Source organism: Notolepis coatsorum, assembly GCF_963971535.1.
Source record: "Notolepis coatsorum genome assembly, chromosome: 10".
Lineage (NCBI taxonomy): Eukaryota > Metazoa > Chordata > Actinopteri > Aulopiformes > Paralepididae > Notolepis > Notolepis coatsorum.
The window spans coordinates 133,098,749-133,242,927 of record NC_140174.1 but is presented as its reverse complement, the minus strand read 5'-3'; the positions used below and the strand labels follow the sequence as shown (position 1 = coordinate 133,242,927).

General features: G+C 45.1%; 2 protein-coding genes across 3 annotated transcripts; one reads left to right on the top strand and one right to left on the bottom strand.

The window, feature by feature from the left end:
* Nucleotides 1–32,858: 32,858 nt before the first annotated feature.
* LOC311235244 (G protein-activated inward rectifier potassium channel 1-like) lies at nucleotides 32,859–127,157 on the top strand (the record flags this gene model as incomplete). 2 transcript variants are annotated; one of them, XM_084322654.1, is made up of 3 exons in its annotated part: nucleotides 32,859–33,594; nucleotides 118,744–118,960; nucleotides 126,487–127,157. In XM_084322654.1, the coding sequence occupies exons 1-3, from the start codon at nucleotides 32,923–32,925 to the stop codon at nucleotides 127,155–127,157; spliced, it is 1,560 nt and encodes a 519-aa protein (XP_084178780.1). In that variant the 5' UTR covers nucleotides 32,859–32,922. The 2 variants fall into 2 exon arrangements, with proteins under 2 accessions (XP_084178780.1, XP_084178781.1); XM_084322655.1 differs by lacking the exon at nucleotides 126,487–127,157 and having other exon boundaries at nucleotides 118,744–118,965.
* LOC311234989 (uncharacterized protein) lies at nucleotides 84,506–86,221 on the bottom strand (the record flags this gene model as incomplete). The annotated part of the gene is made up of 4 exons (XM_084322299.1): nucleotides 86,159–86,221; nucleotides 85,732–85,897; nucleotides 85,431–85,546; nucleotides 84,506–85,312 (listed from the first exon to the last, which is right to left on the bottom strand). The coding sequence occupies exons 1-4, from the start codon at nucleotides 86,183–86,185 to the stop codon at nucleotides 84,506–84,508; spliced, it is 1,116 nt and encodes a 371-aa protein (XP_084178425.1). The 5' UTR covers nucleotides 86,186–86,221.
* Nucleotides 127,158–144,179: the final 17,022 nt, after the last annotated feature.

Sequence of the window (144,179 nt, the reverse complement as noted above, 5' to 3'; positions counted from 1 at the left end):
GATGCAGGCCTCACCATGTGTCCATGCCCTTTGATGTGTGTGTATGTGTGTGTGTGTGTGCAGTGTGTGTACACACACACACACAAGATCAAAAGGCATGAATCCTCTCCAACACCTTTGAACTTCGCAGTACATGGTGAGGCCTCTATATGCAAATTCCATTGATTACAGCACACACATACACACACACAATGGCATGGGCACATGGTGAGGCCTATATTTAAATGCATGGTTGTGTAGCATATGTAAAATTCCATTGATTACAACACACACACATGTACATGCTTTGATGTACAATGGCCGCTGATTTATTTTGTGTTCATACAGGCTCCGAAACCGAATCCGGGGCCAATACACCAACATGCTTGGGTATGTACTAACTACATTTATGTATGTGTAAATGTATTACTATTGTGTTTTATGAGACTTACTTACTGAATGAATTTAATCCAATTCAGATTCTGGCGCAGACCCTGCAGATAGTGACGCTGAGACTGGCAACGACATAGGATCACATTCTACTCCTGCAGGTAATTGTACATGGTGGTGACTGGCTGCTGCTAGAGCCTGGGCCTGGTGGTAGCTGGCTGCTGCTAGAGCCTGGGCCTGGTGGTGACTGGCTGCTGCTAGAGCCTGGGCCTGGTGGTGACTGGCTGCTGCAGGGCCTGGGCCTGGTGGTGACTGGCTGCTGCAGGGCCTGGGCCTGGTGGTGACTGGCTGCTGCAGGGCCTGGTCTGGTGGTGATGGTGGTAAATACAATGACAATACGTTGCCCTAGTGTAATGTATTACATCATGTGATTCTAGAACTGGATGCTAGTCTGGACATGCCGGAACCCGTTGCAGGGCGGAAACGCACATCTAAGAGCGGTAAGTTGGCCTCACTCTGCACACCACTTCCAGCTCTGACCTCTGACCCCCACACCACGTCCAGCTCTGACATCTGAACCACACACACACTCACTCATTCACTCACACAGTTTGTAACTACGTGGCATATGAATGTCTACAGTAGGGGTGTTATAGTATATTTGTATAATTGACAGGTCGTGGAGGAGCGAAGAGCAGGGCTGCGATCCGCCAGGAAGAGGAGAATGCCTGGTCTCGTGAGGGCTGGGTGCCTCAAAGGATCCCCTTCACAGCCCAACCGGGGTTGCTCCAGGACGCCAAGGCACTCAGATCTTACCGGCCTGCGAAATGGATGGATCTGTTCCTGACAGATGCTTTTCTGAACTCTATTGTTGCCCAGTCCAACCTCTACGCTGAGCAGTCCATTGCCCGGCTGGACCCCACGCTAACCAGTAGCAGGGCACTGCTTTGGAAGCCCCTCACATTGAAGGAGCTGAAGAAGTTCCTCGGACTCAATTTCCTTAGCAGTGTCCTGCGGAAGCCTCGCGTGGACCAGATGTGGACCACTGACGACATGATGTACACACCGTACTACTCTGAGACCATGCCACGCAACAGGTTTCAATTGATCTGGCGATTCCTCCACTTTGCGGACAATACTTCCCTGGAAGTTAGAGACAAATTGTGCAAAGTACGCAGTGTTGTTGACCATGTAAACGCGAGGTGCAAGGAGCTGTACCAGCCTGAACGCGAGCTCGCCATTGACGAGGGGGTGATGGCATGGCGAGGCCGCCTGACCTTCCGGGTCTACAACCCAAACAAGCCCACCCGCTATGGTATCAAGTCTTACTTCCTGTGCGAATCTCGCACAGGATATTGCTTTTCATTTAAGCCATATTGTCGGGAAGGCTCGCTCCTGGGGGACACGGTCGTCGGTCTGCTTGGACGTCTGTCTGGGGCCGGCTATACGCTCTTTATGGACAACTTCTACAACTCCGTACGTATGTCCGCCAGGCTCCGACAGTTGAGGACCGACGTCTGTGGTACCCTCAGGAAGCACCGGGGCGAGAACATGACCAAACGTGACATCGGTGTGGGGGAGCGCATTGCGGTCAACAACAAGGAGGTCCTGATCGTGGCATGGCGCGATAAAAGAATCGTGAAGACCATCAGCAGCTTCCACGAGGACACCATGGAAAAGGCGATGGTGTGGCAGAAGCAGAAGAAGGGCAAAGCGCTGAGGGTGGAGATGCTCAAGCCATCATCAATCATGGAGTACAATAAATTCATGAACGGCGTCGATCAGCTGGATCAGAATATATCGTACTATCCGGTTACACGTAAGACTGGAAAGTGGACCAAAAAGTTTGTGATGTATCTGATCCAAATATGTATCTTCAACGCTTTTGTCTTGTACAAAAAAAAGCACCCACAAGGGCATTACTCCAACCTCTTCCGGTTCACCAGGGCTGTGGCGCGGACCTACACAGACGGTAAGGAGAAGAAGATTCCTGGGGTGACAGCGGAGATGGAGGCGGAGGCAGGGGAGGAGGAGGGGGAGGAGGCAGGGGGTGGGGATGAGGAGGAGGCAGGGGCTGAGCAGGTGGGGCGTGTCGACCCTAGGGCCCCACTGGGGGACCCGCAGAGCAGATTAGTGGGTGGCAGCAGTGAAGCATGTAATGGTTGCATACAAAGCCACCCCGAAGAAAAAGCTACCGTGTAGGAAATGTCGTGTCTGCAGTAGGCGTGGCATCAGGAGTGAGACCAGATATTTTTGCACATCGTGCAAAGTCCCCCTGCATCGTGACAAATGCTTCACTCTGTACCACACAAAGAGGGATTTCTCTAAATAGTTTCTTTATTAGTTGTCATACAGAAGTACAGACTACTTCTAAATAATCCGGCACACAGAAGTACAGATTACTTCTAAATAATCCATCATTGTGTGATACAGACAGAACCATGTGTACCGGTACATAGTATAGCTAGCTGAGTGTAGTATAGTATAGTGTAGTATAGTATAGTATATTGTAGTATAGTATAGTATAGTATAGTGTATGGGTAGTTGCACTGTTTTCTGTACAAGACAAATGCGTTGAACACATGTATTTGGGCCACGGTTGTCGATATTGCATAGGCATGTTTGGACCACTTGCAGATGAGACGTTATGTTAGCGATCTAGCTGTATCGACTCCATTCATAATTTGCATTGTGTGTGTATATAGTTTTTTTTTTTTTTATCTTTTTCCCCCCTCATTTTTACCGTTTGCACAGAACCAATGGTTGCTGACAGTCACCCAGTTTATAAAAGTATATACTGTAGGTAACATACCACACTTTTCTAATGCAGTCCATTGGCCTATTATTTATATACTTTGGAAGCATGTATTGGATATTTTTTGGTCCACAGATCATCTGGCGCTTCATCCATTTATCAATGGACAATGCAGTCATCGATGCGAGAGACCAAGTAAGATATGCCCTGTAGTTCATGTGACGTGAATGTTACCAGCAAACTTCTAAATGCACTGAAACAATGGTTGGTTATCCTCCAGTGTTCACTTTTTATAAGGTATTGTCTTGGTAAATTACCATAATCCTATACTGTGAATGTTACCAACAAACTCCTAAATGCACTGACACAATGGTTGGTTATCATCAGCCAGTGTTCACTTTTTATAAGGTATTGTCTTGGTAAATTACCATAATCCTATACTGTGAATGTTACCAACAAACTCCTAAATGCACTGAAACAATGGTTGATTATCCTCCAGTGTTCACTTTTTATAAGGTATTGTATTGGTAAATTACCATAATCCTATACTGTGAATGTTACCAACAAACTCCTAAATGCACTGAAACAATGGCTGATTATCCTCCAGTGTTCACTTTTTATAAGGTATTGTCTTGGTAAATTACCATAATCCTATACTGTGAATGTTACCAACAAACTCCTAAATGCACTGAAACAATGGTTGATTATCCTCCAGTGTTCACTCTTTATAAGGTATTGTATTGGTAAATTACCATAATCCTATACTGTGAATGTTACCAACAAACTCCTAAATGCACTGAAACAATGGTTGATTATCCTCCAGTGTTCACTTTTTATAAGGTATTGTCTTGGTAAATTACCATAATCCTATACTGTGAATGTTACCAACAAACTCCTAAATGCACTGAAACAATGGTTGATTATCCTCCAGTGTTCACTTTTTATAAGGTATTGTCTTGGTAAATTACCATAATCCTATACTGTGAATGTTACCAACAAACTCCTAAATGCACTGAAACAATGGTTGGTTATCATCACAGTGTTCACTTTTTATAAGGTATTGTCTTGGTAAATTACCATAATCCTATACTGTGAATGTTACCAACAAACTCCTAAATGCACTGAAACAATGGTTGGTTATCATCACAGTGTTCACTTTTTATAAGGTATTGTCTTGGTAAATTACCATAATCCTATACTGTGAATGTTACCAACAAACTCCTAAATGCACTGAAACAATGGTTGGTTATCATCACAGTGTTCACTTTTTATAAGGTATTGTCTTGGTAAATTACCATAATCCTATACTGTGAATGTTACCAGCATATAATGCACAGCAACAATGGTTGGTACTGATGACTTGTCACCCAGTTTATTGAACATATTTTACAATAAAAATTTTCATGGCATCAAAGTTTCAAGTTTTCTGCATTGTAAAGTATTCTGTATTTTATAATAATGTTTTCTGGACCTACACCAGTAGTTATAACTTACTTGTTCATTAGCGCCAGGCATGGTGGTTGATGAGGTAGTAGTATTTCCAGGTGAAACTAATTGATATATTATCAATACAAGATATTATTACTTTATGAATGTGTTTATCATGTATGGACGAATAAATTGGAAAACAGGTAGGTACAGAGCAACACAGTGTCTACAACACAGGAGCAGATTATGCACAGTACATGAATGAGAAACAGTCAAAATGTTTTTTTGTTTAGTTTATTGCATGCACATGATCTATAATACCTGATCGGTACAATATCTACTAACCTGATCAATACAATATATTCTCACCTGATCGATATAATAGTATTACTGCATTTCAAGTTTGTCAGTCAGTCGGACTGTCAATCAATCAATCAATCAATCAAACAATCTATGAATCAAACAATCAATAAAACAATCAAACATTCTATCAATCAAACGACCAACAAAGTAATCAATCAATCAAACAAATCAATCTATGAATCAAACGATCAACAAAACAATCAAACATTCTATCAAGCAAATTACCAACAAAACAATCAAACATTCTATCAATCAAACGACCAACAAAGTAATCAATCAATCAAACAAATCAATCTATGAATCAAACGATCAACAAAACAATCAAACATTCTATCAATCAAACGACCAACAAAGTAATCAATCAATCAAACAAATCAATCTATGAATCAAACGATCAACAAAACAATCAAACATTCTATCAATTAAACGACCAACAAAGTAATCAATCAATCAAACAAATCAATCTATGAATCAAACGATCAACAAAACAATCAAACATTCTATCAATCAAACGACCAACAAAGTAATCAATCAATCAAACAAATCAATCTATGAATCAAATGCGGCACGGTGGTGTAGTGGTTAACACTGTCGCCTCACAGCAAGAAGGTCCAGGGTTCGATTCCCGCTTGGGGACCAGGTTTCCATGATGCCAGTTACCCAGGTGGGGTATCTCCCAGGCCTTTCTGTGTGGAGTTTGCATGTTCTCCCCGTGCTCGCAAGGGTTTCCCCCCCGATAAGATAAACCCAATGGAAAAACATGCACAACAACAAGATCGCTAACGCTGTGGTGTCCTTGACGAAGACGGACAGGAGCACTTGGATTGGTCCCCTGGCGCGGCTCACGTTGACGCCTGTCTGCTCCCGGCTGCCCTTGGGGGGGAAGGACGACGGGATGGGTTAATCGCAGATACGAATTGCATGCATGCATCGCATGTGTGCCAATTGATGACCTCGGAGCAGGTCCTAAATTAATTAATTAATTAATTAATTAATAATTAATTAAACGATCAACAAAACAATCAAACATTCTATCAAGCAAATTACCAACAAAACAATCAAACATTCTATCAATCAAACGACCAACAAAGTAATCAATCAATCAAACAAATCAATCTATGAATCAAACGATCAACAAAACAATCAAACATTCTATCAATCAAACGACCAACAAAGTAATCAATCAATCAAACAAATCAATCTATGAATCAAACGATCAACAAAACAATCAAACATTCTATCAAGCAAATTACCAACAAAACAATCAAACATTCTATCAATCAAACGACCAACAAAGTAATCAATCAATCAAACAAATCAATCTATGAATCAAACGATCAACAAAACAATCAAACATTCTATCAATCAATCAAACAAATCAATCTATGAATCAAACGATCAACAAAACAATCAAACATTCTATCAATCAAACGACCAACAAAGTAATCAATCAATCAAACAAATCAATCTATGAATCAAACGATCAACGAAACAATAAAACATTCTATCAATCAAACCAATAAAACAATCTGTCAAACAATCAATCAATCAAACCATCCATCCATCCATCCCAGTCTAAATTGCTTTATAACACGTTCAGTACCTATTATCACCCCGCCGGCACACCTTTCATAAAAGTGCCTGTAAGGGCCCGCGTCCACCTAGCGCATATTTAGGACCGCACGCGTCTGTTTTCAATGTATTACAATGGGGAGGGAGCGCATGCGGCCCCATGCGGCCGCCTCTAGGAAGTGCGCTGCCGTCGGCTTCTTTTTTCAGCGCCTTTATGCGGCCGCACAAGCCAGAGAGTTGAAACTGGCTGAACTTTTCTAGAGCGGTGCGCCGAGCGCATATTCAAACAACCAATCACAGCCAGTCATCTACCACTCTGCTTGTAACCTGACACCGGAGCTGCCTGCCTATCTGGCTGTCTCCACACAGACCATTGAGATTCGCGACAAAACTAATAATAATAACTACACGAATACACTACTAAAAAGCTAATAAAAAGCAAAGGGCGAACTGTGGTGTCAGGCAATAACTATATATATAATTAATATACAATAAAGTTATTCAAATATGCTATAATATGTGCAAAACCGCGGCATGGCTGTAGATTTCTTTCTGTCATCTACAAGATGCGCGTCAAGCCAGCTCTGCCGGCGCACTCCCAGCATGTTTCACGGAGAAATATGCGCTAGGTGGACGCGGGCCCTAACTCCTGTTCTAAATAATTTACCTCCACTTTTATCTTTTGTTGACGTTTTTTAACTTGTAATTGTGAACGAACGAAGACATGCAGAAACAAACGGTTTTTTGCATTGTGTACATCAACTTGTCGTCTTCAAATGAGCCCAACCATTTCCCCATAGTTATAATATAAAATATAGAAATAGCTCCGCTAAGATCATGAGATATGCTAGAATCGTTCAGGAATCCTGGCAACCCACAGTCATTTTCCGGATTTTTGGCCGGCACCCAAAGTGTTAATATGATACTCTTATTTTGAAAACCCTCTAGCAACTCCGCGAGTCATATGATATCCGCCCAGTCCGTGTTGTTTCTTGAAAACAGAGCAGCGTTGTAAACAGAGCAGCGTCAACACAGCAGTGCGCCTACAGAAGCGAAATAAGTCCGTGATGTTTTTTTTCTTCTCACAACGAGTCCAATGCAGCTACATGCTTTGCACCGTCGCCATTCCTTTATGCCCACATCGCCCGAAATTAACGTTTATGTACCAATCACTACAACGTTAACGTCAGCTAACAAGCTAATCCTGATGATCAGACGAGGCAGAGCCACAGTAAACACCACTGAGGAAAGGGAAATGGGGGGGGGGGGGGCACTCTCCCCTTCCCTGTGTGCGTGTGTGTGTGTGCGTGCGTTTGGAAAGACGACGGAGTCACTAGTCAGGACTCAGGACAGGAGTATATTATAGTAAACTGAGGATTACTGAGGATGGACAGATAATGTTGATATTCAAATATACATTTTTTTGAGAGGAGTGGAAGTTTGAAGACAGACTACAATATGTGGGGGTGGTGAGTTGAAACACAGTGTGTGTGTGTGTGTCCCGACCCCACTTCTATGTTTCAATAAATTATTTGCATTTAAAACTATTAAGTCCACTCAACTATTCAGTCCACTCAAAATTATGCTAATATTCCTTATGTTGTTTATTATATTAATTGAAAATAGCATATGAGAGTATTATATGTAATAATAACACATGGCGATATACTAAAAAGCTATTTATAATTTTTGGCTAGTAAAAAATCTTCCCGGCTGGTACTTTTAAAAATCTACCAGCCAAATGGCTGGTAAGTCAAAAAGTTAAGTTTGTTCCCTGCCAGCACTAGATCAACCTTAGCTGTCTAACACTAATACCCAGCACTAGATCAACCTTAGTCACACGCGTGTCAAGATCGCCTATTTCCTCATATTCATCCTACTTCATTAATTAGCCAAGCATAGTTTTAATAATGAAAATCACATATTATTTAAATATTATTATATTATGGTGTGGTGTCTCACTCAGTGGCGGCCGGTGTGAACTACATTTGGGTGGTCGCGATCATCTGACCAAGCTGGCCAAGCGAATACTGACTCATAACGTTACCAACATTAAGTCGAGTTAATTGATTCATACTACACTAGTACACGTATGATCATCAAATCAATAATGAACACATATAGGCCTATCTTGTCATTTTAAACAAGTTACCATTCATTCATTCAGCCATTATGCAATACCCACAGCAAAATTAACTTGCTGTGTTGAGAGAGCGAGAGAGAGAGAGAGAGAGAGAGAGAGAGAGAAAGAGAGAGAGCGAGAGAGAGAGAGAGAGAGAGAGAGAGAGAGAGAGAGAGAGAGAGAGAGAGAGAGAGAGAGAGAGAGAGAGAGAGAGAGAGAGAGAGAGAGAGAGAGAGAGAGAGAGAGAGAGAGAGAGAGAGAGAGACAGACCGCATTAACTCATTAACTCACTGTGTTTAGTTGAAACGTGGTCCGGAGGGCTTGATAAAGTGTATAATGTCCAGTGTCCCAGACTGTTGTTGTCGATATCCACTGTCCAGAGTGACTGCATCACAACACAACAGCATCGAGTAACTAACTAACGTTAGGTTATGACTATAACCAAGTTCTGTTAGTATAGCGACGCTCGGCGTCACTCTCTGCACTGTCCTCGCACACGTGCACGCGCACTGAATAAAGACCACAATGTACCTTTAATCCCAATATTTGTCTGACCACACCCCTATCAGCTTACCCATATAAGCAGGGGTGGGGCCACCCACTCGCCTCCTTCCCAAGCTTTCACCACAAGGCGAGATCAAGGGCTGCAGCGGCGTCGGACGCCGAGCGTCGGACGCCGAGCGTCGCTATACTAGCAGAACTTGGTTATAGTCATAACCTAACGTTCTGTATCGTATAGCTCTCGCTCGGCGTCACTCTCTGCACAAGGGAGGCCGAGCAAGAGCCATCGGCCGACAAATACACCCCGCTGAAAGCCCCCCACAACCATCAGAACAGGGAGGGCCGAGCCCCCCCGACCCACCCTAATGGAGGGCACCCCCCCTATTGGGGGCTTCACGGGAGGGCGACGGACCCGACCGTGCGAAGAGGCACTCAAGCAACTCAACGCACAGGGTGAGCAGACCGTGGCTTGACCCCACGACTACACACACGCACAACCCGCATGCCACCCGGGAACGAACGGAGGAAACCACCTCGTTACTGCCCCCAGAATCACAGGGTCAAGGGCAAACCCAACCCCGTGGCAAGGCCATAGCAGCGGAGCGCGAAGGAAGACCCAGACCCACCAAAGGGACTGGACCCCCTGGAACGGGGGCCCGGAAAAGTCCATGATGCCAGCATCAAGACCCCACCAGGTGGGCACTTAGTGACCCCGCCCCCCACATCGCCAGCGTATTCGGACAAAGGCCCCTCAGCCGAGCGGGCCCTGTCCCCCCAACAGTACACCGCCTGGCACACTGACCCTGCAGAACAGGCAGTCAGCATGGCCGTAAGCACACAAAAAAGGTTAACCAACGGACGCAGGCAGCGCACCGGGGAAAAACCAGGCAACAGGCTGTTAACCCTAGCCTGGAGACTGCGGACGAGACAGGCGCCAGAGGGGACAGCTGAACACAGCCGCCCCGGCGGAAGGGGCGTATGCTGGCGTTGTTGCATGACCAAGCCTCCATTTAAAAAAAACCCACCCAGAGGGGTTGAGGCAGAGAAGGCTGACACGATTGGCAGACGTCATGAACGTGCAGGGGCACCCTCAACCGGGTAACCCGGGAGTTGACACTGCTCCAACACACCAGGGAATCAACCACCTTGGTGTTACCCAATGCGGTGGTTGTTCCTATAACCCCTCAAGAAAAAACTCCAAAACACACCTGCGGGTATACACCGGCTATACCGCAGTACAAGTGTTTCAGTTTTCAAAAAAGGGTTAACCCAGGCCTACGGGTCGACGAAACATGACTTCGGACCGGGCCCGGCGATACGGGAAGCACAGGGTCACCAGAGGAGGTCAAAAGACCACCCCAACAGGCCCCTCTTCGCCATGCGTGAGAGAGGAGCGAAAAAGAATGGAGAACCAGCCCCAAGCACACGTACTTGGTATTCCCAGGCGGTCTCCCAACCAAGTACTAACCAGGACCAACCTGTGTAGCGGCCGAGATCTGACGAGATCGAGCGTGTACAGGTTGGCATGGCCGTAAGCCATTACGACAGTGCTGAGTAAAAAATTTACCCAACCAGGGTCTCCATAGCGCTTAACCCTGTGACACCCGGACCGACCTGGCATTTTTCCCCCTGAAAAAAGCCCAAGTCCCTCAGGGTACCAGAACAGCAGATCTGCATCCCCGGCGGACAACGGGTTCAACTGATCCGGACCAGCGTGACCAGAACCAGTCCCGTGCCCTAACCACGCCGACATGCCTACTCCAGGAGAAGGGGCAGATATGCGTGTTGATCTTAAACATGAAAAGAAGGCGCCACCCAGACGTTCGGGCGAACCGCGCCCGGTGGCCCACCCCCAGGGCGTGAGACCCCTCTACATATGTTCAGATCCATTCCGTCATCATCCCCCAGATATGAACGAGAATCCGTCGATAACCAAACCAGGTCGTCGGATTTGGTCATCGGAAGAGGAAAAACCTCCATCCCAGTTGCTTTATAAAAACGCTGTTTTAACCTCAAGCAACCAAGGCGTGCCAGTCAGTCGCCTGTTTACAGAACACCCCAAGCTAGCACTATACGTGCGTCGGGACACACCCACATCAATGAACAGGCTATTTAGACCTGTCATTGAATCCCCAAGGCGCCCAGGGGAACGACAAGAGGGGTGTGACACTTCCTAACTTCAACTCTTTTTAATAGAAAAGCAGGAAGCACCAACAGTATGTATCCCAGTCTACACAGCCGGGGGTAAATTTTGTTCACATTTTTACATCCCACCACCCTCCCATAGGAAGGAGACGGGAATCCCCAGAGAGACTTCCCACGCGAGCTGTACAGATTGAAAAGAATATATTGCACCTTGAGCCATGTAAAAAATTGGTTTTAGGGCTCTCCGGGGAGGAGGCACTGAACCCATACACACTCAATAATCGAATTGAATCGAATACATACACAATAGAGTAGGACTCCTTCTTGAGGGTCCACTCACCTTGACAATCTGAGGAGGAGGCTCTGTACTCTGAAGGAGGCTACCTCACATGGAAGGAGGAGTCCCAACTCACAGAAGGCCCGAATAGGAGCTTGGTGAGGAGGAGCCCTGACCACCCCCCGAAACAGATCCATCACATGGACCTGAACAGCACACGGAAGTCCTACCAACAGAGACGCGCATGGTGACGTACTCTATGGCGGGGGAATTTCTGCGGTGCACACGCCCAATATTCCAGGCCGTGGGACCAGGAAACTCCCCCCCCCCCCCCCTCACCCTGTAACGTGCCGAACCGCAACGTGACAGGAACCTTGAAGGACAGGTGGGTTTACCCCTGACCAACAGAAAAAAGGGGGAGGAAAGGTTACCAGTTCACCCCTTTACGACCCCACACCCATGATACGATGTAATGACAAAAAGAGAGTATAGTCAGCTCTATGAAGCGTCTGACAGCTTCACACAGCGCATGAGCTAACCTGCTATCTGATTTTTACTAAGGAAAAAACACAGAATAGAGAGGGCTCTCCAAGAGCCCTGGTACCAAACTTACACATGTGCTTCTGTGGCCAGTCCAACCCAGTTGTAGGTCACATGACACACACAACCCATCATCACCTACAAAAAATGGCAAAAACACTCTACAGAGGAACGCCGTTTTTCATAATGAGAGAATACATAATTCTCGATTAGTATCGGCCACAGGCCTTGCTAAGCACACACGAAAGCGACCAAACAATCTTTCCTTTTAGGAAAATAAAGTTTCTCCAGCTGTTTTAGCACAACCTCAGCAATCAAGCTAAGGGTTACATCGTATCCCTACCACACAGTGACACAATGTAGTGCAACAACATGTCTGAGAGGAGGATGAAGAAGTCCCCAGGGAACCGGGGGGAAACACAATCCTCCTACTTTACCCTTAATACGGCCAGTTAAAACAGGAAAACCTGTTAATATGTGAACACACTGTTCATTGTCATTACAGGCTGAGAAGAGAATCATTCTTTACTCATTTGTCACTAAGCATAGCTTTATAGGTTAGTTAACCCCCTTAGTTGTGAGTACACGGTACATATAAACACACATGATGTTTCTCAACACAACAAACCAGATAATTTTCACATCTGTAACAACAACCCGATTTGCATGGAGAAGCTAAATACCAGTGACAAGACAATTCACACATAACTCGCGTCGTATCCTAAATGTAGTGCAGCAACACTCGTTTTTGGAAAACATCGTTATTTACAAAACATTTAGAAGGGAAAGCCAGAAGAAGTGTACAAGGTCTGGCCAAACCTTGCCTACCCGGAGCGTAGATCAAGCGAAGTGCAGTCTCAAGGCACCGTAGTAAACACAGCCGTCCTGTGTTGTCGATCTGGGCAGCGTCGCCGCTCCCTCCCGTCGCTACGGTCCCTCTTGTTGACGCAGTCCTTGCCGTCCTGGCCCAGGGCAGATTTGACGAACATCCTCTGCCAAAGATGACGTCGTAGTCAAGAGTGTTTAAAACATGTTATAATCAAAGCACGTTCAACAGAGTAGCATTAAGCTAACGGCCGCTCCAACCGTCGGTCGCTACCGCCCCTGCCCGCGAGACGCCGAGCGAACGGCGCACGCGACCAGAGGGGAGCTTCGAATCCCCCCCGCCTCTCCCCGTGAGGGAGAGGGGAGTTGGGAACCGCGGCGGCGCGCGAGGGGCCGGAGCCACCCCGCGCTGGGCCTCGGCCGATAGCAGCAAGCCAACGTTTCCTAGCCTAGCCAGGTAGGCCACCTAGTGATCACAGCAGGCTAGCGCCGCAGCTAACAGCTGACTGGCTAACAGTAGGCCACCACTAGCACGTAAGCTAAGCAGCGACAGCAGCAAGCTAACGTTTCCTAGCCTAGCCAGGTAGGCCACCTAGTGATCACAGCAGGCTAGCACCGCAGCTAACAGCTGACTGGCTAACAGTAGGCCACCACCAGCACGTAAGCTAAGCAGCTATCACCTGAACTTGTACACAATGATATAACACTCACCCAGACAGGCCGCCGTTCTGAAACCCTCCTCACTTTTTAAGAGAAAAGAGAAACAAGATGTCAACACAGTTTTACAACAGTGATTTTACCAACACCCGACGGAGCCAGCACAATACCCAACTGGCCTGTGTAGCTGACTTTGAACACAGATCTTCCGCTAATGAACATCTATGCCCATATCTCCTCGTGAGGGAATACTCTCATTTGGATATGAAAGATGGGGCCTAACACGGTGACAGAGAGACATACACTCGTCCAGAAAACACAGGGATCACCAGTGTTAATGGTCGTGGCCCACTAGTTAAACTATAATGGGTTTCAGACCAAGGTCTTCTGTCGCCTAGGAGGCTGAACAAAGGACCCTAGTCTGGGGCCGGTTTTCATAAACATTGTCAACTAGCCCCCATAGCACTAACAGACAAGTGGAGCTTGCCAGCAAACATAACTCACCAAACCTGGAACCCACCGCTCCTCACAACAGCGGCGCGTCCTACAGCCCAGCTGTGTCTTTACCGCAACCAGCACACAGCAAGGACTGCAGTTGGAAAAGCATGTAGCGGCGCGAACTCCCAATACGAAAACCGGTGGAGGATTTTTAGAATGATCATCATCTTCCAGACACTCCAGTACAAAGACAATATCGCCGTATTTTCTCGAAAATAGTGAGAGAGAAAATAAAGATATGATGTCAACGTATCCTTGTTTTCCAACTCTTCTCCTACCATCACATCACTTCAAGTGGGGATCTACCGAGGCACTTCCTTGTGGTGAAAGCGAGAAGGAGGCGAGTGGGTGGCCCCACCCCTGCTTATATGGGTAAGCTGATAGGGGTGTGGTCAGACAAATATTGGGATTAAAGGTACATTGTGGTCTTTATTCAGTGCGCGTGCACGTGTGCGAGGACAGTGCAGAGAGTGACGCCGAGCGAGAGCTATACGATACAGAACTTAACTTCCTAACCAAAAACTGTCATCGGCCAATCAGAGAGAACGACTCCGAGAAATGCGGCTACGGAAAGTCTCGACGCTGCTTGCTTAGATGATAATAGATCGCTTGGAAAAGCGCCCGGCTTCCATCATAATACATCATATTTCAGCGCACAGCGCGTTACGCACTGATTGGCTGCGACGGATACAGCGATGAAACCAGTGCACGGCGTGCACGCCCACTGTAAGCGCTATTGCGTCTAGCCCGAGAGAAAATCGGCTACGGCTAGCCCGAGAGAAATGCGGCTACGGAACGTATTCTCTATCAGACAGTCACTTCCTGTTCATGAAAACAATTATTTATATTTGATATATTAACGTTATATTGTGCATTGGAAACACAAACACTTAAAATTAGTAAATATTATTCATTTTAAACATGTTTATATTATTTATAGGGCTATAAAAAAAAATATATATATATATATATTTCTTCTTCTTCTCTCTTTTAACCAGGGAGGGCGGCGCTCTAGCGCCCCCATTGACCCGCCGCCACTGGTCTCACTAGTGAATGTTAAACTGCAAATTGCCACCTTCAGTCTGAGGGGATTTTCAACCATTTGAGTTTGAACAATTCTACACTTACAGCCCTTTTGTGGATCAGTCCACTCTTTCTAGGTGCCGATGTACCTGGAGTCAACAGATGATTTAATGTAATAACCTTACCTCAAAGTTTTGTACCTCCTTTTCTGCATTGTACCTCACTGTTTACTCATTTGTACTCACTTTACTTGGACTGTACCTAGGTTGTACTTTAGATTGTATATTGTACTGTATATTGTATATATGTATATTGTATATTTCTCTTTACTTACTTTTTACTTACTTGTTTTACTGTATGAAGCACACTCTCAGGGGCTCATACAGAACCAAGCATTTCACCGTAAAGTATGTGTATTGTGATATTTAATCAAACTTTAAACAAACTTGAACTTGATTAACTACCAGATTCTTTGTTATCAGGTTCTCTTTTTCAGCTTTCTATTTGTAGCATGTCACTGTATCCATGTATACTACTCTAAATGACTCCGGCAGTAAGGATGCACCAGTGGACAAGGGTCACAGTTTGCAAATGGCCATTGACCACGGTGCATGACACCCGTATGAGATACCAAGTTTTTAGTGATTTGAAATTATCATGATCCTGGGGAGGCTGGGTAGCGCAGCGGACTAAGCGCTCGCCTACCACCGCAGAGACTCTGGGATCGAATCCAGCTGTCAGCGGTACCTCCGGCTTGGTACCGGTGGGGTATGTGTCCTGGTTGTTGTAAACAGCGACTCCTACTGGTCGGTCGGGGCGCCTGTTCAGCAGGGAAGGGATCTGGGGGAGATAGTGTGATCCTCCCACGCGTTACACTCCCCCAATGAGAGTCCTCGCTGTCAGGTGAAAAGAAGCGGCTGGCTGACTCCACATGTATCGGAGGAAGGCATGTGGTAGTCTTCTCCCTCCCCAGGCCGACAGTAGGGGGCAAAAGCGCGCAACGACCAGGAAGGGAATTGGCATAATGACTAAATTGGGATGGGAGAAAAATACGGAAAATAGGGGGAGAAAAAAATAGATTAAAAAAAAAATGATCATGATCCTGCATCATACCTTCAGGTTTGCTTCTTGCTACAGAGATGAGGAGCAGAGAGATAGGCATATTTGTGTAAATTGACTATCCTACTGGCTGTACCTGCTGTCACTCACCATCCTGTAGGCGGGATCAATTTAAAGCTTAAAGCAATTTAAAGATTACATAAAGTACAGAAGAAAAATGCTGGAGGATTAGACTTTGAAGTCATTTTATTATAAAATGACAGGCAAATATGTTGTCCTTTCATGCCAATATAATGGCTGTCACTTGTTCTTGTACAGAGAGGGTTATGGTCTTTACTCTTGGCTACAAAAAAAGAAATAAAAAAAACATAATCCTTTTAACATCGGCCCACATGTGGGCCCTCATGAGGACGATTCGCGATGCCACTTTGCCGACCTCTAGTGGCTCGGGTGTGCATTTCTTTTAATACAATATATAGATGGAATTAAAGCCCTATTTGTTGCCTGTCGATTGCCCTTTCAGGTGACAAAATCCGTTCAGCGGTTCTCGAGTTACATGCCGATATGTGAGGCGTGCCCCAAAGTACGCAAAAGTACACATTACCACCCCCGACTCCCGGGGCTCTACTCCCTGTAGCTCCGTCAATCATTTGGCAATCTCGAAATCTCTTTGCACAGGCTTGTAGCCAATGAGTGTGGCTTTCCAATGATACCCCATGATATGATAATTGGGGATCTAATACGGTCTCTATTGGTCGATTTATGATAAAGAAAAGCAGGGTCAGGGGGACCTTACGGCTTAGGGATGTAATAGTGTTTGTCAATTAAAAAAGAATTATAAAAAAAAAAAAATTTAGTCAGTATGAAAGTCAAATGTGATCTGAATAGTGAGATGATTTCTTTTTTTTCCTTTTATTCTTTACTATTATTACCATTACTGTACGGGGGCTTAGAGGACTGTATATAATTGTCACCTTAGGGGGTGTGGTAGGATGCCTTAACCAGTGGTGCAGTGGCAAATTGACAGTAGGTCAAACGCTCCACGCGCGTGCGTGCGCATGTGCACGCGCGTGCGCGCGCGCATGCACAGTTTTTTTTGGCACAGATTTTTAATTTTTTTTTCCTTGAAATAGAGAAGCTGAAAAAGGTAGCAACGTATGAAACTTTTGTATCACAAACAGTACTGTATTTGCAAATCTGGTATATGTCATAAATGTATAGATGTAGCAGTACTGTCTATCTGTATGTCGTGTGTGATATGTTATGATGAATTGAAAATGGGGGACCCTGATGTAAACAAGACGAAAGTCTTTCTCTGGTCTGCATCCACTTAACAATTGTATGTATTTAGCTGTACTGTACCCATTCTGCAATCTGTTAATAAAGTTTTCAATCAATCAATCAATCAATCAATCAATCAATCCCGCAGTGCAATACTCCAATTCAGCCATTGGGTGGGACGGTCATGTGACCCAAATCAGCCAATGGAAGCGAGGGTCCTTAAAGTGTGGGTCCTTAAAGTGTTGCGGTCCTGAGAGTGTTGGTGCTCTCGTCCTGCAGCTGGATACTATTGCCTCACAGCGCGGCCGTCAGCGCGTGGCCCAGAGAGCGCCGCTGGCTCTGCGGCTCTGCAGCTGCATGCTTCTCCGGGAGTCCGGTTGGATAATGCCATGCAAAAAGTCGCATGCCTGACATATCGGCATGTAACTCGAGAACCGAGGCACGGATTTTGGCGATCCAGATGGCATTCGAACGGCAACGAATAGCGCTTTATTCGGTAATTTATATGTTCGGCGAAAAATGCAGCCCCGAGCCTTCAGATGCTCGCAAAGGGCCGTGAAACTGAAACTGAAACTAAAAAACAGTGAAACCCCGGACATTTCGATGAATTAATAAACCCCCCCCGGACAGGGCGTGAAAAGAGGACATGTCCGGGCAAAAGAGGACGTTTGGTCAGCCTACTCTACCTGTGCTTTTGTTATGTAAAAACGGTGGCCGCGGGCCGAGCCGGTACTTAGTTACAACGAATGGGAACAGCGGATTTTTGTGTGCGTGACTGCGCGTACACGCGGGAACATATCCGTGCGCGATTGCGCGTACTTCAGCCTCAGTGACCGAGGTAAAACGCCGTTATACCGCGTTATACCAGCACTGCACCACTGGCCTTAACTCTTAAACTAATTGTACCAAATACACAACTGAGTGAATAACTTAGAATGGAGTCACCTAAACTAGAAAGAGCGAGGAAACTGTTTGAATCATAATGCCATTTATATAAGCAAAAAAGGGGAAAAAAGATACATACAAAATATTGTTATCACTTTACACAATGCCTAATTAAATACTATCACTAAATTTAGATGGGCGCCCAAATAGTTCTATTAAAGTGTTCTGGCCAAACGTTGCCGCGGTTACCACTGTGTCAGAGGAACAATTCCCTCTGCAGTATGAGAGAGGTGGAGAGAGTTAGTAATCCTTGTGGTGAGAAAGAACCCCGACGGGTTCTGTAACGAGGAGTAGTGGACCGCTGCGTGGTGATGAGGGCGGAAAGACGCTGCCTGGTCCGATAGGCGCCACCAGTCTGCTCCTGCAGACCAGATGCTCCGCTGTGGTGGATCCGAGTGTCTCGCTCCGCTCCGTGGTGCTGCACTGCACACGCTGGTCCCCTCTGTACCACAGGCTACTGCTAGTGGCTACTACATAGGACTAGTTGTGTCCTTTTACAGCGTCCCTTCGACACAGACCCTATCTAAATGTCCTCTGGTCTGTGTTATTATCGTCTGATATGTCCCAGTATAGTGCAGCTATCAACGCATGGGCTGGAGCTACTTTAGGTATTAGCACCGAGCTAGCTAGCTTCGGCTAACTGTTCACGATAAATGGGGAATACTATAGTCCGCTGTAATGTGCTAATCCCAGACGTTTACTAAACATCGAATTAGCTGGTTACTAAAAACTCACTCTCTCTTGGTGGTATAATGTCCGCTTGGTAAGCAACTTTACATCCTTGGTCACCGTCAAACTATAACGTTACGAGGGCAACGCTGGATGCACGTCTGTTCTCTAATATGTCCGGGCAAGTTCAACGTCAATACCACGTATCCTAGAGGAAGTGACGCACTTACGAGGGAACACTACCACCTCTGGCCCACTAGATGGCAGCACCGTCATATAACCTGAGATGCCATCAGTAGGCAGACAGTGTAACATTATGTGGTAAATAATAACTTAACTCCCACATATTAAACAGGTTGGTGAACTTAAAGGGGGATAATCTTAGGTCTAATTTTACCTAATTGCAGACCCTTCAGCACAATTACATTTTTTCTTGTTTAAACTGTGGATTGTTTGTTTCTTTGTATATGGTATAAATGATTATTTTGTGTAAATTAGGTTGTACGCCGACCATCAAGTAATACTTGTTTAGTTTAGGAATAAGGGGCAGGTTAAGATTTATTCTTCTTCCTGCTCCTTTTGTCCATGGTATGGTATTTATGATTTTGTATGAAAAACTCTATGATTGTATTGTTTCCATGTGGCAAATAAAAACTCTGAATCTGAATTTGAATCTGAGAATACATATAAAAGGCACATTTGCATGAATAGGACAAAGACACAGATGAAAAAAACTCAAACATTATGTGTTTTTTTTTTATGGAAAAACCGATACATATTGAGGTAGGGAGGTTTGTGATCATGTTTTTAAATTAAAAACCATTGCATACTGAGGTAGGGAGGTTTGTGATCATGTTTTTAAATTAAAAATGTTACATACTGAGGTAGGTTTGTGATCATGTCTAGTATTGGTTTTTAGTGTGAGTTGAAGATATTTCCGGGAAGCCATGCATCAAATAAAAGGCAGACTTACCAAGTTCAGACTGAACTTGTGGGACCTCAAGTGTAAGCCAATCATTTGAGCGGGTCATATAATGTCCATAATTAGAATCAAGCATCATTGTGATATATATAATTTCCCATCAATGACCTTTAAAGATAAATAAATGGCCTCACAGTATGGTACGCTGCAGCCACGTCCAAGGACAAAGGCAGGCTGTAGCGTGTCATTCACTCTGCTGAGAAGGTGATCGGCTGCAATCTGCCATCTCTCCAGGACCTGTACACCTCCACAAACCTGAATCGTGCAGGTAAGATTGTGGCCGACCCCTACTACCCCGGTCACAATCTGTTTGAGACCCTCCCCTCTAGCAGGAGGCTGCGGTCCATCAGGGCCAAAACCTCACGCCACAAGAACAGCTTCTACCCCTCTGCAGTGAGCCTCATCAACAAGATAAACAATACAATATTGTAGATGAACAATATTTATAGATATGGTATGTCATAAATGTCTAGATGCAACAGTACTGTCTACCTGTATGTCATATATGTTATGATTAATTGAAAATGGGGGACCCTGATGTAAACAAGACGAAAGTCTGCATCCCCTTAACAATTGTGTATTGAGCCGTACTGTATTGTACCCATTCTGCAATCTGTTACAATTTTCAATCAATTGATTGATTGATTGAACATTTTATTAACAGATTGCAGAATGGTTAATAATGGCACAATCAATCAAAGAACAGCCTTCTACCAGTGAGCCTCATCAACAAGAACAGCTTCTACCCCTCTGCAGTGAGCCTAGAGCCATATGAAATCCGCGATCACGGAATCGCGGCCGGAATCGCGGAATTGAGCAATAAAAATGGAATCAACTGTAAATAAAAAAAATAATTATAATTTTTTTTTTTTTTTATGTTGTGGGACTTGTACAGCACTTTGTTCAACTTTGTCAGTGCTGTAAAGTTTAAACCTTTTTAAATCTTAGACAAACAAAACACTTTGCTTTCATGAAATATTGTAAGCGTCATTTGAGGCTTTATAAAAGCAGCACAATGAACACAAATCTGTCAGTGCCGAGTCCGACCTCATCTTAAATAACAAACAGCATTGCTTGTTGTAGTTAACAAAGAGAGGCAGAGTTGATTTTGCAAAAAAAAATATATATATCATTTATATTTTTATATTTTTTAATAATCAAATTTTATTTTCATATTCATTTACATGAATATTCGAATCCCATGCCCATCGAACGAAGCTTCGAAGTATTTAAGACAGCCCTATTAAATGGACTGTTTGTTATATCTTATTAAATTGTGGACATTTATTCATTTCCACTTATTAGACACTATTTCTGATGGTAAAATGAGCGTACAAAGCAAAATACAGAATTCTGAAATATTAAAACGGAAAAAACGGAATTTGGGAAAAAATTAAATGGAATTTGGAAAAAAATAAAACGGATTTAATATGGCTCTAAGTGAGCCTCATCAACAAGAACAGCTTCTACCCCTCTGCAGTGAGCCTCATCAACAAGAACAGCTTCTACCTCTCTGCAGTGAGCCTCATCAACAAGAACAGCTTCCTCTGCAGTGAGCCTCATCAACAAGAACAGCTTCTACCTCTCTGCAGTGAGCCTCATCAACAAGAACAGCTTCTACCTCTCTGCAGTGAGCCTCATCAACAAGAACAGCTTCTACCTCTCTGCAGTGAGCCTCATAAACAAGAACAGCTTCCTCTGCAGTGAGCCTCATCAACAAGAACAGCTTCTACCTCTCTGCAGTGAGCCTCATCAACAAGAACAGCTTCTACCTCTCTGCAGTGAGCCTCATCAACAAGAACAGCTTCCTCTGCAGTGAGCCTCATCAACAAGAACAGCTTCCTCAGCAGTGAGCCTAATCAACAAGAACAGCTTCTACCTCTCTGCAGTGAGCCTCATCAACAAGAACAGCTTCCTCTGCAGTGAGCCTCATCAACAAGAACAGCTTCTACCCCTCTGCAGTGAGCCTCATCAACAAGAACAGCTTCCTCTGCAGTGAGCCTCATCAACAAGAACAGCTTCCTCTGCAGTGAGCCTCATCAACAAGAACAGCTTCATCTGCAGTGAGCCTCATCAACAAGAACAGCTTCCTCTGCAGTGAGCCTCATCAACAAGAACAGCTTCTACCTCTCTGCAGTGAGCCGCATCAACAAGAACAGCTTCCTCTGCAGTGAGCCTCATCAACAAGAACAGCTTCTACCCCTCTGCAGTGAGTAGAGCTGCCGCGGTATTGATGTTTTCCTTACCGCACACATTTGCAAAATATTTCCTACCGCCGCGGTTATTACCGCACGCACACAAAAAATTAAAAAAAAAAAGTTTGAATGCATTTTTTTTTTAGTAGTAGTCTACTCTTTATAGCATATAGCCTGCCTCTAGTCTAAATGTCTATCTTTAGAGGATGACTTTGCAGCATGAATATTGTTTGGGATTCGGCAAGCACGCATTAGTTATTGAAAGTGAAACACGGATTCGAAGTTTCCCCTCTGGTCGTGCGCAGTTCACTCGGTGTCGCGGGCAGGGGTGGTTACCCCTAACCCCCCCGACCCTTTCTTATTATTATTACTATAAAGTTACTACTTTATAATAAAGGCATTCGTTTTGTGGCATTAACATTATATAGTTATACGTTCAATAACATCAGCGTATTTACCGCACCATAGCAAGGCAAGCAATACTCTATTACATATCTCAGTTCCTTTCTTTGCTCAGAGCGTGCTGAGTTGTCCCATTCTGCGGTCTGTTAATAAAGTTTTCAATCAGACAAGTGTATAGAACGAAGGGCTTTTATTATAACATTCGTTGCAGACAGTAAAATCATTATGTCTCGTTTAGTACTCCTGAGGAGCGATGGTAGTCCACTCCGGCGGAGAGTTAAAGCTAACGTTATTAGCCGTGTTGTGATGAGCTGACATTCAGGACGTAAAAAACGTGTGACGCGTCTCTCTTCTGACCAATCAGTGGTCTGCAATGTTTCACGTGACTTTTCTGGTACCCAATAGGGTAGGGGTGGACGGTATAAACGGTATACGGTATAAACGGTATGAATTTGCTCTACGGTATGGATTTTGAGTATACCGTGTAACCGGTAGTGCAGCTCTAAAATAGCAATGACGTCATGTAACCACAGCGCGACTATTTCACTGGCATTTGCCCCTAAAAATAGATAGAATTAGTCATAGATAATAGATATGTGCGAACTGGAAAAAGTTATTTAGGAGGCTTCGCGCAGTGGGCGTGCCAGCCCCTACCGCACGCATGTAAACACGGGTCTAGTAGTCTAGTGGGACGGGACACGGGAGCTGTCGGCGTCTCCCTGAGCTAACGTTAGCTTAGCTACCGTTACAAAATGACCCAGTCAACTATTCACTTTTAGTTTAATACATGATGGGGCATTGTCTAACCGAACGGTATCTAGTCGGCCAGCTACCGATAGCTCCTGACATCAACAAACGCTCCACAAAGTCTAGTACTAGAGACGTGTATGCTACCTGTTAGCTCACGTTAACACAAGTTAGTTCACCGTTCAAAACGAAATGTCCCATTGAACTAAATAATTCACTGAGGCGTTGTATTAACGTTATATATGCAGTAGCTACAGATAGCTCATGATATCAATGTCTTATAACACTGATTCGATGCGTATTCGAGCTGAGGGCTTGCTAACGTTATAATACCAATACAATAGGGTCCAGGTGCAGCGCCGGAGAATCCTGGCCGTAGCTCTGCTCGAGGCTACTCGAGTATAGGTCCAGGTGCAGCTCCGGAGAATTCTGGCCGTAGCTGGAGGCTACTAGAGTACACACAGACAGTGGAGCTTGTTGCGTGGTGGCGATGTCTCGCAGATAATACCAGTACAAGTCTAATTATATAATATATATATTTTATAAAAAAAAAAAAATTATATAAAATAAAAATTTTTTTTTTATCAAAAACGATGATACCGTGATATATACCGTTACCGTCTATGCTTCAAATTATACCGTGATATAAATTTTAGACCATACCGTCCACCCCTACAATAGGGTCGCTTGGAACCTCGATAGAGGAGTAGGGTATATCTGCAGAGCCGCAAGCCCAACGAGAGGAGGGTAATTTATTATTATTATTATAAAAAACAGCGGTGACGCGGTATTCAGCCTACTCTGCGGTGGCCGTGATGTAACAGCGATACCGCGGTAATGCGGTAATCGCGGCAGCTCTAGAGTGAGCCTCATCAACAAGAACAGCTTCTACCCCTCTGCAGTGAGCCTCATCAACAAGAACAGCTTCTACCTCTCTGCAGTGAGCCTCATCAACAAGAACAGCTTCCTCTGCAGTGAGCCTCATCAACAAGAACAGCTTCTACCTCTCTGCAGTGAGCCTCATCAACAAGAACAGCTTCTACCTCTCTGCAGTGAGCCTCATCAACAAGAACAACTTCTACCTCTCTGCAGTGAGCCTCATAAACAAGAACAGCTTCCTCTGCAGTGAGCCTCATCAACAAGAACAGCTTCTACCTCTCTGCAGTGAGCCTCATCAACAAGAACAGCTTCCTCTGCAGTGAGCCTCATCAACAAGAACAGCTTCCTCGGCAGTGAGCCTCATCAACAAGAACAGCTTCTACCTCTCTGCAGTGAGCCTCATCAACAAGAACAGCTTCCTCTGCAGTGAGCCTCATCAACAAGAACAGCTTCATCTGCAGTGAGCCTCATCAACAAGAACAGCTTCCTCTGCAGTGAGCCTCATCAACAAGAACAGCTTCTACCTCTCTGCAGTGAGCCTCATCAACAAGAACAGCTTCCTCTGCAGTGAGCCTCATCAACAAGAACAGCTTCATCTGCAGTGAGCCTCATCAACAAGAACAGCTTCCTCTGCAGTGAGCCTCATCAACAAGAACAGCTTCCTCTGCAGTGAGCCTCATCAACAAGAACAGCTTCTACCCCTCTGCAGTGAGCCTCATCAACAAGAACAGCTTCTACCCCTCTGCAGTGAGCCTCATCAACAAGAACAGCTTCTACCTCTCTGCAGTGAGCCTCATCAACAAGAACAGCTTCCTCAGCAGTGAGCCTAATCAACAAGAACAGCTTCTACCTCTCTGCAGTGAGCCTCATCAACAAGAACAGCTTCCTCTGCAGTGAGCCTCATCAACAAGAACAGCTTCTACCCCTCTGCAGTGAGCCTCATCAACAAGAACAGCTTCCTCTGCAGTGAGCCTCATCAACAAGAACAGCTTCCTCTGCAGTGAGCCTCATCAACAAGAACAGCTTCATCTGCAGTGAGCCTCATCAACAAGAACAGCTTCCTCTGCAGTGAGCCTCATCAACAAGAACAGCTTCTACCTCTCTGCAGTGAGCCGCATCAACAAGAACAGCTTCCTCTGCAGTGAGCCTCATCAACAAGAACAGCTTCTACCCCTCTGCAGTGAGTAGAGCTGCCGCGGTATTGATGTTTTCCTTACCGCACACATTTGCAAAATATTTCCTACCGCCGCGGTTATTACCGCACGCACACAAAAAATTTAAAAAAAAAAGTTTGAATGCATTTTTTTTTTAGTAGTAGTCTACTCTTTATAGCATATAGCCTGCCTCTAGTCTAAATGTCTATCTTTAGAGGATGACTTTGCAGCATGAATATTGTTTGGGATTCGGCAAGCACGCATTAGTTATTGAAAGTGAAACACAGATTCGAAGTTTCCCCTCTGGTCGTGCGCAGTTCACTCGGTGTCGCGGGCAGGGGTGGTTACCCCTAACCCCCCCGACCCTTTCTTATTATTATTACTATAAAGTTACTACTTTATAATAAAGGCATTCGTTTTGTGGCATTAACATTATATAGTTATACGTTCAATAACATCAGCGTATTTACCGCACCATAGCAAGGCAAGCAATACTCTATTACATATCTCAGTTCCTTTCTTTGCTCAGAGCGTGCTGAGTTGTCCCATTCTGCGGTCTGTTAATAAAGTTTTCAATCAGACAAGTGTATAGAACGAAGGGCTTTTATTATAACATTCGTTGCAGACAGTAAAATCATTATGTCTCGTTTAGTACTCCTGAGGAGCGATGGTAGTCCACTCCGGCGGAGAGTTAAAGCTAACGTTATTAGCCGTGTTGTGATGAGCTGACATTCAGGACGTAAAAAACGTGTGACGCGTCTCTCTTCTGACCAATCAGTGGTCTGCAATGTTTCACGTGACTTTTCTGGTACCCAATAGGGTAGGGGTGGACGGTATAAACGGTATACGGTATAAACGGTATGAATTTGCTCTACGGTATGGATTTTGAGTATACCGTGTAACCGGTAGTGCAGCTCTAAAATAGCAATGACGTCATGTAACCACAGCGCGACTATTTCACTGGCATTTGCCCCTAAAAATAGATAGAATTAGTCATAGATAATAGATATGTGCGAACTGGAAAAAGTTATTTAGGAGGCTTCGCGCAGTGGGCGTGCCAGCCCCTACCGCACGCATGTAAACACGGGTCTAGTAGTCTAGTGGGACGGGACACGGGAGCTGTCGGCGTCTCCCTGAGCTAACGTTAGCTTAGCTACCGTTACAAAATGACCCAGTCAACTATTCACTTTTAGTTTAATACATGATGGGGCATTGTCTAACCGAACGGTATCTAGTCGGCCAGCTACCGATAGCTCCTGACATCAACAAACGCTCCACAAAGTCTAGTACTAGAGACGTGTATGCTACCTGTTAGCTCACGTTAACACAAGTTAGTTCACCGTTCAAAACGAAATGTCCCATTGAACTAAATAATTCACTGAGGCGTTGTATTAACGTTATATATGCAGTAGCTACAGATAGCTCATGATATCAATGTCTTATAACACTGATTCGATGCGTATTCGAGCTGAGGGCTTGCTAACGTTATAATACCAATACAATAGGGTCCAGGTGCAGCGCCGGAGAATCCTGGCCGTAGCTCTGCTCGAGGCTACTCGAGTATAGGTCCAGGTGCAGCTCCGGAGAATTCTGGCCGTAGCTGGAGGCTACTAGAGTACACACAGACAGTGGAGCTTGTTGCGTGGTGGCGATGTCTCGCAGATAATACCAGTACAAGTCTAATTATATAATATATATATTTTATAAAAAAAAAAAAATTATATAAAATAAAAAAATTTTTTTTATCAAAAACGATGATACCGTGATATATACCGTTACCGTCTATGCTTCAAATTATACCGTGATATAAATTTTAGACCATACCGTCCACCCCTACAATAGGGTCGCTTGGAACCTCGATAGAGGAGTAGGGTATATCTGCAGAGCCGCAAGCCCAACGAGAGGAGGGTAATTTATTATTATTATTATAAAAAACAGCGGTGACGCGGTATTCAGCCTACTCTGCGGTGGCCGTGATGTAACAGCGATACCGCGGTAATGCGGTAATCGCGGCAGCTCTAGAGTGAGCCTCATCAACAAGAACAGCTTCTACCCCTCTGCAGTGAGCCTCATCAACAAGAACAGCTTCTACCTCTCTGCAGTGAGCCTCATCAACAAGAACAGCTTCCTCTGCAGTGAGCCTCATCAACAAGAACAGCTTCTACCTCTCTGCAGTGAGCCTCATCAACAAGAACAGCTTCTACCTCTCTGCAGTGAGCCTCATCAACAAGAACAACTTCTACCTCTCTGCAGTGAGCCTCATAAACAAGAACAGCTTCCTCTGCAGTGAGCCTCATCAACAAGAACAGCTTCTACCTCTCTGCAGTGAGCCTCATCAACAAGAACAGCTTCCTCTGCAGTGAGCCTCATCAACAAGAACAGCTTCCTCGGCAGTGAGCCTCATCAACAAGAACAGCTTCTACCTCTCTGCAGTGAGCCTCATCAACAAGAACAGCTTCCTCTGCAGTGAGCCTCATCAACAAGAACAGCTTCATCTGCAGTGAGCCTCATCAACAAGAACAGCTTCCTCTGCAGTGAGCCTCATCAACAAGAACAGCTTCTACCTCTCTGCAGTGAGCCTCATCAACAAGAACAGCTTCCTCTGCAGTGAGCCTCATCAACAAGAACAGCTTCATCTGCAGTGAGCCTCATCAACAAGAACAGCTTCCTCTGCAGTGAGCCTCATCAACAAGAACAGCTTCCTCTGCAGTGAGCCTCATCAACAAGAACAGCTTCTACCCCTCTGCAGTGAGCCTCATCAACAACAGCTTCTACCCCTCTGCAGTGAGCCTCATCAACAAGAACAGCTTCTACCTCTCTGCAGTGAGCCTCATCAACAAGAACAGCTTCCTCAGCAGTGAGCCTAATCAACAAGAACAGCTTCTACCTCTCTGCAGTGAGCCTCATCAACAAGAACAGCTTCCTCTGCAGTGAGCCTCATCAACAAGAACAGCTTCTACCCCTCTGCAGTGAGCCTCATCAACAAGAACAGCTTCCTCTGCAGTGAGCCTCATCAACAAGAACAGCTTCCTCTGCAGTGAGCCTCATCAACAAGAACAGCTTCATCTGCAGTGAGCCTCATCAACAAGAACAGCTTCCTCTGCAGTGAGCCTCATCAACAAGAACAGCTTCTACCTCTCTGCAGTGAGCCGCATCAACAAGAACAGCTTCCTCTGCAGTGAGCCTCATCAACAAGAACAGCTTCTACCCCTCTGCAGTGAGTAGAGCTGCCGCGGTATTGATGTTTTCCTTACCGCACACATTTGCAAAATATTTCCTACCGCCGCGGTTATTACCGCACGCACACAAAAAATTTAAAAAAAAAAGTTTGAATGCATTTTTTTTTTAGTAGTAGTCTACTCTTTATAGCATATAGCCTGCCTCTAGTCTAAATGTCTATCTTTAGAGGATGACTTTGCAGCATGAATATTGTTTGGGATTCGGCAAGCACGCATTAGTTATTGAAAGTGAAACACAGATTCGAAGTTTCCCCTCTGGTCGTGCGCAGTTCACTCGGTGTCGCGGGCAGGGGTGGTTACCCCTAACCCCCCCGACCCTTTCTTATTATTATTACTATAAAGTTACTACTTTATAATAAAGGCATTCGTTTTGTGGCATTAACATTATATAGTTATACGTTCAATAACATCAGCGTATTTACCGCACCATAGCAAGGCAAGCAATACTCTATTACATATCTCAGTTCCTTTCTTTGCTCAGAGCGTGCTGAGTTGTCCCATTCTGCGGTCTGTTAATAAAGTTTTCAATCAGACAAGTGTATAGAACGAAGGGCTTTTATTATAACATTCGTTGCAGACAGTAAAATCATTATGTCTCGTTTAGTACTCCTGAGGAGCGATGGTAGTCCACTCCGGCGGAGAGTTAAAGCTAACGTTATTAGCCGTGTTGTGATGAGCTGACATTCAGGACGTAAAAAACGTGTGACGCGTCTCTCTTCTGACCAATCAGTGGTCTGCAATGTTTCACGTGACTTTTCTGGTACCCAATAGGGTAGGGGTGGACGGTATAAACGGTATACGGTATAAACGGTATGAATTTGCTCTACGGTATGGATTTTGAGTATACCGTGTAACCGGTAGTGCAGCTCTAAAATAGCAATGACGTCATGTAACCACAGCGCGACTATTTCACTGGCATTTGCCCCTAAAAATAGATAGAATTAGTCATAGATAATAGATATGTGCGAACTGGAAAAAGTTATTTAGGAGGCTTCGCGCAGTGGGCGTGCCAGCCCCTACCGCACGCATGTAAACACGGGTCTAGTAGTCTAGTGGGACGGGACACGGGAGCTGTCGGCGTCTCCCTGAGCTAACGTTAGCTTAGCTACCGTTACAAAATGACCCAGTCAACTATTCACTTTTAGTTTAATACATGATGGGGCATTGTCTAACCGAACGGTATCTAGTCGGCCAGCTACCGATAGCTCCTGACATCAACAAACGCTCCACAAAGTCTAGTACTAGAGACGTGTATGCTACCTGTTAGCTCACGTTAACACAAGTTAGTTCACCGTTCAAAACGAAATGTCCCATTGAACTAAATAATTCACTGAGGCGTTGTATTAACGTTATATATGCAGTAGCTACAGATAGCTCATGATATCAATGTCTTATAACACTGATTCGATGCGTATTCGAGCTGAGGGCTTGCTAACGTTATAATACCAATACAATAGGGTCCAGGTGCAGCGCCGGAGAATCCTGGCCGTAGCTCTGCTCGAGGCTACTCGAGTATAGGTCCAGGTGCAGCTCCGGAGAATTCTGGCCGTAGCTGGAGGCTACTAGAGTACACACAGACAGTGGAGCTTGTTGCGTGGTGGCGATGTCTCGCAGATAATACCAGTACAAGTCTAATTATATAATATATATATTTTATAAAAAAAAATAAATTATATAAAATAAAATTTTTTTTTTTATCAAAAACGATGATACCGTGATATATACCGTTACCGTCTATGCTTCAAATTATACCGTGATATAAATTTTAGACCATACCGTCCACCCCTACAATAGGGTCGCTTGGAACCTCGATAGAGGAGTAGGGTATATCTGCAGAGCCGCAAGCCCAACGAGAGGAGGGTAATTTATTATTATTATTATAAAAAACAGCGGTGACGCGGTATTCAGCCTACTCTGCGGTGGCCGTGATGTAACAGCGATACCGCGGTAATGCGGTAATCGCGGCAGCTCTAGAGTGAGCCTCATCAACAAGAACAGCTTCTACCCCTCTGCAGTGAGCCTCATCAACAAGAACAGCTTCTACCTCTCTGCAGTGAGCCTCATCAACAAGAACAGCTTCCTCTGCAGTGAGCCTCATCAACAAGAACAGCTTCTACCTCTCTGCAGTGAGCCTCATCAACAAGAACAGCTTCTACCTCTCTGCAGTGAGCCTCATCAACAAGAACAACTTCTACCTCTCTGCAGTGAGCCTCATAAACAAGAACAGCTTCCTCTGCAGTGAGCCTCATCAACAAGAACAGCTTCTACCTCTCTGCAGTGAGCCTCATCAACAAGAACAGCTTCCTCTGCAGTGAGCCTCATCAACAAGAACAGCTTCCTCGGCAGTGAGCCTCATCAACAAGAACAGCTTCTACCTCTCTGCAGTGAGCCTCATCAACAAGAACAGCTTCCTCTGCAGTGAGCCTCATCAACAAGAACAGCTTCATCTGCAGTGAGCCTCATCAACAAGAACAGCTTCCTCTGCAGTGAGCCTCATCAACAAGAACAGCTTCTACCTCTCTGCAGTGAGCCTCATCAACAAGAACAGCTTCCTCTGCAGTGAGCCTCATCAACAAGAACAGCTTCATCTGCAGTGAGCCTCATCAACAAGAACAGCTTCCTCTGCAGTGAGCCTCATCAACAAGAACAGCTTCCTCTGCAGTGAGCCTCATCAACAAGAACAGCTTCTACCCCTCTGCAGTGAGCCTCATCAACAAGAACAGCTTCTACCCCTCTGCAGTGAGCCTCATCAACAAGAACAGCTTCTACCCCTCTGCAGTGAGCCTCATCAACAAGAACAGCTTCCTCTGCAGTGAGCCTCATCAACAAGAACAGCTTCTACCCCTCTGCAGTGAGCCTCATCAACAAGAACAGCTTCTACCACTCTGCAGTGAGCCTCATCAACAAAGGCTCGAGACCCTCACCCCCCCCCCCCCCCCCCCCCACTGTGTTACATTAACACACCCCTACTGGACTATATACTTGTATATACAATCAAAAAATACTTGTTCATATTTCACTGTTCATACTTTTTGCACATAACTGCTCAATTGCACAGCCCTGCTAAATATCCCATCCCACTGTAGTTATTTGTATTATATTTAGTGTATATACTTGACTACATCTTGCACAGTTGTACAGCCCTGGCCTATTTTTATTTAATTTAAATACATTTTTTTTTTTTTACTTATACTATATTCTATTGTGCTTATATTTAATTTAGTTTATATCCCATTTTATTTTATTCCACCTCTTTATTTTACAGTTGTACAGCCCTGTCCTATTTTTTATTATTATTTCATAATTCTATTCTATTCTATTGTGCTTCTATCTTAATAATTTAGTTCATATTTCATTTTATTTTGTTCCACCTTTTTAATTTATAATCTGTCCATTAATGTCGCACCGAAAAACGACCAAATCAAATTCCTCCTTGTGGTATGTGAAAACCACTTCGGCAATAAAGACCTTTCTGATTCTGATTCTGGTTGGCTGTGTAACTCCAGGGGTATTTCCATATAGAGGACACTAGGGGGAACCAGATGGCAAAACAATGAGCCTTGAATACACACACTGTATACAAATAACATTTTGCTTAGAGGCACTGCTCAAATGTAGCGTGGACAACTTGCAATACAGCATGCATATGACAACATATATAACGATAGACTGAAACGTAGGCAACGCTCATAATTCCCCCAGTGTTTACACTGTCCGGCGAGTGTCCGCTCGCTCTGCTGTTCATACCTGATTGGGTAGGATGTCCCTCTCCCTGACAGTGACACCCTCCCCCTTACAAGTAACTACATCTGCCTGCGCTGCCACAGTGCCGCAGTTCCTCTCAGGTCTTCCATCTCAAGTCCTATAGTGCAGGAGCGTGTGCCCGACCAGGAGCGCACACGCTACTATGAGCTCCACGCTGCATGCTGCGCGCCCGGGATCCTGAACGCACAACGCTGGATCTGTCAAGGAAGGACACCAATTCAGATTTGAACGAGGTCCATTTGACGGGACGTTTCAATATTTCATATGGATGTAATAATAAACTGCAAAACAAAAAGTTGGCAGAGGACACCCGCCGCGGGGCGCTCCCGTGCGTAATTACCGACTCGCAACATTGATTGCGCACAATCTCTCATCACTTGCAAGTGATTTCCAGAGAGAGAAAGAGAGACGAGTCTCACGGTCTCTCACCTAATGCAAGTGGGTTCAATGTTAGTGCATCGTTGTTTGGATAGGGGTTGCAAAAGTTTGCGTAAAGGGTCGCCCTAACCGGATCCGCACAATCATCCACCATGTCTGCGATACGGAGGAAATTCGGCGAGGACTACCAGGTGGTGAACACCAACACCAGGGACATGACTTTCTCTGCGCCCGTGAAGAGGAAGAGGCAGCGCTTCGTGGAGAAGAACGGCCGCTGCAACGTCCAGCACGGTAACCTGGGCGGCGAGACGAGCCGGTATCTCTCCGACATCTTCACCACGCTGGTCGACCTCAAGTGGCGGTGGAACATGCTCATCTTCATCCTCACCTACACCGTGGCGTGGCTGGTCATGGCTTCCATGTGGTGGATCATCGCCTACATCCGCGGTGACCTGAGCCACAACGGCCACGCCGACTCGTACACGCCGTGCGTCGCCAACGTGTACAATTTTCCCTCCGCGTTCCTGTTCTTCATCGAGACGGAGGCGACCATCGGGTATGGCTACCGCTACATCACGGAGAAGTGTCCCGAGGGCATCATATTGTTCCTCTTCCAGTCGCTGCTGGGCTCCATCGTGGACGCGTTCCTCATCGGCTGCATGTTCATCAAGATGTCGCAGCCCAAGAAGCGCGCCGAGACGCTGATGTTCAGCCAGTACGCGGTGATCTCGCAGCGGGACGGGAAGCTGTGTCTCATGTTCCGTGTGGGGAACCTGCGGAACAGCCACATGGTGTCGGCGCAGATCAGGTGCAAACTCATCAAGGTAACGGCGCTGTGTGTTGTGTGTTGGAGCAGTAGTTTCGGAGCGTAATATAATGGGGCCAATACAAAAAAATAAAAATCACGTTTACATAATTCATGTTCGTTTAGCCAAGGTGGAAATGTCTGGCACGTTGCCAAAAATCCAGTTAATTTCAGTTCAGATTTTTATTCAAATGTATGTCATTATAAAGCACACGTACAACGAAAATAAGTTTGGCATCCAACCAGAGTGCAAATGTAACAGTATGAAGTGCAAAAGTTATATACAATGTACAGGTGATTAAACTGGATATAAAATATATACGGTTCAGATGTGTATTGTCATACAGGGAGCATTTGGCACAATGTACAATACAAATAAAAAAAAACGTGGGGGAAAGTAATTAAGTATTTTTTACTCAAGTACAGTACTTAAGTGCAAAAACTGGATTACTTAAATACTTTGAGTGGAGGACTGTGTATAATCAAGGTGTCTGTCACAACTTGTTCATTTAAGCATGAGAGATGATTAGAGAGGAACACCACTCAAAGGGAAAATTGTAATATGTTATTGCCAATTTGCCATGGCTCGAGACGATTCAGTCAATATCTGAACATGAGCTACTCTCACTCAAAGCCAGAAACCAGAGAAGAAGACTCAAACGTGTGATCAAGTATAACGTCTGGAGCTGCTCTATTGACAATGAATGGACCCGCGGAATGTTTTTTTTTAATTATTTTTTAATATATATATATATATATATATATATATATATATATATATATATATATAATATATATATATACAAATGTATTCTATAGTAGTGTTCTCAGTTCTGAATGTACCTATGAACTCAGAACATTACCCTGGGTGCTCAAAGTGTCATCTGACTATACAATATTTCCCAATTCATTGTCTATGGAGCAGCTTCAGACTTTATACTTGAAGTTAGAATTTTAGCACTCAGGCTTTTGGATTTGGGAGAGAGTTGCTCATTTTCATTAATGCGTGTACTGTCTTTAGACCAGAGGAACAACATGTATGAATTCAGAAATTTAGCATACTGTAGTTCCCCTTTTAAGTGACATTCAGTTAATTTGTGCTGAAATGGCTCATTATGCCTTTATGGCTGCGTTCCAACTCATGCATTGAATTTCCATTCATCTCCAGAATTGAATTGACATTCCCTCAGGGCCACAAATATACAAAAGGTTATGTCTGAAGGTCCCAGTGGAAGATGTGTTGCAAACTGGCTGTGACTATTTAAGATTTACCTCCTGCACTTCAGCCCAAAGCTGTCGTCTACTTTATTCAATACCTCATCATCTCTGATGTGCTGAGTCTGTTTTCAGGTACAAGGGGGGGCGGGGGGTCATCACAAACGGTCCCGCAGTCAGCAGAATGGCTGTCAGTGCCCCTCTACCTCTGTAGTAACTGACTGGGGATCAGATTAATGTCCCCCAAGGGGGACAGAGTGCCCAGGAAATCGGTCTCATTGACTGGAAGTTACATTGAACCAATTCTCCTCCGCTCCATCGATATCGAGTGGACCACAATGAAAAGGGGGACAGTATTTCCCATGTCCACTCCCCCCTAAAGGCACAAATGCCATTATCCCGGAAGAGCCAGTGGTCGAAAGTGAAATAAATCAAATCAAATGTATTTGTAAGGTCCGACAACACACGTTAATGTCCCCATGGGCCGGACACGTCTTCTTTAAACAAGTCAAGAAGAAACATCACAATAAATCAAGAACAACACAAAAACACCATAAAGTCCAAACAATTTAAAATAAATGCAACACTCTCAGACATACCCCACGCGAAGGTAAGGAAAAACTCACTAAAACCTAGCAATAGGAAAAAATGCACCACAGGCAATGTGGAGGAGACAAACCTTAGAAGGGCCGTTCAAGGGGGGGGGTCTCCCTTCTTAGATGTCGGTTGTTGGAGCCAAATGTATGATTTTGAAAGTGACTATTATGAATTATAAATTTGTATTATTGTTATGAATGAAGTCATGACTTATGTAAATAATGGGTTTTGTGATCATGTATTGTTGTGATTATTATATTGTGATGATGCAATGTAGGCCTATAGGCTATTGGTACTATATGAAGGTAGACTACTAATTTGCTTTGCTTTTATGGGACAATTGAATTATGGAGATGCCAATTGGGCAGGGTACAAAATAGTTACACGCCCAGCGCCATTGGCTTGTAGATTTATTCTTTGGCGATTAGAATTTAAGGTCTGCCCGCCACCTGGCGGCTAACAAAATACACTGCATCTACCGCTTCTCCTCCGCTCCAATCCACTCCCTCCAGGCCGCTCACAGTGGTTTAACACTGATGTAATATACAGGGCTCTACAGTGCGACCAAATTGCTCGCATATGTCCCTAAAAATATTTGTATGCGAACCGTAAAAATCAATTACGCGCACGCTGTGCGAATACAGATTATAGCCTCTCTCGTCTTTTTTTTCCTCCGCTGCGAGATCGTTAAAAAACTACAAGTCCCACATTGCACTCAAGCCAACGGTCCAATCACAGTAGAGTGAAGTGACTGGTTTCATGGGAAATAAAGCAAATGACCAATCGGAAGCTCTCATTTTGCTTGTTTACTTCCTGAAACTCCGCGATCAGGGCTCTCGTTTTCCGAGACACCAATTTATTATAATCTCTCTCTTACCAATAGATTTTAGAACACCTAGATTTATCGATGGCAATAGTAATATAACGTTAATGCAACCAAACGAATGCCTTGCTTTGTTAATCATAACGTTGATGCAGTAGCGTATGTCGGTGTGTTGGCTGTAACGGACATGACAATAACATAACGTGTACACATTAAAATTGCGATAATCTATTCTAACATTTTCAAATCGATGCAGTTGAATTTCCCCCTTAGGATCGATGCATTGTTACACCCCTACACCAAAGTCACTGGCCCACTGTGTATCTGTGTGTATAATAACTTGGCTAGCGTTATCAACAGCAGAGGTGGGCAATGGGTCCAGCTGCAGCGCCGGAGTGCAAGCGATGTGATGTAATTGGCAGACTCGACTGTCAATCAATGGTCTACCTGACACGCAAACTCAAACAATGTTTCTGTACTGGAGGTGTGATTGATTGATTGAAAACTTTATTAACAGATTGCAGAATGGGTACAATACAGTACAGCTCAATACACACAATTGTTAAGGGGATGCAGACCAGAGAAAGACTTTCGTCTTGTTTACATCAGGGTCCCCCATTTCAATTAATCAGGAAAGTGTACAGTAGGAAAGTGTACAGTATTTCAATAGGCAACCCTGAAAGGATTATTTTTCTAGAAGAGCAACACAGCCAAAACATAAGCATTGTATGCATAAAAGGGGCTAAAGTTAAGTGACTGAACCTTTTGTAGCAGTAGTTTGATTTGATAAGTTTATTTGATAGGGACAGTACATGTTAATGAACATCAAGTACAAAATACAAAATGTAAACATGCAGGGTTGTAGCAAGAGCTAATTTACACACATGCACAGTACAAATATACATTTATTTTTGAAAAAAAAAATAAACTCTGTTACTTGAAATATTTCCACTGTGCTCCTAAATATTTCTGGGTGCTCCTAAATTTCTTTGTGTGCTCCTAAATTTTTTCATTTAGGAGCACCTGTGCCCCTAGTGAAAAAGGTTAGCGTAGAGCCCTGATATACATGTAGTACAATGCTAAAGCAACAGATGGCGATGTACAAACATGAAGGCCATTTTCAACCAATGAGAAGGGTGAACCTGTGATATCCTGTTCAGGCTTTGTCACTCACATTCTGTTAGAGAAAGATTTGACGCCATTGTTGTTGTCGTTAGCTTACATGCTAACGTTAATGGCAGCGACCATGGCATTGTGGCTAGGCTAGCTATCATCGCTTAATAGAGCTAGTGAATGGATAAACAATGTTATTTAACATTGCAGAATGGGTACAATTACAATGCGGCTCAATACAAACAATTGTTAAGGGGCCCAGGGGGTGTATACTGTTGTAGTTTGAGCTAATTTACACCATGCTCCAAAAAAAAAAAAAAAAAATCTGCCGAGTGATGTGGCGCGGGGAGCGGGGAGCGCTCGATTCAAGGTGAGCGGTGAGCGACTTGGGGGCGGGGTCAACATGAGCGATTAGCGGAGCAATTCGTTTCCTTATATCGCTTCCTCCAGGGTTCCAACTTGTGTTGACAAAATGCAACCCTGTTCAGCTACGGGGAATCAGCGCTCTCTCTCTAGACTAGAAAGGTGCACTCAGTAGAGCACAGATGTCCGCCAGGGCGGCAGCCACACATAATAATAATAATAATAATAGATTGGATTTGTAATGCACTTTTTGTTCACTGGGATCCCAAAGTGCTACACTACATGGTTAAAACAGTTAAAAAAATAGAAATAAAATAGTTATTACTTGTGTCCCGACCCCACTTCTATGTTTCAATAAATTATTTGCATTTAAAACTATTAACGCTGACTCATTCCTTCAGTCCACTCAAAATTATGCTAATATTCCTTATGTTGTTTATGATATTAATTGAAAATAGCATATGAGAGTATTATATGTAATAATAACACATGGCGATATACTAAAAAGCTATTTATAATTTTTGGCTAGTAAAAAATCTGCCCGGCTGGTACTTTTAAAAATCTACCAGCCAAATGGCTGGTAAGTCAAAAAGTTAAGTTTGTTCCCTGCAATTGGGATGCATGTGGCCAATTTGGGGAAACCGGCATCAGGTGTTAAGATGGGTTGGCCGTCACACAGCCAGTGTTCTAAAATGTTTGGTATGTGGCGACATGTTTTTTTGACCGCTGCAGAGCAGCCTATGTTTTGATTTATTCTACACTATGATTTCTCTGTCAAATGGTAAGACAAGCATTTCCTAAATTTCATTGTGGGGATTATTGGAATCCGAAGATCTGAAAGGAAAATCTGAAAGGAAAATAAATGTCAAATGTAAAATCCGATCTCCCGAGTGCTGATATTTAAGCGCGTCAACCAAGTGCATACCAGTAGAACCAGAAGGCGCATTTACGTTGAACAAAGTCTGCACCTTTATCTGTGATAGTAGTGTTGCAATAAAACAGGCAAAGCAGTTGGTAAGCATGCACTCATATGCGTAATGAAACACTGATAAGTGCATGCAATAGCAACTGAACATTTTGAAAGATAAAAAATAGAGCTGATGGCGGATCTATTTGAGGCAAGGGGGCGGCGCAGAGAGGGTCTCATCCTCCCGGGTCATCATCACGGGACGTCCAATACTCCGGACGGGACAGGCGTTAGAGAGTTTGTGTGATTGTGATGGGCGGACATAGCAATAGATACAAGAGGTAAGCATATACCGTATGTGAATAGAATAGATATATGTAGTGAGCATATTATGTGAATAGAATAGAAGTACTTAACCCAGCAATGAACTCTAAAACCACGTTGACAGACCACGGACAGAAGACAGTAAGAAGCTGATCCATGGCCTTTGTGGTGTACGTAGAACAGTCACTGCAATCTTGGCCAAGACCTCGAGACATCCACCACCTTGGTCAACACTATGAGACAACCACTCAGAGAGATGGGGGGGGGGGGGGGGGGTTAGAGAGTTCCCATGTTTGTAGTGGACGGAGATGGAGCAATAAATACATGTAGTGAGCATATGCATACATGGTGACAGTAGAACCACAGCATAAGAAAATTGTGAAATTGAGCAATAGATAGAACCACAAAAAGCATATGTATACAAGGACGCGGGAAGTCGGTCAGACTTGGGGGTGCGGGAGTCGGAGATAAATAATAATAATGTCATATTAAATGCATGCGCGAAGCGCATCATTCGTGATTTTCCATTCATTTGAAAGATCAATATTTTACACTACAACAAACAAACTTGAACACCAACATGTGGACAGTTCACACACGAAATGCAGCAGTTTTTTCTCTAATCAGAAGACGATTTATTGTCGATAGACGCAAGCGGCAACAACTAGCGTTTGGACTTTCGTTTCGCACACCGCACAGGATCTGTGTGTGTGTGTGTGTGTGTGTGTGTGTGTGTGTGTCACTGTCACAACAACAATCGCTGCAGGAGCGATAATAAACACACATTACCTATTCCGAAGACGGTAAAACACAGAGGGTGGTCTTGCATTCAGGAGTGGTGGAAATAAACTCCTTCATGACAACATGAATGTCCAGTGAGTCCAGAATATCCTGCTGCAGCAAGTCCAGGTTATTATTATTAAAGAAATCAGATATCGTTTTTGAGACATTTCTTTTCTGAGACACAAGTAAACACACTCTCCACTTCAGTCAGTCCTCCCTCTCTGCAATTCGTTCCCGCTTACAACATCGCAGACAGATATATTCCTTTACTGCGAATTGTCCCAAAAACTATTCCAGGCCGCTATTTATTTTACCAACGGATTTCTAGTTCCGCGTTGACGCTTCCAGGCCGCGTCTATTCGAATCCCAACTGGTTCATGAGTCGGCTACACGCTGCTTTAATAACACTGCATTATCGAGACAGCGCCCCTATGGATCTGGCAATGAATTCCAAGAATAGGGTAAATCTGCAGTGCCGCTCCGCTCTATGACATTGAGTAGCCTCGGTATTCCAATGGAATAAAGGCCAAAACAACCTTGCAGTTGCAGTTACACTCCCCGCCAGCAGGGGGTGCTGGAGCACCCGCCGCACCCCCACTTCCCACGCCCCTGTATGTATACAGGATGAGATACAAGACAATAGCTCAGGGCCGCACGCCCTGCTCCGCATTCCAATTCGGATCAACTCTGTTTCGAAGTTGTAAAACATCCGTTCCTAGGATGAAATGAGAGCCGAGACAGCAGCTGCTGCTGGACGCGGTACCGTAACCTGGATGAAAGGCAGAGCGGCTCGGCGCGCCATTCGGTTTATTGTAGCTAAAGCGTCGCCTTCACATGACATCTACGACAATTATAAATTTGTATTATTGTTATGAATGAAGTCATGACTTATGTAAATAATGGGTTTTGTGATCATGTATTGTTGTGATTATTATATTGTGATGATGCAATGTAGGCCTATAGGCTATTGGTACTATATGACGGTAGACTACTAATTTGCTTTGCTTTTATGGGACAATTGAATTATGGAGATGCCAATTGGGCAGGGTACAAAATAGTTACACGCCCAGCGCCATTGGCTTGTAGATTTATTCTTTGGCGATTAGAATTTAAGGTCTGCCCGCCACCTGGCGGCTAACAAAATACACTGCATCTACCGCTTCTCCTCCGCTCCAATCCACTCCCTCCAGGCCGCTCACAGTGGTTTAACACTGATGTAATATACAGGGCTCTACAGTGCGACCAAATTGCTCGCATATGTCCCTAAAAATATTTGTATGCGAACCGTAATTCGCACGCTGTGCGAATACAGATTATAGCCTCTCTTGTCTTTTTTTTCCTCCGCTGCGAGATCGTTAAAAAACTACAAGTCCCACATTGCACTCAAGCCAACGGTCCAATCACAGTAGAGTGAAGTGACTGGTTTCATGGGAAATAAAGCAAATGACCAATCGGAAGCTCTCATTTTGCTTGTTTACTTCCTGAAACTCCACGATCAGGGCTCTCGTTTTCCGAGACACCAACTTATTATAATCTCTCTCTTACCAATATATTTTAGAACACCTAGATTTATCGATGGCAATAGTAATATAACGTTAATGCAACCAAACGAATGCCTTGCTTTGTTAATCATAACGTTGATGCAGTAGCGTATGTCGGTGTGTTGGCTGTAACGGACATGACAATAACATAACGTGTACACATTAAAATTGCGATAATCTATTCTAACATTTTCAAATCGATGCAGTTGAATTTCCCCCTTAGGATCGATGCATTGTTACACCCCTACACCAAAGTCACTGGCCCACTGTGTATCTGTGTGTATAATAACTTGGCTAGCGTTATCAACAGCAGAGGTGGGCAATGGGTCCAGCTGCAGCGCCGGAGTGCAAGCGATGTGATGTAATTGGCAGACTCGACTGTCAATCAATGGTCTACCTGACACGCAAACTCAAACAATGTTTCTGTACTGGAGGTGTGATTGATTGATTGAAAACTTTATTAACAGATTGCAGAATGGGTACAATACAGTACAGCTCAATACACACAATTGTTAAGGGGATGCAGACCAGAGAAAGACTTTCGTCTTGTTTACATCAGGGTCCCCCATTTCAATTAATCAGGAAAGTGTACAGTAGGAAAGTGTACAGTATTTCAATAGGCAACCCTGAAAGGATTATTTTTCTAGAAGAGCAACACAGCCAAAACATAAGCATTGTATGCATAAAAGGGGCTAAAGTTAAGTGACTGAACCTTTTGTAGCAGTAGTTTGATTTGATAAGTTTATTTGATAGGGACAGTACATGTTAATGAACATCAAGTACAAAATACAAAATGTAAACATGCAGGGCTGTAGCAAGAGCTAATTTACACACATGCACAGTACAAATATACATTTATTTTTGAAAAAAAAATAAACTCTGTTACTTGAAATATTTCCACTGTGCTCCTAAATATTTTTGGGTGCTCCTAAATTTCTTTGTGTGCTCCTAAATTTTTTCATTTAGGAGCACCTGTGCCCCTAGTGAAAAAGGTTAGCGTAGAGCCCTGATATACATGTAGTACAATGCTAAAGCAACAGATGGCGATGTACAAACATGAAGGCCATTTTCAACCAATGAGAAGGGTGAACCTGTGATATCCTGTTCAGGCTTTGTCACTCACATTCTGTTAGAAAAAGATTTGACGCCATTGTTGTTGTCGTTAGCTTACATGCTAACGTTAATGGCAGCGACCATAGCATTGTGGCTAGGCTAGCTATCATCGCTTAATAGAGCTAGTGAATGGATAAACAACGTTATTTAACATTGCAGAATGGGTACAATTACAATGCGGCTCAATACAAACAATTGTTAAGGGGCCCAGGGGGTGTATACTGTAGTAGTTTGAGCTAATTTACACCATGCTCCAAAAAAAAAAAAAAAATCTGCCGAGTGATGTGGCGCGGAGCGCTCGATTCAAGGTGAGCGGTGAGCGACTTGGGGGCGGGGTCAACATGAGCGATTAGCGGAGCAATTCGTTTCCTTATATCGCTTCCTCCAGGGTTCCAACTTGTGTTGACAAAATGCAACCCTGTTCAGCTACGGGGAATCAGCGCTCTCTCTCTAGACTAGAAAGGTGCACTCAGTAGAGCACAGATGTCCGCCAGGGCGGCAGCCACACATAATAATAATAATAATAATAGATTGGATTTGTAATGCACTTTTTGTTCACTGGGATCCCAAAGTGCTACACTACATGGTTAAAACAGTTAAAAAAATAGAAATAAAATAGTTATTACTTGTGTCCCGACCCCACTTCTATGTTTCAATAAATTATTTGCATTTAAAACTATTAACGCTGACTCATTCCTTCAGTCCACTCAAAATTATGCTAATATTCCTTATGTTGTTTATGATATTAATTGAAAATAGCATATGAGAGTATTATATGTAATAATAACACATGGCGATATACTAAAAAGCTATTTATAATTTTTGGCTAGTAAAAAATCTGCCCGGCTGGTACTTTTAAAAATCTACCAGCCAAATGGCTGGTAAGTCAAAAAGTTAAGTTTGTTCCCTGCAATTGGGATGCATGTGGCCAATTTGGGGAAACCGGCATCAGGTGTTAAGATGGGTTGGCCGTCACACAGCCAGTGTTCTAAAATGTTTGGTATGTGGCGACATGTTTTTTTGACCGCTGCAGAGCAGCCTATGTTTTGATTTATTCTACACTATGATTTCTCTGTCAAATGGTAAGACAAGCATTTCCTAAATTTCATTGTGGGGATTATTGGAATCCGAAGATCTGAAAGGAAAATCTGAAAGGAAAATAAATGTCAAATGTAAAATCCGATCTCCCGAGTGCTGATATTTAAGCGCGTCAACCAAGTGCATACCAGTAGAACCAGAAGGCGCATTTACGTTGAACAAAGTCTGCACCTTTATCTGTGATAGTAGTGTTGCAATAAAACAGGCAAAGCAGTTGGTAAGCATGCACTCATATGCGTAATGAAACACTGATAAGTGCATGCAATAGCAACTGAACATTTTGAAAGATAAAAAATAGAGCTGATGGCGGATCTATTTGAGGCAAGGGGGCGGCGCAGAGAGGGTCTCATCCTCCCGGGTCATCATCACGGGACGTCCAATACTCCGGACGGGACAGGCGTTAGAGAGTTTGTGTGATTGTGATGGGCGGACATAGCAATAGATACAAGAGGTAAGCATATACCGTATGTGAATAGAATAGATATATGTAGTGAGCATATTATGTGAATAGAATAGAAGTACTTAACCCAGCAATGAACTCTAAAACCACGTTGACAGACCACGGACAGAAGACAGTAAGAAGCTGATCCATGGCCTTTGTGGTGTACGTAGAACAGTCACTGCAATCTTGGCCAAGACCCCGAGACATCCACCACCTTGGTCAACACTATGAGACAACCACTCAGAGAGATGGGGGGGGGGGGGGGGGGTTAGAGAGTTCCCATGTTTGTAGTGGACGGAGATGGAGCAATAAATACATGTAGTGAGCATATGCATACATGGTGACAGTTAGGCCTGCCACGATAACACATTTTGCTGGGCGATTAATTGCCCCCGAAAATATCGCGATAAGCGATATTATTGCGACCGGTTAGAGATTTTTTTTTTTGAAATTTATTTCCCCAAACTTTTATTTTGAAGCCCACCGCTCCGTCTTTTCCGGTGTTTAGACTTTTATTTTGAAGCCCACCGACCGGACCGGAAGTATTTTGTGATTATCCTAAGCAGAAACTATGAGCCGACAACTTGGGCTAATGATATGATGTTTTTGAGCTAATGATAAAACAAATTGTTGGTGAACAACTAACTTTAGGTTAGTTTTAACGTTAGCTACTAACGTTAGATGCAGCTACTACAGGCAATCAACGATGAGGAGGAAGCGTCAAAGCAGTATATAATATAATAGCTGTGGTGCGTAAGCACTGCAGCACGACTCGAAACTACCGGAGTGTTATAATAAATTAATTCATGTTTAACTTGTCCCCGTGTCCAGTCCTTTGACTAGCCCCACCCGTTAATTGTAAACAATGATGCATGTAATTGTATTAACGTTATTCTGTGTTGTACTTGTAGCTATGCTATACGTTGTATTTCGTTTGTAGCTAATGTTGTTAGCATTGAATGAGCATCAACGAACGCTAGATCTTTAATCTTTATTTAGCAGTCCAGTTTCTCCGGGCAGTAGCGAGTAACTACTTGGGTCTAAAAATAGCTAACGTTACACTACAAATAATGCTACTTGGTTAAAAGGAGCAACACTATTGAGAAATGTCTATGTGGCGTTGCCCCACGGAGCTCCCGTGCTGTACTCTAGTAACGTCAGCGGCCCGCCTCCCAACACGGACAGTGACTGAGGGGCACTGGTTCCGCCTCATTAAAACAAACGCGCAAATAGCAATTAATCGCGCCCGTCAAAATCATTGCATTCATTTTAATTATCGCAGCAATTAATCGATTTATTGCTTATCGCGGCAGGCCTAGTGACAGTAGAACCACAGCATAAGAAAATTGTGAAATTGAGCAATAGATAGAACCACTAAAAGCATATGTATACAAGGACGCGGGAAGTCGGTCAGACTTGGGGGTGCGGGAGTCGGAGATAAATAATAATAATGTCATATTAAATGCATGCGCGAAGCGCATCATTCGTGATTTTCCATTCATTTGAAAGATCAATATTTTACACTACAACAAACAAACTTGAACACCAACATGTGGACAGTTCACACACGAAATGCAGCAGTTTTTTCTCTAATCAGAAGACGATTTATTGTCGATAGACGCAAGCGGCAACAACTAGCGTTTGGACTTTCATTTCGCACACCGCACAGGATCTGTGTGTGTGTGTGTGTGTGTGTGTGTGTGTGTGTGTGTGTCACTGTCACAACAACAATCGCTGCAGGAGCGATAATAAACACACATTACCTATTCCGAAGACGGTAAAACACAGAGGGTGGTCTTGCATTCAGGAGTGGTGGAAATAAACTCCTTCATGACAACATGAATGTCCAGTGAGTCCAGAATATCCTGATGCATATGCTGCAGCAAGTCCAGGTTATTATTATTAAAGAAATCAGATATCGTTTTTGAGACATTTCTTTTCTGAGACACAAGTAAACACACTCTCCACTTCAGTCAGTCCTCCCTCTCTGCAATTCGTTCCCGCTTACAACATCGCAGACAGATATATTCCTTTACTGCGAATTGTCCCAAAAACTATTCCAGGCCGCTATTTATTTTACCAACGGATTTCTAGTTCCGCGTTGACGCTTCCAGGCCGCGTCTATTCGAATCCCAACTGGTTCATGAGTCGGCTACACGCTGCTTTAATAACACTGCATTATCGAGACAGCGCCCCTATGGATCTGGCAATGAATTCCAAGAATAGGGTAAATCTGCAGTGCCGCTCCGCTCTATGACATTGAGTAGCCTCGGTATTCCAATGGAATAAAGGCCAAAACAACCTTGCAGTTGCAGTTACACTCCCCGCCAGCAGGGGGTGCTGGAGCACCCGCCGCACCCCCACTTCCCACGCCCCTGTATGTATACAGGATGAGATACAAGACAATAGCTCAGGGCCGCACGCCCTGCTCCGCATTCCAATTCGGATCAACTCTGTTTCGAAGTTGTAAAACATCCGTTCCTAGGATGAAATGAGAGCCGAGACAGCAGCTGCTGCTGGACGCGGTACCGTAACCTGGATGAAAGGCAGAGCGGCTCGGCGCGCCATTCGGTTTATTGTAGCTAAAGCGTCGCCTTCACATGACATCTCTTTCTCTCGTCCAAAACGCAGCTGACTGTCGGCTCTGACAAACGGACAGGAGTGCTTTGTTGTGACAGAGAAGGTTAGCGGGGCTTTTATCCCCTCTGTGGAATAGCGCGATAAGCTAAAGTGACAGCTGATATAAGCCCCCCCAGGGAATAGACTTACAAAGTATAGGGGAGGGAGTCAGAGAGAGCCTCCAGTTATAATCATGTCACAAATCCTGTCATGATGTTTTTTTTGTTTGTTTTTGTCACATCGAATGATTTGATACAGCCATATGTTATGATTCACTGCAGCCACGCTGTTCTGGAAATGTCATCTTTCATCAGACTTGACATTTCCAGAATGAAATCTCAAATAATATCCCCATGGCAATAAAATGTCAACATCAATTGTACAATTAAATAAATAACGGCACGTTTTAATGACCCTATATCTTTCAGACAGCGTGCAATAAGGATAAGTAGCATATCTCTTCTATTTCCACAACATAACTTGTTAGAATATCAAGGTAGGCTTTTTTATTTTATTTTTTCTATATATATATTTAATTTGTATTTGTTTTAAAGCGATATATTTTTAAACGGTACCAAATAAAAAGCTGGGGTGAGCTCCTGTTCCGCGGTGTCCCGCGGTTTATTCTGGACAGTGGACAGCCGACAAACCTATGTTTTTTTCCCACCTGAGGACCCCAAGGTCAAGGAACCGCCTGGGGTCCCCAGCCTAGTCAGCTCTATACTCCACACCACTCCAATAGGCTGCCACCACTGCTGCAGTGCAGGAAGGATGAACAATAGAAGCAGGATGAAGGAAAGTCTTCTCGCATTGTTGTGCTTTCTCTTCTACTGCAATAGAATCAGCGGCGGCGATGTCTCACTACCTCTCGTTCTCACGTCACCATGGCGACCGATTAGTAGAATTAAAAGTGATGGCGTCGTGGCATATGGTAGATTGATGACGTGTCGCCCACCCGCTATCACTGTACTTTCACTGTGGGATCTCTGCCAAGCCTTGTGTTCAGGTGACGGGACAACTCAAGTTCACTGCCAGGCCGGGGGGTTGCCAGTGCGGCTGGCGGGAGAGATGAGGCATGTTGCTGTAACAAACGCTGCAACATGGCAACCGCAGTCAAAAGGCTTGGTTATGTGTGGGTTGTAAATTCTCATGGGACCTGGATACTCTCGACTTGGAATTGTGCTTTATTGCGTTCTTTTATTGACTCTCGCCTTAAAACGTAAGCGGTGCACTTGCGGAAACGCCGTCCGTGTTTGTCAAAGCAAACCGTGAGACAAGCTCATTTTTTCACCCCTTTTGAAAGAACAGGCAAAACAAGTGACTTGTGCACTTTTCATGCGTTCTCGTTAAATGGTGAACACGTCTTTCGATGTTTATCTCGTCGGGAAGTTGAACTGGTTCCCGGCCAACCACGGACATGTCCGTGTTTCGGATCCAACGGTAGAGGGCCAACCACGGACATGTCCGTGGCAAGGTTGTTTTGGCTTTTATTCCATTTTAATAACCTACCCAATGTCACAGAGCGGCACTGCAGATTTACCCCACTCTTCTGAAAAGTGCATTACCGGCCAGATCCTCGTAGGGGCGCTGTCTCGATAATGCAGTGTTCCCTGTGGCAGAACGGTGCTTTCTTTTTTTTTTTTTTACTTTGAATGGAGTTTACTGTTAGCTGGAATCTATGCGTGATTACGAAACCAAGCCGCATTTCTCGGAGACGCTCTCTGATTGGCCGACGCCCGTTTCTACACTGGTTAAGCTTAGGCACTCTTCGAAGTTGGTTAAGGTTAGAGTTTGTCTTAGAGCATGGCGATAGAACGCCAGGTAGTTTGCAGGCTGTTTGACATGGAAATGGGCAAAGACACAGCTCGTCACGGATTGGGCAAACGCGTCAGTGGCCAATCAGAGAGCGTCTCCGAGAAATGCGGCTAGGTTTCGTAATCACGCGGAATCTATACGTGTATCCCAGGGGTCGGCAATAGGCGGCCCGTGGGCCGAAATTGGCCCACCAGCAATCATTTCTGGCCCGTCAGTTTATTTTGAGAATATGATATTTATTTTATTTTCATCATATTATTTTTATTATATGCATACTTTATGTTTTATCCATGTTGAGAGTGAATAACAGGTATAGGCAGTGAGGTGCAATGTACCGTGTATATATAGGCTTGCTCAAAGTGAGGTGGACAGCGCGTGGTGCTGAAATGGGAAACATGAGTCCATGAAATAAAAACACCAGTTCAGTAAGTCATTCAAGCTTTATCTTTACTCATGACTGACGGCACCACACATGCATGTGAACAGTAATGCAATTAAAAACAATGCAAAAACAATGCAATTAACTTTAAACAAAAAGAGTGCTTGAAGAAGCTCCTGAAATGACGGCACTATAGGTATTTGAATTACGAGACATTCGGAAGTCCATTAGCTCCATTTCCAGTGCAGCCTCATCATCTAACAAGGTTAACTATCATAATCGATCGTCCAACTATATTCCTTTATCCGTAATTGATCAGTCTCCCCAGTTAGTAGCTAGATTAATATATTTAGCGGAAGTGTCAATCGATCGCGGGGGATTCCCCAATCTGGAATGTGTCAGCCCCAGTCTCCTCCGTAGACCAGACCGTCTCATTTAACAAGACGAGGCTTGTTTGAGATTCAATAAGTATAATAAGTAAGACAACGGATACGTTTAATGAATTCCATATAAATCGATAGTTTTAACACATCCTGCGCCAAAAACATCCTACAACGTGATTCAAGTTCATGCTAATTCTGCCATTCCACGGCGTACAACATTATTGAGATCATATTTAATTTTTTCGCCATGGTATTCAGAATGCCCTCACGGAGCCCGATCTGATACAGTGGGAGCCTGCACAACTCTGCAACGCTTCAATACTGCCGCCTGGTGGATGATCGGCGAGTTGCAACCAGAAATGGATCTCTGGAGATCTCCGTGCATCTGGCAAATGCGTCCGCCACTCACATATTGTTGCGGGACTGTAGACACACGTCCGTGTGTAGCGATCGCTGCCATAACGCAATAATCGATATGATTTGGGCGTTTATTATGATTATACAAACCGGAAAAGGATCTAGGAGATCACCGTCAAATAAGTGGGATCTTTTTCCTCCAGTCTCATCGGCGAACGGTAAGAGGACGCTGACGTCATTTTCAGCGTGAGTGTTTATTATTATTCATGCGAACTGCTCTGATCAATATACATACAATGGCTTGGGGAAAAATTGGCCTGCGGCCAAACCTAATTGCCGACCCCTGGTGTAGCCTGTAGCTTGGAATACCTTTTGCGACACCAAATTCACTATGCAGTAAAGGAATATATCATCAGCCAATGGACATATCGATCTACCAGATGGTGATCGATAACTGGGAAATCCTTTTGGGGATGCAACTGGCCCACGGTAAGATCTTTTTCACGTAAATTACATGCTGATCAGGCCTTGTTATCATACTCAACCAGGTGATCAGCGAATGTGGCTACTGAAGCTAACGCCGTTATTGGTAATCAATAATCAGAAACGACGCCCCCCCCCTTTCATGCATTCATGGTGGACCATGAATACCGACAATATGCATTTTGAGTTTTAGCTCTAGCTTCTGTAGTGCCGAAACGCTGTTTGATTTAATGTTATTAGCTTAGCGCCCTGTATCTCGCCTTCCAGGAAATATACTAGAACAAATCCTATATAACGCTTATATTCAAGACGCTATAAAATGAGAACGTATTGATGAAAAAATTATTTCTTTAAGCCATTTTGAAGGGACGGTTTATGGTCTCAATTGACAATGAGAATGGACTGATAGCAATACTATAAAGTATAAATGACTATAAAGTATAAATGTACTATAAAGTATAGATTTAGCTCTACAAACAGCCTCACGCACAATGCAAGTCTGTTTTGAAATGCTGGCCTTATAGAGTGAGATTAGACGGCCCCCAATGGCCGGGAATGTGTTAAGAAAGAATAACATTACCAGTAGATTAGTTTCAGTTTCACATGTTTTTGGTCTGGGCAGCACCTGTAGAAATGGGCCACAATCACAACCCCCTCTACACATCGCAATGCCATCAACGAAATATAGCTCCATAGGCCGCAGTCTCTGGTGAAATGTAAGATTAGCCACAATCTATGCAATTAACATTGATTGAAGTCTGTGTTTCTTCCAGATAAAAATAGTTGTATAGATTGTACTGATGACTGGTTGTATTTAAACCTAGTTTTGAAGGGCTATTTATTGCCTGATTTCAACAAATGCAGAAGAAATCCAGAGGCTACAATCATAGTGAAAATACCTCTGGAGCTACTGAGGTCACTGTTAAACTATTGAGGTCACTGTTAAACTACTGAGGTCACTGTTAAACTACTGATCTCACTGTTAAACTACTGATGTCACTGTTAAACTACTGATGACACTGTTAAACTACTGATGTCACTGTTAAACTACTGAGGTCACTGTTAAACTACTGAGGTCACTGTTAAACTACTGAGGTCACTGTTAAACTACTGAGGTCACTGTTTAACGACTCACTGTATGAGTACTGGCTAAGCGTCCCGCTCTTAAGCCATACCGAGATATACCTCATCTCATGTACCTATTATACTCCATCAACGAAAAAAACAAATACACCCACCACCTGCCAGGCCCCGCCCCTATAGTGGCGTACTATAAAGTACTAGGCGTGGTCACCACTCACTCTTCCTCGGAAAAAAAAATTTCCAGGAAAAGATTCCCCAAGGGAACTCGGGGCACGCTAAGAGCGGGAGGCTTAGCCAGTACTCATATAACTAGGTTATATACATAACCTGTCGTTATATAGCGTACTTGCATCGCGTCCCGCTCTTAAGCCATACCGAGATATGGGGTAGAGCGGACGCGAGGCCCGACAGATGCACCCCCTGAGGACCCGTAAGCCCACATCAAGGGGAAAGGGGAGTCCCGTCACCCCATCCTTCCTAACGAAGAGGGGGCGCAGTCAACTCCACCCGAGTGTGAACAAGAGGGAACTAGAACCCCTTGAACACACAGCACAGGCGGAACCACGTGTGACCCAACACACTGTGGCCCATACCCACACACCCCTGCTACCCCACCAAAGGACGGGAAGCAGGAGAGGCCACAGACCCCAGAACCGCCTGGGAGACAGAACCCCCGGTCATGTCCATGAGGTAAAACCTTACGAAGGGACCCGGGGAGGACCATGAAGCTGCAGCACAGATGTCCTCCACCGAGGCCCCACCCAGCAGAGCGGCAGAGGCCGCCACCCCACGAGTGGAGTGCGCCCTGATGCCCCCAGGGGGATCCAGCCCGGCCAACATGTAGCAGAGGGCTATGCCCTCGCACAACCAATGGGACAGGCGCTGTTTCGATAGTGCCTTACCGGCACGAGAACCACAGTGACAGACAAAAAGCTGATCGGTAGCCCTGAGGCCCCGAGTACGGCTGAGGTAAATCCCCAAAGCACGGACCGGACATGACAGGGGAAGGCCCGCCTCCAACTCACTAGCGTGAGGAGGCGGATGAAACGCCTGAACCACAATATCCCTGGAGCGGAAAGAACTCCGGATATTTTTAGGCACGAAGGCAGGATTAGGCCGCAGAGTGGCACCGCAATCGGAACGAAAAGACAGGCACTCTGGTCGTACCAAAAGAGCACAGAGCTCACCCACGCGTTTAGCGGAGGTGACGGCCAGCAAGAACGCGGTCTTGAACGACAGCTGTCCCAAGGGCGCTTGCTTAAGAGGCTCAAACGGGGCCAAGCACAACCGACCGAGGACCAATTGAAGATCCCAACTTGGAGCCAAAGAGCGTTGTACCGGCTTAACGCGTCGAGCGCCAAGCAGGAAACGCTTCACAAGAGGGTGGCTGAACAAAACATCACCCTCAAATCCCTCATAAGAGGATATAGCTGCTGCATATACCTTCACCGTCGAAGCCGACAGTCAATCAAGGAGAGACTGGAGGTAACCAAGGACAGCATCCAGGGGGCAGGAGACTGGGTCCCAGCCCCCCGCCTTACACCACTCTTGGAACATACGCCATGGAAAGATCGAGAAGGCATCCACCCCCAAGGGGGGATGATCTGCCCGACTGACCGAGAACGACAAGGGGCACTTGTGAGAGCGTCGGCTCGCAAACAGATCTACTGAAGCCTCCCCGAAGCGATCCCAGATCTGCTTGACTATATCGTGGCGCAGTTCCCACTCGTCGTGACGAGGACCGCCCCGAGACATCACATCTGCGCCCACATTCTCCACACCAGGGATGTGGAGCGCCCTCAGACTGCGCAGCCTGCAAGATGCCCATAGCCAGAGTTCGACCGCCGCCCGTTGCAGGCGGATGGATCGAGTCCCACCCTGCCTGTTGATATACGCCGCTGCCGTCATACTGTCTGTTCTGACCAGAACGTGCTCGCCTACCACCAGGTGGTCGAACCGTTTGAGGACCAGGAGGACCGCCTTCAATTCCAACACATTGATGTGCAGGGTAGACGGGCCAGCATGGACCTTCGTCCAGCTGCCCCCCACTGCGTTGGTCCGACACGTCCCTCCCCAACCCGTGAGAGAAGCGTCGGTGAAGACCGTGACGTGTGAGCGCCTGCTGCCCATGGGGTCCCCAATGGCGAGGATACCCAGCCTCCTCTAATGGGCGAGATCTCCCCATATCGACAAAGGAACCATCAACCGTTTCCATTTGTCCCTCACCGGATCTATTCCCATACTGAAGAACCACCTCTGTATCCTCCTCATGAAGAGGAGGCCAAGAGGAACCACCGTGTGAGCAGATGCCATCATACCGAGCAGGCGCATCACTTGCAGCGCCGTGACCGTCCCTCCCAGACGGAAACCCCCGAGCACGTGTAGGATAGACACCCTCCGTTGCTCCGAGAGTGTTACAATCATGGGCCTTGACCTCAACGTCAAGCCCAAGTACTCCACCTGTTGACTGGGAAGAGGCGTACTCTTCTTCCAGTTCACAGCAAAACCCAGCCTGGTGAGGAATTCCACCACCAGCCTGGTATGAGACCTGGCAACCTCCTCCGACCGGCTGAGGAGTAGAATGTCGTCGAGATAGAATAGAACCCGTATTCCCCGACGACGTAGAGGCTCCAGCGCAGTCGCTACGCACTTGGTGAATGTGCGGGGAGCCAGAGAATAGCCGAACGGCAACCTCTGGTACTCGTACGCTACGCCCTGAAACAGGAACCGTAGGAACTTCCTGTGAGGAGGGAAAATCGGGATGTGAAAATACGCATCCTTCAGGTCTATGGAGGTGAACCAGTCTCCCCTTCTGACAGCAAGCAGCAGGAGTTTGACGGTCAACATTCTGAATGGTCTCGCTACAATCAGACGATTGAACGCGGACAGATCCAGTATAGGTCTGACCCCTCCCGTTTTTTTGGGCACCAGAAAATAACGGGAGTAGACGCCTGACATCGCGTCCTCTCTCGGGACAACGACTATAGCCTGCTTCGCCAACAGAGATCGAATCTCGTCGGCCAGGGCTGTCACTGCAACTGACTCTGACAATAGGGTCTGCACCAAACCTGAAAACGGAGGGTGGGGTTGTGCGAACTGCAAAACAAGCCCCTCCCTCAACGTTCTCTCTATCCACCCCTCCAAACGGCATTCTTGTCTCCATATGTGAAAATAATTCCACAGCGCACCCGCCGTCAACTGACGCTGGGCCGCAAGGAACAGTAGATAGGTGGCCCGGTCCCTCCCGCTGTGCGACGCACTCAAGGGGGGACCCCGACAGAAAGGGCCGGTTTGATACGGGAGAAGCTGCCATCAAACTGGTTGACACACACCCCCAGGGCTGTACGCTAAGCTTTTTCACTAGGGGCACACTTGCCCCTAAATGAGAAATTTTGGGGCAAAGAATATTTTTTAGGGGCAAATTTTTAAATAACTATTTTACCATTATAGTAGGGCTGGGCGATATGGCCTCTAAATGATATCGCGATATTTTTTGGCCATATCACGATACACGATATATATCGCAATATTTTGACATTTCCTCTAAAGCACTTAAAAATGCTTGATTTAACCCTTTGATGCATACAGTCACGCCAATATGATGATTATAATAAGTCCCTGCAACATATGTTTGCATTATTAAACCATGAAGATGCTTTAAAAAATAATTTAATGAAAATGTACTAAGAGTAGTCTACTGACACACTAATAAAAAATTTATTTACATCTAAGACCATTTATATAAACTTTTGGGTGCCTTTTTTTTGCACAGTACTGTGTTTTCTATCCACTTTAGCCAAACACACACACACATATATATATATATATATATATATATATATATATATATACACACACACACTACTGTGAGAAAATAATAATCACACACACAAAGGGATAATGGCTTATAGCAGACGTAATGATTTTAGAATATTTCAGATAATGAAATTAAATGTTTATCATCAACTATCCAGTTAGTATTTATACTGTCTGTAACGTTTGGCTACTTTAAATCATTGAATGTAGAGAGAGCTGTACTGTATTGTACCCATTCTGCAATCTGTTAATAAAGTTTTCAATCAATCAGAGCGAGAGAGAGAGAGGGGGCGAGAACGAATGAGAGAGCCAGCCCCCCCCCCCCCGGGTTTTGTTCTAGGTTCGCGTTTTGATCGTCTAAGCTGCCGTAGGTGATGACGTCACACTCGAATGTAAACAGGAAGCGTTTAACAGTGGAAAGTGGAAAGTGGATGATATACAGTAACAGAAACGAATAACCAATAAATATGAAGTTATGTTTAAACTTCTGTTGTCAAGCGTTGTCAATATAACCCACCCCCTTTCCTCCCGAATGGAACTAGTGTTGTGGAGTCCGCTTTGATTGGTGTCCAGGGTTAGCAGCAGCTAACGCTAGTTAGCTTAGCATAATCCTAATGGATACCGTGGATAGCAGCTAACGTTAGCCCATTGCTCGTGTCAATCAAAGTGCATGTTATTAAAGGTCCGCGCTGGTCTGTCTAATGAAATTACAACCGCAACATTATGCCCTGGTTGTAGGCTAATGTTTTATCCAATTTGTATGGATTAATTTAGGAGTGAAATGCGAATGAAGGGTTGCAATCACTACTCGCAAGCTTGCCCCCAGATGATATTTTCCACTCGCACCGGCCAGATTAGGGGGCAATTTGCGACGAGATGCTCGCAGTGTACAGCCCTGACCCCCCCCCTGAACACCCCTCTAGCGCATGCTGAGGAGCTGTTCTACAGCTAGACATGCAAGGCGTGAGGACCCCATGGGCTATCACGCTCGCCTCTTCTTTGCAGACCACTGCCGCTCTCACGGGAGTGGGAGGCATCTGCGTGATACCCCGCCTGGCGAAGGCGAGGCTGGGGTAACCCTTGCTGAGCATTCAACCGAAGAGGCCTCGAGTCCCCATGCTGACCACTGTAAATAGTGGCAGCCGTAACACCAGGCTCACCCATCACACAACGTGTGGTGCAGGAGCCACGTGACGGTACAACATTCTCACGGACAGACCCAGGCTCAGCCATCAACTGGGTGTCAGCCCCTGTCCCCATGAGAAGCGAAAAGTGGGGCCGCATGCGCTTCAAAGAAGGTTCGCGGCCCGCAGCCAAAGGAAAATGATCAGAGCCCCGCTTCCGTGGGTAACTGAGAGAGGATTGAACGGGGAGCGGGCTGCTCGCGGCAGAATGACGACGGCTTGTTTGTTCCAAGCCGAATACACCCAAAATGGCCGATCCCTTGGCCGCCAAGGCTGTCGGCCTTGTGGATCCCTGTTGACTCTCCGTCCAGGGTACCACTGGCGGGGGAAACATGGCCGCCTGTCGAGGGCCTCGCCACAGTCGTTGACGAGGCTGTGCTCCAACCTCTGGCTGCATAGCGTGAGGCGGTGTGGGACCCAGATCAACAACCGCCTGCGCCTCCACAGAACGACCAAAAAGTCCTTCTGTGGAAAAAGGAGTCGTGAGGAGAGAAAATCTATCTTCTTCCCCAAGAGGAGAGTGCTCCAACCAGATATGCCTATCAACAAACGTTGATAGCATCCTAATCCTCCCCGCAGCTATAGCTTGCGACTGAGTCAAGATCTCTATAACACCACAAACATGCAACATGTTTATAGTGTCGGCTGGACCCGTAGCCCCACTACCCGACGCCAATGTGGACAGGAAAATAGACAGCTGAGCCATAACACTGGCCGCCGCTAAATACCATTTTGCAGCAGTATACCACTCATCCGTCCATACTGCCACCCTCCGAGCCGATTCGCTCTCAAGCATCGGCCGGGTGGGACATCGTTCATCCCCGCCGGGGCACAGGATCAAAGCTACCTGGCTACTTAGCCTCGGTACACCCGGCCTGCACCCTGTTGTCAACCCTTTTACCCGTAAAAAGGGTAAATAGGACTCAGCAAAACCCCCCACATTAGCTACCGACTGACCTTCATTAATGAACCGGGCAAGAGGAGGGAAACGCGGCAACGTCCCACGGCGGGGAATATTAGAACAACGACCCATTTCAGCATTAGCATTAGCAGTAGCATTAGTGTTAGCAGCATGCTCCAGGATCGCCCAGAAACCGTCCACTTCAGGGGAACGTTCACCAAGCCATCCCGCCCCTGGCGCCGACACACACTTCACAGCATTACTAACACCAACATCAATGCCTGATGACAAGCCGGCTCGATAGCCAAACCTTGCACGCTGCTCCTCGATCTGCTGCCACAAGACGAGGAAACATCAGAATAGGCCTGACGTGTCGCTGAAACATGCCCCGAAGATTCCGGGGGTAAGCAAACCTCCGGTAAGCATTCAACATTACGCAATTTCTCTAATCTTTTCATAGCACTAGTTACATAGGGTGACTTGCAGCCGCTATGATGGAAACGAAATTAGAGGAAGAGTGAGTGGTGACCACGCCTAGTACTTTATAGTACGCCACTATAGGGGCCGGGCCTGGCAGGTGGTGGGTGTATTTGTTTTTTTTCGTTGATTACAATAGGTACATGAGATGAGGTATATCTCGGTATGGCTTAAGAGCGGGACGCGATGCAAGTACGCTATATAACTACTGATGTCACTGTTAACACTTTCCGTGCCACGGGTCCGGTGCCCCGGAACCCTGTTGCGTGCCACCACCCACTTCAATGATAGAGCTCTCATATTTGCGAACGCATAAACTATATCTTAAATTATGACTGTGTATAATATGGCCGTCGCTTATCAATGACTTGTTTGCAGTTAGGCCTGTCATGATAACACATTTTGCCGGGCGATTAATTGTCCCATAAAATTATTGCGATAAGCGATATTATTGCGGTTTTGAGATTTTTTTTTGAGAAATGTATTCCCCAAAAGTTTTCAATTAACCTTTTTATTTTTTTTACTAATATAATAATAGCATAATAATGCAAGGAAACCGTTTCAAAGTGCAATAAACCTTTATTTAACATTGGAAGACATTTTAAATATCCTAAATAAAAAAATTCTCAGTTTGATTGTTTATTATAAAACAAACTGAAACTGGAAACAAGCCCTCTGTCTGGCTTTTTGTGTCATCCTTTTAACATGTACATGTATTATTAATGTACCTTGCGGTACCATGTACAAAATGTTAATAAAGTATAAAAACTGTGGAAACGTAATAAATAAAAAGGCAGTGAAACAATAATCAAATAAACACCAAAATATATATATATGGAGACTTCAGCACAGGATAATCCAGATCGATTGATCACATGATGTACTCGAGTACTCGTGGAGGAAAACGCTGTACAAAATAAACCGTTTTAGACTTTTATTTTGAAACTCACCGACCGGTCCGGAGCGGAAGTATTGTTGTTATTATCCTAGCAGAATGTATTCAGCGGACAACTTGTCTCGTCCGGTTCTGTGTTTTTGAGCTAATGATAAAACAAATGTTGAGATTGTTGGTGAACAACTAACTTTAGGTTAGTTTTAACGTTAGCTACTAACGTTAGATGCAGCTACTACAGGCAATCAACGATGAGGAGGAAGCGTCAAAGCCGTATAGAATAGCCCTGTGGTGCGTACTTAGGCACGACTCGAAACTACCTGTTATAATAAATTAATTCATGTTTAACTTGTCCCCGTATCCAGTCCTTTGACTAGCCCCACCCATTCATTTGTAAACAATGATGCATGTAATTGTATTAACACTTTCTTTGCCACGCTTATGTACATCCTTATACCATCCTCTGCCAGCTCTATTTGTCTATGGAGAAGTTCCCTTTTTTTTGCAGGGCTATAACTTTTTAAATTGTTCTGCAAATTGACATTACTATGGCCCATTCAACGTCAATTATCTATCGTTCAGGATGTAGGAACGTTATACTTTTTCATTCACATATTCATACTAAAATACGGTCTAAAGTATAAATATGTTTTTATCGTTTTCTGCAGCATTCTGCAGAATGTGATTTATAGCCCTAAATGCATTATATTGATGATCAAATACAGTTTGATAGCGATCGGCGCCAGATAAAAAATGTCAAATGGACGTGCTTCTAGAAGTTACTACTTATCATCTGATGTTGACCGGATGGGGGGGGGGGGTCGTTTATAATTCCGTGGCCAACGTTAGATGATTCATGTAGTGTATGTGATATGATCATTAGAGCAGTTTGTATCGAACACGGTAAAAATAAACGCTGAAACTTACCCCAGTCTCCTCGGGCCGTTGGGCGATGAGCGTGGAGCAAAAATATTCCTATTATGGGATGTTGAAATATGCAATCCATCTCCAGGTTGTATAATAGTATATACGTCCAAATCATGTTGTTTATCGAGTTATTGGTAACGGATCGCTATCCATTGTGTTGAGCTCGAGTCCCGGGACGTATAGCGAGTGATCGGACCGAATTTGGATGAGCACCAGTTTCCGTTTCAGGTTTCCGGTTTGGGCGATCCGCCGATTGGCCACCAGATGGCGCTCTTGAACCGTTGGAGAGTTGAGAGGGGATCAACAGTAGATCTCAAGTCTCCGCGGGAGAAATATGATTGCGATCACAGATTTTTGAAATATTGATCTCAATGACGTGTTACGGCATCATTGGCAGAATTAGCATGGCGGGGAATGACGAGTTAAGGCGTCCTTGGCGATTAAAGTGTTAACGTTATTGTGTGTTGTAGGCAGCTATGCTATACATTGTATTTCGTTTGTTAGCTATTTAGCTAATATTGAATAGCATCAACGCTAGATCTTTAATCTTTATTTAGCAGTCCAGTTTCTCCGGGCAGTAGCGAGTAACTACTTTGGTCTAAAAATAGCTACACTACAAAGAACGCTACTTGGTTAAAAGGAGCAACACTATTGAGAAATGTAGTTAAGCTATGTGCTCACAGGAGCTCCCGTGCTGTGCTCTAGTAAGGCCAGCGGCCCGCCTTGGCGGTCTCCCTCTCGACTTCTCGCGTGTGTCTGAACACGCTGCATGACGTACAACGTGACCGCAATATATTGTATATTCATGGGATATCACTGCGTTCTTTACGCGCACCTTACAATGAATCGTCTATTGACTGAGCAGCCTGGCTGTTGAATCTAGAGGTTGTATGTATGGTTGTAACTAACTGTAACTGTCCTCTACTGCTCCCATGACTGCATATATATATCTGTGTCCACTGGAGGGCGCTATAGGCGGAGCTTCTACTGTATAGGTTGGGAGTATATAAGCCTTGGTTCCCTCCTTCTCTTTCTTCTTCCCATATCTGACTCTCCCAGAGAGGAGATCACATGAGCTGCTGTATTATGAATCAATGTGAATGAATAAACCGCTGCCAGCAGAGCAAGGCCAAAGATAGAAACCATGCCTCTTGTACATATTATTGTCGCCCCATAGCCAATTCTGTTAACAGGTTATGGGCCCAGATCTCGCAGGGGCGAAATAATAAGGGTAGCTAGCTTAGCTGAAGTGTAGGCCAGAGTAGCACCGGGAGTACCGCGTGGCTAGATACTAGGCCAACAGAGCTTAAGCTACACCTACCACCTACCACCAAGAAGGAGGATGGCGACCAAGGGAAGGAGCAAATGGCCCTCATTTAATGGAAAAGCGGAGGGATATGAGCTCTGGGAAGAGCGCATGCTATGTTGCATACACGGTGCGGGACTCAAGGCGGTGATCTTGGCGGCCCCCGCGGGGCCACTGACAGCGGAGGACCAAGCCCAAGACGACGAGCTTAATGCGGACGCATACTGTGAGTTGGCGCCGCTGCTCGACGATACGAGCTTGGGGCTAATATTCCGTGACACGAAGGACAGGCCAAGAAAGCCTGGCAGTGTTGAGGGAGCATAACATCGGACGGGGAAGGCCCCGAGTAGTGTCCCTCTACGTAACGTTAACGGCTCTGAAGAAGGGGCACTCAGAGACGATGACAGAATACATCATCCGAGCTGAGCAGATCATGACGGCGCTCAAGAGTGCAGGAGAGGCACCAGGTGAGGGGCTAATGATGGCAATGGTGATGAGAGGACTACCGGAGTTGTACAGGCCGTTCGCGCTACTGGTTACCCACGGTTCAACGGACATGACATTGGGGCAGTTCAAAGCCAAGCTGCGGAACTTTCAGGCCTCAGAGGATATCCACCCAGACGCCGCGGAAGCGGGGGGGATAGCACTGAAAGGCCGAGCGACACCGAGGGAGAAGGCCAGGCCCACGACGGAGCTGACGTGTTGGCGATGCGGAGAGAATGGGCATCGGAGGGATAACTGCAACAAGACGGTCTGGTGCAACTTCTGCAGATCATCGGGGCACACAGACAAAGAGTGCCGAAAGAAATGAGACCAGAGCGCCCGATACGCACATGGGCAAGATGTCGGCCATAGACGAGGCGGCACCCATGGACAAGATGGCGGCGAGGGACGAGGTCGAGGCTACGGACAAGATGGCGGCGATGGACGAGATTGCGGCCACGGCCAAGATGGCGACTGTGGACGAGATGGCGACTACAGACAAGATGGCGGCGACGGAGATCGTGAGACGAGTCAAGATGACGCCCGGAGAGCGGCAGGACGAGAGGACTTCGTTTTCGGAGTGCGGACTACGGGCGTCACCCGGCCAACGCAGCACCGGCAGTTCCTGAGGAGGGGACTGATCGTGGACTCAGGTGCGTCGTCCCACATCATCAACGACAGGAACAGTTTCAAGAACTTCGATAAATCCTTCGAGCCGGAGGGACACAGCATGGAGCTGGCAGACGGGAAGCGCACCTACGGGTTGGCGCAAGGGAGAGGAGACGCACAGGTACGCCTTATAGACAGTAAGGGACGCCGGTGTACAGTGACGTTAAAGGACGCTCTATATATACCCTCGTTCCCACAAGAACTATTCTCAGTAAAATCTGCTACTGCTAACGGCGCCGAAGTGTTCTTCAGTGAAGGTAAAGATGTTCTTGTAGAACGAGATGGTACGTGGTTTAACATCGACGTATATGGGAGAATGTATTACCTACAAACGGAGTGCAATAATAATGACAAATGTAATGTGACTGTCAGTCATGACATCCAGACGTGGCATGAAATTATGGGTCATTGTAATCACGAGGATTTACTAAAGCTGCAAGCAGTGACAGACGGTATGCACAGTAAAGGTGAAAAAAGCATAGACCTGACAAAGAATGTGAAGTTTGCATAAGGGGGAAGTTTACTCAAACAAGGAACAGGGACCCCACGGAGAAGGTAAAGAGACCACTGGAGCTAGTTAACACCGACCTAGCCGGTCCAGTAAGGAACGAGTCCATAGGTGGCTTTAACTATGTACAGTCCTTTACTGATGTGGGTACAGGCGTAGTGTTCGTCTATTTCCTTAAAGCAAAGAGTGATGCACTCCAAGCCACGGAAAAGTTCCTTGCCGATGTAGCCCCCTATGGGGATGTAAAATGTTTGAGGTCAGACAACGGGACCGAGTTTACAAACGGAGAGTTCCAATCACTGCTGAGAAAGAACAGGATCAGACACGAGACGTCATGTCCCTACTCCCCACATCAGAACGGGGTAGCAGAGGGGGAATGGCGCACCCTTTTTGAAATGGCCAGGTGTAAGCTAGACGATAGTAACATACCGAAGAGCCTGTGGCATTATGCGGTACAAGAAGCCGCTTACACCAGGAACAGGTGTTTTAATAAACACACTGGCACCACCCCATATACAGCAATGACTGGGAAAAGATGTAATCTAGCCAGAATGCACAAATTCGGATCAGTGTGCTATGCTTACCAGCAGGACAGAGGCAAGCTTGAGTCCGGATGTGAAAAAGGGCTCTTTGTAGGACACGACAGAGGGAGCCCAGCACTCCTAGTCTACTATCCCGGTAAAGGGAAGGTGCAAAAGCACAGACTAGTGAAATTTGTCACCAAGACAACGTGCGAAATCGAGACACAGACAGAGGAGCCATGGCTGGACTCCGGGGTAAGGTATGGAGGGACAGAGACACCACAGCCTAGTGTACTGAGCACAGGCGTGCAAGCAGACAGCCAGCCACCCCCAGAGGGCGATGACGAGGAGCACCCGAGGGTGACGTCAAGTGCCCCAAGCAGTGGTAGGTATCCCTCAAGGGAACACAAACCCCCAAAATATCTGATAGATTATGCCCGGAGAGGAAGTGACGAGGATGACAGTACACTCGCCAATATTGATTACTGCTACAGAGTGGTGTGTGGCGTGCCTCAGTCTTTTAAGGAAGCCATAGTGTCCCCAGAGTCGAGTAAGTGGGAGAGGGCGATGGATGAGGAGATGAGGTCCTTAGAGGACAACCACACCTTTACCCTCACAAAATTGCCAGAGGGCAGACAGACAGTGGGAGGGAAATGGGTGTACTCAATCAAGGAAGGGATCGAAGGCCTACGAAAAGTACAAAGCGAGATTTGTAGCTAAGGGTCAGAGGGAGGGGATAGACTATGGTGAAACATTTTCCCCCACCGCCAACCTGACCAGTGTAAGGGTAGTGGTTCAGAAAGCAGCTGAGGACAATCTGATTTTACATCAGATGGATGTGAAGACAGCCTATCTGCACGCACCCATAGATAGGGAGATATATATGGAACAACCTGAAGGTTACGAAAAGAAAGGGGGAAAGCTAGTGTGCAAGCTAGAAAAATCCATTTACGGCCTGAAACAGTCTGGGCGAAATTGGAACGAGATGCTTCACACATGCCTCATCGAGGATCACTTCCTACAGAATCCAGTAGACCCCTGTGTTTACACAAGGGAGTTAAAAGAGTCAGGAAAAGTGATAATCGTCATTTGGGTGGATGATTTGATCATCGCAGCAGACAACACTAGGAACCTAGATCAGGTGAAAGGTATGCTCTCCACCAGATTCAAAATGAAAGACCTTGGCAGGTTAAAGCATTTCCTAGGCATGGACTTTGAGCAGTCGGCCAATTGTGTAACAGTATCCCAGAAGAGATATGTGGAAAAGATCCTGAAACGTTTTGACATGCAGGAATGTAGAACAAGGGAAACACCATGTGATCAGAAACTTGATTACCAGGAGGATGCTCAGAAACTGACAGATGTAAAAATGTACAGGGAAGCTGTGGGTAGCCTCATCTACTTAACAACATGTACCCGCCCTGACCTATGTTTTGTAGTGAGTAAGTTGTCACAGCATTTTGCTGATCCCACAGAGGAACACTGGATTACGGTAAAACATGTTTTTCGTTATCTCAAAGGTACAGTAGATAAACTACTTTGTTTCAGAAAGAGCAGCGAAGGCTTAGGGCTTAAAGCCTACAGTGATGCAGACTGGGCTGCTGACATCACAGATAGAAGGAGTACTACAGGATACTGTGTTAGTTTAAACACAAATAGCTCACTGGTTTCATAGAAAACAAAGAAGCAGCCCACAGTGGCACTGTCAACTTGTAAAGCCGAATACATGGCTCTGGCCATGACGATACAGGAGTGTATTTATCTAGAACAACTGCTCGGAGGGATGGATGACTATGTATATAAGAATACTGTTGTTTATGAGGACAACCAGGGTACTATTGCCATTGCGAGAAACCCTGTGTGCCGACAGAGGTGTAAGCATATGGATATAAAGTACCATTTCATCAGATCTGTCATCAGAGAAGAAAGGATGACACTGGTTTATTGTCCAACAGATGACATGGTAGCAGACGCTATGACGAAGCCTGCTTCAAAATTGAGGAGATTTGCAGAGGTCATGTTCGGTGTGTAAATATTGACTGCCATACTCTTTTTGATGTTCTAAGACTGTGTTATTTTTCTTTGTAAATTGTTTTGAAGAGTTCATACAGTGTGCTAAGCAACCATAAGTGGGAGTGTTGAATCTAGAGGTTGTATGTATGGTTGTAACTAACTGTAACTGTCCTCTACTGCTCCCATGACTGCATATATATCTGTGTCCACTGGAGGGCACTATAGGCGGAGCTTCTACTGTCTACGCCAGGTTGGGAGTATATAAGCCTTGGTTCCCTCCTTCTCTTTCTTCTTCCCACATCTGACTCTTCCGGAGAGGAGAGCACATGAGCTGCTGTATTATGAATCAATGTGAATGAATAAACCGCTGCCAGCAGAGCAAGGCCTAAGATAGAAACCATGCCTCTTGTACATATTATTGTCGCCCCATAGCCAATTCTGTTAACACTGGCATTCGTGTGACATGTCCGGGAATCAACAAGGAAATAGCTAACGGCTAATAGTTGTTGTCGTTGCTGTCGCTTTGTATAAATGTCCGTTCTATATACCATGAACTTTCATTAATTTGATCTTGCTCCAAGAGACGGACCCTTCTGAGAGATTGAGATAATACATTATTCTATTTGTATGCTGGTGTAGGTATGTTGATATTTATTTTGTTTAAATAAATGACCTATAGCCTACTTGTTATGTCTCCCATTCAGGGAACAAAATTTACTTTTTGACTTACCAGCCATTTGGCTGGTAGATTTAAAAAACTACCAGCCAGGCAGATTTTTTACCAGCCAAAAATTATAAATAGCTTTTTAGTATATCGCCATGTGTTATTATTACTATATAATACTCTCATATGCAATTTTCAATTAATATCATAAACAACATAAGGAATATTAGCATAATTTTGAGTGGACTGAAGGAATGAGTCAGCGTTGATAGTTTTAAATGCAAATAATGTATTGAAACATAGAAGTGGGGTCGGGACACACACACACACACACACACACACTGTTTCAACTCACCACCCCCGCATCATATTGCAGTCTAGTCTGTCTTCAAACTTCCACTCCTCTCGAAACGTTATTTTTTTTCTGAGAAAGGCGCGGTGGGTTTTCTTTTTAGCGGCAGGCTTACTCCTTCCATATGGTTCCACTTCCACATATTTGTAATTGTAACCCATTTAATAATAATAATATTTACATTTATATATTTAATTATCGCATATATAGTGACGGGGTCCTCTCAAGAGATTTATTTGTCACGGCATACACGTATACAATGAAATGCGGGTGGTCTTGCCCGCAACAATGTGCAAATAACATAATAGAATCAACATTGTGCAATAAACAAGTAACATTGTGCAATAAACAAGTAACATGTTAGGGCATATTGGTATATGTACATACGTTATTTACAGAGCATGGAGGACATACTAGGTCCTTTGGTAGTGTCTTTCTGTACATGCTAATTTATACAATCTCCGGTTATACTATACTATTTTTAAAGTGGCCCTTCCTTAGTGGCCATAAGTGTGGGCGTGTGCAGCATGAGTGTGTGCCTGCTCATGTTAAAGTGGCTGCCAGTGTGTGAGCATGTACAGTGAGTGTGTTGTGCGTGTGCTCATGTGTGCTTGTGTGTGGAGAGTTCAGTGTTCAGGGCTCTGATGGCCTGGGGGAAGAAGCTGAGCCGAAGTCTCTCTGTCCTAGCAGCTTGTGTTCGCAGGCGTCTGCCTGACCTGAGCAGCATGAACAGGCTGTTGTTGGGGTGGTGTGGGTCTTTCATTATTCTGCAGGCTCTGGATTTGCACCTCTTGTTGTATAGAACCTGCAGGGGTGGTAGTGCAATACCCGTGGTACGCTGAGCGCACCACTCTCTGTAGGGCCTTCTTGTCCTGTGCCGTGCTGTTTCCATACCAGGCAGTGATGTTTCCAGTCAAGATGCTCTCTACAGCTCCGGAGTAGAAGGACTGGAGTATCTTCCCATAGGGCTGGGCGATATGACCAAAAACGTTATCGCGATAAAATTATAAAATTATTTTCATATAATTCGATATCGATAATTATCGTCGATATAATGTCTGTCAAGTTTAATTAACTTCTTATGCTGCTGCGACTGTCTCGAGTCGAGTTGATGTCGTCATCAGTCCGTGCACGTTAGCAGTTAGCCGACAAGCGGAGTATCTCATGACAATGTAATAAATATGACACTAAAATACTCTCTTCCGCCACAATATATTGAAACGACGTCCACTGTATACCCCACACTACTATAAACGTGGCCTCAGAATTCACGCCACACACATACTCGGCACGTAAATATATAAAACAGCGCCGTGCAAGCTAGTTATCCTAGCCAGCCTGTTGTTTCTAAGCGGTGGATTCCAAGACAATGTGCTAAATATGACACTAAAATACTCTCTTCCGCCACAATATATTGAAACGACGTCCACTGTATACCCCACACTACTATAAACGTGGCCTCAGAATTCACGCCACACACATACTCGGCACGTAAATATATAAAACAGCGCCGTGCAAGCTAATTAGCCTAGCAAGCCTTGTTGTTGAGTGAGTCCTACCTCTGGGTCTCCTTCCGGGTCTCCTTCGCTCTCGGCCATCTCCTTCACTGATTGGTTGTTAGTGCATGTGCTCATATCCAAGCTTGGAAAATCGATATATGGTGTGGCAGGCAGGTGGACAAACAGGAAGGTAGGTGGATGGGTAGGCAACCAGATTATTATCACACTCAATGACTAAAACTAGGCATGGAAAAACAGGTCAGCAGGAAGGGTACAACTCTTTCAGCTAGGTAACAATGTTCGTATAACAGTGTTGAACTTGGGTGCTAAAGTCTTTAACACTTTCAGTGCCAAAAACGATATTACGCTTTTGCTCGACAAGCGTTGAGTGCCAAAAACGATTTTGGATTGTTTGATCTTTTTACTTTGATCCCCGCTCTACAGACTTGCCCGGAGCGATCTGCATCATTTTGGCGCATCCCCACACACTAGAACTGAAATCCACATTGATCGCCCCGAAATTCCGTTGCCTAAGCGTATTTGACCATCGAAACGTGTATAGACATCAGGCCACGTGAGCGGATCGGCGCGGCCGAGAAATCCGCTCTTCGCTCTTTAAAGCTTGGTCCGCTCCGCTAATCGCTCATGTTGACCCCGCCCCCAAGTCGCTCTCCGCTCGCTCCCCGCTCACCTTGAATCGAGCGCTCCCCGCGCCAGATCGCTCGGCAGTTTTTTTTTTTTTTTTTGGAGCATGGTGTAAATTAGCTCAAACTACAACAGTCTACACCCCCTGGGCCCCTTAACAATTGTTTGTATTGAGCCGCATTGTAATTGTAGCCATTCTGCAATGTGAAATAACGTTGTTTATCCATTCACTAGCTCTATTAAGCGATGATAGGCTAGCCGAGCCACAATGCTATGGTCGCTGCCATTAACGTTAGCATGTAAGCTAACGTCAACAACAATGGCGTCGATACTTTTTCTAACAGGAGTGAGTGTGGGCGTCTCTACAGTGACAAAGCCTGAACAGGATATCACAGGTTCACCCTTCTCATTGGTTGAAAATGGCCTTCATGTTTGTACATCGCCATCTGTTGCTTTGGCATTGTACTGCATGTATATATTACATCAACAGTGTTAAACCACTGTGAGCGGCCTGGAGTGGATTGGAGCGGAGGAGAACTCTCGCTCCGGACGTCGCGCAGACTCATTTTAAAACCCACTCCTCGCTCACGTCAAAACCGCCCGCTCCGCCGCTCACATGGCCTGATAGACATATACACTGGTAATCGTGAATTATTCTTCTTGGAATACCTTCTGGCTAAGGTAAGGTACATTCTATGTCTATTTTACCGAATCTGAAACGTGTTTTTTTTTTATTATTATCTTTTCCCCCCTCCTTTTTTCCGATTTTTCTCCCATCCCACTGTTAGTCGTTATGCCAATTCCCAACTCCCTTCCTGGTTGTTGCGCACCCCCCCCTGCTGTTGGTCCGGGAGGCCGGAGACTATCACATGCTATCCTCCGACACATGTGCAGCCAGCCGGCAGCCAGCCTGGCAGCGCAGATTCTCACTGGGAGAGTGTAACGTGTGGAAGGTCACACTACCTCCCTCCAGATCCTTCCTTCGCTGAGCAGGCGCCCCGACCGAACTGTAGGAGTTTTTTCTGTTTACAACGCCCAGGACCCACCAACCAGCTTTCCCACCCCTAACACTGCCAATTGTGTTAGTATGAGCGACCAGCCAAGCTGGTAGCAACGCCGTGAAACGTGTTTTTCTAACGATCACAGTTCTGTGTTTCGCCGGACGAAAAACATGCTTGGCAAACACAATCACAGTTTTGAGTTAAAACGACCCCCATTGATGATTTTGTGAAGGTACATATATACATGTCATATACCTTTTTTATTTGGGGTTTCAGGGGATCAGCCAGAATGGTTGGGCTTATTGCACATAGCGTGTTTTATCTCGCGACCTATGAAAAAAGACTGGATTATCTTGGAAATGTGCAACGTTTAGCGTGTAATAAACTACAAACTACAGCGTGTGGAAACAAACTATTATTCCCATGTTGGACTACAAGTAATGTTTGTCAAAATGAGCCACACCATGTCTCCACAGCTATAATACAGAACACACACACAGCTTCGTAAACATAGTGAAACAACCATGGAAACTACTATAAAGCTGGCATTCTAGGGGTAAAGATAAGCGATACGCATGGCAGTCAAAGTGTTAATGCGTAATACAGACATTAGCATAGTAGGTAGTAGGGCTGTCTTAAATACTTCGAAGCTTCGTTCGATGGGCATGGTATTCGAATATGAAAATAAAATTCGATTATAAAAAAATATATATATATTATTATTATTTTCTTTTTGCAAAATCAACTCTGCCTCTCTTTGTTAACTACAACAAGCAATGCTGTTTGTTATTTAAGATGAGGTCGGACTCGGCACTGACAGATTTGTGTTCATTGTGCTGCTTTTATAAAGCCTCAAATGATGGCTTACAATATTTCATGAAAGCAAAGTGTTTTGTTTGTCTAAGATTTTAAAAAGGTTTAAACTTTACAGCACTGACAAAGTTGAACAAAGTGCTGTACAAGTCCCACAACATAAACAAACAAAAAAAAATATATATATATATTTATAATTTTTCTTTGACCTTTTTTAATCTCGAAGCTTCAAATTAAAATCGAATCTCGGCCCGAAGCTTCGAATTCCAAAAAAATTATCGAAGGTCAGCCCTAGTAGGTAGTAATATAGGCAAGGTCGATTATTTAGTAGCAAAGTGCATGATGTTAAAAGACAGTACAAAGGCTTTTTTGGCGGTGAGAGGAAGTAGTTATCAGTTTGTCTCCACCTACTGGCAGAGTAGGTGAAGACAAATCACTGCTGCTTGATTTAAAACACATCACTACCAGTGCACCCATAGATATATATAGAACACTAGATAGCTTGCCCGCGCTGCCGGCCAATGGAGAGCGACATCACTGAACTGCCGCCATCTTGGGAGAGTCAGCCTTGAGTGAGAGTGAGTGAGCTGCACAGACAAAAATACTCATAACTCGCTGAAATATTGACGGATTTACAAACGGTTTGGTTTATTACAAGCATTATTAACGTGGCTATGATTCAAGCGGTTTGTAAAAAAAATCTTTAATTTTTTTTTTTATAAGTATGCAGTATCATAACTACATCTTTGATGTTTATAGCAAACCAACCCGTTTGTAAATCCGTCAATATTTCAGTGAGTTATGAGTATTTTTGTCTGTGCAGCTCACTCACTCTCACTCAAGGCTGACTCTCCCAAGATGGCGGCGGTTCAGTGACGCTGGTGACTCCGCCTTAAGCTATCTAGTGTTCTATAGATATCTATGAGTGCACCAGCATGGGAATGTCTACACAGACACTACTCGGGTATACTGAGAGAGCCCCCTGGGGGTGAGAGGCTTAATCAGTAATAGTATTCTGTAAACTCCTTTGGCAAAGGGCTTAAATGTAACAGACTTCCAATTATATGTAAAAGTTTCTTTTCACATCGCAGGTAAAAGGTTTTGATGTTCCCTACAGTTGGAATACTAAAATTGTTGGCATTTCCCATTGAAGCCATAATATAAAATTTGAGAAACTGAAGGGCAAATGTTCAGTGATAGGGCAGGGGATTTGCGATTGCGGTCAAATAATATAGAAATGCATCCTTTTTAATCCATTTAGTCACTCTCTTTGAAAGGGAATTTCTTGCAGTCTCGTGGTACATGTTATACCTTATTGTTGCCGTTGTCCATTACTTCTGTATTCCATGTTTCTCTTTGCTTCTTTCTTGCAATGGGTTCTGATTGACAACTATGCAGCCAATGAGGTATGGCCATTTCCCAGAGAGCTTCCCTGATTGCCTGGAAGCCTGAGCCACGCGAAAAGGTCCAGAAGGCAGCTGCTCAGTATTGGAGCTGTGGTGGTTACTGTTTACTGGTTACCAGGGATGCGTTGCTCATGGGACGGGGTTGCACAACGTGCAACCATGCTTTTGTGAGCAGAAACGGATGTGCATGCGCGTGCACACAGGAATGTGCTGCACTCGACTGATGCGCCAACTCACTAAGTACCCAGCAGGCTACTTTGCATATCAATAGCGCCGGTCGCCAGGTGTGTTCAAATACGTTCTCGGATACATTCACACAAAACTTGTGAATTATGAAATGTGTTACATTCATAGAGGCAATTAGGCACTGTCTTTAGTCTGTGCTCATGCGAGGGAACATTTATGCGCATGCGCGGGAGCGCGTGCACGTGGCGTCATTAGCGTGCGTGCAACCAGTTATGATATCGGCAACGCAACACTGCTGGTTACTGAAACATTACTCATCAGTGACAAGCTTTTTGTGGCATAATGCAAACAAAATGTTAATTAGAAGAACTTATTAACCTTTTTATTGAGTAAAAACTAAAATAATAAAATCCAATACTGAACATTTTATGAAAAATAAAACTTTGTACAAAACTCGCCTAACAACTTTTATGTTTATGTTTATTTAGGATCCCCATTAGCTTTTGCACTTGACAAAAGCTATTCTTCCTGACATGTGAGTGGGAAGACACATCCACAGATGTTTTGTCTCTGTGGCCTTATGGCACCACACATCTGCCCCCCTGTGTGGGTGTGTGTGTGAAGGAGAGGAAGGAGTCTTATTAAGAGATCAAGAACACTAGAACATGCCAGCCTAATGACCAGCTGGAGCATTTAGCACATGCACTGTCACACGTACACTCATCCCTTTCTCAATTTCTCTCACACATGTACTCTCTCAAACATACACACTCACTCGTATGTGTCCTTTTCTCCCTGTCTCGCTCAAACACACACACATTCTCAGTCTTTCTCTTGCACTCACTCTCACACACAGACACACACACATGCAGACACATGTTCTCAGTCTTTCTCTTGCACTCACTCTCACACACAGACACACACACATGCAGACACATGTTCTCAGTCTTTCTCTTGCACTCATTCTGTCACTAGGGCTGAGCCCGAACGTTCAGACCTTCGATCATTACGTTGGCATTCGAATTCTAAATCAACATTCGAATTTAAAATGTTTAATACATTTCATTTTAATGTGTATTCAATGGCGTTTTTCTTCACAGTTGCAGATAAAGATTAGGCTACACTAATATTATAGTATTAAAACTGATGAGTTATATAGGGGCGACAGTGGCTCTGGAGGTAGAGCTGTTGTCTGGCAATCCGGAGGTTCCCGGTTCGATTCCCGCTCCTCCCGGGCAAGACACTTAACCCCTAATTGCTCCCGATGAGCAGGTTGGCACCTTGCATTGTTGCCTCCGCCGTCGGTGTGTGAATGTGTGAGTGAATGTGTGAGTACATACTTACTTACTTATCCTCTTCGTCCCGGTTGGGGCATAAGGCCGCAATCATACACTGCCACTGAATCCTGTCTCGTGCTTTGGTGTGAATGTGTGAGTGCAGGGCCGCCTCAGGGTGTGTGCGAGCAGTGCGGTCGCACAGGGCCTCGCCGGAAGGGGGGCCTCGCAAAAAAATCAAAAAATATTATTATTATTTAAAAAAAAAATTAAATCTTTAATTTATTAAAAAAAAAAAAAAAAAAAAATCGAGGCCCCCCTTCCTGCGAGGCCCTTTTTCATCACAGACCTAAAATCTAGTTTTGCTTACATGCTTATATATTTCACATTATACGTTTGTAGAATAGTGTTCCGGTTTCTGCGGCTCTGCTGCTCTGCAGATAGACACGTTTGTACCGTACATGATCTATTCAGCGCTATCCAGAGGAGCGAGTGGATGTCGTTTGAAAAGCAGCATGGAGCAGAAGAAATAACACCGTGTGCCATAAGCTTGTTATCAATACCAAGTATGATGGTTATGCCAACTTTGCCAAGACGAAGAGGATGTTCGGCAGATGGACTGAAGATGAAAGTTGTTGCATGTTAGAACCAGGGCCGCCTGGGAGAAATGCGAGGCCCTGTGCGAGATTTTTTTTTTTTTTTATACAGTCAACATATTCTTAAATAATAGCGCTGCCCGAGGCGGGGCATGATACAGTCAACATATAGCAAAAGAGAGAGCGAGAGAGAGCTCCCGTTCTACAGTCAATATACAGTGTACAGAGAGAGAGAGAGAGAGACACATTGGAAATAAATTGAAATGCTATTTGGCCCTAAACAGAGAGTACACAGTGGCAGAATACCTGAGCACTGTGACTGAAGATCCTTGAGCACAGCCTAGCCATCGAGAAAGGCCGCCATAGGCAGACTGTGTGTGTTAGAAAGAGAGAGAGAGAGAGAGAGAACATGTGTGTTTGTCATGTGTGTGTGTGTTAGAGAGAGACTAGAGCATGTATGAGAGATCCAAAAGGACAAAGATCAACACTTAAATCCAACAAGAAGAGGGTCTATACCAGAGAAACCAAAGCAGCAAGGAGCCAATGGCCGACATCAGCTAAATAGGCTAGCCAGGTACTGTGACACCAGGCCACACACAGCTTTGGCCAACGGCCCAACGCTACCCAAGCTACACAAACGACCATTCACACACAGCACATGTCGTATCTCCAAATGTTGTGAAGTAGCATATGTTTTGCCTGGAAAAAAACATTGTTATTAACAAAACATTCGGGAGGGGAAGGAAGGAAGAGTGGGGTAATGTCATGACATCTTACCTGCACGAGGAACGCAGGGCGAAAGGCCGCAACACAGGTCTCCACGTTGACGAAAGGCCTCTCGCTGTCGGGACAAATAAGCTATGGCCAGAGCCTTGTCATGGTGCAGGCCCGACTACATCTTCTGTCAAAGATGATGTCGTAGTCAGAGTGCCAGGGCCTGCTATTCTCAAGGCTAACTGATAGCATCAAACGAACGTTCCCAGCTGACGCTAAACAGCTAACTGGCTAACAGTTAGCTCAATCAGGCACCTGGCTGTATGTAGCCGCATAGCTTGCTTCTGCGTTCTGCAAGCTATGCGGCTACATACAGCCAGGTGCTCTCACCAGGCACACACCGTTAGCTACTAGTAGTACTATATTAGCTAGTCGACCAGTTTGGCTCCAGAGAGAGAGAAAGAGAGATGGGTCAGGTCCACGGCGGGAATATAATCATAGGTTGACTCACCATAACGCAGTATCAACGCGGCGCCAATGGTAAAGTTGGAAGGAGACTTTCTTGGCCCACGGTGTAATTTCTTCTTCTTCTTCTTCGAGTACTTTCCGGCAGACTGGACACCTTTCGGCGTATTGCTGCCTAACGGATTTATCTGCTCACAAGTTCTCTTCTCCTTCTTTTGAAAAGACATCCACTCGCCTCTAGGGATGCCCCCCGGACCCCGGTTTTAAACGGGAACCGGTACTATATTAGAAAATACCGGAGTATTTATAAGCTCCGACGTCCTCGGTACTGCTATCGATACTCTAGAGAAATTATTATTATTATTATTATTATTATTATTATTTAAAAGTTGCGAACGATCTCTCCTCTCTCTGTCTCTGCACGAGAAGCGAGTCGCAGCGAGTCATTATTACACACACTCCTCGCGAGTCGCGCTACACATACATACGGGTACTCCTTAATGAAAGCGCTGTCAATAGTATGCAGCTGCAGCACGTCAGACCGCAGCGCTTACAAGCCCCGCACATACAAGCCCCGCACACCTGATGTGCTGCAGCTGGAAGCATCTCAGCGCTGTCTCCGTGCTGACGCGCGCTGCACACAGACACAGACAGCTCTGCATGGACTGAGTCGTGATGGCGGATAGAGCGAAGCGTTCACAAGTGCAACAAAACATTTGCCAGTAAGGGTGGCAATACGAGCAATCTATCAAAACATTTGTTTGCAAAACACTATTAGTTTGCAGAAATGCGCCGTATTCGACTGCCTTGCGCGCAGTGGTCCATCTGCATCCACGTCCACTGCAGCCGGTAAGCCAAGATACGGAGTTTCCTAGGCTAATAACGAATTATTACAAATAGGCTAATAAACAAAATAATTGTTTAGCTACAAATACTACAATCTAAAAACTTTTTATAGATCGTCAAGCTGAGGTCAGCCACCAATGTGTCCCAGTGAGCCCACCACACATCCTCCCTCTACCTCCACCACCCAAAGTCCTTTCTCCCTAGCAGCTAGAGGAAAGATGACAGAGGATAGGGTGAACGAGTGTCACAGGGCTGTGACAAAGTTTGTTGTCAAAGGCCTGCACCCGTTCTCTACAGTGGAGTCCAAGGACTTTAGGTAACAACTAATCATTCAGTGTATATCGTTTTTTTTGTATACATAGTTGTCTAACTTGTCTGTTGTTGTTATAAGTTATTATTGAAGCAGCTATTCCCACCACTCCACACAAATTTACAATAATTCAATCATTTCTAATCTTTACTGTAGGGAGATGACCAATGCTCTCAACTGCAAATATAAAAATCATAAAAAAATTATCAAAAAGAACCGATAAGAGTATCGATAAAGTACCGAACCGTTAAGCAGTATCGATAGGAGTAGTAGTATCGATAAAATCCTAACGATACCCATCCCTACTCGCCTCGCCTCGCTCCTCTGAATAGGTTAGCTAACGCTAGTTAGCCTTTAGCTAAGCTAGCTACTAGCCGACATCATCATGGCTATACCATGACAAGGCTCCGGCCATTTGTCCCGCTAGCGAGAGGCCTTTCGTCAACGTTCCTTGGTGACCGACCGACTGATAATGACCGACCTCTTTCTTCGTCTTGGCTGGCATAACTAAGCATAATAGTCAAAAGCTGCACGCGCGAAATAGTCAAACGCAGCTGACTCACGCCGGCGTACTACACATGATGTAAGTAAAACCACTCCCTTCGTTGAAACCAATAGTATGTCTGCTGCAGAACCCCAGAGGCTGAGCTCCAATAGTGAGTATGTCTGCAGGACTGCAGACCCAGGAACAAGTCAGACACATTCTACAAACGTGTCTAATGTGAAATATATAAGCATATAAGCAAAACTAGATTTTAGGTCTGTGATGAAAAAGGGCCTCGCGGGAAGGGGGGCCTCGCAAAAAAAATAAAAAAATAAAAAAATAAATAAAAAAGAAATAAATAAAAAATATTTTTTTTTTATTTTTTTTTATTTTTTATTTTGCGAGGCCCCCCTTCCCGCGAGGCCCTGTGCGACCGCACTGCTCGCACATCCCCTGAGGCGGCCCTGGTTAGAACCTTCAGTCAGGCTATAGCTATGTCGGCTAGTACTAGTAGCAATTAGCTAAAGGCAGGGACGCGTAACTAGCGTTAGCTAACGCTAGCTAGCGTTAGCTAACGCTAGTTACGCGTCCCTGCCTTTAGCTAATTGCTAAGTTATCGAGTGCTAACGTGTGGCAGATAAACTAGGACTCCCAAGGGACTGGTACTTTTCATCTCCACGGAAAATGCGTCGATGTCGTCTCCTTCCAACTTTGCCATTGATACTGTGTTATGGTGAGTTTTTCATGCAACCTATTCTATTCCCGCCGTTGAGCTCTCTCTCTCTCTCTCTCTCTCTCTCTCTCTCTCTCTCTCGCTCTCTCTCTCTAAAACACAGTGCTTCCCAATCCTCTCCTCGAAGCACCCCAGCCGTTCCATGTATTTGTTAAATTCCACCACCAGCACACCTGATTCAACTTAACAAGCCCTTTATTAGTTGAATCAGGTGTGCTGGTGGTGGAATTTAACAAATACATGGAACGGCTGGGATGTCTCGAGGAGAGGTTTGGGAACCACTGCTCTAACACACACACATACATGCTCTTTCTCTAACACACACACACACACACACACAGACATGCTCTCTCTCTCTAACACACAAACACACATGCTCTCTCTCTCTCTCTCTTTCTAACACACACAGACATGCTCTATATCTCTCTCTAACACACAAAATGACATGCTCTCTCTCTCTATCTTTCCCTCTCTTTCTAACACACACACATATACATGCTCTCTCTCTAACACACACACACACACACAAACAGACATGCTCTCTCTCTATCTCTCTCTTTCTAACACACACAGACATGCTCTATCTTTCTCTCTCTTCAATTCAGTAGGTATGGGAGTTTTGAGTTATTGTCCATGTTTTTAAAGTCTCTTTGGGTGTTTGCAATTTGTGGGAAGTATATGTCTTGGTATAGTGGGCAAGTTGTTAAGAAGTGGAGCTTGGTTTCCACCTCATCTTGTGTGCAGTGGGTGCATAGTCTGTCTTCGCTTGGGAGCCAGGTCTGCCTATGGCGGCCTTTCTCGATGGCTAGGCTGTGCTTGCTGAGTCTGTACCTAGTCAAGGATCTTCTTAGTATTGGGTCAGTCACAGTGCTCAGGTATTCTGCCACTGTGTACTCTCTGTTTAGGGCCAAATAGCATTTCAATTTGCTCTGGTTTTGGGTTGTCTCTCTCTCTCTCTCTCTCTCTCTCTCTCTCTCTCTCTCTCTCTCTCTCTCTCTCTCTCTCTCTCTCTCTCTCTCTCTCTCTGGCCTTGCTCTGGTGGAGGGTCAGGGGCATTGCCGGGTCTGTGCAGCGATAACACTGTATATTGACTATAGAACGGGAGCTCTCTCTTAGAGCCATATGAAATCCGTTTTATTTTTTTCCAAATTCCATTTAATTTTTTTCCAAATTCCGTTTTTTCCGTTTTAATATTTCAGAATTCTGTATTTTGCTTTGTACGCTCATTTTACCATCAGAAATAGTGTCTAATAAGTGGGAATGAATAAATGTCCACAATTTAATAAGATATAACAGTCCATTTAATAGGGCCATCTTAAATACTTTAAAGCTTCGAAGCTTCGTTCGATGGGCATGGGATTCGAATATGAAAAAAAAATTTGATTATTAAAAAAAAAAATAAAAAAATTATATATATTTTTGCAAAATCAACTCTGCCTCTCTTTGTTAACTACAACAAGCAATGCTGTTTGTTATTTAAGATGAGGTCGGACTCGGCACTGACAGATTTGTGTTCATTGTGCTGCTTTTATAAAGCCTCAAATGACGGCTTACAATATTTCATGAAAGCAAAGTGTTTTGTTTGTCTAAGATTTTAAAAGGTTTAAACTTTACAGCACTGACAAAGTTGAACAAAGTGCTGTACAAGTCCCACAACATAAAAAAAAAGTAAAAAAAAAAAAAAAAAATTGATTTTATTTTTTTATAGTGGATTCCATTTTTATTGCTCAATTCCGCGATTCCATCCGCGATTCCGTGATCGCGGATTCCATATGGCTCTACTCTCTCTCGCTCTCTCTCTTGCTATATGTTGACTGTATCATGCCCAGCCTCGGGCAGCGCTATTATTTAAGAATATGGTGACTGTATGAAAAAATTAAATAAAAAATTATATACATTTTTTTACTTTTAGGGGGGGGGGGGGGGGGGGGGGGGGCTTGCGTTTAAATCTTGCACAGGGCCTCGCATTTCTCCCAGGCGGCCCTGTGTGAGTGAATGGGTAAAATGTGAGTACGAAATTGTAAAGCGCTTTGGATAAAGGCGCTATATAAAAAAGCAGCCATTTACCATTTATATTCATTAACCCTTCCACTACCACACACGAGTACAGAAGGTTAACCCTTTACTATCACATGACACCCGACGCGGCGATGCTCCATCATTACTAGCATTAGTGCTAATGATGGAGCATCGCCGTCGGTTGTCGTGTGATAGTAAAGGGTTAACCTTCCGTCTTGTGTGTGGTAGCGAAAGGGTTAAAGAAAGTTGATTTAATAAAAAATAAAGACTTATTTAATCAGATTAATGACTTTATTCAAATTGAGGATTTAGTTTGAGGATATTTATTAAAAAAAAAATTTGTATTATTATTATTATTAAAAGCAAAGGTTCGAACGTCCGTTAGAAAAACCCTGATGAAGTTCGAACCCCAAAAACAGGCTTCGGGGACAGCCCTATCTGTCACACACACACACACACACACATTCTGAGTCTTTGTCTTGCACACTCTCTCTATCTCTCTCTATCACACACAAACACACACATTCTGAGTCTTTCTCTTGCACACTCTATCTATCTTAGTCTCTATCACACACACACACACACACACACACACACACACACACACACACACACACACACACACACACACACACACACACACACACACACACACACACACACACACACACACACATTCTGAGTATTTCTCTTGCACACTGTCTTTCTATCTCTATCACACACTCACTCAGTACCACCACAGAGGAGGAAGTGAGTCACCAGGGAGCAGTGAGGCATTATCCACCTGGTGAGGTCACAACACTGCAGGACGCTCCTTCAAGCGGGCGGGAGGACGGTCTAGTGCAGCCAGTGTTGCGTTGCTGATATCAAAGCTGGTTGCACCCGCGCTCCCGGGCATGTGCACGCGCTCCCGCGCATGCGCATAAATGTTCCCTCGCATAAGCACAGACTAAAGACAGTGGGTCTCATTCCCGAAAATGTTTCAAAGATATATTCTGGAAGACTTATCTTGGAACCACTGAGAGATAATCTATGACAAGTACACTCTGAGTCCTGAACGTGCTGGAGATATGTCTTAAGTGGCTGAAACGGTCGCAGAAATTCTATGATCTGATATCTGCTTGGAGAATGGCATTATGTCGTAAACTCCAAAGCGCGTTCCCGTTCAGCTCATTTGCATACAAACCACGCCCCCGACAGTCCTTATAAAGCAGTCAATTGGGCAGTGTGCAAACCCTCGCTGAAATGTCAAAGCGCCGTTCTGACACGGTAAGTCTAAGCAACGACGTAGGAATTTCACTAATGCTGAAATGGAGGTGGGGATCCCCTGTAAACAAGACAAACGTATTCCTCTGGTCTGCATCCCCTTAACAATTGTGTGTATTGAGCTGTACTGTATTGTAAATTCTGCAATCTGTTAATAAAGTTTCCATTCATTAATTCAGGTACTGATATCGGGAGTGGATAATTATAAGGGGGTTCTTTTCAGCAGCGTCAGCTCCGGCTACAGGGGCACCCACAAACGGGAGGTATGTTTTGTATGTATTGAGCTGTACTGTACTGTACCCATTCTGCAATCTGTTAATAAACCTTCCAATCAATCAATCAGGCATGGGCCCAAATCACCGCAGAGGTGAACGCTGTATCCGGCGAGGGGCGCACAGCCACCGAAGTAAACAAAAAGTGGGTCGACACAAAGTCGGCCTGCAAGCACCGGATCGCCAAGCACAGGAGAGACATGCTGGCAACTGGTGGAGGACCAGCAGGCCCGGCCCTGTCCGACCTGGACCTGCGCGTCCAGGCCATCATAGGCACCACAACAATCGCGGGTGTGGAAGGTGCGGACCGGAACGAGACGACGCGCGGGGCTGGGCACCGTCTCCTGTTCTCTGCAGCCAGCATGTCTCCCGTCCCCGAAGGATCTGATGCCGACACAGACGGTAAGCGTCCCTCCCACAACAGGTGCATCCCAATAAATTAGAACAGGGAATATATCGATTGCCTCCATGCACAGTAAATCTTGCAGTGTTAACACTTTACCCTATTTAGAGTTGATTTAACAATCAATTGTAGTTGGGAACAAATACGCAAGATGTATTGTGTGCCGCGCCGCATGGATTCATGCAAATCAAGTATTGAGATGCACCTGTAATATCTAATTGAAACATGCATGTGCATCAAGCATTGCATGATCGCAACCCCCACGTCAATCACAATTAACCACCCCAATTCATTCCCAGATTCAACTGACTCAGAGGCGGACCCGCCCCCCCCCGGAGCTGTCCCTCCCGTCCACCGGTGCTGGCCCGTCCACCAGTGCTGGCCCGTCCACCAGTGCTGGCCCGTCCACCAGTGCTGGCCCGTCCAACAGTGCCCCCCCCCCCCGTCCCCCAGGGGTGCCAGGGGTGCCAGGGGTGCACCCAGCCATGGAGGTCACATGGGCGAGGCGATGCTGGCGGAGCAGGAGCGGCAAAACAGCGTCCTCGAGCGGCTTGCTGCCGGCCAGGAGTGGGCCGCTGCCAGCCAGGACAGAACCGCTGCCAGCCTGGAACAGGTCGCTGCCAGTCTGGAGCGGCTCGCTGCCAGCCAGGACAGAACCGCTGCCAGCCTGGAGCAGGTCGCTGCCAGTCTGGAGCGGCTCGCTGCCAGCCAGGACAGAACCGCTGTCAGCCTGGAGCGCCTCGGCATCATCGGCGAGTGGGTCGCTACCATGATGGAGCGGGGTTTCGCAGCGCCAGACCCACAATTGCCCCCTCAATAACCCTCCAGCCACCTCAACAACCACCTGACCAGGACATGCATCCTGACCCATTAATGGGCCCGGATAATAGGCGTGCTGTCTTATGCCCGCTCTTAACTGGGCGATTTTCGGCCGTCCCAGACGAAAGATGACCAATCGTGGCATAATCTGTGGTCGTGGGCGAAATCGTGGCTCCAAGACGCAGGTCGTACGTCGCACAGTGAGAGAGGTTCAAAGATGACCGACGTGCAAGTCTTGCGATCAAAGATGCCTGCGACACATATCTGACAGTGCTTGATATTCTACGACCAGCGTCAGCTACCAACCAATAGAAATGCAGCATGATGACGTGTGATCAGTGCGACCGCATGATGACGTGTGATCAGTGCGACACATGTGCGTTTATGTGAGACAGTGACTGTACAAATCCAATAATGCCGCCCCGCAAACTGACGCCAATTGTGTGGAGTCGTATCAAAGAGGAGAGGCTTGTCGAGTTGTGGCAACAGAAGCCATGCCTGTATGATGTGTCCTCCAGCTGTTACCATGACCGTGTACAGAAGGACAAAGAATGGAAGGAAATAGCGGAGGAATTGCAGCTCCCGGGTGAGTTTAACGTTAGTGGCTAGCTAGCTAGCTAGCGGCTGGCTAGCTAGCGGCTGGCTAGCTAGCTAGCTAGCACACACACACACACTATGACTGAAAGTGGGCTATACAGTCTTGTTTCTGTCAGCCCACTTTCAGTGTACATTAACTAACGTAATGTTGTTATTGCGCTTCACAGCCGAAGAGGTGGTAACTCATGCAGCGTCCCTGCGCACCCAATACGGGAAGCTATTGCATCCCAAACCGAGTGGAAGTGGGACTAAAGACCCAACCCAGCGACAGACATGGATACTGAAGTACCTGGACTTCCTAAAGCATCATGTATTGCCTCGTCAGTCCTACAGCACCCTGGAGGTATGTGTATATTTGGAAATTGACAATAATAACGTACTTACTGTACATACCACTAAAGTTGTCAGACCGTTTATTTCTTAATAATGAATACTATAGTCTGTGGTGGCCTTGACTTCTTAAATTTCTCTTTTAATTACACGTTTAAAATCAACTGGATGAACGTTTCTCTGTAACCCATTCTATTTGGAATTTTATACCAAACTATATATTTTCCATATATCTACAAACTATATACTGTAGTAGCCTTTGTAAAATACCCTGTAACCCACTGCCTCTCGTGGTTTATTGCTTAATTATCACCTTGTACTGTGTCCTACAGTTCACAAATGGTGTCACCTGCATAATCATTGTGTGTATACTTGGTCAATAAAGATTATTCTGATCCTATGTCCTTCATCCAGCTAGATGATTCAATGCCAGTGACGGACAGCTGTGCTGACACTGCTGAACAAGATCCAGAGAGTGATGACCTTGGGAATCAGCGGCGTCAGAATCATCAGCACAGGACCCACCAACCCAAGTGTCCAACGTGTACCGTAGCCGTACATCCACACCCTCACCCGCACCCACACCGGGTGGTCAGGCAAAAGTGGTCCGGAGCAAGCCATGGGAGAGAGGGCTGAACCTTGAGAGAGAGAAGATTGACCTCCTCAAGCAAGTAGTTTCAGACAACAGAGATGATGATGATGAAGATGTGGACTTTGACTGGGGGGGGGCCGTGGTTCGGGTTCTCTGCGGGTCGAGGCATTAAAGAGGCATGATGCTTTGGCCCACGGGGGTGCCGGACACCGGGTCCTCCGTGGTTGGGGTTCGTGGCTGCCTGCCTCAGGAATCTCTTTTTTTTTATAGTAAGTTTTATTTTCCTTATACTTTGCACTTTATTTGAAGTTTTCTAGCCCCTGTTGAGCAGTGAACAGTAAGTTCATATACTGTAATTTCTAAAAAATTTTGATATCTTGAAGCACCTTCTTACATTCTGAAACACCTTATTTTACATTCTTTTTTTGTGATCAAAAGGGGGAGCAGAGCGTATATATACTGTTTGTATATACTGTATAGAAATACTGTAATTTCTTAATTGTTTTGATATCTTGAAGCACTTGATATTCAAATAAAAAAATTATTACTTTGATAAACCATTCCAGTTTCATTTATTTACATTTCTCAGACAAACAAGGAATAGAATGAAATGAATAATAAAGCAGTTATAATAAAGACAAAGAAAATGATTAATTGGGAGACACCATCTCAGTGGTGACTTTCATCAGTTTATGTGGAGTTTATTTTATGTATGGAAAATATGTTGTTGGTGAGCTGTTGTTTTTGTTTACTCTAACTCTGTGTGTTGTTTGTTCCCTTGCATTCTCCCCTCTTAATTCTCCCCAACGTTGTACTAATCGGAGACAATGCCCTTCGGCTGGGCGATGAGGTGACCCCCCCCCCCCCCTTGATTGGTGCACACGTCTGGTCAGCCCTGAATCAAAAGCTGTAACTTCATACTGAATATGCATTTCAATGGACAATGATGGAAATTTATTAACTTATATGCTTGTCATAAAACTGCCCTGTAGTTTGTGAGGTTAGCTGCCGACAGAGAGACAGGTGGACAGAACCAACCTGATAGGAGATAATTATTATATTATATATAGTGTAGAGGCAAAAACCAACATTCGTCTCTATGTGGGGGAATGGTATCCAACAAACAGTAAAGTAGCAACGGAGAATGAGACACTAGTCTATTAACATATCATATCATCAACAGTGTATATTTGCATATCGTATATGTCACAAATGTAACAGTACTATATACCTGTATGTCATGCATGTCCCTATGTGCCTTTAAATAAAACAGAATAACAAGGTTAGCCTGTAGGCCTACCTATATGGTTATCGTATTTAACGTGTGGATATTTACGTAGCTTAACATGTAGGCCTACATTTGAACTCGATAGGCCCTACAAGTAGGCCTAGGCATATGTTATTTTCTTTTAGGACATGTATAATGATTTTAGGCCCAACAGTTAGGCTATGGTGTATAGGCCTAGTGTTCAAACACCATCTTTATAACCAAAAAAGTACAAAAGGACATTACAACATTTCTTCCTGCCAATGCACAGAACCTGATGGTGAGACAAAGTATTGTTTCAGTGTGTCGCGCTGCTCCTTTGCAGTTCTGTTGGCATTCCGATCCCTGCTAGCAGGCACTGATGCCAGGGCGGCATCACTGCGCCAGCTCCCAGGGATGATGTGGTGGTCCTCATCCTCCGTGTCGACCAGAGCAGGGGGGATGTAGGTGTCTGTGGCCTGGGCTCGTAGGTAGTTGTGCAGGGAGAGAGCAGCCAGGGTTACCTGGGACACTGTATCTGGGTCTAGGGGAATGATGGTGAGAAAGACTCGCCATTTGTTGGCAAGTATGCCAAACGCATTCTCTACAACACGCCTCGCTCTTGACAGTCTGTAGTTGTAGACACGCTGGTCATGGTCAAGCTGTCTGAAGGGGTATGGCTTCATCAGGTGTGTGTGGAGCGGAAAAGCCTCGTCTGCAATGAACATGAAAGGGGTGACTACATCTGTACCTGGCAGACTTTGGGCTGGCGGGACATTTAACTGGTTGCTGTCCAATGCCTTTTTCAGGTCACAGTGGGCATAAACACCTCCATCAGACACTCTGCCCTGGGTTCCAATATTCGCATAGAGGAAACGATAATTGGCGTCTACAACAGCCATCAGGACCACAGAGAAACGAGACTTGTAGTTCCTGAAGGTGCTCCCACTGTTGCCTGGTGGGCGGATGGTGATGTGTTTTCCATCTATGGCTCCGAGACAGTGAGGGAATTGCCAATTCTCCTGGAAGCCACTGGCCACTGCTCTCCACTCAGCCTCTGTAGTCGGTGTCTACACAAACAGACAGACAGACTGCATCAGAACAGTGACATGAATCTATCAATATTTATCTGATCTAGGTATGATTGTCCCATATGTTACATTCTAGCTGCTTCTAAATGGATCTTACCGTCAGGTGATCCTTCTTCAGGACCTGGTGCAACACCTTGCATGTCTCCTTGACAATCACACCAACAGTGCTCTGTCCAATACGGTACTGGAAGCTCAGGGAAGTGAACGACTCTCCTGTCAGCATGGAGAATGATTGTAGAATATCATTTATATATGCGCGTCGACAAATAAATGTGCCAAACTGCAGCATATCAGAACTATTAGACTGACACATTCTATAGTTACATTCTGGTCACCGCGGATACACTGTAGCCTGAGTTCACTTGGGTTTACCCTCCACTACAACCCCTGATTATTACCTGTTGCTAAGTATCGCAGTGTGATGGACAGTCTCTCTCTGGCAGTGATCGCTCTCCTCATCTGGGTGTCTGCTTTGGAGATATAAGGAGCCACCAGCTGTAGCAGATGATCGAACTGTTCCACATCCATGCGGAGTAGACTTCTGAATCCACTTCGATCATCTGTCTAGAAGTACAACAGGCAGACTTTAATGAGTGCATTGAGAACAACACAAGCTAGCAGTGAGGTAAACAAGCTCAACATTCATTAGGAGGGTACGACACATGTAGCGTTAGCATGCTGACGTTAGTATCTAGAAGTACAACAGGCAGACATTAATGAGTGCATTGGGAACAACACAAGCTAGCAGTGATAACAAGCTCAACATTCATTAGGAGGCTACGACACATGTAGCGTTAGCATGCTGACGTTAATAACGTTACTTACCTCAAGTTCCATTTGCAGGACTGGCATTCCCAGTTGGCCTCTTTTCCCTAGCCACGACTTTGTTCTCTTTTTTTTAAATATAGCCGGCCTCTCTAGGCACATAAAAGCCACTATGGCAAGTGTTCGCTTCCTGGACATTGGCATGTTCACAGTCTGCTTCTTCTTCGTATCACGACCGTCTTGTTTACAACTCGTCAGGTTGACGCACACTGATGACACACAGGATAACGCTTTATGATGATGCTACGCTTTATTATGACGTTACGTAGTCTGCGTCGTAGCCTACGACTCTCATCGCACAGTGTACATGCATCAGATTGATGGTCGTACCAAAGATTATTCAATTTGTGTCGCACAGTGTGGCTTGCAAGGAACTTATAAGATGCAAAATATCTCCCAGTTAAGAGCGGGCATTAGTCCGACAGCAATTAATTGCACGCATGTGAATAGATTATTCACATGCGTGCAATTAATTCCTATTCATAGGTGAATTTAATCTGGACCTGAATTCGACTTGCTTGCTTCTGTCATTAATTAATTCCTATTCATAGGTGAATTAAATCTGGACCTGAATTCGACTTGCTTGCTTCTGTCATTAATTAATTCCTATTCATAGGTGAATTAAAACTGGACCTGAATTCGACTTGCTTGCTTCTGTCATTATTCGATGCAGTTTACAATGTATACCAATAACTAAACGCATCACTCAGTAATACTCAAAGGGTGTCAGGGATGTTGCGGGACACCACGCTTCTCCGCGATGTTGTGCAGGACGCAGCAGGCCATGATAATCGTACACACTTGGAAAGAATAAATAAGCCACAATAAATGACATGCAACATATATTGTATGTGGCTGATGTATTTATTAATTCCGAGTCATTTGCAGTGTGTGTAGCTATTATTTATTTTTCCGACATCAAATAACGTAATTTCTTATCATACAAATAGTCATATTTATTTTAATTATGATTAAGTAATTAATTCCAAGGAGGCCTGTAGTGTTGACGTGAAGGAATCACTATGAGAACACAAGTCTGTCAAGTTATGATAACATTTTAAATTAGTAAATCAATCATGAGCATGAGGTTTGATCGTGGGCTGAGAGCATATTTAAGTGTGCTCCTCAGCACTCTTGGATCTGCTCTCAAATAAGATCTCAGGAAAATTTGAGGACTCCCACTCCCAGCCCTAATATGTCTTAAATAGGCCGAAATCTGGCTAAGATGAAATATTTTGTCGTAACTACGTTCGAGAATGAGACCCAGTGCCTAATTGCCTCTACAGTATGTCCAGGCGCACCAACCGACCTGTAGGAGTCGCTGTCCACAACGCCCGATCCCCACCCATCAGTTTCCCACCCCCTAATACGGCCAATGTGTATTAGTACGGACGACCAGCTAAACTGAAAGCAATGTGGAGCGCTGGGCTCGAACAGGCGAGCCCAGCGTCTCCAGTATTCGTGGCGAGCGCCTTGCCCACTACGCCACGTAGCCGCCCGGAATGTAACACATTTGAACACACCTGACGACCAGCGCTATTGTTATGCAAAGTAGTACTTAGCGAGTTGGCGCATCAGTCGAGTGCAGCGCATTCCTGTGTGCACGCGCGTGCACATCCGTGCATGTGCGTGCTTCTGCTCACAGAGCCGGTTGCACGGCGTGCAACCCCGTCCCATGAGCAACGCACCTCTGAGTGCAGCACCAAGGACCCCCAAATGGATACACATGGACCCCCATTTGATACGTCTTACCCTGCTCTAGGGGGCGCTGCAAACGCCTGATCCAGCGCTCTGATCTATCGGGTTAAATGCTGAAATGTATGCTTGTCTCAGAATATGGCCTAATTACTGGGTTGGAAATGGAGGTAGGAATTCTCTTAAACACACAAATTCAGGGAAGAGGATCTTGTGTTGGCGTGAGATCGTTTCTGAGAGGAGGATTGATTGATTGATTGAAAACTTTATTAACAGATTGCAGAATGGGTACAATACAGTACGGCTCAATACACACAATTGTTAAGGGGATGCAGACCAGAGAGACTTTTGTCTTGTTTACATCAGGGTCCCCCATTTTCAATTCATAATGACTGGACTGGAGCCTGGATGGATCAGGAGCAAAGCCTAGTTAAATTTTGAATTGATTGAAATTAAAGTGCTTAGTCTACACTCTGTTGCGCCAGCCCCCCCCAAACCACCCCCCCCCCCCCCCCCCCCCCCCGGTAGGAGAGGGGATTGGAGGAGCAGCACAGCTTCTGGGTTTTGGCTCCCGTCTTTATCCCCCGCCTCCGCCCCCTCCGCTTCCAGGATCAGCGCTCCAGGGAGTCGGGAGGAGAAAGTTCTCCTTTGAAGAGGGAGACACTGAAGGAGCACTGCAGCATCGGTCGACTGTTCATTCATTTTTCAGCAAATGAAATGAAATGTTTATTATCATCAACTATCCTGTTTGTTGTTACATTTCAATTTTATAAAATGTGTAACGTTTGGCTCCTTTAAATCATTGAACGTAGAGAGAGCGAGAGAGAGAAGCTCAGCCCCCCCTTTCCTCACTAATGGAACTCGAAACTTAAACTGGTGTCGTGGAGTCACTCCGCTGTGAGAGTTTCCAGGATTAGCTTAGTTAGCGTTAGCGGCTAATGTTAGTTAGCTTAGCTTAGTTAGCGTTAGCGACTTACGTTAGTTAAGGTTTTTACCGCAACGTGGACATACAGGAATGGCAAGGATGCAAAGCATGTTAGACACATTAGACCCATTGCTCATGCTGGTCTGTGTCTATTATGAAATGACGATTGCGCGTCATTGGAATTCGGATTATTTTCTAACTGGGCACCTATTGATCTAGCGTGAATCGCTACTCGGTAGTACCGACATCATTCGGTCAGTACCCTTAAAAGTACCGAGTTCGGTACCCAACCCTAGTTGCCATAGGCGCGCCGGGCAGCCAGGAGAGATCCTTGGCTTGTTGGATCTAATGTCTCTGTCTCTCTCACACACGTCTCCATGATATACAATGAGGGATACAATTGTAATGAGAGAAAGGGCTCTCATTAATATGATCATGCTCTTCTTGGTGAGAGAACGACTTTAACTAGTTTGTTGGCGTTCTCTACCACCACAAGAAATTTTCGACACAGCACTCAAACAATATAAATAATATTATATCAAATAAATACAAACAAATGCCACTGAGCTTAAAGGGGCACTTCACCAAAAAACAATGCTGATTTATTTTGCACATAATAATAACACATTAATTTAGTTTGACAGTTATTTAGAAATTTTAGAGTACATTTGTTTGAATATGGCCACCAGTGATGTCATCGGGGACATTGCAATGTCCGATAACATTACTGGTTGCCATATTCAAAACAGATTTACTCTCAACAACTGTAATAATAATTTCATGTGTTGAAAACTGTTTTTGGACGTGTGTGAGATATGTGCAAAATAAATCGGCATTGTTTTTTTGTTGAAGTGCCCCATAGGTTGATTTGTCAAACACAATCACACAGCTCCAGTTGCTAACATTTACTATGCTAATGTAGCGCAGAACACAGTCAGGCAGGCAGGTAGTGATATATGTGGTGTGTCTGACTCTTAACCACCAAAAGCTGCACAGACTATAACATATGACTTATATCATGCCAGTTAGCGTACAGACCCTCACCTGTACCTTGTGTATACTGTTTACTTTTACTCATAGTATATATTCAGATTCAATATTTGTATTGCCTATATTTATTGTAATGTACTGTATATTATAATCGATAGGGCATACCGACCCTCATGTTCACCTTGTTTACACTGTTTATTTTTCTCATATTTTTATATTCAGATTACATTTTATTGCCTATTTTTATGTCTTTCTTCTATTACCCTGCCCATACCTGTACCTCCCCTCCCCCCTCACCCCTGCTGCTATGATGCCCAAATTTCCCCAAGTAAAGGAATACCTTTTCTTATCTTGTCTTAAAACCCAGATATGGGTGTATTTAATGCAAAGCTGTGGAAAAGTGTCCGGACTGAGGGGGTATTGGGGCAAGGAGAGCCAGGGGAAGGTCTGGACTGGGAAGAAGGACTAGAGGGGAGCTGGGCAGGTAGGGGACTGTGCTGGGTCCAGGGTGGGAAGAGGTAAAGCAGGCTGGGGCAGGGGTCAGGCTGGAGGCATGGGGGAAACAAGAATCGGGACAAAACATGCAGACGGAACAGCTACAAGGATACAAGAAAACAGGACAGAATGCTGCCAGAACAGCAACTAGGAAAGGGCTTTAGAATAGACACTAACTACAGTATGATTGTACTTCAGCGCTCCAGCTAGACGTCTTCATATCACAAATGTAGAGTTGTGTGTTGCTGCTTCATGTGATGCAACTAAAAACAACACGTTGCTTCTGTCCTTCTGTCTTGTCCTCCTTGCTGTTACAGTGGTATTTCATCACATTCCTCTGTATTCTACTGCTCCTCTATTATGTCTCTCCTTTGCCTTGTCTGTCTGCTGATGTTTTCTGGAGGAAAAAAACAATTGCGATGATTTCCAAAAAATTACATCATGGAGATTCACTGCTCATTTGAACGAGCAGAAGAGAAAAGCATGAATACAGTCACCGTGCCACGGGTACTACTTGGGGGCGGGCGTTTCAAGTGATTCAGTAGTTAACTAGAGTACTCTACACATGAAACATGAGTACTGGTAGTATTTGTTTGGATGGTACAGAGCCTGATCAAGTCGCCACACAGCGGCCTAAATGCAGGAGAGACTAGATAGCTAGTGTGGCGAACATACCCAGAATGCCTTGCATTCCGACTAAGACCGAGCACTTGTCTGGATGCTTTTAACGCATGTGTACTACTATCGTCATAGACCAGGGGTCGGCAATTAGGTTTGGCGGCGGCCACATTTTTCCCCAAGCCATTGAATGGCGGGCCAGAACCAAAAACAATGGCTAATTTAATATAATGATAGTGAAATTTTTTTAACTCTGTCAAAATAAACTAGCTGCATAGGTGGCATAATAAACTGTAAATGACATATACATGCACTGAACATTATACCTTTGTCTTTTTTCCATTGTATTATAAAGCGCCTCTCTATCGGTCTATCCTACATTACGCGAGCGCAACCGTCTATCTGACGGCCACGGACCGGTTTAATGTTGAATGTTTAATGTTAAAACTATCGATTTATATGGAATTCGTTAAACGTATCCGTTGTCTTACTTATTATTATACTTATTGAATCTCAAACAAGCCTCGTCTTGTTAAATGAGACGGTCTGGTCTACGGAGGAGACTGGGGCTGACGCATCCAGATTGGGGTTGATTATTGACACTTCCGCTAAATATATTAATCTAGCTACTAAGTGGGGAGACTGATCAATTACGGATAAAGGAATATAGTGGGACGATCGATTATGATGGTTAACCTTGTTAGATGAGGCTGCACTGGAAATGGAGCTAATGGACTTCCGAATGTCTCGTAATTCAAATACCTATAGCGTTGTCATTTCAGGAGCTTCTTCAAGCACTCTTTTTGTTTAAAGTTAATTGCATTGTTTTTGCATTGTTTTTAATTGCATTACTGTTCACATGCATGTGTGGTGCCATCAGTCATGAGTAAAGATAAAGCTTGAATGACTTACTGAACTGGTGTTTTTATTTCATGGACTCGTGTTTCCCATTTCAGCACCACGCGATGTCCACCTCACTTTGAGCAAGCCTATATATACAGTACATTGCACCTCACTGCCTATACCTGTTATTCACTCAACATGGATAAAACATAAAGTATGCATATAATACAAATAATATGATGAAAATAAAATAAATATTATATTCTCAAAATAAACTGACGGGCCAGAAATGATTGCTGGCGGGCCAATTTCAGCCCGCGGGCCGCCTATTGCCGACCCCTGTCATAGACCCTCTTTCTGTTTGTAACGTTGCTAGAGCTACTAGCCACAATAGACCCGTTTGACTGTATAGTTAGCAGTGTTAATTTTGGCAGCTATTTTCATGTGTCAAGTGCTCCTTTTCCCTTTTCATCATATTTAGTCATCTTCATTTATTTTTCGTTTAGTCGGTTTTAGTCAACTAAATGTCTGAGCATTTTAGTCGACAAAAACGGATGACATTTTTGTCTTTTTAGTTAATGGAAAAAAACTTCAGAAATAGTCAACATGGAACATATTCTGATTTAAATTGCATATTTATTTTTTAACCTAGGGGATATGGGGGTAGATTTCTATCAAAAATAAACAAACGCAAAAGTAGAATCCACAATCGTAAAAACGATCCACACACACCTCAATTTGTGTTTCATAAATCATAAAAACACACTTGATCTGCTTAGATTTACGTACGGAATTCTAAAAACACGCTTGATCTGCTTAGATTTACGTACGGAATTCTAAGGACACGCTTGATCAGCTTGGAGTTACGTACGGAATTTTGAGACAAATATTTCGCTGTTTTCCCCGTGTGGATTCGTGTGTGAAGCTTCTTCTTCTTCGGCGCTACCGAACACAGCCCGAGGTGTGTTCGACTCATGAGTGCTACCAGTGGTCAAAATCGCACATTATCTTTAGCCCTAAGCATCAACATTCCATTATGAAAATGAATGCTCAAAGTAAATATATCTAGTAGGGATGCACCGAAATTCCGAAAATGGTCAAAAATGGCCTTTCGGCTTTCGACCGAAAGAGTTTTTTCACCGAAAATATATCACAGAAACAGAAACAACCTGTAACCTACCTAACGTGTTGTTGTGATGACGTAATCAAAACTCGGCTTCAGTCATTACATGCGCAACATGAGCTCTTCAGTCCTGCGTTCTGCAGCCTGTGATAACTCCTCTTGGGACTCGGGAGTCGCGCTGTTTCTAGTAAACTCTGCGCACAACGCGTCCAATAAATGCGTCTTTAACACTTTGGTCGCCAAAAACGCCTACCACGTCATTCCCGCCATGCTCATTCTGCCAAAGACGCCGTACCACGTCATTGAGATCAATATTTAAAAAAATCTGTGATCGCAATCATATTTCTCCCCCGGAGACTTGAGATCTACTGTTGATCCCCTCTCAACTCAAGAGCGCCATCTGGTGGCCGATCGGCGGATCGCCCAAACCGGAAACAGGAAACGGAAGCTGGTGCTCATTCCAATTCGGTCCGATCACTCGCTAATAGTCCCAGGACTCGAGCTAGACACAATGGATAGCAATCCGTTACCAATAACTCGATAAACAACATGATTTGGACGTATATACTATTATACAACCTGGAGATGGATCGCATATTTCTACATCCCATAATAGAAATATTTCTGCTCCACGCTCATCGCCCAACGCTACGAGGAGGCTACGGTGAGATTCAGAGTTTTTTTTTAACGTGTTCGATATAAACTGCTCTGATGATCATATCACCCACACTAGATGAATCATCTAACGTTGGCCACGGAATTATAAACGACCCCCCCCCCCATCCGGTCAACATCAGATGATAAGTAGTAACTTTTAGAAGCACGTCCATTTGAAATTTTTTTTCTCGCGAGATCGCTATCAAACTGTATTTGATCATCAATATAATGCATTTAGGGCTATAAATCACGTTCTGGAGAATGCTGCAGAAAACGATAAAAACATACTTATACTTTAGACCGTATTTTAGTATGAATATGTGAATGAAAAAGTATAACGTTGCTACACCCTGAACAATAGATACTTGACGTTGAATGGGCCATAGTAATGTCAATTTAGCAATACAATTTAAAAAGTTATAGCCCTGCAAAGAAGGGGAACTTCTCCATAGACAAATAGAGCTGACGTGGGATGGTTTATTATGAATATAAGCCTGGCGACCAAAGTGTTAACATGCTTTATATCCTTATTTCCCCGTCGCGGTTAATCACTGAGTGATCTTATATGCATATTCTTCAGAGCGAGAGGGATTGTGTTTCTCACATTGACGCTGTCTGTCGTTGATAATATAATCTGAAGAGCATTATTATTATCATTCTCGAGCATACACGTCGCGCGTCTACCGTGCACATTCATCTGGGGACTAGAAAGGTGCGCTCAGTAGAGCACAGATGTCCGCCATGGCGGCAGCTAGGCTTGGGCGGTATGACGGTATTAAGATATACCAGGGTATTTAGAAATACCTACGGTATTGATTTTCAATACCGTCCGTCACCGTCAAAATCACAGATGCGCTTCAGTTTCTATAACAGTGAAACGGAGTTTTGAGTGTAGTGCACACACTGAGTGTAGTGCACACACGCGCCAGCAGAGGGCGAGACCGCTCTAGTGGAGCGAGTGGGTCACAACGGTGTTCACGTTTTACGGTAATGTTGCGACAGTGCTGTGAAAATACCGTAAAGCGTTGTGACGAGAGCAGTGTTGTTGTGGTGCACTGGTGGAGCAAGCAAATAATCCGTCTCTTATTATATGTGAACTAAAGAGTACAAGGTTTACACAACAGCCCTCACCCGCCTTTTTATTGTATTTGTACCGTCCTGTACTATCCGCTGTCAGCTGTTTATCTCTCTCTGTGAGCTACTGAGCTTGAATAACTAGCGTTAGCTCACGTTAAGTAGCGTTAGCTCTGCGGCTAATCTTAGATTACCCTGAACTAAATCAATGACTAGGTTATAAAGCATTCGAGTTTATGCAAAGAAAGTGGCCTAGTTGATGTGTGGCGGGAACTAAATCCAAAGGTTAAAGACTACACTTACTATTCAAACGCCAATGTCTCATATTCTAGGATTGATTACTTTTTGATCTACTCAAGACATCTTCACATGGTAAAAAACTGTTGTATCAATCCAATCACACTATCAGACCATGCGAGAATTGACTTGACCGTTCGTCTGGATGGAGAAAAGTTCACTCGTAGGCAATGGAGATTCAATACCTCATTGCTGAGGGATGAAACATTTAGATCAAAAATGAAGGTATGGATTAAAAATTACATAGATGAAAACAATGATCCTAGCATGGACCCAAACATAATCTGGGAAGCTGCAAAAGCCACTTTAAGAGGACATATTATCTCATACACATCATTTAGTAAAAGGGAAGAAATCGCACACACAAAAGAACTAGAAAAAGAAATTGAAAGATGCGAAGCCCTCCATAAAGTTGCAGCAACAGAAGACAACTGGAAACATTTAGTAACTGCCAGAGCCAAATTAAATATCAAGACTACAAATATAATCATGCAACAAATTAATCAGGTTAGACAAAAACACTATGAATTTGGCAACAAACCCAGTAAACTATTAGCCCATCAACTAAAAAAAGAACAAGCCGAAAGGACTATAAAAGCAATTCGGTTCAAGGGCAACATCACACATCATCCAAAAGAAATCAATCAGGCATTCCAGGAGTATTACAATATACTATACAAATCTCAAAGTAATTACACACAGGAGGAACTGGATAGATTCTTAGAAGGTATCAAAATGCCAAAGCTCTCAGAATCAGATCAAGAGAGTCTTAATGCACCCTTTACCGAACAAGAAATACTAGCAACAATTAATTCAATGCCTATAGACAAAAGTCCAGGACCAGATGGCTTCCCGGCACAGCTATATAAGGAGTACTGGAATGACCTGAAACCCATTTTTATGGGAATGATTAACAACTTTGGACGCAACAAGGCACTTCCTCAAACAATGAGCTTGGCAAACATCACAGTACTGCATAAAAGTGGTAAGGATCCACTAGACTGTTCATCATACAGACCTATAAGTCTTTTAGATCATGATTATAAGACTATCACCAAAGCATTAGCGAAAAGACTTGAAACCATCACGCCGAAATTGGTAAACCCAGATCAGGCTGGATTTGTTAAGGGAAGATATGCTACCGATAACATCAGAAGGTTATTAAATATAACCAATCATTTGAATCTAAAACAGAGGCCCTCTCTACTCCTATCTCTGGATGCAGAGAAGGCTTTTGACAGAGTCGAGTGGAACTTTCTTTTTAACGTGTTGCAAAAACGTAATATAGGGTCAAATTTTATCCAGTGGATTAAAGCAATTTATCAAACTCCAAAAGCAGCAGTTATTACTAATGGCAATACATCTGATCCGTTTCTCTTAATGAGAGGAACAAGACAGGGGTGCCCAATGTCAAGCTCATTATTCGCAATAATAATAGAAATTTTGGCTGCATCTGTACGAGACAACATTAACATAAAAGGAGTGTATATCGATAAGGTTGAACACAAAATATCTTTATATGCTGACGACATTGTTCTATACATTGAGCAACCAGAAAACTCCTTATTACATCTGTATAACACAATCGAACAATTTGGAAAGTACTCAGGATACAAGATAAATTATAATAAATCTAATGCATGTCTCCTACATATGAAACCAACAAAAGAAATGCAGAAATCCTACCCATTTCGATGGTCACCAGGAGGCTTCAAATACTTGGGAGTACACTTTACACCGCAATTAAATGATTTATTTGAAAAAAATTACACTCCTCTTACAATTGAAATTAACACAGATCTAGGTAGATGGGACAAACTACCCCTATCCCTTCTAGGAAGGATAAACGTCATCAGGATGAATATCCTTCCGAGATTGAACTTTCTCTTTCAAAATGTACCCTGCTACCTATCTATAATATATTTTAACATATTGAATAAACGTATCTCAACATTTATTTGGTCCAATAAAAAACCAAGGATTAAATTACTGACTCTTATGAAACCTGAGTCCATGGGTGGTCTAGGTCTTCCCAATCTCCAACACTACTACTGGTCAGCCCAACTTCGAACTATAGTATCATGGTCATTGGGAGGACCAGACTTGCACTGGATACAGATAGAAGCGGGACAGGTTGATCCTTTACCTCTAAACTCTCTTTTTTTTATAAAGAATTTTGACAAAATATAAAGCAATATTTCATGGTTGTGAATACCCTATATGCATGGAAAGATTGCTCGAAAAAGTTTGGCATAACTAAATGCATCTCTGTTTATTCACCTATTCATCAAAACCCTGACCTAAAAAAATATTTTCATTCAACTGATATAAACAAGTGGAGACACTTGGGGGTAACTCAACTTAAAGACCTTTTTCATAAAAACTGGAAATTAAAAGCATTTCAGGAGAAGAATACAACATTCCTAACTCAGACTTCTTAAAATATATGCAAATTCAAAGCACTTTAAGTTCACTTACTAAAGAAAACAAGTTAAGCTTTGAAATGACAGAATTGGAAGAAAAACTAACTACCTCATCCACAATTAAAGGTAAAATCAGTGAACTATATGAAATTCTAACTAATGAATGCCAAACAGTCTTCCCAGCTCTATTAAGATGCTGGGAGACGGACCTGGCAACGAAATTTGAAGAAAACAATTGGCAAGATATCTGTGATCAAACTTTCTTTCCCTTTACAAGCAATAAGATCAAAGAAAGTAATTTCAAATTTATTCATAAATTCTACCTTACTCCTGTAAAAATGCACAAAATCTCGAAAGAAAACTCACCAAATTGCCCAAGATGTAAAATTAAAGAAGGAACATTTCTGCATATGTTCTGGCAATGTAGCAAATTGAAGCATTTCTGGAACAAGATCCACTTATTTACTAAATCTGTCATGGAGTTGGAATTTGAGTTATCACCATGTGTCTATCTATTAAATAATATAACAAACTGCCACTTAGACCAAAAGAAATGCAGACTGTTGGTATACATAACATATTTTGCAAAGAAATGTATACTTCTTCTATGGAAAAATGAAATCGCACCAACATTCAATATGTTCATAGAACAAATATCTCAGTTTCTTCCCTTAGAAAAGATAACGCTTGAAAAGCACAACCAGGGTCACTTATTTCAAGAACTTTGGAATCCACTCTATACTCAACTGGAAACTCATAATGTAGTCCTATAAATGTGTCATATCTAAATAACAGACGTGGAGTTTTAGCAGATTAGATTAGCTGATCTGTTGAGGCTCTTTGTCTGCGTATAAGTGCCTGGTTGCCTGCGCATGGCTGTCAAACCCTGCCCCCACGGGGTCGGGTCTGGGAAAGGGAGCTGAACACGCAGCGGCCCGGACCCTTCTCTGTCGGAGTAGCCATCGATAAGCGGGTGTGAGCAACTGGGTGCTATAAAATGTCACTGTTTACAATACCGACATTTGCACTTTTATTCCTTATTTACTTATGATTTACTATACTGTCCCTTTATTTTATTTTATTTTACTTTACTTTATTTTTATTATTATTATTTTCTTTTTTTTGTTGTCTAATTGTTTATTTGTGTGTATGTGGGCAAGTGTATGTGTGTGTGTGTATGCCTGTGTGCGCGTGTACGTGTGTGTATGTCCCAGTGTGTGTGAGTGAGAGATGGGAGAATGGATTGAGTGGGGAGCACAAGGAAAATTGTTAAAAATTGTTCATGAGAGTGACACTGAACATTCTGTAGATCTGTCGATTGAATGTGAAACCTCATGAAAAATAAAAAGATTTAAAACAATAAAGCATTCGAGTAGTTTTCACTGCACATAGAAGTAGCCAAACAACGGGAGCATTTCGGGAGCATATGACCAAAACCCAGGCAATTTCTAGCCCTTAAGGAATCAAATAGTCTGCCATGGCTATAGGCTAGATGCTAACGCTAAAACGGTGCAGGCTTCTACCAGTGCGGGACTACCATTCTGAGAGCTGACAATGATTTGTTTACTTGGTAACACGTAACGTAACGTTTTAAAGCACATTGGCTTTGTTCTGAATGCAATTTGTAGTTATCCTACAGAGAAAAGAAAATGCACTTGACTTGGAATTAATGTACTGTATGCATTCAGAAGTGCTGAATAAATGTTTTATGGACGCATAATAGTGATTATTTATTATTTAAGTAAAGTTTTGCCATAATCATATATTTTTCCATAATCAGGTAGCTGAACAACATTGGTAAAAAATATCTATTCTATCATTTTCGGCCTTTCGGCATTCGGTTTTCGGCCAACTGTTTCCTATTTTCGGTATCTGTTTCGGCCAAGAATTTCCCATTCGGTGCATCCCTAATATCTAGTACCATTTTGAAGATAACAACTAGGGCTTTCAAATTATATAAAATATCTGTATGATTATTATTATTATTAATATCTTTCATATTTTATACAGAAATGATTAAAAAAATCTTGTCCGGCCACCACATTTCAACAAACAACTGCATTTTCAACCACTTTACTGACAAGCTAGCAGGAAACTTAGAGGGTATGGGATATAGACAATTATGTGGAGCAATATAGAACAGCTGACAGATTAGAAATATAATTTATTGTTCAAAAGTTATGATAATTATAGTGATAGTAATAAAACAATTCCGGCTGAAAATTAACTTGGGTTTATGGTTTGTGGGTATGCTCAAAGTAATATATTATTCATATCTTTCATATTTGATACAGAAATTATTACAAAAATCTTGTCCAGCCACCACATTTCAACAAACAAATGCATTCTGAATTAATTTAGCCTTGTAGTTTTCTAATCCCATCGTTTATTTGTTATATTTGTATTGATTAAACATAAGTCAGTTACTGTACATGACACTGTACATGTCAAATAATGCTAAGGTAATTAGCTTTACCTTATTGCTTATGGAGCATTGTGTCCCCAGTTATCCCAGAGGAGTTGATGAACACTATAGCTGTATTATGTAAGAAATACATATGCAGTATATAATTGTATATAATAATTGTAAAGTGTTTTTTGATGTTTTTTGTTTTTGTTTTGGTGTAAATAAAAATAAACTGATCAATTCAAATCCGTTTTTAAACTTTTTTGGTATTACACACACTCTTCTAAGCATTTACAATGACAGTAACTGCCAGATATTGAAAGTTGAAGTCATCCTGGAAAAGGAGTTATATGCCGTATTTGCTATCGCGTTCCGCTCTGAGCCGTATGAGATATTCTATCTCCTATGATACCTAATGTATCTCCCTACGAACAAAAAAATACATGCACCACACCTGTATGGGGCTCCGCCCCCATGGTGGCACCGCCCATATAGCAGTGACGGTAGTCACCACACACCCTTCCTCTATTTTCGTCCCAGCGTACTCGGATGCGTGCACCGTACGATAACTAGTAGGATGAAAAGATCAGAGTCATAATGTTGGAAACTTACCGGAGGTTGCTGGCCCCTGGCATCTTCGACGCATGTTTTCGGCGACACGACGGGCCTGTGTTGATGTTCCTCGTTTGATGACAGCACATCGAGGTTCAGCTGTACAAGGCTGGCTGTCGGGCCAGCTTGTACTCAGGTAGGCCCTGTGTCTTCAGGCATGGGTATTAGTGTTAGTAATGCTGGTTTGTTTTGTTAACACAACCATGTTGTGTGTTGGCGCCGGGGGCAGGATGGTTTGGTGAACGTTCTCTGCAGGGAACGGTTTCCAAGCTGTCTTGGGCGTGCTGCTAAAACATCTAAAGCTATGCTACATGCTATCGCTAATGCTGCATGCTATTACTACTGCTAATTGCTATGCTGTTTTAATGTCTCCGCCGTGAGATGTTGTCACTCTCCCTCCTCTTGCCCGGTTCATCAATGAAGGTCAGTCGGTAGCTGTTGTGTTTTTTTTTTGCTGAGTTCTATTTACCTTTTTCGGGTAAATGGGTTGACAACAGGGTAGGCCGTGGCTAGGTTTCCTAGCCAGGTATTTTACCTTGTGTTCCGGCGGGGTTTGTTGAACGGTGTTCCCATCTGGGTTGGCAGTGGGGCTATGGGTCCAGCCGACATGGTAAACATGTTGCGTGTCTGTGCACAGGCAATTGTTGTCTTGGGTCCCACATCGCCTGGCGCTAGGCTGCAGTAGTATAAGGGCAGGGCCGCCTGGGAGAAATGTGAGGCCCTGTGCGTTTTTAGACGCGAGGCCCCCCACCTCCTGGGGCGTCCCTGTGTGAATGAATGAATGAATGAATGAATGAAAACTTTATTTAACAGATTGCAGAATGGGTACAATACAGTACGGCTCAATACATACAATTGTTAAGGGGATGCAGACCTGAGAAAGACGTTTGTCTTGTTTCCATCAGGGTCCCCCATTTTCAATTCATATACATTTATGACATACACAACATACATGACATTTATGGCATAGGGACATATAGGTATTTAGTACTGATACATTTGTGACATAACGGTATTCAAATATACAGTACTGTTACCCCTAGATCCTGACAGAGTATATACATATGATGGGGAGGGGACTGTACATTAGGAGGGGGTGGGTGGGTGGGAGGGAAATATACATACGGCGGGGAGGGAATATATACATGCGGTGGTGAGGAGACTGTCTATTAGGAGGTGGTGGGGGTTTTGGGCATTTACGGTGGCCAGTTTCGAATTGCAGCCTCCCGTAGGTGCTCTTTAAGAGCGGTTTTGAATGTGGGCAGGGATTCACATTCCTTTACAGCTTTGGGTAGGGCGTTCCACATTGTTGTGGCATAATTGCGAAACGTGTTTAGTCCCTTGTTTGAGCCGAATCTGGGTTTAACATGATTTGTTGAGCTTCCTCTGGTGTAGTGGTTGTGGTATTCACTGACCTTTGGGAAGTACTTTGACATGTACATGGGCACCCCGGTCGTATAGTGTATCTTGTAGACCAGGCCCATTGCAAGTTGCTGTACTCTGTCGTCTACTCTAAGCCATCCTAGGTTGGCAAAGTGGGCAGGGGTGAGGTGGGTTCTGGGGTTCAGGTCAAGTAGTAGTCTGACCAGTTTGTTTTGTGATGTTTGTAATTTTGTTTTAAGCGCCTTTGAGGTGCTTTGGTACCATGAGGTGCACGCATAGTGTAGGGGGCTATTGTTTCGTTTTGTCACTCTGCTATGAGAAGGTCTGTCTTGCTACAGTTTTCTCTCCTCTCAAACCATTCATACTGACGGTCAATCGGTATACTGGGGGAGTAGTGCGGGGGGGGGGCTTTGTTTACCTTTTTTGGTAAATGGGCTAAACTAGGGCTGGTGTTCTGTTGTGAATATTTTGAATGAAGACGGGTCTGGTCCGTCTCCCCTTAAACTTTGTGTGTATGGGTTTGCTCATTCTACAGTTTTTTGTGGTTTAGCTCTTTTATTCATTTAACCCTTTCATGGTGCACACCACAGTGGAGGGTGCTGTTTGCAATCACCAATGGTGCTCCATGTTAACATCAGTCCTTTGTTTTTGATATATTGAAACAATGCCCCGCCCGGCCGACACCATGGGTGGGTCGGCCTGGCGAGTGGCTGGTGGGCTGTTAAGGCTTGTACCGCCACGGTATGGAATTGGCAACGATTAGAACTGTGTTCGAATTGCTGTTTTTTTCTATTAGAAAAATGGTGTCTGGTGGAGGGGCCTTGAGGGCGAGGTTGTTGACGTTATTAGCTTTGACCCAGCCGCAAGCTATAACCGCTCAGGGTTCCCCTCTCCGCAGGGGATTTTGGTCTTCTGCTGGAGCGCGGGCGGTATTGTCCTAGGCCCTACACCGCCTCACACCGCGCAGCCAGAAGAAGAGAGAGCACGGCCTCGTCAGCGGCGATGACGGGGCCCTCGACAGGCGGCCATGTTTTTCCCCCGCCAGAGGTATCCTGGGCGTCGATTCGACAGGTGTCCACAAGGCCGACAGCCTTGGCGGCCGAGGGATCGGCCATGTAGGATGGGTTCGGCTTGAACAAACAAGCCGTCACCGTTCTGCCGCGAGCAGCCCGCTCTCCGATCGCTCCCTTCCCCAACACCAGCGGAAGAAGTGGGCTCTGATTGTTTCCTTTGGCTGCGGGCCGCGTGCCTTCGTTGATGCGCGGGCGGCCCCCCTTTTCGCTTCTCATGGGGACAGGGGCTGACACCCAGTTTATGGCTGAGCCTGGGTCTGTCCGTGAGAATGTTGTGCTGTCAAGCGGCTCCCACACCTTGATCGGTGTTGGTTGAGCCTGGTGTTACGTCTGTCAACTTAAGTGTTGTCAGCAGGGGGGCTCGAAACCTTTTGAGGCACACAGTGCGGGCTTCCCCGGCCTCGCCTTCGCCAGGCCTGGTATCATGTTGGTGCCTCCCACTCCTGGAATATTGGGAAGTGGTCGCAGCTCACATGATTTGGGGTGGTAGTAATATCACTGCAGGGCTACGGTGTGTAGGAACCCATGGGGGCCTTACACCTTGCATGTCCGGCTGCAGAACAACTCCTTCAGCATGTTCTGGAGGGGTGTTCAGTGGGGGGGCTTTTTTCATCGGAAGCCCCCCGTATCAGACCGGCCCTTTCTGTCGGGGTTCCCCCTTGGGTGCGATTGCCTCGTGGGTGGTGTCAGGGTCAGGTGTTCCGACACGGAACGCGCTCCTTGCACGGTTCCAGGTTTGGCTACGCACAGCGGGGGGACCGGGCCAACTATCTACGGTTCCTAGCGGACCTGCGCCACGTGACGGCGGGTGCGTTGGGAGTGTCGTCACATATGACTACGGCAGTATCATATGTCGAGGTGGATGGAGAGAACGCTGAGGCGTTTACACAACCCCACCCGTTTTCAGGTTTGGTGCAGACCCTATTGTCGGGGTCTCCAGCTGTGACAGCTCTGGTCAACGAGATCCAATCTCTGTGGACGAAGCAAGCCATCGTCGTGGCGTTCTCCTCCCGGTGTTCTCTGCCCGAGAAGTCGGGAGGGAGGGGTGTAAGACCCAGGCTGGACCTGTCCCATGGGAAGGTTCAGCATTTTTTGGATCGTCTCCTACCTGTTGAACACTGTCAGGTGGGGGTCTGGTTCTCCTCCTTAGACCTGTAGGATGCGTATGCGCATCCCCGATCTTCCATCCTAGGGCTTACCTACGCTTCCTTTGCAGGGTTAGCGTATGAGTACCAGAGGCTGCCGTTCGGTTTTCTCTGGCTCCCCGCATCTTCACCAAGTGCGTGGAGGCCGCACTGGGGCCTCTGCGTCGTCCGGGGTTACGGAGTGTTCTGCCCTGATGACGTTCTGGTCCTTCGCGGTCAAGGTGGATCGTCAGGTCTCGTACCAGGCAGGTCTCTACCAGCCTGGGGTTGCTGTAGACTGGATGTAGAGTATTCCTCTTCCCAGTCAACGGTTGGAGGGCTATGGGCATCCATCTCAGAGCGTGTTGTCAACACGCTCGGGAGGTTCCGTCCTAGGACGGTTACGGCGCTGTCTCACGTCGCGTTTTCACCGACGCCTCCCTCGCTGGTGATGCGTCGGGCCAACGCAGTAGGGGGAAGCTGGCAAACCATGCTGCCCGGTCTGCGCTACGTTCAATGTGTTGGTGTTGAAAGCGGTCCTTCTGGTCCACAAATGGTGTTGATCAGGACGGACGATACGACGTCAGTGTCGTGTATCGACAGACAGGGAGGAGTACGCTCCCCCTGTCTGCACCAGGCTATGGGCGGCTGGCTATGGGCGTCCTCCATCTGCGCGGCCTGAGGGCTCCCCACATCCCCGGCAGGGAGAATGTGGGTGCAGGTGTACTGTCGCGGGGCGGCCCTCATCCTGACGGGTGAGGATTGCGTCTGGACATGGCCAGGGGGGTCTGGGACCGATGCCGTGCCGCCAGGGATTCTTCCCCATACATCTGTTAGGTCAGTTGTTGGGATGGGTACGTTGAGGGGCGCAGGTTCTTGATCCTGATGGTGTTACCATCTGGAATGCGCATGCTCCCTCCACTGTCGCGCTTACGCGGGCAGATGATGTATGTTCCAAGTGTGGTGTAAGGCGGGGGGCCGGGACTCAGTCTCCTGCCCCCTGGATGCTGTCCTTAGTTACCTCCAGTCTCTCCTTGATAGACTGTCGGCTTCGACGGTGAGGGTATATGCAGCAGCTATATCCTCCTATCATGAGGGGTTTGAGGGGATGTCTTGTTCAGCCACCCTCTTGTGAAGCGTTTCCTGCTTGGAGCTTCGCTTACGCGGGCAGATGACGTATGTTCCAAGTGTGGTGTAAGGCGGGGGGCCGAGACTCAGTCTCCTGCCCCCTGGATGCTGTCCTTAGTTACCTCCGGTCTCTCTTTGATAGACTGTCGGCTTCGACGGTGAGGGTATATGCAGCAGCTATATCCTCCTATCATGAGGGGTTTGAGGGGATGTCTTGTTCAGCCACCCTCTTGTGAAGCGTTTCCTGCTTGGCGCTCGACGCGTTAAGCCGGTGCAACGCTCCTTGGCTCCGACTTGGGATCTTCAATTGGTCCTCGGTCGGTTGTCCTTGGCCCCGTTTGAGCCGCTCGAGCAGGCGCCGTTGGGACAGCTGTCCTTCAGGACCGCGTTCCTTCTGGCTGTCACTTCCGCTAAACGCGTAGGTGAGCTCTGTGCTCTCTGCCTGTCTTTTCGGACCGATTGCGGTGTCACTCTGCGACCTGATCCTGCTTTCGTGCCTAAGAATATCCGGAGTTCCTTCCGCTCCCGGGATATTGTGGTTCAGGCGTTTCGTCCTCCTCCTCACACTAGTGAGTTAGGTGCGGGCCTTCACCTGTCATGTCCAGTCCGTGCTTGGGGTTTTACCTCAGCCGTACTCAGGATTTCAGGGTTACCGACCAGCTTTTTGTCTGTTACGGTGGGGCTCGTGCTGGTAAGGCACTGTCGGAGCAGCGCCTGTCCCATTGGTTGTGCGAGGGTGTTACCCTCTGCTACACGTTGGCTGGGCAGGATCCCTCTGGGGGCGTCAGGGCGCACTCCACTCGTGGGGTGGCTGCCTCTGCCGCTCTCCTGGGTGGGGCCTCGGTGGAGGCCATCTGTGCTGCAGCTTCATGGTCCTCCCCGGGCTCCTTTGTAAGGTTTTTCCTCATGGACATGACCGGGGGTTCTGTCTCCCAGGCGGTTCTGGGGTCTGTGGCCTTTCCTGCTTCCCGTCCTTTGGTCGGGTAGCAGGAGTGTATGGGTATGGGCCACATTGTGTTGAGTCACACGTGGTTCCGCCTGTACGGTGTGTTCAAGGGGTTCTAGTTTCCCTCTTGTTCGCATTCAGGTGGAGTTGACTGCGCCCCCCCTTCATTAGGGAGGATGGGGTGACAGGGCTCCCCGCACCCCTTGATGTGGGCTTACGGGTCCTCAGGGGGTACATTTGTCGGGCTTCGCGTCCGCTCTTCCCCATATCTCACACGGCTCAGAGCGGAACGCGATAGCAAATACGGCATATAACGGTAGGTTATGTAGATAACCTAGTTATATTAGTATTGGCTGAGCGTTCCGCTCTGCGCGGCCCTGAGTTCCCTCTTGAGGAATCTTTTCCTGGGACGGGTTGTTGGCGAGGAAGGGTGTGTGGTGACTACCGTCACTGCTATATGGGCGGTGCCACCATGGGGGCGGAGCCCCATACAGGTGTGGTGCATGTATTTTTTTGTTCGTAGGGAGATACATTAGGCATCATAGGAGATAGAATATCTCATACGGCTCAGAGCGGAACGCTCAGCCAATACTAATATAACTAGGTTATCTACATAACCTACCGGTAAGACCATGTTTTGACAAAACACAAAGAAAATCCAGATGGAATTTGTATTTAGTTTTCCCACTAATCACTATAATGGTCATACCTTTTGAACAATAGATGCTATTTCTAATCTGTCACCTGTTCTATATTGCCCACATAATTGTCTATAAAATAAGATAATACATTCCTTTATTGATCCCCTTGGGGAAATTCAGGCATCATAGCAGCATGGGGGAGGGGAGGTATAAGGTAGTAAAAAAGCAGTGTAAACAATATAACAAATCAATACAATTTTACTCTGGACATGTGCATATGGGCAACACGGTGCGAGATGAGGCTAACTTCTAAGACTCTTTCAAAGGTGTTGAGCGGCCAAGCATAAATTGAGCTTGATTGATGCTATGTTTTTTCACCGGCTACACATTGTCATGATGTCTTGTGTATGTCATAAATGTCACTGTGAATTGAAAATGGGGGACCCTGATGTAAACAAAGTCTTTCTCTGGTCTGCATCCCCTTAACAATTGTGTGTATTGAGCCGTACTGTATTGTACCCATTCTGCAATCTGTTAAATAAAGTTTTGATTGATTCATTCATTCATTCATTCAAAGAAACAGATGTAAAACCATTGATAGGAACTAGGAAGTCAGGTGTATCTCTGGAGGTGGCAGTTGGTTTTGTCTGTCTCTGAATCATGTTGTGCAACTCTGTCAAACATTCCATAAACCCCTCAGACATTTGAATGTGCTGTGATATGGCATCAATAAAAACCATTTCCTGACTGCACACAAACTCAAGATAGTCGATATCCAGTGGTGGGTGCTGGAGCACGTGTGAAAGGCCTTCTTGCAACCTCGCCATGATGTGCTGTTTTAACAATTCCTACGGAGAAAGGAAAAACCTGTGAGGAGACTAGGGCTGTCCCCGACTAAGGATTTGGATGGTCGACTAGGATTGGCCAAAATGTGGCGTTAGTCAACTATTGGTCGACTTAAAAAAAAAAAAAAAAAAAAAAAAAAGTATAATATAATTTTTTTTTTTTTTTTTAATTTTTTATTGAGAAATGTATCATTCCATTTGGGCTGTGGGGGGTGCTTAATGTCTGAAGGAGTCGACTGAAGGCTTCTTGTCCTCTGCAAAAGCATGCAATTGGTCCACTGATGGATACATCTTGATATTTGTCTAGTCTAGTGTGTTCATTAGATGGGTGAAATCCTCTTTCAGTGCCTCTGTGCCTGTTTTCGTAGGCAGTTAGCCTCTGTTAAATACTTAGAAATAATTTCAGTTACTTTGCCCATCATATATTTACTGTACTTACCCATCCAGCTTGCTGGTTCCTGGCACCGTGCTCCATTCGCTGACTTTTGGTTCTTAAAGGAAAACTCCAACATTTTGGGAAATTAGCTTATTTAACATCTTCCCTGGAGTTAGACAAGAAGATACATACCTTTTTTGTCTATGTGCGTGCATTTAGCTTTGGGAACAGTCGCTCCGTTAGCGTAGCTTAGCTTCATCACTGGAAGTGAGGGAGGACAGTAGCCTGACGTTCCCTACAGGTTTGTTGATATTCTCATTCCTTCAAAGGATCCGAACCGATTGAAGTTTATGGATACCATGACTTAAAATCCTCTTACCTTGACGATTAAAAGCCTCCCCAATTTAGAAAACAGTAATCCAATGGCTGGTATTGATAATATAATACTAACTGCTGCACGCTTCGAGCTAACACAGAACAGGATGGTAAAGCAAATATAATGACTTCCTTTCTGGGGTTTTCAAAATAAAAGTGCGATGTTTATAGCAGCGGAAAATGTTTATTTTGTACATTATCTAACGTTAACACGAACCTAAACTAACTTTAGGTTAGTTGTAACGTTAGTTTAGGTTCGTGTTAACGTTAGATAATGTACAAAATAAACGTTTTCCGCTGCTATCAACGTGCACTTTTATTTTGAAAACCCCAGAAAGGAAGTCATTATATTTGCTTTACCATCCTGTTCTGTGTTAGCTCCGGTTAGCTCCGAGCGTCCAGTAGTTAGTAGTATATTATCAATACCAGCCATTGGATTACTGTTTTCTAAATTGGGGAGGCTTTTAATTGTCAAGGTAAGAGGATTTTAAGTCATGGTATCCATAAACTTCAATCGGTTCGGATCCTTTGAAGGAATGAGAATATCAACAAACCTGTAGGGAACGTCAGGCTACTGTCCTCCCTCACTTCCAGTGATGAAGCTAAGCTATGCTAACGGAGCGACTGTTCCCAAAGCTAAATGCACGCACAGAGACAAAAAAGGTATGTATCTTCTTGTCTAACTCCAGGGAAGATGTTAAATAAGCTAATTTCCCAAAATGTTGGAGTTTTCCTTTAAAGATAATGTGCGATTTTGGCCACTTGTAGCGCTCGTGAGCCGAACACACCTCGGGCCGTGTTCGGTAGCGCCAAAGAAGAAGAAGCTTCACACACGAATCCACACAGGGAAAACAGCGAAATATTTGTCTCAAAATTCTGTACGTAACTCCAAGCTGATCATGCGTGTCCTTAGAATTCCGTATGTAAATCTAAGCAGACCAAGCGTGTTTTTAGAATTCCGTACGTAAATCTAAGCAGATCAAGCGTGTCCTTATGATTTACGATACACAAATTGAGAGGTGTGTGGATCGTTTTTACGATTGTGGATTCTACTTTTGCGTTTGTTTATTTATTTATTTTTTAAACTTAATTTTTTAGCGTTTATCGCTTTCCTGGTCAAGCATGACCGACAGTTGCAGGGTGAAACGGGAGAGAGAGCAGGGGGAGACATTCGGCAAATGACGGCGGGTCCGGGAATCGAACTCGGAGTCAACCAGATCCGTGACGCAGCACGGAGTCCCGCGCGAGCGCGGTAACATGGTGTGCTACTGGAGCACCCCGCGTTTGTTTATTTTTGATAGAAATCTACCCCCATAAGGGGAATCTGAGTCGGCAGCACAAGTGATACACAGGAAGTGTGCGCTGTCGATCTGTGAATGGAGAAATAACTTAATAAGACACATTACCTCTTCTTGCCTTGCTCAGCTGGCAGCGGTTTATTTGATAAATATTAAATAATAGTAACAGCAGTAACAGTGTAACAACACTAACTAACTAACAGGATACTGTGTTGTAAACAAACACACAGTAAAGTAGTTGAGTAGATAGTAATAGTAGTGTGTATAGTACACACAGTAGCAATCTGATTGCAATCTGTTTGCATAAAAACATATAAAATGATAAATCACATTTTGAGGTTGGTGTAAAGTGCCACATGGTGATGGAAGAGGTCTGGTTAGGGGTTATATTTAGAGGTGGTCTAGGTTTGGTTAGGGGTTAGAGTTAGAGATGTTCTAGGTCTGGTTATGGCCCCTATTAACCAGAACTAGACCACCTCTAACTCTAACCCTTAACCAGACCTAGACCACCTCTAACTCTAACCCCTAAGTTAGGGTTGGTGATGCTCAGTGCTGGGCTTCTGCCTGCTGGCAGCGGTTTATTCTATAACAATGAGGTACTCAATTGAGCGCCCTCCAACCTAACAAGGCCACTGGCCATGACAACATCCCCTCCAAATTCCTCAGAGACGCAGCAGCCGCCATCACCCCAGTCATCACACACATAATAAACCTCTATAAAACAGGGGCACGTCCCCAAGGACTTCAAAATTGCGAGAGTGACCCCTCTGCACAAAAAGGGCAGCAAATTAGACCCAGGCAACTACCGCCCTGTTTCTATTCTTACCTCCATCTCGAAAGTCATGGAGAAAATAGTCTACGAACAGGTCGAAAAGTACCTGGCGGAAAAAAATCTAATCTACGAATTCCAATCTGGCTTCAGAACGTCCCACTCCACTGACACATGCCTCCTCTATTTGAATGACCACATCAAACACGAGGTGGACGCGGGCAAATACTGCGGCATGGTCATGCTGGACCTACAAAAGGCCTTCGACACTGTCAATCACTCCATTCTGATGGACAAGCTAAAAGCAATTGGTTTTGATAGCTTATCAGTGAGCTGGATGCAATCCTACCTGGAGGGGAGAGAACAGATGGTAGAGGTAAACGGTACTCTATCCCCCCCCCCCTCACAGTGAGCTGTGGTGTTCCACAAGGAAGCATACTAGGACCGCTACTCTTCCTAATTTATGCAAATGACATGTTGTCAGCCTGTGACTGCAACTTGTTCCTGTTTGCGGACGACTCAGCCCTGCTGGTCTCTGACAAGAACAAGTTGCAGGTTGAAAAAACCCTCAGCTCGGAACTAGGCAAAATCTGCATATGGCTCGCTGATAACAAACTATCATTACACATGGGCAAAACAGAGTCCATTCTCTTCGGTTCAAATAACAAACTCAGCAAGACCGACGGCTTCTCAGTTACAGTGGGTGACAATATTGTCACAAGGAAAGACGAAATTACCTACCTGGGTTCCATCCTAGAGGCAAATCTTTCCTGTGACAAAATGGCATCCAATGTAATAAAAAAAGTCAACCAACGAACTAGATTCTTGTACCGGATCTCCTCTCTGGTAAACAAGAATACCCTGAAGACTCTGGCAGGAGCACTCATTCAAGGGTACTATGACTATGCGTGCACCTCATGGTACCAAAGCACCTCAAAGGCGCTTAAAACAAAATTACAAACATCACAAAACAAACTGGTCAGACTACTACTTGACCTGAACCCCAGAACCCACCTCACCCCTGCCCACTTTGACAACCTAGGTTGGCTTAGAGTAGACGACAGAGTACAGCAACTTGCAATGGGCCTGGTCTACAAGATACACTATACGACCGGGGTGCCCATGTACATGTCAAAATACTTCCCAAAGGTCAGTGAATACCACAACCACTACACCAGAGGAAGCTCAACAAATCATGTTAAACCCAGATTCAGCTCAAACAAGGGACTAAACACGTTTCGCAATTATGCCACAACAATGTGGAACGCCCTACCCAAAGCTGTAAAGGAATGTGAATCCCTGCCCACATTCAAAACCGCTCTTAAAGAGCACCTACGGGAGGCTGCAATTCGAAACTGGCCACCGTAAATGCCCAAAACCCCCACCACCTCCTAATAGACAGTCTCCTCCCCACCGCATGTATATATTCCCTCCCCGCCGTATGTATATTTCTCTCCCACCCACCCACCCCCTCCTAATGTACAGTCCCCTCCCCATCATATGTATATACTCTGTCAGGATCTAGGGGTAACAGTACTGTATATTTGAATACCGTTTATGTCACAAATGTATCAGTACTAAATACCTATATGTCCCTATGCCATAAATGTCATGTATGTTGTGTATGTCATAAATGTCTATATGAATTGAAAATGGGGGACCCTGATGGAAACAAGACAAACGTCTTTCTCAGGTCTGCATCCCCTTAACAATTGTATGTATTGAGCCGTACTGTATTGTACCCATTCTGCAATCTGTTAAATAAAGTTTTCATTCATTCACAACAGGATACTGTAAACTAAGTAAACAGAACACACAGTAGTACTAGTAGTAGTACACACTGATTGCAATCTGCTTGCATAAAAACATATAAAATCATATTCTGAGGTCAGTGCCACATGGAAGAGGTCTGGTTAGTGATTAGAGTTAGAGGTGGTCTAGGTCTGGTTAGGGTAACTTAAGGGTAGTTAAGCATTCATTATAATTTATTATTATTTAGATATATGGATGTAAAGGGCTAGACCAACTCTTAACCCCTATCCAGACCTAGACCACCTCGAAGTCACAACCCTAACTTAGGGGTTAGAGTTAGAGGTGGTCTAGGTCTGGTTAGGGGTTAGAGTTAGAGGTGGTCTAGGTCTGGTTATACTGATCCGATACCAGTGCATACATTATTTTTTTTTTATATTATATAAATTATAACACTTTTTTTTCTTTTTTACAGCTACTGTTTTATATATACTGTTTTTTAGTAATAACTAGAAAGTAATGGTATTTATTCAACAACAGGTGATTGTATAGATTAGTATTAGTATCATTAATTGACAACTATGCTCAATGAGTTCACCCACGGAAAGATTGTTGGCACATTGGTTCCGCACGGACGTTATACATTGTTGCACTTGCTACCAGAAGGCTCCGTTTAGGTTAGCTACTGTAGTAGCAGAGGCTCTGTTGTGATTTTTAATGCAAAATAAATATTCAACATTCTATTTTGAGACTCCGCCTCAGACTCTTATCATTTGGCACTAAAAGCTAAACATTGTCACCGGTATGGCTGTCTGCATTATGTCATTATTTGCGTGCATGTGTGGGAGAGGTCGATCAGTGAGCATGAGATAGCAGTTAACGCGAGCTAGATGGAAAGACGAACAACGTTACTGGTGAAAAAGTTATTTACCTTGGAATACTCCTTTGCCAACTTGCTGTACTTTGCTTGCAGGTCTGCAGCTGGATTATGAATAGTCCCAACTTTAGCCAAGGTAACGTTAAGCTAAAACTAGCTTTTCAGATAGCTCTTCAGCTAATGCTAATAACTGAGCTCCCCTTCACACTGCTCTGTCGGGACGATGGCATAATAATAATGTGAATTATTCGAAAAGTTATAATAATTTTGTCTCGTCTTGTTTTAGTCAACAATATCAACATACATGAAGAGAAATTTCGTCCTGGTTTTTGTAAATTACATTTTTGTGTCCTCGGTTGTGGTCAACAATATTTAATTAACTATTTAGTCACGTTAGCGTCACATGGTCTTCAATAACGTGACGTCACGTCTCGTTGTCGTCATGAAAAAAACCTTTGTTGACGAACATCTTTCGTCATAATTTTCGTTGACAAAATTAACACTGATAGTTAGCAAAGCCAAGATACATAGCATGCTAGTTGCTAACGTTACCACTCGGTTTCAATGCTGGGTTCTATCAAATGGAACATAAAATAAAAGCACTGTAGCATTGTCCAGATCACATTATATAAGTTATAACAGTTTGAGAAATATAGTAAGACAACTTAGTGAAATATAGCCTTCATTTTCAGATATTCATATTTTAAATTAGCGATTAGTTAATGGTAGCTCATTGTAATATTAGCTAAGTGTCTGTCTATTACAATCAGAGGGTCTATAACCGTAGTTGCATTAAAACATCCCAACATGGCTCCCTGACCGCAAGGCATTCTTGGTGTGTTCACCAAATTGGGGCATATAGTCTCTCCCGCCTAAACGCAGTCCGTCTTCAACATGAAAGGTATGGCGTATTGACTGTGCAACCACACAGATTAATTTGTCTTTTTGTCTTTTTAAGATTCAGCTGAGGGACTTCTTTACCTTTTTTAGTGTGATTATTTTTTTCCAGTTCAGTTTTGAACAAAACAAAAACAATTAGTTTGGTTGGTGTTTCGCTTGTCGAGTAGGCGGTAATAAAATGAGTACTCCGTGTCCCTAGTAGTGCCCCCCCCCCCCCCTCCTGTCTTCCAGGAGCAGTGACTGATCACTAATTCAGGCAGTGTGGCCTGGCACCGCGTCAAAGAATGAAATGACAGCAGCACCGTTTCCTCACCGAGGCAAAGCCAGGAATTGGAGTCTGCGGGCTGCTCCCTCCTGTGAAATCTCACACCCTTGTGTCCTCGACGTCCCTGCAAAGAAGAGATCAGTCTGTTCGCCATCTGTGGACCGAGTGTTTACAGCAGTGAGTGGATGAAGGACGCCTCTTCACACACAAGTGAATTAGGAGGCAACAGCCAGAACCGGATGTGTCAGAGGAGGAGGGGGGGGGGGGGGGGGTCGCTCAATATGAGTTTGTTTAGGTAATGGATTGTTTTATCTGAGGACACTGAGGGACACCCCCCCCCCCTCTCTATTTTGCTCTCGTGTATAGGCAGTGGAATAGAGATGAAAGAGATTATGAGGAGGTCTAGCTGTGGGCTGTGCCAGGTTTTATAAAAAATATATATTTTTATTGTATCGAAGGGCCCCTTAGGGTGGAAAAAAACCATCCCACTATCTGCTGAGCACAGGAACGCTGTCCACTTAATTCCCCCTGTAATGACTATTTCCTTTTGTGAAACTACTTCTCTTTTGCATATCGGATGGATTAAGAGGCATGCAATTGAAAGTAACGTTTTTTTTTTTAAAGTTCTAAGCACCACTTGTTTTTATTTATTTCTTTCCTCCAGCTTTCCTCCCATAATTGCATATTTTAAATAAATTTGGGAGCAAATAGAGTATAATTCTTTATCCGATTGTGGTGTCCCCCTCTTGGAAGAAATTAGTTTCTCATTAAATAAAAACGCAACCCATAATCCCCTAACGGTACTTGTGTTGGAGGACAGGCAAGCACAGACTGTGTTAAAGCAGTGACTTGTAGGCCAGAGAGAAGATCATTACCACCAAGTGTCCCCAAAGTAGTGGTCAGAGGAGAGAAGAAGCAAGAAGACCGATAATGGGTGATACTGAATGAATGAATGAATGAAAAGTTTATATTTGAACATGTACTTCTCCATATTTCTCCAAACAAATCACGGTATCTTGTTCCGTCAAACCAAACAATCATAACAACACATTAAAAAACATTAAAAAAAAACATTAAAAATAAATAAAAAGGAATTATAAACAAAAGGTCAAGAGCAAACATGTCCAAAAAAGGAGTACTGATACCGATATTTAGAGTAGGGCAGTCAATTTACTGATATTTAGAGTAGGGCAGCCAATTTAATGATATTTAGAGTAGGGCAGCCAATTTAATGATATTTAGAGTAGGGCAGCCAATATAATGCTATTTAGAGTATAGGGCAGTCAATATAATGATATTTAGAGTATAGGGCAGTCAATATAATGATATTTAGAGTAAGGCAGCCTATATAATGATATTTAGTGTAGGGCAGTCAATATAATGATATTTAGAGTAAGGCAGCCTATATAATGATATTTAGAGTAGGGCAGCCTATATAATGATATTTAGAGTAGGGCAGCCATACCAAGGAGCTGGTGGTGGACTTCCGGGGCAAGAAGAGGCCCCCCCCCCCCGATTCCCATCACCATCCGAGGGGAGGAGGTGGAGGTGGTGGACTCATATAAGTTCCTTGGGGTACACCTGAACAATAAACTGGACTGGTCGGATAACACAGAGGCCCTCTACAGGAAGGGACAGAGCAGGCTGTTCTTCCGGAGGAGTCTCAGGTCCTTCAACGTGTGCAATAGACTGCTGCAGTCATTTTACCAGTCTGTAGTGTCCAGCGTCCTCTTCTATGCTGGGGAAGCTACATCAACTCAAGGGACACCAACAAACTCAACAAGCTGGTGAGGAAGGCTAGCTCCGTGGTGGGAGTCGAGCTACCTAGACTAGAGGTTTGATTTGATTTTATTACGGATCCCCATTAGCTGGTGCCATGGCAACCAGCTAGTCTTCCTGGGGTCCACACAAAAAACATACAAAAACAATTGTTGCAAAACAGAATTATTAACACTTTGACTGCCGGGACACGTCTTTTCACGTCTTTGCTGGCCATGCTAAAGTTGCCGGGGGACGCTGTACAGCGTCCTTATATCAATATTTCAAAAATCTGCGATCGGATTCATATTCCCCCTCCGCTGGCCTGAGATCCACCAGCAGGACCCACTGAGCTCTCTGGCGGTTCAGGAGCGCCATCTGGTGGCCGATCGGCGCAATCGCCACACAGGATGTTGAATAGAGGTTGTCATGACGACCGTAGTACTTCCGGGCGCTCGCTATGGTTCATGGGACTCTGGCTCGTCACGCTACACGGTGATCGATTGGCAATAACTCGATAAACAACATGATTTGGACGTATATACCATTATACAAGCTGGAGATGGACCGGGTAAAAATATATCCCATAATGATAAAATTTCTACTCGACGATGATCGCCCAACGGCGCACGGAGACTGGGGTGAGTTTTAGCGTGTAACGTTACCATCTTAGATACTAACTGCTATTATCAACATTTGACCCACATTAGATGATTGGTATAACGCTGCCCACGGAATTATAAACGCCCCCTCGCCCATCCGGTCAACATCAGATGACGTGTAGTAACTTCTAGAAGTACGTCTAGTTGGAATTTTTTATATCGCGCTGATTGCCATCAAACTGTATTTCATCATCAATATAATGCATTTGGGGCTATATATCACGTTCTGGAGAAAGCTGCAGAAAGAGATGAAAACATACTTATACATTAGACCATACTTTACTATGAATATGTGAATGAAAAAGTTTAACGTTGCTACACAATGAACAATACATATAGGACTTTGAATGGGCCCTAATAATGGCAATGTAACAATAGAATTTAAAAAGTTATAGCCCTGCAAAGAAGGGGACTTTCTCCATAGACAAATAGCGCTGGCAATCTATGGTATATCATTAATTTAACCCAAGGCAACCAAAGTGTTAAAAGCCAGTACTCAACATACAATACACAATGAAACTAACAATTAAGATGGCTAAAATTACATACAAGCAAAGAAACAGAAAACAAAAAACAAAACAAAACAAAATACAAAATACAGTGTTAAATACAATTTAAGATTGTTTTTAAAATTGAATATTTTTAAGAATTGCTTTTAGAATGCTCATCAATGTTACTAATTATTAAAAGCCAGTACTCAACATACAATACACAATGAAACTAACAATTAAGATGGCTAAAATTACATGCAAGCAAAGAAACAGAGAACAAAAAAACAAAACAAAATACAGTGTTAAATACAATTTAAGATTGTTTTTAAAATTTAATATTTTTAAGAATTGCTTTTAGAATGCTCATCAATGTTACTAAAACATCAATTTCACCATACCTTTTAAAAATAATGAGTATGTTATGGCTCTATACATTGCAGTTTTCTTTAGAGCGTTGGTTCTAGGCAGAGGTAGGGTGAAGCGACTACTTGAAGCATGTCTGGTATTATGGTCATGAGGTGATGGCAGAGAGGGGGATGAGAAGGAAGCTGGCTGCCATCCTGGAGAACCCCTCCCACCCTCTCTACGACGAGCTAGTCAAGATGAGAAGCACGTTCAGCCACAGACTTATACCCCGCCGACACTCAACTAACCGCCTCGGACAGTCCTTCATACCAGCGGCCATCGGAATCCACAACAGTGGGCAGCGACTGCTGCCAGACATTGACCTAGAACTAATAGGAACCCAAGGAGGACAATAACACTACCTTAGGCATACTGCACCTTATGTGGATACTGTGAATAATGTATATTTCAGTTAGTTAGATAGTAAATTATAACACTACCTTATGCATACTGCACCTTATGTGACACTGTGAATACTGTGCATATATATTTCAGTTAGTTAGATAGTAAATTATATTGACCTATTTGTTTACACTGCTTGTGTTGTTTTTACTACCTGTACCCCCCCCCTTCCCCCATGCTGCTATGATGCCTGAATTTCCCCAATGGGATCAATAAAGGAATATCTTTTTCGTTCTTTTCCTGTTGTCCTTAGTTTTCTTTTTTCGTGATCGTTTGGTCAGTGATAATGCAAGTGGGGGCATGGCCGTGCTCAGTGATGGGTGCAGGTGGGGGCATGGCCTTGGTCAGTGACTGGTGCATTGTGTAAAATTCTTTCACCGAGCGCCCATAGTTTTAGTAGGTGAAGCAAGACGCTACACCAGTATTCATATAACTAGGGTTATAATTCATAACCTTGGATTGTACTAATAGGCGAAATGAGGAAAGACCTGTGGCTCATCTCCATTCAACAAAGCTTTCTTTGTACACAAACCCTTCCAAAGGGGTTGGAACCTCTTGACTATTTTGCCTAAAAGTGGGAGTGGTCATGGATTCACTCTGCCTCTATGTAACCTCGTTCCCAGCTTTATCTCGAGAGATAAAGCCTGGTAAAGCACTACGGCCCAAAGTGGGAATCAGGTAGGAAGTCCCGCCCCTGAAATCACGACACGGTGCTCATGAAAATGTATCCCCCCCAGAAACAATCTCGTTATCGCCTCCCTCGACAGGCTGACAGACCTGCTTGTTGTTTGTTTCGCTGGGGACTATAAACGGATCAGGGGGTGCCTGGAAACCGGAAAGCCTGTAGCCGGTATTTCTGTATTTCCGATTCACATTTTAGGAGGCATAGCTTTACCAGCCTAGCCTTATGGTATCCTCAACCTTTGACACCTGTCTTAATCGTTTGTGCCCCCCCCCAGTCTCGCCAGACCCCAGAAGGCGAGTTCCTGCCGCTGGATCAGTGCGAGCTGGACGTGGGGTTCGGGACGGGTGCCGACCAGCTCTTCCTCGTGTCGCCCCTTACCATCTGCCATGAGATCAACCCCAGGAGCCCCTTCTTCGACCTGTCGCAGCGCTCGCTCATGAACGAGGAGTTTGAGATCGTCGTCATCCTCGAGGGCATCGTGGAGACGACCGGTTAGAGAAACCATTATCACAATTTCACACTTTTTCTCTCCCCCCCCCCCCCCTTGTGTCCAATAAGACTTATCTTCATCTCATCTTTTGTTCTCCTGTCCTTTAGCCCCTGGCCTAGTGCAAAACCTCAATAATAACTTATCAAGTATTTAACAGAATGCTTGATTTGTGTTTAAATATTCAATAGTGCAAGCTTTTCTCTACCAGTCATTGGTCCTTATTCTCTAACATGTTCGTAAGTACCTTTGTAAATACCTTGGTAAAAATGCCGTACTAACACATTTACAAAAATCCCCCTCCGGATTCCTGAACGCGTGAAATGTGGCCAAAATCTTCGCAGCTGGGTTCCCTTGAATGAAAAACGTCACTCATTCTTAACCCCTTAAAGCCAGGGGTCGGCAACCTGCGGCTCCGAAGCCAATCAGCTGCGGCTCCCTGGCCCAAAAAAAAAAGATCGATGTCATACTGTGACACTGAAATGAAAAAATATTTCATCAACTAAGATATTTAGTCAACAAAAGGCTTACCTGTATGCCTGATATGTGGTGCAAAATTTGCGAACAACGAAAAATGTTTAAGGGAAGTACTCTAATAGAGCTGCATAGTTCAGGGTTTTATTTCAAAGTAGGTCTACAGATGCCAGTGTTTTTTCTCCTTTTCTGTGTTTTATTTCAAAGTAGGTTTACACATGGTAGTATTTTTTCAATGTGGACTACTTTTTATTTTATAAATGTTCCACAAATAAGGGAACGACTCAAATATACCTGAATAGTTCAGGGTTTTATTTCAAAGTCGGTCTACAGACGCCGGTGTTTTGTCTCCTCTTCTGTGTTTTATTTAAAAATAAGTCTACACAGCCAGTATTTTTTCTCCTCTTCATAAGAGTTTGAGGTTTTCCTTTGTTATAACAGGTAAAAACAGCAATAAAAAGTATTTTTTTTTGTTGCTTTATAATCCCATTAATGCAACAAACTGTGCTATAAGTATAAAGTATAATAAATTGCTAATTACTTTGGGTATGCAATTGTCAGGCGTTTTATGCTAAATGTGGGGTATGCTTGGGGAGGATATATAAAACGTTATACACTGTTATCGATAGGTTATGTAGATAACCTAGTTATATTAGTATTGGCTGAGCGTCCCGCTCTGAGCCTTATGAGATACCCCTTATCTCCTATGATACCTACTGTATCTCCAACGAAACAACTACATGCACCCCACCTGTATGGGGCCCCGCCCCTATGGTGGCATAGCCCATATAACCATGACTCTGGTCACCAAACACCCTTCCTCGCCAAATCCCGTCCCAGGAAAAGATCCCTCAAGAGGGAACTCAGGGCCGCGCAGAGCGGGACGCTCAGCCAATACTAATATAACTAGGTTATCTACATAACCTATCGCTATATATCGTATTTGCTTATCGCGTCCCGCTCTGAGCCTTATGAGATATGGGGAAGAGCGGACGCGAGACCCGACAGATGTACCCCCTGAGGACCCGTAAGCCCACATCAAGGGGTGCGGGGAGCCCTGTCACCCCATCCTTCCTAATGAAGGGGGGGCGCAGTCAACTCCACCTGAATGCGAACAAGAGGGAACTAGAACCCCTTGAACACACCGTACAGGCGGAACCACGTGTGAATCAACACACTGTGGCCCATACCCATACACTCCTGCTACCCTACCAAAGGACGGGAAGCAGGAAAGGCCACAGACCCCAGAACCGCCTGGGAGACAGAACCCCCGGTCATGTCCATGAGGTAAAACCTTACAAAGGGGCCCGGGGAGGACCATGAAGCCGCAGCACAGATGTCCTCCACCGAGGCCCCACCCAGGAGAGCGGCAGAGGCAGCCACCCCACGAGTGGAGTGCGCCCTGATGCCCCCAGGGGGATCCTGCCCAGCCAACATGTAGCAGAGGGTAATACCCTCGCACAACCAATGGGACAGGCGCTGCTTCGACAGTGCCTTACCAGCACGAGCCCCACCGTAACAGACAAAAAGCTGGTCGGTAACCCTGAAGTCCTGAGTACGGCTGAGGTAAATCCCCAAAGCACGGACTGGACATGACAGGTGAAGGCCCGCATCTAACTCACTAGTGTGAGGAGGAGGACGAAAAGCCTGAACCACAATATCCCGGGAGCGGAAGGAACTCCGGATATTCTTAGGCACGAAAGCAGGATTAGGTCGCAGAGTGGCACCGCAATCGGTCCGAAAAGACAGGCACTCTGGACGTACCGAGAGAGCACAGAGCTCACCTACGCGTTTAGCGGAAGTGACAGCCAGTAAGAACGCGGTCTTGAAGGACAGCTGTCCCAACGGCGCCTGCTCGAGCGGCTCAAACGGGGCCAAGGACAACCGACCGAGGACCAACTGAAGATCCCAAGTCGGAGCCAAGGAGCGTTGCACCGGCTTAACGCGTCGAGCGCCAAGCAGGAAACGCTTCACAAGAGGGTGGCTGAACAAAACAGTCCCCTCAAAACCCTCATGATAGGAGGATATAGCTGCCGCATATACCCGCACCGTCGAAGCCGACAGTCTACCAAGAAGAGACTGGAGATAACTCAGAACAGCATCCAGGGGGCAGGAGACTGGGTCCCAGCCCCCCCCCTTACACCACTCTTGGAACGCACGCCACCTGCCCGCGTAAACCGCGACAGTGGAGGGAGCATGCGCACACCGGATGGTATCAACCACCGAGGGATCCATCCTCTCCAGACTCACCCTCCCACCAGCCACACCACCAGGCATTGACCCAACACCGGAGGCTGGAAAAACAATCCGTTGTGCTGTGAGAGGGCCGTCGCTGACCACGGAATGACCCAAGGAGGAGCGACCAGAAGCTGGATTAAGACCGGGAACCACACTGACGTGCCCCACACTGACGTGCGACCAGGATCACCGTCCTGCGCTCCCTCCGTATCCGCTCAAACAGCTGACTCAACAGCTGTACAGGAGGGAAGGCGTACAGAAGACCGGGCGGCCACGGAAAGGCCGAGAAGGCATCCACCCCCAAGGGGGGATGATCCGCTCGCCTGAGCGAGAACCACAAGGGGCACTTGTGAGAGCGCCGGCACGCAAACAGATCCACCGATGCCTCCCCGAACCGATCCCAGATCTGCGTGACTATGTCGGGGTGGAGTTCCCACTCGTCGTGACGAAGACCGCCCGAGACATTATATCCGCCCCCACATTCTCCGTACCAGGAATGTGGAGCGCCCTCAGACTGCGCAGCCTGCGGGATGCCCATAGCAACAGTTCGCGCGCCACCCGGAGCAGGCGGGCGGAACGAGTCCCACCCTGCCTGTTGATATACGCCGCCGCCGTCACATTGTCCGTCCTGACCAAAACGTGCCTGCCTACCACCAGGTGGTCGAGCCGTTTGAGGACCAGGAGGACCGCCTTCAACTCCAACACATTGATATGCAGGATAGCCGGGTCGGCATGACCTGTCCAGCTGCCCCCCACTGCATGGGTCTGAAACGTCCCCCCCCAACCCGTGAGAGAGGCGTCGGTGAAAACCGTGACGTGTGAGCCACTGCTGCCCATGGGGACCCCAGCGGAGAGGATACCCAGCCTCCCCCAGTGGGCGAGATCCCCCCATATCGACAAAGGAACCGTCAACCGTCTCCCTTTGCCCCACACCGGATCTATTCTCAAAGAGAGAAACCACCTCTGTATCCTCCTCATAAAGAGGAGGCCAAGAGGAACCACCGTGTGAGCAGCCGACATAAGGCCCAGCAGACGCATCACCTGCAGCGCCGTAACCGTCCCTCCCAGACGGAAACCCCCGAGCGCGCGACGGAGATCCCCCCGACGCTGCTCCGAGAGGGTCGCAAGCATGGGCTTTGACCTCAATGTCAAGCCCAAGTACTCCACCTGTTGACTGGGAAGAGGGGTACTCTTCTTCCAATTCACAGCAAAACCCAGGCTGGTGAGGAATTCCACCACCAGCCGAGTATGAGACCTGGCAACCTCCTCTGAACGTCTGAGGAGTAGAATGTCGTCGAGATAGAATAGGACTCGTATCCCCCAACGACGTAAAGGCCCCAGAGCAGCCGCCACGCACTTGGTGAATGTGCGGGGAGCCAGAGAATAACCGAACGGCATTCTGTGGTACTCGTACGCTACGCCCTGAAACAGGAACCGTAGGAACTTCCTGTGAGGAGGGAAAATAGGAATGTGAAAATACGCATCCTTCAGGTCTATGGAGGTGAACCAGTCCCCCCTCCTGACAGCAAGCAGAAGGAGTCGGACGGTCAACATCCTGAATGGTCTCGCTACAATCAACCGATTGAACGCGGACAGATCCAGTATAGGTCTGACCCCCCCTGTTTTCTTGGGCACCAGAAAATAACGGGAGTAGACGCCTGACATTGCGTCCTCGCTCGGGACCACAACGACGGCCTGCTTCGCCAACAGAGATTGGATCTCGTCGGCCAGGGCTGTCACTGCGTCTGACCCTATTAATAGGGTCGGCACCAAACCTGAGAACGGAGGATGGGGCTGTGCGAACTGCAAAACCAGCCCCGCCTCTAACGTTCTCTGCATCCACCGATTCAAAGGGCATTCCCGTCGCCATATGTGAATATAATCCCACAGCGGCCCCGCCGTCAACTGACGCTGGGCCGCAAGGAACAGTAGATAGTTGGCCCGGTCCCCCCCGTCGTGCAAAGCACCCAAGGGGGGACCCCGACAGAAAGGGCCGGTTTGATACGGGAGGAGCTGTCATCAAACTTGTGGACACACACTCGCCCCCTGAACACCCCTCCAGCGCATGCTGAGGAGTTGTTCCGTAGCTAGACACGCAAGGCATGAGGACCCCATGGGCTCCTACACGCCGAAGCCCTGCAGTGATATTGCTACCACTCAAATCACGCTCGCCTCTCCTTTGCAGACCACTGCCGGTTTGACGGGAGTGGGAGGCAACAGCGCGATACCCCGCCTGGCGAGGGCGAAGCCGGGGTAACCCCTGCTGAGCATTCAACAGAAGAGGCAACGAGTCCCTCTGCTGACCACTGGAGCTAGTGGCAGCTGTAACACCAGGTTCCACCCACCCACAACCTGCAGTGTAGGAACCACGCGACGACGGAACATTCTCACGGACAGACCCAGGCTCAGCCATCAACTGGGTGTCAGCCCCTGCCCCCATGAGAAGCGAAGAATGGGGCCGCATACGCTTCAATGAAGGTTCGCGGCCCGCAGCCAAAGGAGAACACTCAGAGCCCCGCTTCTGGGGGTAACAGAGAGAGGATTGAACGGGGAGCGGGCTGCTCGCGGCAAAATGACGACGGGTTGGTTTACCAAACCCGAAATCACCCAAAATGGCCGATCCCTCGGCCGCCAAGGCTGTCGGCCTCGCGATACCCTGTTGACTCTCCAACCAGGGCACCACTGGCGGGGGAAACATGGCCGCCTGTCGAGGATCTCGCCACAGTCGTTGACGAGACTGTGCTCCCACCTCTGGCTACACAGCGTGAGGCGGTGTAGGACCCAGATCAATAACCGCCTGCGCCTCCACAGAACGCCCAAAAAGACTATCTGTGGAAAAAGGAGTCGTGAGGAGAGAAAACCTATCCTCTTCCCCAAGAGGAGACTGCTCCAACCAAACATGCCTAACAACCAAAGTCAATAGCATCCGAATCCTCCCCGCAGTTATAGCTTGCGACTGAGTCAAGATCTCTATAACACCACAAACATGAATCACGTTTACAATGTCGGTTGGACCCAAAGACCTACAACCCGACGCCATCTTGGATAGGAAAGTAGCCAGCTGAGCCATAACACTGGCCGCCACTAAATGCCATCCTGCAGCAGTATACCAGTCATTCGTCCATACTGCCACCCTCCGAGCCGATATGCTAACAAGCATCGGCCGGGCGGAACGTCGTTCATCCCCGCCTGGGCACAGAAAAGAAGCTACCTGGCTGCTTAGCCGAGGTACCCCCGCCCTGCACCCCGTTGTCAGCCCCTTCACCCGTAAAAAAGGTAAATAGAGCTCAGCGAACCCCCCCACATCCACCACCGACTGACCTTCATCAATGAAATTGGCAAGAGGAGGGAAAAGCGGAATCCCGCGGCGGGGATTATTAGACATTCCAGCGTCAACATCAGCGTTAGCAGAAAAAGCAGTAGTAGCATTAGCGTTAACAGCATGTTCCAGGATCGCCAGGACATCGCCCACTACAGTGGAACGATCGCCAAGCCGCCCCGGCCCTGGTGCCGAAACATACTCCACAGCACGACCAACACCGACATTGATGCCTACTGACACAGACCTCACCTTTGTACAAGCCGACCCGTTAGTCAAACCTTGTACGCTGCCCCTCGGTCCGTCGCCGTCAGCCGAGGAACCACCAGCACAGGTCTCATGCGTCGCCGAAACAAGCTCCGGAGAATCCAGGGAAAAACAATCCTCCGGTAAGCCCTCAACATTACGAATCTTCCTTAATCTTTTCATCCTGCTAGTTAACGTATGGTGCACGCAGCCAGTACGCTGGGACGAAAATAGAGGAAGGGTGTTTGGTGACCAGAGTCATGGTTATATGGGCTATGCCACCATAGGGGCGGGGCCCCATACAGGTGGGGTGCATGTAGTTGTTTCGTTGGAGATACAGTAGGTATCATAGGAGATAAGGGGTATCTCATAAGGCTCAGAGCGGGACGCGATAAGCAAATACGATATATAACTTCATTTTAAGGGTAAATAGGTTGTGCAGCTCCCTGAGCATTTTATTTTGTTGGACGGGGGAAAAGTGGCTCTTTTGATAGTAAAGGTTGCTGACCCCTGCCTTAAGCTTACCCCACACGCCTGACGATTGCATACCCAAAGTAATATGCAATTTATTATACTTCATACTTATAACACATGCATGCGTCTGGTCTCTTTTGAATGGTAACATTATGAGGTTTCTTACACAATAAAGAAAAATCAGTGAGTGCTAATGTAATAGAGAAACAGAGGTTTGAACACTTTTGTGTTGAATTGTTGCCAGATTCCTGTTTTTGGGTTCCAGCTGAGAGGTAGGAGCTGGAAAACATAACAGTTCCATAGCCTGAAGTCTTATGTAGTAGCCTACAGGTCCAAAGTTTATAAAAATCCCACGGAAAATGTGTGTTTAACAAAGGTTTTTGTAATGCGTGTACCGCAATAATTCAGCGTGATTATCCAAAATGGCTGTCCACTTCCATTCATTCAGACGCGCGAATCAAAACAAATAACTTGTTGGTCTTCTTCTGCCCCCTTCTCGTTGCAATCAGTGCTCATCTGTCGTTGACAAGCCGTCCGACGAGTGACCACGTCCGGTTGTAAACGATCCTGAACTGACCGGTCACCGCTGATGACGAAAATGATTGAACACTGTAGCAAAGGAGCGTCTGCTCCGAAAGCGATCCCAGACGAGCGCTGATTGCAAACGAGAAGACGTCTGTTCTCTCTTCATCATCCCCTCCATCTCTTATCTTCTCTCTTCTCCTCGTCTTCCCATCTCTCATAGTTCCTAACTTGTGTCTTGTCTTCTCGTCACCCAGGCATGACGTGTCAGGCTCGGACGTCTTACACCGAGGACGAGGTGCTGTGGGGCCACCGCTTCCTCCCCGTCATGTCCCTGGAGGAGGGCTTCTTCCGAGTGGACTACTCCCAGTTCCACAACACCTTCGAGGTCCCCACGCCGTCCCACAGCGTCAAGGAGCAGGAGGAGAAGTCCTCCCTGACGTCGCCCAACAACCCCCTGCCGGCCGCCTCCACCCCGGCCTCCCCTCCCCCGGGCAACAGCGGCGGCGGCGTCCGCGGGGTCCGCAGGGAGCGTCTGCTGTCGGTGGACTGCGTGGAGCGCTCTGAGGATCCGCCGGCCCGGCTCCCCGGCAAGCTCCAGCGCATGAGCTCTACCATCGAGGAGCGCCACCGGATGGGCCTGAGGATGGCGGCGGCGGCGCTGCCGGGCCAGAGGGCCGCCAGCACGGGGGACCTGCCCCTGCGGATCCAGAGGCTGGGCTCCGTCTGCGTCCAGGGGGAGCCGGAGGAGCAAGTCCAGCTGCTGGCGCTGAACGGAGAGCCCGGTGAGGTGGGGACGGAGACACGCAGACTGAGCTACGTCCCCACGCCGACCTCCATCACAGCCCCTGTCCAGATCCCTTCGGTCGGGGGTCGGCCGGAAGACAACCTGCCCGCCAAACTGCGCAGAATGAACGCCGACCGTTGACTTTTGATAACGACCGCTAAGACTTAAAAAAAAATAAACACTGTGTAGACAGGTAATGGACACTACTGTGATACTGATTTTCTCCTTTTATTTTCCTGCATTGTTTTCTCTAATATTTTACTACGGTATTACAGGCTTTGTACTAAGTTGTCCATTGCCATAAATAGAAGGACAACGTCAACAAGCCATCCATCTTTGACAGAGACCATCTGTGCCCCCCCCAGTGACACCAACACTTTGCCCTTGTGTTCTCCGGTTTCTCTCTGTCTGATCTCTCTGTCAATTCTCTCACTAGTGCACTCTTTTTGTCAGGGCTCCCATGAGACTAATGGGAGACTAACTAACCCCAAACTAATTATGCACCAAAGTGGCAATCCCATCATACTCTGGGAAAGTCTCTGAGAAAAACACATGACGAGAATGAAATACCCTTATCCATGAAATGAGTTGGTAGGGCCCACATTGGTGGCAAAATCTGATGTAAAATCTTACTGTGTTTATCCACATCAAGTTAAAACAGCTCACGACAATACAACGGCGATAATAGGCAAAATTGCTGTTGCAACCCCCCCCCCCCCCCCCCATCCCCACGGTGAATTTCTTATTTAAGTATTTATTTTCTCTAAATGTTCACTTTGAAGTATATTTGTAACTACTGCACAGTTGTAACTATTGTTATTTTTTGACACAATACCACCGACGTGAGCGAGTCTGTAATCGGAGGCCAATTGTGGTGGACTAGCAAGGTGCTTCATCACAATGTATATATATATTATGTATATATAGGTATATTACATAAACACACGATGGAGTAACAGGGGTGTATATATATATATATATATGAAGTGTATTTATCAATAAGGCCTTTTTTACAGGCATAGATCATTTACATCATACTAGTACTGTGCAAAAAATAATAAATCTCTTTTAAAAGCACAAACGTGTCTTTGCAAGTATTGCAATTTTTTTTATACAGAGAACGTAGTGTCTCCTTTTCTGGGTAATCTTTCGATCTGGTACTGCATAGCTGTAAATAATGAAACTAATATTGAATGTGTACCATCTAATTGCCACACGCTCTGTAATTAAAGTCCCCCAGGATTTCCTGCTTGTAGAATGCACCACTGTTGGCTCATAATAGCCTCAGACCTGTCAACTCCGACATTCATCAAATGTTAATGCCTCTACGTTTGATGTTATTCCATCAGCAACCTGCTGCCTTACAGAGCTATCGTCCCTGCTTCTCACACAGCTGAGCTGTAGAATGTCTGTCCAGAAAGACTGGAGATTTGACACCTACTATTTGACACCAATCGGCAGGCCCGGACAAAGAAATGGCAGAGCCCCCGAAAAAGTCTAGTGAATGGGCCCCAAACCTGCTTAACCAATATATGAAACATGTGTTTATTGTTGGCATCCATGGGACCCCCCCCCCCTAGCAGCTGGCCCCCAGAACCCGCCCCCCCCCCCCCCCCCCCCCCCCACACACACACACTTAAACCCTGCCAGCGGGTATGTTATTTAAATCTGAGCATAATGACTGGTTTGCGGGCTTGTCCCTCAAGTGATCAACTCGCCCAGTAGAAGCCAAGGCCCACACAGCATCTGCCAGTTACATTAATGATACTAAATGGATCCCTTCTGTCACATACTGTGCATAAAAAAAACTACCAGCTTCTCTTGTAGGTGAAAGACCCGAATCTCCACTCGGTCCAAAATGTCTTCACGAATCGCCATTAAAGCAAAACCCCTCACTGCCTTCACCTCCGGGCTGTGGGGCCTCAGGGGGGCTAATTAATTGAATTTTCTTGAGGCCAACGTAAATCATGAAGATGTTTACCCCTCCGTTTTGGTGGCACCAGTTCATTAGTCTTGATTGTGTTTGCCAAGATGGGAGTTCACCGGAGTACTATTGCCTGGAGTGACCATGTGCTTCCCCTCTCCCGTGCCGGTGCACATCTGACGATGTCCAGTGCAGATTAGTCATAGGAAGATAACAGCAACTATAAAACAGCTATGTCAGTGACAGCGCATCAGTGACCCCTGCTGATGGCAAGGAAAATAAATCAACTTAGATGGATGATGGCGGTTAAGAGGCAGCTGGGAACCGTATGGCTGTAACGCTGGTTTCTGCGGTTTTGATAAATCTTTTCTCTCCCATTTCCCCATCGCTCGGTTGCGCTTGGGAGAAAGAAGAACAAGTGTTATCTTCAAGTCAACGGGCCTCTCCTCGTGGGATGCGGGTTGTGACACCTCCGGAAGACTGATCGATGCGGCGCTCTGTTTGACAAACCTGTACAAATGTTACATCTGATTCAGCCTTTCCTGGCTCCCATGAGGCTCATATGGCCCCCATCTGTTGTATAGATAGAACGGATGGTCATCTAAACTCTATTCTATTAACAAAGGTCTTATTATTAGTCATAACTTCAATAATGACCCCTTTGATTCAACTGTAGTTTCATGAAATGGTGGCAATTATGCTGTAAGAGTAGTTCAGACATTTCTTCCTTTAAGGAGCTGACCTCACAATTTGTCCCTATCTGTTTGAGGTCTGTATTCTCCAGTGCCTAATTTGTGCACATGGATTATGATTTCATTTGCATGGTTTCGTGATTTAAGGCTATGATCACATTGGACGCCTTTTTCTTGTTCTCAAACACGAGACACGACAGTACATCGAGAATGGAAAGTGCACAGGGTGTGTACAGGGCGCACAGCGGCACAATGAGCGATACCACTGATTAATAATAAATAATAATAATAGATTGAATTTATAATGCACTTTTTGTTCACTGGGATCCCAAAGTGCTACACTACAGGGTTAAAACAGTTAAACAAATAAAATAGTTATTAGTAAAACAAATAAAATAAAATACAGAATAAAAATAAGATAAAAATAGAACATAGTTAATTAAAAATATAGTATAAACAGAAAATAAAAAAAACAACAGCACAAGAAAATAAAAAGCTAACAGTCAAAGGCCTTTTTGAACAGGTAGGTTTTCAGGCCTGCTTTAAAAGAGTCCAGGCTCTGTGGTGCCATCAGCTGGATGGGGAGGCTGTTCCACAGGCGTGGTGCAGCCGTGCAGAAGGCTCGGTCACTCATGGTGCAGAGCCGGGTATTGGGGACCTGAAGGAGCAGGCTACCTGCGGATCTGAGGGTGCGGGTGGAGGATTGTGGAATGATGAGTTCCTGAAGGTAGAGGGGTGCGTGTCCGTTTATGCAGTTATGGGTGAGCGTCAGGATTTTGTAATTGATCCGGGATGAGACAGGGAGCCAGTGTAGTGAGTGGAGGATGGGGGTTATGTGATCGTGTTTACGGACTCTCATCAGGATCCTGGCAGCGCTGTTCTGGATGTATTGCAGCTTTTGGATGCTCTTGCCAGGAATCCCGATGAAGAGTGTTACAGTAGTCCAGTCTTGAGGAGATAAAGGCATGGACAAGCTTCTCTGCATCTGACAGGGTTAGAATGGGACAGAGTTTTGATATATTTTTTAGGTGATAGAATGAGGTCTTGCAGAGGTGTTTTATGTGGATGTTGAAGGTCAGGTGGGGGTCAAATCGAACCCCCAGATTTGTGACTGAGGGGGAGAGGGGGATTACCTGGCCGTCAAAGGTGAGATGGGATATGGATGAAGACTGAACCTGGTGAGGGGTGCCTAGAAGTGCCTCGGTTTTTTTTCTGTTTAGTTGGAGGAAGTTGCTGTTCATCCATGCCTTTATCTCTCCAAGACAGGTGGTGAGGCATGACAGAGCTGCAGAGGGGTTTGGGGCCGTTTTTATGTAGAGTTGTGTGTCATCGGCATAACAGTGGAAGGACATTCCATGTCTGCCGATGACACGACCGAGTGATTACCACTGCTACCTCAGCTAACGTTACATAAATTACTCTCAGCCCTCCAGGCTTTGCCATTCATATCTCCGTCGCGGTAAAACCTGGTTGTACAAAACAAGGTTTGTTGGATACTGTCAAAATTAGCTTCTCCTTCATTATCAATCGATTTTGTGTACATTTCTCTTCAGATACCTCAGATTTGTAATCCCTCCCCTCAGTCGATTTGATTGGTCCGTCGACAAGAAGGTGATGCTCTGCGGCTGAAGTTGAAACTAAACGTACCCGAAAAAGTGTTTTTCGTAGTTTGGAGGAGATGTCCGCCTGTTGCGAAAAAAAACCATTGAAAACCATAGAGAAAAGCCGCAGGCACGGTCAAAATGGCATCCAATGTGATCACAGAACTAAAATGGCATCATCAAATGAAATCATGATTGTGAAATCTCTTCCCTCCCCTGGCCGTGCTGGGACATGTTCAGCAGCACCTAGGATGACCAAAAGTCCCTCATTTTAGCCCTTTGTCCTGCGTCCTGCAACAGAAGAAAATGTTTGGGCTGGTGTGATCACAGTAATAGAACTCATGTCCGCACCAAACAACCCCAGCCTTGGACGCCTGTTTGAGGTGGTCTCGGTCCGCCTACACAAGCCAAGATGGATAATATGATTGTTTTTGTTCACATATATAATCTACCGTTTACCAAAAATGTTTCTTGTCCCGCAATTTCCACAAAATTTCGCAAAATCAACATGCTGTCCTGCATTTGGATCATACCGATTTTAACCCTAACCCACCCTAGCAGTACCTTAAGACATAAGACTTCATAGACAGAAACCATCAATATTTGATACATTTTATTTAGAAAGATTTGATGTCCACAAATGTGTTATTTATGGACACATGCACAACTCCATGGATTCTGAGTTTTTTTTTCTTTTTTCTTTTTTTAGATGCACAGAACCATAATGTCAGTAACTCACTCACTCACTCACTCATTTATTCACTCAGTTAGACACTCTGCCCCTAGTGGTGGTTCACAGGCATATCACTTGCATGGAGATCAAACAATAGATACATTTAGACATTACCTGGGTCTCTCCATAACGAATGCAATGGGACCAACATGCAGCCATCTTACCTGGGTCTCTCCATAACGAATGCAATGGGACCAACATGCAGCCATCTTACCTGGGACTCTCCATAACGGATGCAATGGGACTAACATGCAGCCATCTTACCTGGGTCTCTCCATAACGAATGCAATGGGACCAACATGCAGCCATCTTACCTGGGTCTCTTCATAACGAATGCAATGGGACCAACATGCAGCCATCTTACCTGGGTCTCTCCATAACGAATGCAATGGGACCAACATGCAGCCATCTTACCTGGGTCTCTTCATAATGAATGCAATGCATTCTCACTCAATAGGATCAGAGGTGGTGGTCTGGTGGCTTTGCCTGTTTCTCTTTTGGGGAAGAGAGAGCGACACTGCTCCCCTCTCCTCTCCTCTCCTCTCCTCTCCTCTCCTCTCCTCTCCTCTCCTCTCCTCTCCTCTCCTCTCCTCTCCTCTCCTCTCCTCTCCTCTCCTCTCCTCTCCTCTCCTCTCCTCTCCTCTCCTCTCCTCTCCTCTTCCCTCTGCTCTCATCTCTCCTATCCTCTTCTCTCATTTCCTCTCCACTCTTTTCCTATCATCTCCTCTTTCCTGTCCCCTCCTCTCCTCTCTCCTCCTCTTCTTTCCTTTCCTCTTCTTGCTTCTCCTCTCCTCTCTCCTATCCTCTCCTCTCCACTCCTTTCCTCTCCTTTCCTCTTTCTTGTCCTGTACTGTCCCCTCCTCTCCTCTCCTCTCCTCCTTTCCTTTCTTCTTTCTTCTTCTCCGTCCCCTCCCCTTCCAGTGTTGTATCATCAGCAATAGAACGCTTGATTTAAACTATAACATTCTAAATACACTTGACTGGCGGCTGGGTGGCGCAGCGGACATTGTGCTCATCACCAACGCAAGAGACACCGGTCTCGAATCCGGCTGTCAGCGTTGCCTCCGGCTTGGGCCGGCCGTCATACTGACTCAATTGGCAGAGTTAGCGGGAGGGGAGTCGAAGGGTGGTAGTCTGGTAGTTGTAAACAGCGACTCCTACAGGTCGGTCAGGGCGCCTGCACAGCAAAGACAGGAAAATGGCGGGGGCAGTGTGAGCCTCCTACACGTTACTCCTCGCCAATGAGAGTCCGCGCTGGCAGGTGAAAAGAAGTGACTGGCTGCCTCCACATGTATCGGAGGGGACATGTGATGGGCTTCTATCGTCCCTACGACCGGCCAGTGGGGGGCACATGCGAGCAACGACCAGGGGAGGTGAGGGAGAATTGGCAGGAGAGGAAATTGGGATGGGAGAAAAATCACAGAAAAAAGGGGAGAAAAAGTTGATAAAAAAAATATTCTAAATACACTGCTTGCTTTAGACCTTTATTTATTAATGTATTCATCCCTTAAAGTAGTTTCTTGAGCTTTAATGCATTGTCTAGTACTCTAGTTTACTGCTTAATAAAATACAGCTGGGAGATACAATTGGAAATATTTCTCTTCAACCAGTTACGCTCAAAAACAATTATTCATAAGTCATCATTATCTTGGCCACTATTAGCAAATCTGATAACTATAGGGACAGACCAAATACTGTACTATTGTGGTTACCTAAGAAAGTGATATATGGACCACCTAGAATACCATAACACAAAGAAAAAAAGGTATTAAGTTATGCTTCCATGTTGAAAATGTATTCCAGTAAAATATTTCCAACTATTATAGGTGGTTACAAATATGATGACAGTTCTGATCTGTTTTTTGGTTTTTCTACAAGTAGGCGAGGAGGTTGCAGTCTCTGTAGAAATGAAACTCTTCATATGACAATAACATGTACATTTCAGTTCATTGTTTGGACACTGGCCACCAGTAAAGGATTCATTCAGCACTGGGGCAAGTTCCACAGATGCAAGATCATTTACAACATTGAGGAGCACCGAACATATTAACCGTTGACGGGTCAATAAATCAATATGGAGCATAGATCACACACAACACAAGCTCACTAGCCATGTCTGCTGATCTCCAGTTCTCATCCTAGTTGCATCTACAATCCAGTGTTATGGACACGTCACCCAAGGCCACTTGTTTCTTGAAATATCTTAGAATAGAAAGGTGCGCTCAGTAGAGCGATAATCTCCACCAGCCACTAATTTATTCTCTAATACGTGATTTACATATTAGAACTCTGTAAAAGACTACAATCTCATTTCTAGAGCATACATGTGAATGACACAAATGAAAAATAGTGCCCAAAGTTACCTTGATTTAAGAAAAAAAAATCCTGCCATTTTCTTGTCTCCCTCCCTCTTTCTTCCCTGGGGAAAGTAATTAGTTGTCATTAATCAAACTACTTTTGATTTGATTACTTTAGCTTTGTCTCTCTGCCCCTAGTGGTGGCAATGCATTCTCACTCAATAGGATAAGAGGTGCTGGTCTGGTGGTTCTCCTCTCTCTCCTCTCCTCTCCTCTCCTCTCCTCTCCTCTCCTCTCCTCTCCTCTCCTCTCCTCTCCTCTCCTCTCCTCTCCTCTCCTCTCCTCTCCTCTCCTCTCCTCTCCTCTCCTCTCCTCTCCTCTCCTCTCCTCTCCCCTCCCCTCCCCTCCCCTCTCCTCTCCTCCACTCTCATCTCCTCTCCTCCACTCTCCTCTCCTCTCCACTCTCATCCCCCTCTCCTCTCCTTCCCCTCTCCTCTCCTCAGTAGACTATAGGGATTGTAGTGGCCGACTGTCATTCCTCGATGTGCTGACACACACACACACACACACACACACACACACACACACACACACACACACACACACACACACACACACACACACACCAGATGCTCATATAGTTAATAAGCACCAAAATATTCAACCCTCTCCTCCACCCACACACATGTGGCCTCTTGACATAATGTGCAGTCATCTATATAGACATGGAATAAAACTGGTTATACAACTCGTATATAACTGGTATGAAATGTGTAATAAAACTGGTATGAAACGTGTAATAGAACTGGTATAAAACTGCTATAAATTCGGTAACAAAACTGGTGTAAAACTCGTAATAAAACTGGGATAAAACGAATATAAAATTGGTAATATAACTGGTATGAAACTGTATAAATTGGGTAATAAAAGTGGCAAAAAGACTGGTAATAAAACTGGTTTAAAACTGGGTAATAAAACTGGCAATAGACCGGTATAAAATGGGTAATAAAACTGGTAATAAATGGGTATAAAACCGGTAAAAAAAAAAGGAAATAAACTGGTATAAAACTGGTAAACTGGTAAAAATAAATTGTAATAAACTGGTAATGAAACAGATATAAAACTGGTTTAAATCTGGTATAAAACTGGTACAAAATGCCTAATAAAACAGGTAATATAACTGGTATAATTTGGTAATAAAACTGGAAAAAAATAAACTGGTAATAAAACTGGTATAAAACAAGTAATAATTGTAATGTTCTGGCTGTCATTCTGGAATGTTGTCACCTGGTGGTTGGTATTTGCATTTTGGTTGTCACACCCCATTCCTGTTGTGTCACTGATTGGAACTTCACCACTGGTTGCTGTCACTGTGCTGTCAATTAGCTGCCACTGTTAATTGATTGGAATGTTGGGTTTTGTGACTACTTATTCACTCTCTGTTCCCTTGTCTTGTTGTCGAGGCTTCAGAATTCCGTTTGTGTGGGAAGGAGCTGGTCAGAGGTTGCTGAGCCACTCGCTGTGCACTTATATTACTTTTGCTCTGTTTCTGTTGATGCCCGGCCAGTAGCGGCTCGTGGATGCTTCGCCACTAGGGGCGCTATACCAAACATTTTGCAAACATGTACAAGGCACGCATTGGCGAATATTATCACCATTGCCATCGATCAATATATGATCAGTCAGTCAAATGCAACCACGTTTCCAATAGCCCAACACAAACACGCACAGCTCTCTCTCTCTCTCTCTCTCTCTCTCTCTCTCGCTCTCTCTCTCTCTCTCGCTCTCTCTCTTGCTCTCTCTCTCTCTTCTCTCTCTCTCTCTCTCTCTCTCTCTCTCTCTCTCTCTCTCTCTCTCTCTCTCTCTCTCTCTCTCTCTCTCTCTCTCTCTCTCAGATGATGTCAGATCCATTCAATAATAACCACATTTGTATATCTCCTCATTTTAAACAAGTTACCATTCATTGTCTGAGTGGTTATGCCCCACACGCGGCGAAATTAGAGAGAGAGAGAGAGAGAGAGAGCATTTTAGTAAAGTTACATTTTCTACAAGATTGCTGCTATTTAAACACTTCATGGAAACGGGGTAACGTTAACCTTATGTCGACTGTAGTATTGTATGACCTCGACATAACGTTTAAACGTTAACGTTACTCTGTTTCCATGCAGTAATTATAAAAGTGGCCAGCTAAGATAACGGAGCTAACAGCTAGCAGTAGCTAACGTTAGCTGAAAGCTGACGTTATGCGGCATCAGTAGACAACGTATCATGTATTAAACTAGAGTTAAGATCGCTAATCTACCTTGTTGTTGGCTTGTTGATAAAGTATATCCACTCCATGGCATTGTCCATCCAGCCTGTGTTGATGTCCATCCATTGTCCATGCACGTCCCTTCACACTGCATCCATATATAGCTTGTTGTTAGCCAACAAGTACTGTGTGAGTGAAGAGCTGTGTCTTTGTCCATTTCCGCCTCGAACAGCCTGCAAACTACCTGGTGTTCTATCGCCATGCTCTAAGACAAACTCTAACCTTAATCAACTTTGAAAGAGTGCCTAAGCCTAACCGTTGAAAGAACTTGCCATCACGCTCCAAGACAAATATCTGCATCACACAACACAACAACAGCATAAACAAACTGCGGTTACGGAAAGTACCGCGTCGGCCAATCAGAGAGCTTTTAGACGCTCGGCTGCTTGCTAGGTCGTTTCAAACCAGCGCCCGAGTTCCATCATAATACATCATATTCAACGCAAAGCGCGTGGCTGCGACGGATACAGCGATGAACCAGTGCACGGCGGGCACGCGCACTCCAGGCGCAATTGCGCCTAGCCCAGAGAGAAATACGGCGAGGAGAAATGCCTGCGGCTACGTAATGAAAAGGTCTATATCAGACAGAATCGTCACTTCCTGTTCAGGAAAACTATTATTAATCTTTGTAAAATTAAGTTATATTGTGCATTGGAAACACAAACATACTTAAAATGAGTAAATATTATTCATTTTAAACATGTTTATATTATTTATAGGGCTATAAAACAAAAAACTAAAAAGTTTTTTTTTCTTCTTCTCTCAATTAACAGGTGGGTCGGCGCCCTAGCGCCCCTAGTGGTAGAGCCGCCACTGTGCCCGGCGTCTTTCCTGGCTTTACGCTGCTCTGTGTGTTTTAATAAAGACACATCCCTAGAAAGAGCTACCTATCTCCGTCTCTTCTTGTCTCCTCAACCATTGGACTCACAACCACTCACCTGCAAACGTAACAAATAATCATATAAAACTGGTATAAAATGGGTTACACAAGTGGTAATAAAACTGGTAAAAAAAGAAACTGGCAATAAAACTGGTATAAAACAAGTAATAATCGTATATATATATATATTTTTAAACATTCATCTTGGGTTAAAAAATAGCGGCGTTAAAATAATTGTGGGTTAATGCGTTAATAAAGCTTTAACTTTGACAGCCTTAGTTATTACACATTCTTACACATACATGTATGTTGAACATCTGAGGTATTGATGACGTAACAAAGGAAAAAAGCCAAAAGCACTTACTCCTCAGACATTCTTTGACAATTTTACAGCCCAAAATACAAAAAAGATCCAGGCGGAATAGGTAACAAAGGGTTGAAGAAATATTGTCTGAACTGTCAGATGCAAACTGGCTGTGTGACATAACCAAGCATCTCGCTCAATTGAATAAGAAGCTGTAGGGACGCAAACAAGTCCCACCCAAAACTTGACCAATATAGTTGTGAACTGAGACAACCCTTATTTTGTTATTTTTGAGTACAGTTACAGTTGTGTGTTCATGCAGACACATAATAGCAATTTCATTACGAATTGAAAATGGGGGACCCTGATGTAAACAAGTCGAAAGTCTTTCTCTGGTCTGCATCCCCTTAACAATTGTGTGTATTGAGCTGTACTGTACTGTACCTAGGGCAGACCTTCGAATTTTCTTTTGGCAATCGAAGCTTCGGGGCCGAGCTTCGATTTTAATTCGAAGCTTCGAATTAATTTTTTTTTAATGAATTAAAAAAATATATATAATTTTTATTTTATTTTTTTTATCTTATGTTGTGGGACTTGTACAGCACGTTGGTAAACTTTGTTGTTTTTAAATGTGCTCTATAAATAAAGTGGATTGGATTAATGAATTAAGTAGCCCCTTTCGTGACTGTGACGCAGCCAACGCGGCTGTGTGATTTAATTCAAGGTGGATCGCTGTTGTCGTTTGAACAACTTCAGATTTCATGGGAACTACCAATCCCCCAAATCAAGAATGTTTAAGATGAATGAAGTAAGATTTTGATTATTTGAAATATGGCCTGTGTAGACTAAACTATGCACAGAATTATGTCAGTCTACAAGGTCCGGATTCTACATGGTTCGGCAATGTAGACCTTGTAGACTCCACTACAGACCAATTATCAGTGAATGTTCATGCATTTTTAAGAAGGGCTACTTCCACAAAAAAACAAAGAACTCACCAAAACATCTCAGTAGCACCTTATCTAAATGTTCTATTTCATATATGGAGATTCATATTTATTTATGTATTGCATGCATTTCTACATTTTATTTCCTATTTTGTTTATTCATCCCAGTATCTTTCTTTCTTATGTGTGGAATTCTACAAGGCATTTACATTCACATTTACATTTAGTCATTTAGCTGACGCTTTTATCCAAAGCGACTTACAAGTTCTGTACGACAGGTCATCAGGAAGGATACAACTCTATCAGCTGAGTAACACTATTCATCAAAGTGTTGCGTGTTACAGTGTAGGTTAGTTTATTAGGACAAGTGCAAGTAAGGTTAGTTAGGGTTAGATTTTTTTTATTTTATTTTTTTTATTTTATTTCAGATAATGGTTGAAGAAGTGCGTCTTTAGTCGACGGCGAAAGATTGGACGGGATTCGGCTGTCCTAACTGGGGTGGGTAGTTCATTCCACCATTGTGGGGCAAGGACTGAGAATAGGCGTGTAGGTGGTGTATATGTGTTTGAGGATGATATCCTTCAAACAGGCAATAGTGATGATATAATTTGGGCAGTGCTGAGCTGGGTTCCTTTCCTCCAGCGTATTTGTCCCCCGGCCCCACCCAATGGCCCCATGCACACACACACACACACACACCGAAGTACATTTTTTTTTTCTTTTTTTTTTTTATGTTCGAAGCTTGTGCCATCGAACGAAGCTTCAAAGCTTCGAAGTATTTAAGACAGCCCTAACTGTACCCATTCTGCAATCTGTTAATTAAAGTTAATTAAACTATCTTCGATTAGTTGGATGTATGGCCTCTGCAAGGTTGTGTGCAGCCATTTGTTTTTGTAACATCTGCTACATCTGTCCCACGTGTTCTTTGCAGCTCACAGTTGTTAGTTCTGCCCCTCTTGACTGTGACAAAAAGGTTTTGAACAAACTTAATGTCATAGCTTGTATTTCTTCTTTGTTATTTAGTTGAATGGTTTGATCATTGATTGATGGAGTAATATGGGGTTCTGATAAACAAAAAATATTTGTTAAAATAACATAAGCTAACATATATTTTTACATCTATGCAAAATGTATAACTTGAATAAGTAATAAATACAGAAACAACATGTTTAACAATATGTAAATGAGTAGGTACATTTATTTTACATTACATTAACATTTATACGGTCTTTGGCCCTTTGAGGGCAACCATAATGCTGATGTGGCCCTCTGTGAAAATGAGTTTGACACCCCTGATTTGTAGAGGGAGGAGGTGAACCCTCACATCGTCAAACTATACAACAGAAGATATAAAGTAATGTTTCCAGCTCATTCTGTATTCTGCACCATCTCAGGGGGTTTATACTCAAGTGAATCTCGGTCTAATTTAACCTTTCCTCCATCCTCCTAAAAGCATTTATTGAAAATCGAGGGCAAAGCTTTAATACATTCTCTGTACTTGGGAAACTTGAGGGCAAAAGCAATACGAAACTTTCTTCATGTTTTCTGATACCGAACAACCTTCAACTAAACGTGCATTCATTCAGTCTTTATTTCATCTCCATAGATAATTTAGGACAAGCCCTCATCTACGGTGATGTGGGAGTACATACAGAAAATGCAGAAAATACAATAAATGCAAAAATAATACAAGAGAAAAGAAAGAAAAGAAAATGTTTATGAAATAATTAAAAACAACTACAGACTATGGTGGAATGATTGGTGATTAGATAAAGCAAATGGTTTGATGTGGTAGCCATGGTGTGGGGAATCATGATATATTTAGCTGCTGTGTTGGATGATGTTGGCTGTGTTATGCCTGGAGGCTGGCTCTGGGCAGGGAGAGTAAACACAGCTTTGCTCTGCGCTACGGAATCTCAATTTGTTTTCTTGTGGGCTGGCTAGTCACCATGTATCAGTTCAAGCACTCTCTCCTCCAGCAGGAGAAAAGACACTCTGGGTCCATTGACCTGCAGTGTTGTTGACCTGTTAAATCCACACAGCCAGACCACTGCAGTGTCACAAGCACTAGTCCCAGTTATAAAGAGCTAGAGCCATGCCGGTTCAAAACAAATTATTATATTCAGACTTTCAGCTTTCTGCTGATTAAACACATTTTAATCTGTCAAGAACGAGAGGAAAACAGTACCAGACATTATCCGGATTTATTCTTCTTCTTTAAATTTTTATTATTATTATCATTATTGTTATTATTTGTATGTATACATGTATACAGTCAGGCCTATTTAGACCTAACAATCAATTTAGCCTAAGCATTTTCATAATACATATTCATTTATGATGAATCCAACAGATGATTAAACACAAATGCCCCTTTCTACACTGAGTGGAAAGTATCACTTTTTCCTGATACAAATAGACACAAGCACGACAATTCTAAATAGTTTGCACTAAATCATGTAATGGTTAATAGCAGTTTAATTACTGGGGACAGCTTGAAATGGGTACCTGTCAGGATGGAGGTAGGTGAGTTCCAATTGTTGTAGGCAATCACAGAGACGGAGAAGGTATACTCTTGAACAGGTTCGACTTTAATAGTAAAGAACACAAAGAGTAATACTAGGATACTATGCCAAGGCAAGGGAACGAGAGAACTAGATAATGGAGCTTAGTGGTGGTCCAGAAGAGGAACCGCCCGCGTTATCTCCGAACGCCTAAAGTGAAGACCTGACAAATGACAAGCAGAGGAAAGGAATGTTATATAGCCACCAAATACCAACATTCCACACACACCCCCGTGACAGCCAATCAGAAGCCAACCCCTAATTGACAGCACTAAATGACAGGGAAAACAAGTGACAGTAACCAAGTGACAGATGACAGAGAAGGTGAGAGGTTCCCGACCGTAGTCAAGAACCAGAATCGTAACAGTACCCTCCCCCGACGAACGGCACCAGACGTTCACCTGGGGGCCTCAGGATTCAGCCGCCGGAAATCATCGATCAGGCTGGGATCTAAAATATCCCTTTGAGGCACCCAAGAACGCTCTTCTATCCTGTACCCCTGCCAATCCACCAAGAACTGAAACCCCCTACCCCTCCGCCTACAACCCAGTATCCTCCGCACCGTGTAAATGGGCTGACCACCCATAAACCGAGGCGGAGGAACCGTAGGCAGTGGCGGGGCCAAGGGCGATGAGAGGAACGGCTTCAACAGGGACACATGAAACGTCGGATGAACCCTCATAGAACCCGGAAGCCGTAGCCTGTAAGCCACAGTATTCACCCGACGTACCACCTTAAAGGGTCCTATAAAGCGAGGAGCCAGCTTCCTGGATTCCACCCGGAGAGGGAGATCCCGGGTGGAAAGCCAAACCCGCTGCCCAGGACGGTAAACCGGAGCCGGACGACGCTTGCGGTTAGCCTGCCGCTGGGTACTAACCGAAACCTTCTGCAGCGCCGCCCGGACCCGCTTCCACGTCCTGCGGCAGCGAGCCACATGTGCCTGGGCCGAGGGCACCTCTGCCTCCTGCTCCTGCTCGGGAAACAAAGGAGGTTGAAAACCATACTGACACTGAAAGGGAGACATACCGGTAGAGGAGGAGAGGAGGGTATTATGCGCGTACTCAGCCCATGCCAACCTCCTACTCCACGTTGCCGGGCAACCGGCAACGTAACATCTCAAGACCCCCTCCAGGTCCTGGTTGACGCGCTCCATCTGCCCGTTCGACTGCGGATGAAACCCAGACGAAAGGCTGACGGAGGCGCAGAGACCGGCAGCAAACGCCTTCCAGAACCTGGAAGCGAACTGAGGACCCCGGTCCGACACGATATCCACCGGAAGCCCGTGGACCCGAAAGACATGCTGTATCACCAGATCAGCAGTCTCCCGGGCCGATGGAACAAAATGAGCCGCCTTCGAGAACCGGTCCACCACCACCAAAATGGCGGTGAACCCGTCTGAAAGGGGGAGGCCAGAAATAAAGTCCAGGGATATGTGCGACCAGGGCCGCTTAGGAATAGGAAGTGGCCGGAGGAGACCTGCTGGTGCACGGCGAGAGGTCTTACTGCGCGCGCACATCGGGCAGGCCGCCACAAAGGAACGCGTATCCCCCTCCACTGTCGGCCACCAGAACCTCCTACGGATAAATTCCAGGGTCCTGGTGGCCCCAGGGTGGCTGGTGAGGGATGAGGCATGTGCCCACTGCAGCAAACGTGAGCGTGCCACCTTGGGCACATACGACTGCCCCGGAGGGCCCCCGCCAGGATCTGGCTCCCGCGTCAGCGCCGCCCTTACTACCTTATCTATGCCCCAAGACACGGGTGCCAAAATCAAGGCCGGTGGAATAATGGGATGGGGCTGCTCCTCCCGGCCAGGAAGATCAAACTGGCGCGATAACGCGTCGGGTTTGATATTCTTGGACCCGGGTCTATAGGAGATGGTAAATCGAAATCGTGTGAAGAATAACGCCCACCTGGCCTGGCGAGCGTTAAGGTGTTTAGCCCCTTGGATGTAAGCCAAGTTCTTATGATCGGTCCAAACAATGAAAGGATGTGCCGCCCCCTCCAACCAATGTCTCCATTCCTCCAGTGCCAATTTGATAGCCAACAACTCCCGATTACCCACGTCGTAGTTGCGCTCGGCTGATGACAGACGACGAGAAAAAAAAGCACACGGGTGCACTTTCCCATCCTTTAAGCACCTCTGAGAGAGCACCCCCCCCACAGCGATGTCAGAGGCATCCACCTCCACAATGAACGGAACCTCTGCATCGTGGCGGATCAATACAGGAGCGGATGTAAACCGACGCTTGAGATCGCAGAAGGCCGATTTGCCCTAGGCGACCATTCAAAGCCAGGGAGAGAGGCCTTAGTGAGAGCTGTTAACGGATTGGCTAAGGCGCTAAAGTTGCGAATAAAGGGGCTGTAAAAATTTGCAAAGCCCAAAAAACGTTGTAACCTCTTGAGCGACGAAGGCCGTGGCCAGTCCAAGACTGCACTCGCCTTGGCCGAATCCATGCGTAGATCACCCTTCGTCAACACAAAGCCCAGGAAGGAAACGGTATCAGTGTGAAACACACACTTCTCAGCCTTAACGAATAGTTGATGCTTGAGGAGACGGTCTAGCACCTCCCGAACATGCAGTTGGTGTTGCACCATATCGCGAGAAAAAATTAGGATATCATCTAGGTAAACAAACACCGACACCCCAATCAAGTCTCGCAGCACGTCGTTAACCAGGGCTTGGAAGACTGCCGGAGCATTAGCCAAACCAAAGGGCATGACCAAATACTCATAGTGACCATTGGGTGTATTAAATGCAGTCTTCCACTCGTCTCCTTCTCTAATCCTGACCAGATTGTATGCATTACGTAAGTCAAGTTTAGAAAAGACCTGTGCCCCCTGTAAGCACTCAAAGGCCGTGTCCATGAGAGGTAAAGGATATCGGTTCTTGATGGAAACGTCATTCAATCC